General features: G+C 32.7%; 1 protein-coding gene across 3 annotated transcripts; it reads right to left on the bottom strand.

The window, feature by feature from the left end:
• Positions 1-10,143: 10,143 nt before the first annotated feature.
• LOC143250619 (endosome/lysosome-associated apoptosis and autophagy regulator family member 2-like) lies at positions 10,144-105,408 on the bottom strand. 3 transcript variants are annotated; one of them, XM_076501447.1, is made up of 21 exons: positions 105,020-105,408; positions 90,585-90,708; positions 87,497-87,704; positions 81,621-81,768; positions 80,182-80,271; positions 74,399-74,513; positions 72,768-72,917; positions 72,192-72,461; positions 70,062-70,166; positions 67,136-67,353; positions 64,571-64,638; positions 62,699-62,905; positions 46,069-46,290; positions 44,973-45,102; positions 40,467-40,579; positions 32,851-32,927; positions 32,387-32,432; positions 29,581-29,767; positions 25,641-25,852; positions 18,628-18,808; positions 10,144-16,821 (listed from the first exon to the last, which is right to left on the bottom strand). In XM_076501447.1, exons 1-21 carry the CDS (start codon positions 105,185-105,187, stop codon positions 16,762-16,764), a joined length of 3,099 nt encoding a protein of 1,032 aa, XP_076357562.1. In that variant the 5' UTR covers positions 105,188-105,408; the 3' UTR covers positions 10,144-16,761. The 3 variants fall into 3 exon arrangements, with proteins under 3 accessions (XP_076357562.1, XP_076357563.1, XP_076357564.1); XM_076501448.1 differs by lacking the exon at positions 105,020-105,408 and adding an exon at positions 95,275-95,446; XM_076501449.1 differs by lacking the exon at positions 105,020-105,408 and adding an exon at positions 95,286-95,403.
• Between the last annotated feature and the right edge of the window lie 7,728 nt (positions 105,409-113,136).

Genomic DNA, 113,136 nt, shown 5'->3' with positions numbered 1-113,136 from the left:
TCAGTTACGTCGGATGTTAGTATTTCTAGGAGGACATTAAATAATATCGACGGGAAAATTCAGCTTGTAAAGGTGTGAGGCCAATCCAGCTAGTTAGCTTAAGCGAGCTGTGACAGTATCAACTCAGAATTAACTTGCTCGTCATGGTACTGGATGGTCGATAAACTAGTAAGTTCTAAACCGGACGTAAGACTCTCTGTATTGTCTGTAAGTTCTCAAAACTGTTGTATATAAATCATTATTTTTAATGAGTATTAGTAGTAACCGTTATTATAAATTCTATGTTTGTATATTAAAATATATTTGTTTAAAAAATTGTGTATATCAGGCTTGTTAACAAATACCATATATTTGATACACATTAATACTTAATTAACTTGTAAACTAAAAATTTCCGGTAATTTGAAATAGTAACACGTGACATACGTAACACGATAAATCGGAGACTCGTCTGAAATAAATTATAATACGTAACAGTGGTCAGCCGACTCGCCAAAGAGAAGCCCTTCTTTCATATAACATGGATTGGTCTGCCATTTGGTTGGAAATTCAAAAACTGAAAGGCAATTGCATGGCTCAGCCTTTCAAGTGCATGTGTGATTTTCCACCTTTATTGGACTAGCAACATCTCTTGCAAACCTTGGCAACCCTCCATCGTATTAAAATAAATTTGCCCTCTGACTTACTAGTTCTAACATTCACAAGATGTGTGTTTCTGGACATGCTCTGTCCATATTTTATGGAAGAACCTTTATTACCTTAATTTGCCGACTCATTCGAAACAAAAACCAAACAATATTGCGGTCGTGAATGTTCATATAGTTGAAAGGGTTTTACAGTTCTTTCAGTTCAAGCCCTCTCGTGGTTTTGCCCAGCATATTTTATGAGCTACGTTTGCTAACACTACTTTATAATGTGATGGTCAATCCCACTATTCGTTGGTGAAAGAGTAGACTAAGAGTGGTGATGACTGACTGCCTTTCCTCTACTGTTGCACTGCTACAGTAGACGCTGCTAGCGCAGATAGCCCTCGTGTAGCTTTGCGCAAAATTCAATAAACCAAACCAATATTACTGAAAAATTTTAGACAGTTGGTTGATAATTAAAAGATTAAATTTTAATTAAAATATCGTCTTTTTTATGATACGACATTTAATTAACTTGTGAATTAGCGTCCTTTTTATGATGAATTAGTTATAAATGATTTAATAGCTATCGAATTAGTGATTAATTATGTTCTTGTTAAGACGTATGTCGTGGCTGCTTAGAAACAAGTTTTCTACTTTATGGTAGGAGGATTTAATTATTAGTTAACTAACTAATTAGTATTTACTGTCCTTTTTAGCTAATTAATTAGTGTTAAGTATCCGTTTTAGGGTAACTTAATTATAAATGATTTAAGGAATGAGGCTTATGCATCCTTTTAAGGGTAATTTAATTAAATAATGATTAATTTTTCGACAAAAAAGACGTATTGTATGAGTCATTGTCATCTGTCTTGCGATCTAGAAATATGTTCTCTACTTTGTAGTACTATTACGCAATCATCCATTATGGATGCCTGTTTGATATCGAACTTTTTTTAATTTCAGCCCTCTATAAGTTTAACTGCACTCTCTTGTGACACTTTATTGAACTATCACTTAACGATTGCCTAGCAGTGCGTCTCTGACGAAGCGCTTTCTGGTAACCGCTTTTGGAATTATAACCTTATCTTTTGATAACGTCATCTCTCTCCCCAACTTCAGTATTCAAGTATTGTCTTGACTTAGTTCAACCTGTGAATGCCAACATTACTACTTACCCGTGATAGTTAAACAATACAATGATCAGTGTCGGTACATAGAAATAACTATTATATACATATAAAGTGCAATGTTTTGTCGTACTCTTGCATAATCTCTGTAATAAGATATTCGAGACAAATCTTTGTTATATATTTTTTTTACTTTTTTAGCAACTGACTGAATTTTCATTAACACGGTAAAAATATAGTGAACAATTATGATAAACAAAAATTGTCTGATCAGTTTGCAGGCTAACTGGAAAAATATCTAAAACTATAGCAAGTGCACAACACATTTTTGTGAAACTAAAACAATGAGAAGTTCAGGTGTTTACGAAAGTCGATGTTCAGATTAGGATTTGAGAACATTTTCAACAGATCACGTCGAGTGCATTCTAAAAACATAACATTTTCAACAACGTCCACTTTTTTGTCAACATCCTGTACATTTGATGTCTTCAGTGAATAAATTTGATGTTTACATCTGAAGAAATACCGTGCGTAATATATCTTAGTTTAAAAATGCACATCTTTCTTCTTGTTTTTGGAGAAACTTTGTATTGTGTATCAAATAATGCAACCGTTAAGCATTCCATATATTCTTGTAGGCATCCATCAACAGGAAATGGTATTTTCATCCCAAACAATCCGTAAACCTCTACCGAGTTGCTCTTTATTCTATCATAATGTATGTTAAGTATTCATCATAGTTGATTCGGCCAGAAATTAAAAAGTGAGTAAGCACATGCTTTATAGTTTGCATTTCCTGTTCTGCTAAACAACATGACTAAAGGTTATAGGGGAAAATTATGCATCTTCACTGCACCTAATACTTTACACACACAAACTAAAACGTTTTGGAACAGCTACTTTTAGGATGAATATATTTTTCTGTAAAAATGTTGCCTTAAGAGAGACATTATTACATGCAACATTTAAGGTGAAAGTAAATTCAAATTCCAAATAAATCTAATCCAGTATTCCTGTTTTATGATAGTAGCAAGATGCAAATAAAGCTTTACACAACTGAGATCCATGTGGATTTCTTCTGATGCTTCCAATCTTGCTATCCAGTGGTACTCCAGCTATGGACAGTGTTTATGTATCAACCCACGTTATCAAGTATTCTAAAGAAATATACCTGTTATATCCAGAGTTATCCATTATAGAAGATATTCAACATTTTTCTTTTGGATGTACTCTACCTCAACTAGTTTTCTTCTAGGTGACACACACCGTACAATATTCACACCAGTATTTATAATGTTGACTTAAAGGTGGCCAGAATAACTGTGACTGAACTTCAGCCCCAGTGAGAATAATGTCTCCCATTCTTTGTGTTATTCAAAATGTGGAGAATATTTTGTTTTAAAGCTCTGGAAACCATTAGCTGGAGCACGACGTGAGAATCGCATATTTGTGGTTTATAGTGATGGTACAACTCGTCTTCTTGCGCTCATGATTTTCTGTAATAATGCTGCACGTTATTTATTCTGGTTGAGCGTTACCTTATTGCATGGAAAATAAGTTATTCCTGATCTTAGTTGATTAGGTGCTCGTCCAAGATCTTTATTCATGGTATTTGTTCACCAGTGGAACCTCCTACTTTATGTCTTGATATGTTATTGTGGGAATAGCTTCAAATCCCACAGTGTCCAATATCAGGACATTCCACTAGCTAACAGTCTTACTATGTAGCGTAAATAGTCTACTGGTGTTTCTGTGTTGCACACTCAAGCAGTGTACTATCAGAAAGACTTATATTTGCAATATCTTTAATGTGTTAACACCCCTTGTGGACTTTTGAAGTTTGTTAACTATGTAACTGAAACCTGGTCCATCTAGTTGAACCTTCTACTGTATAAAGTGGCAGTAGTGTTTTATAAAGAGTGTAACTGCAAGCACTTATTCTTCATCGTACATTATCTGAATTCAGAAACCATGGGTCTACGTGATTACAGATTCCACTCTGTATGCAGTTGCAATTAAATTATTATAATTCCATTATCACTTGAATATGTGTCCAATAAAAAATTCCCATCTCGTCATGGATATGCCATTGCTAATATATCCACTAAAGTTTTATCACACTTCTTTCTTCATCCAAAACGTATCTCAGTTTAACTGAGAGTAGTTAATGCTGTTGCTATTTGGAAAAGGTGACCACAAATCATTAATAACACTATGCAAACTTCTTGTTTGGTCACAGACTGAGGGCAGTCCCTTACCACTGCTATCTTTGGGATCTGTAAAGGCTCCACATGTGTCTACAATATGATGAAGAAACTTCACTTTGGTTTGAATGAGCACACATCCTCCTGATTTCAGATTTCAACCTGTTTTATTCATCCACTGGAATACAATTCTCAGTTCACAGCTACAGGCTGTGACATAAAGTCAAACATCAGAACATTGTCAACGTAGTTCAGGGATATTTGCCATTGCAGTTTATTCAGTGTAAACTCTATTATCCTCTTATAAAGTAGTAAACAGATGCATTACATAGACCAAATAGCACAACAAGAAATTCGTGCAAGCCATCTGTAGTATAATCCAGTTCATCATGACAATATCTGGTAACAGCTAAAGTGTTAAACCAGTGGGAACCTTCTAATGGATCTAAACATTTATTCATAGAAAAGGAAAGTTGTCATTGTAATTTATAGCATTCATACATCTAAAATTAATGCAGAACTTTGATGTACTTTCCTTTTTTTTCCTGAAAATGACTAATGGAAATGGCCAATAACTCATATGATTTCTTTCCTTAATGTCCACTATATCTTAGTACTGGTTACATTGCTATCACCCTAGGGAAGTCAGTGTGTATTTACTTTGTCAAATGTGAATATATTGTGGCGAGTCTATTTTTCAATCAAGTTGATCATTGCTATCACCCTAGGGAAGTCAGTGTGTATTTACTTTGTCAAATGTGAATATATTGTGGCGAGTCTATTTTTCAATCAAGTTGATCATCTGGTCACACAAATACATTGTCATATTCAACCATCGAATAGCTTTCACTGCAATGGATATAGATTTTTTTATAATCTACAAACTATGATCTCAAATGTGTTGAAAGCCACACACTTGTTTTGAATGTAAGAGAGACTCAACTCTAGCATTATTACTAGCCTTAGTTACTTCCACTATGTTCATTAAACCTACAATCATTTTTGTTCAAATCTGAATGAAAATTGTTAGATATACACAGCTGTTCTGTTGAAGTTTAATGAAAGCGTTATTATTTAAATGTGTTAAATTTCGTAATTTTTAGAAGTGATAGTTTATTGCAGGTTTGTTTATCTAACTGTTTCTGAATTGTGTAGTTCACCTGTTGTATTATTGTTATCAAAACTCTCTCGGTTTGTCTCGTTTTAATCTTTATTGCATCCCTAATATCTAGAAGCGTGGCCTCTGTTATTGTATAAGTAACCATTGAAAATATAATTTGGTAGAAATAGATAAATCTAGACTGTGTGATTGTGAGTTTAGTCCTAACTAGTGTATAGTGGCGAGTTTTTGAGTTAAGTAATAAATTCTGTTTAAATACCAAAACGGAGAAGAAATAATTTGTCTTGTCAATTGCGTTTTAAAATAATTGAACCAGTTCGTGTAGACTTGGAAGGGGACAAAATAATTGAACCAGTTCGTGTAGACTTGGAAGAAAAGGGGACAAAATAATTGAACCAGTCCGTGTAGACTTGGAAGAAAAGGGGACAAAATAATTGAACCAATTCGTGTAGACTTGGAAGAAAAGGGGACAAAATAATTGAACCAGTCCGTGTAGACTTGGAAGAAAAGGGGACAAAATAATTGAACCAGTCCGTGTAGACTTGGAAGAAAAGGGGACAAAATAATTGAACCAGTCCGTGTAGACTTGGAAGAAAAGGGGACAAAATAATTGAACCAGTCCGTGTAGACTTGGAAGAAAAGGGGACAATTATTTAAAATTTGCATGGATACAATTGTTGGCACAACAGTTGTGTTTGTAAAATGAAATTACCACAGACTGTATTGTAATAACGCAGCAGGAAGAACACATTTTCTTGTCAAATTGTGTTCTAAAGTAATTGAACCAGGCTGGTGAACTTTGGCGAAAAAAAAGACAATTATTTAAAATTCTGGATACACTAGTGATAACCAAAAGTGTAACGAACGTTTGTATGTATGTTTTACTTGCTTTAATATATCAATTTAAAACAAGTGAACTGTTTACCTTTCTTTTATTGTAGCAATTTATCGCCAAAAAACTATAGACACTTACTGTCAATAATCCAGCTGACACATACAAAAGAATCTGACAGTGGTAAGTGTGCAATAATTTACATTTGAAAATGACGGGAGAAGGAGACATAAACAACTTCTAAGTATGCTTAGAAGGTCACAACGACACTATGTAAACATATCGACTCTACGAGAGTTTGTTAAAGAACCACAAGACCTAGAGAGAGTAGAGCATCAGTAGAACAGAGAGGGAGGAAAGGATAAGAGCAAAAAATGAGAAATAAAAAAAGATAAAGACTGGAAGTAAGAAGAATAAGAGCACAAACTGATATTGCCAAGCACACCTTACAAAAAGGCAGAGGACTCGAGAATAACAATGGTGTCTGGACTAGATCAAAGTTGCTCAAATTTGATTAACATAAATATGACATGAATGATCTCCTGGAGAGATATGAAAAATTCATCCAAAGTCTGAATTGAGACAAAGGTCACTGGGCAATTGTTTTGGTCCCCTTCTCAAGATGCTCAAGCAGAAAGAATGGTACACACTGAGTGAGGAAGTATAACTGGCAAATACAAGAATAACCAGTTAACGTTGAAAACAGGGTTGGCAAACCAGAAGCAGGATGCCACCAAAAATTACAAGTCAATACATAGGTTTGACTTGGTTTGTTTTGAATTTCGCGCAAAGCTACACGAGGGCTATCTGTGCTAGCCGTCCCTAATTTAGCAGTGTAAGATTAGAGGGAAGGCAGCTAGTCATCACCGCCAACTCTTGGGCTATTCTTTTACCAACAAATAGTGGGATTGACCGTAACATGATAACATCCCCACGGCAGAAAGGGCGAGCGTGTTTGGTGTGAAACAAAAAAGAGAAGAGATGCTATGCTTCTTATAAAATGGGTTACATTGTGAGCGAGTGCAAATCCGTCACCAACAAGCAAGATCATAAAGTAGCTGAAGCTACCTAAAGATGATGATGGCAAAAACAAAAGTCATCTTGGATTCTGGTGTCAAAAGAAACTGAATGAAAACAAACCACCAACATCGTGAATTATATGGATGACATTCTGACCCATATAGCCAGATGGGAAGACCACCTCGAGAAACTTGGATAGCTGGTTTATTTACGACGTTATATGAATAAACATTTAAATATTCCCTAATGTATGACACTTTACAAGTCTTGATTTGTATACTCAAGAACATTTTAAAGTGTATGTAAAGAGTGTGGCTGATTTAGTTTTCAAATGTTTTGTATAATTTCTAAAATAAAGTTTTTGCTTGATTGATTGGAATTAAGCACAAGTCTACACAATGCGTCATTTGTACTCTGTTCACCAAGGGTATGGAAATCTGGTTTCTAGCAGTGCTAGTTTGCCATTGGAGGGACTTTAAATTAAAGAAAACTTTGATTACTTGTGTAAATTAAATACTTAATTAGAGTTTATTAAGCAATGTTTCTTGTTGCAAATACTGAATTATCAAAAATTTAACCATCCTTGGGCTGTGTAGTATTCTGAAACATATTTGTTAATTCTAGATATGGTTTTCTCCACGAGTTGTAATTTCGTTCAAACATGTTGTCAAAAATATTATATAATATAATTTATTATCACTGAAAAATTTTAAACACTTGGTTGATGATTGAAGAGTAAGTACTAATTAAGATATTGTCGTTTTAGAGCAGGGAATTTAATTAATTGATGAATTAGTGTTAAGAATCCTGTTTTTATGATGATTTAATCAACTAATGAGTTAGTGTTAAGCATTCTATATAGGACAAATTAACTAACTGATAAATTAGTTATATCATTTTTATGATAAATTAATTATAAATGATTTAACATCGAATTAGTGAACACGTTCTTTACTTTGTGATAGGATGATTTAATTATGAATTAACTAACTAATGAATTAACATTCAGTGCCCTTTTTATGAGTAACTAATTAATTAGTGTTAAGTATCCTTTTAAGCATGAGTTAATTCATTACTTCATGATTAATTATCGACATGTATGAGTAGTGGCCACCTGTAATGCGACCTAGAAAATACTTTCTCAACTTTGTGGTACTGTTACGTAATCATCCGTTATTGCCCCCTGCCTGGTATCGGACTATAATTTCAGCCCTCCATATGTTTAGTTGATCCATCTGGTGACATTGTGTTGAATTACGACATACAGGTTGCCTGTTATGATAGCTTAGCAACGCGTCCCCGAAGCCGTACTATGTGGTAACAACTTTTGGAACTACGACCTCCTGATTATTTGATGGCAACATTCCCCCCTACCCAACGTCCATGTGTCATGGCGTGACGTCACTTTTACCAACCTTAATACCGAGTATAACCCATTAAGTTCAATATTAGTATTTGTCAGTTATTAGTAACTGCTCTCAGAAATAATGAACTACAAGAAAAGTATATTAACACCATACCGCATAAAAAGGAAAAAGAGTAGAGACAAGCATGGATTTAGGGAGGGCTCTGTACCAGTGGTTCAACTTGAAGAATACCCCACCCCTCTTGTATAAAAAGTAAATGAGCTCCCTACATTTTTGTATTTACAATTCGGGACCTCTTTTGACTCGTCCTCCCTGCAATTACAGGGGTATACTTATGCCACTGCTCATGAAAAAACTTAGTTGCATCCATGATGAGGGAAAATGAGTTGCAGGGACTGTTTAAATCCCATAAATTGAAGCATTTAAAGTGTTTTTAAACTAAACCTGAGGTTCACCATGACATTAAGTACATTCCCATGTTAAAATGAAACTATTTTTACTTCATTGTCCTTCTAGGTTGTCCAAACAATACTAAATACCCGAAGAGAAAATGTTCTGAATGAATAAAAAAAATAAAAAAGCAAACCTTCTCTAAATTTTAAAACAAAAAAATTATCCTTCTTGGAAATTGTCCAAACCAAACTTACATTTGTGTCAGTTTTAAACTTCAGAAATATGATCTAATAACTATTGATAGTAAATAGCATGCAAATATCACAAAACTCTCATGTATTATCAATGAACCTGGAAAGTTAAACATGATAATGCTTCAATTTTTTGACAACATATTAATTATAAAACTAAATTTCTCTTTACCTTGTTAATTCTACTCACCATGTTGCTGTCCTCTGCAAAACATGTGTAAGAGTGATAAGAATCTTTCCCATTGGCAACAGTTGTAGACTTAATACTACCCCAGCTTATGACAGTTCACGGAAATACGTGATTGATTAATATTAAAATAAAAATAACTTTCATAGTTATAACTGGTCAACATAGCATTTTAAGCAATGGAAAAGTTTTAGAACAAAAATATTGGTAGTGCACGAACACAGATTTTGGAGTTGGTGGTGCAATTGTATTAAATACTTATTGATGATGTATATACGTTGGATTCAATATATATTTACCACTGCTCCAGTAGAAATAATCTTGAACTACAAAGGTCTAGTAACATTATATGGAATGGGAAAAAAAGTGAAGCCCAATGTGTTATCCTTGATGCTACAAATAAAATTATGAAATACCGTGAATGCACAGCATGAGGATAAAATAAATTTTAGATAGTCCTACTGCCATATTCCCTGCTAGTACAATGCTAAAATCAGGGGTTTGATTCCACTCTATGGACTAAGCAGATAGCCCGATGTGGCTTTGCTATAAGAAAACGTCCACCCTAATACATTAAAAATAACCATGACCATAAATAATTTAGTTTAACATAATATATAGCATGAAGAGAAAGAATATAGGAATTATGACAACGTACAGCATTAGAATGGAACTGAGACTAATATATTCATTCCACATGCAAAAATGATTGTGATTCCAATACAATGTTATTCAATACAGCATTAGAAAATTAAGGACCAATATACTTATCTCTGTTGAAAGTCCTACTACTTTCTATAGCATAGTAAGCTTACTACATGGAACTTTACCATATGTAAACAAAGGTGCATGTTCACACTTGCACCTTAGTTTATTAAGCCATTTAAAAAGATAGACATTATAATAAGTGTTTATAACACACTGGCCACACCATAACTTTTGTTATTACAATTACTTTTGTGACAATGAGTCAATATTTATAACACACTGAACTATATTAATATTTATTCAAGTTTTGTTTCTCAACCAACCATACTTTATTCAAAACCAATTACATCAGTACAAACAGAATAACAGTTTTTGTCTATGATTACAACAGCAGGTAAAATCTAAATAGTCAGACCATCCAACAAAAAACTGGCACACTTAAATTATACAGAATAGAAACAACGTGTAAATTACAAGATATTCTTTGTAAACATATGAAATGTTAACTATTACAAAATGCTATTAAAACAGAAATTTTTCAGTTACTGTTTTACAGTAACCAATGTTCAAAGAAAGATTCTTTAGAACAGTAACCTATTTACTTTCTACTTTAACCTGAAATATTCTTAATGACAATAATGCCCTACAGCTTTCAGTTTGCCATTAAGCAATAAACCTTTTATGATTCTCAAACAAAGCTAAATACTGTCCAATTAATCTCCAAGCTTAGACTTCATTCTTAGTTACTAAATGAATAAATGTAGATTGTAGTCTAGTATTTAGTACTACTATATTGTTCTTTCACAACCCAGTGCTTAGAATTTTGTCTTTACTACTTAATGTTTTTATATGTATTTTATTTCGTCTTTACCGTCTATAATTTCAAATGTCCATTTATTTTACCTTTACTATATCTATTTACATCTATAATTTTCTAATCTTTTAGTGTTCGATATTCAGTTTCTATTACCTGTTTAAAGTTTTGGTGTAACCTTATATATCGTCAGTAAAACATACTTACCCTCTTCACATCACTTACATCCTATATTACATCATATTTTGTACCAGATACATGGCAAGAAAAATAATAATTAAAAGCATAATACATTTCTCGTGTATAAAGACTACCAGATAATTTATTTGTTGAGTATAAATAACACCTGACAATATATTTCTTCAGTACAAACGATACCAATTTATTAACTACTACTATTCAGTTCTGGTTAAAGATATCACTTTTGAACTATAGTTGCAGAAACAAAGTAATTAAATTACCTCCAATGTAACATTTTCCTATGCTAAAAACATATTTTCAATAGATTTATCTCTCAAAAAACTTTCTTGATTAGTACTGCCTGATATCGGTACAAATTTTTGGTCACCACTAGCCTTGTAACTCCCACTTCATTTTGCATATCTACATGCAAATGATCATGCACCAACCCTCCACCAACAGAAGTAAAACACTACTCCCATCAATAACACCCTCACTAATAATACATCTGTTAATTAATTCAAGATTGGTCATGATTTAGTCATGACCAGAAAGGAATAGGTTGGGTAAGAAGTGTTAATTTAAAAAAAATATTAACTTCTAATACAATATCTTGCTTCTCCACACAGAAAACTAATTTCCACATTGCACTTTTAGAAAGTTCCCAAAGACCATGAGGTATGGTAAGGAATGAAAAGCAAAAGAGCAATGGGAAACTGCACCACTTCTGAACCAGGTATATTCTTTGTCTTTCAGGAATGTACCACCAAAATATAAGGGGTAGGTAAAAAGGGAATCCCCAGGTGTCAAGTGGCTAGAGTGTGACAGACAGTAGATGGGAGTTTGACCTCAACCAACAACTGGCAGTATCTGAAAACTATATGTCAGATCCATGATAAGAAAAGAATTCTCTACTTCTCACCTCAAAAACAGGTACTTCAAGAGAAGATCAGCTTCTGCATCAAGAATTCATCTCCACACGTGTGAATCTCAATATCTGATCCACTAGAAAATGACACATAGGAAGTAAGGAAAACTCGATGTTCATCTCTGGTCCAAAACTCTGTGGTATAAAAGGGCACTAGTAGTAATAATAAAGGTAATGTCACACTCCTACTGATGGAAGGCTGCTGCAATGATCATTTTGTGAGGAGAGATAAGATATTGTATTGGAAGTTTTGTTTTTTTATTTAAACTGAGCTATCCCTTATGATAGCATTCTAGTCCATTCCTGAAATAATTATTAAAAAGTGATTTGAAAACGAGCATTAATCAAGTTCAGCTTTCAATCAACCAAATCCTATTGTAGTTACTTGCTAAATTAAATTAATATATTATTAGATAAACACATCTAACATAGATTTATCAAAATTGTGTAGGTGATGATTAATGAGAAATTATATCAAATACATTTCAGTTCAGAAATTTGTGGCCTATATATAATAAAGTCATTACTTTTTGAAATATGAGCATTATTTCTACACTAACTTAAGCATTTGGAGAGAGAAATGTTAACATATGTTCAAACTGAGCACAAGTAAAGGCGTTATAGCAAAATCATACAAATATATTACACATACATAAAATATATAACCAAATCTTAGTCAGAAACATACATAACTATCAAACTTACATTAAATTTTAAAACTCCTGAAGGAATGCTCTAGTTACAAATTAATTTCCCAGTATATCAATTCCTAATGTTGTGTTGTTGTTCTTTTGTATTGATTCTAAATAAAGTCCATTCACATTAAACTAGCTTTCTGTTGACCCAGAATATACAGTACAAAACTGCTGTTTAATTCTGGTTTTTAATGTTGGCTGATACATTTCATGTAACAAAGTAAAAAGTAATATAAGAAATTCTTTGACACCCACTATCAAACAATACTCGTGTGTATATATGGATTAGCTTTTTATTACACCCTTTTTGCATATATTCCATGAAACTGTAATAATAGAAGAAGCCAAGCATAATGACCTTCAGATGATCAAGTTTCAGCATATGGAATTATCTTTAACCTTCATTAGTAATATATTTAAAATATTACATCATTTGATAAAAAAGCAACAGCAGACATCAAACTGTCCTTTTAAAGTAAACATCATTGACAGAATCCATAAATTTTTTTACCAATAGTGAAAATTAAAAAAAAAAAAGCTACAAGAAATACACTTCTGAAATATAAGTAATAACAAAAGTGTACTTATGGAATGCTTTAAAGAAAAGAAGGATAAATCCATTATACATACATAAAAAATACAATATGTGGTTAACAACTTCATGGGAACATGCATTTTTCACCATTAACTACAGTATCTGTGCAACACATACCTTAAATCTATACAAAATCAATATACAAATCCATAACACAACCATGTGATATGTATCAAAAATACAGTTACCTACGATGCAGTTGAATTATAGAAACATGAATTTATGGTATTAAGTAACGATTGGCTGCTACAATACTATTATTCATTACTACTGACAAACACCCATAGAACTAAGTGCTACAATGCTATTATTCATTACTACTGACAAACACTTGTGGTACTAAGTGACAATTAGCTGATACAATACTCTTATTCACTACTACTGACAAACACTTGTGGTACTAAGTAACAATTAGCTGATACAATACTCTTATTCACTACTACTGACAAACACTTGTGGTACTAAGTAACAATTACCTGATACAATGCTATTATTCACTACTACTGACAAACACTTGTGGTACTAAGTAACAATTACCTGATACAATGCTATTATTCACTACTACTGACAAACACTTGTGGTACTAAGTAACAATTAGCTGATACAATACTCTTATTCACTACTACTGACAAACACTTGTGGTACTAAGTAACAATTAGCTGATACAATGCTATTATTTGCTACTACTGACAAACACTCATGGTACTAAGTAACAACTGGCTGATACAATGCCATTATTCACTACTCATGACTCTAAATAACATCTGGCTACTGAAATGCTATTATTCATTAGTACTGATAAATGTGATGCTAGATATACAATATACAACTAGTAAATTGTAGGAATATTTTCATTCAACACAAACATTGCCAAACTTCAACAAATCGTTTTTGATTTACTATGGTGTATATTATTATAATATTCATAATTTGTATTTACTCATGGCTGTTTCAAGTAACTAGGCCTATCACTCACATTACTTTATACACCTTTCTATTTTATTGACACAAGATAAAGTTCATATGTTATACATAATACAAGTATCATAAACAATGCTGTTTTTTAAAAGCTTATAATGAAGCTAATAAGCAAGTGTTACAATGATCAATTTTATAAGACTACATTGGCACACATACTTTTTATCAAATATAGTACAAAACATTAATTTATGTGTGACATTAATGACTACACTTATTCTTAATATACATATATATATATCATACCCTATAACCCAAGTGCTTTATTAAGGTGGATATTTCTTCTTCAAGGACAAACCTGTTTTTAATATCTCACCAATTTAAGAAAATATTCATTTTTAAAACAAAAATCAATACTTTTCTCTTTTCACTCATTGTTTCTTAAGAGCCAATAAGGTCGAACTTTTTACTTTTAGCTGGGAACGTCAGTTACTTAATAGATTTTATTATACAAAATAATGTTAAATTTTAGAAACAGATTCATAAAGTTAGGAAAATGGCAAACATGAAGCACATGCACTGCATACCTTCTTATTTCATAAAACTGAGTTACTGGGACAAATGAAATCAGTCTAGTATGTTGTATTGTCTACAAGTGCTAATAATTCCTTTTTTTTGAAAGTAAGAAATATTTTAAACTGCAAAGGTAACTAAAAATAAAACAACAATACTTAAGACAAACAAAACACTTTCCACTGCAGAAGACAAAATGTTCATGATTAAATAAGAGCCTTTGCACATAACATGATAAAAATTCTCAGTGATTATCCCATTAATTTTTTCTCACTTATTATAATGTTGCTAAAATGATTTAAAAGAGACTAGATCAATGCAACATCAGCTAAAAACAAAACTTCTCTTAAAAATAGTGTCTTTCTAATCGCGTAAATTATCAATGCTTAATGTTAAATTTGACTAGACTTCACTCATCTGGTGTGTCATCAACTTTGGACATCAAATAAAATATATGCACACAGGTACAGGAAAGGTAAACAAGTAATATAAAAATGGAACAAACTCCATAACTTTGAATATGAATAAATGACTAGATGTTTATAGAACAAAATAGGCTAAACTTTTTAAAAACAACACACTCAAACATGGACATCTATCACCTTGCTAATTTTTTTTACACTTAGCTTAACTTAAAGAATATCTTGCTGGTTCTTAATGTTTTTTTACAGAATGGTTATAAAGGTGTGTATTACTAAAAACTTGATCATCAGAGTAAGTTAAGACGTGTTTCAATGGTATGAGAATTAGACCAGTTAGCTGTATGTGTACACCATACACAATGTATTGTTTCTTCACCCAAACAAGCAAGTAACAAATGACTTACTGATTCATCTAAAGATCATATTTTGAAGAACTGGCTACACATAGAATGTGACAACAATTCAGAATATCATGTTTTGTACAACTCAGAGTCAAGCCACAATTAGTTGCAACACTGCATTCAAAACTGTGGCCTTAACATTTATACTAAACATAAAATTTCAACAATGACTTAATGTATAAAATTTGAATAGGTTTAACATGTTTTAGAATGACAAATATAAATGTTGTAGCAAATGTGTATAACTTTAAGTCTGTGAAAGAATTCTGAATTTTCCAGGTAACATGCATAACTACTATTAGATAATATGCACATCAACCAGTTAAAATACAAAATTTCATTATTCACCAAAAAATATGCAAATTCTCAAATCACTCTGCTTAATGTGCATAATGGCTGGTAAATACGGACATTTCATAAACATACACAATTACCATCACACACACTACGTTATCCTAAATTTTTAATATGTATATTGAGTTTTTAAAAATTGGCTACTGAATAACAGTTGGTTGAGTGAAATGAACAGCTTTTCACTGAACGGTTAAAAAACAACATAAACAAAAATTTATGGTTTGTAACACTAGATATATCAAAGTAAAGATGCTGGAATCACTCATATATACACATTTTATGCGAGTATTGAATCCCATTAAACTTTTTAACTTCTACTGATGGAGGGAGTTACTGAAAGACAAATCAAACTTTTATTCTTTGAAACACATTGAACAATAAAACATTTAGTGAAGGAAGAAAGCAGAATTTGCTGGCATGTATATATATATTATGTACTTAATTATACTAAACCTTGAAATGTCAAGTGAAAGAAAAAGGTAGGAATTGTTGACAGATAAATGAAGTTTTTATAGACTACCTCACAATAACTGGAATTTGTAATAAAAATAAAATAAGTAATGTAATAACATTTATATATAATGTTTCAATACTAGCTTCAACAGCAGTTGAATCATGAGGCTTGATTTAAATGTAAAATGTAAAAATTATAATGTAAAAACAAAAGCATATCATATGCATAAACAAAAACAAATTCAAAAGAGATAAATACACACATAAATACTGGAAATGTAAACATTCAATAACAGAAATAAATTAACAATATAGTGAATAGTAATAACAAAATATAAGAAGATAATTGTATTTATAATGTGATATTGTAAATATCAACAAAAAATTTCTTTTCCTAATATATTTGGCTCTTAAAATTTAAAAGCTAAGACACAAAACACAATTGTTGTACAAGGTTAAACTTATAAAGTACCCATTATGAAGGAGGAAGCAGTAAGAAGCAGTAAAAAAACAGGTACTCAATGTCATGTCTTCCCAAACAGCAAAGTGACAGTGGGTATATAAAAGAAAATCTGCCTCTTATGCAACCCTTACGACAAAGTGTCCTTCTGTGTTAACCGAATGGTTTCAAATTGGGCACCACCACCATCCTAAAAGGCAAAAAAACAGAAAACATTATTTTCTAACTCTGGATTACAAAAGTCTGTGAAGACAAACCTCTTTAATACGAAAGTTTATAGACCAAATCATAACTAGTTTCCATTCATGTAACTGTATTTCATAATAGTTTTAAGAAAGTTGTAAGTTTATACATTTAATGTTTTACAATACCCAACTTTTAATTAATATACAGCTCTTACACTGTTCTAGAACTCAACTGTATATTGAAACAATGAATGTCTTTCAATTGAAAATCCATTATTGTGAAAGAGTAATAAGATGAATATAAGCTAGAAATCCAAACAGAATATTAATTTAATACACTTCAGGCATCCTGATTCTCTGGTGTATGTACAAATACATAATATAATAAGGTTTTGTAAGTGTACCCACATTATATAAAATAGTTTAAATTATGATGGTATCTTATGAATGAAATCCACTAGCAAGTGTTAACAAAAGTTAATGCACAAACTAAACTTCTGAACAAAAGTGATGACATATGTATGTACTTTTAAAAGGCAAATTTCAGGAGGTGTACATGTAATTCATAGAAATTATTCATGGCATTAATTACTAAGTTTAATTTGTAGTGGGATCTTGTCTCATACAAAAATACCACCACAAGGTTGCACAGAATGGCTGGCCAGATCCTGGTCTGTCGAGTTTGTCTTTGCTAGAAAGCTCAGCATTTTTCCTTATCTTGACCATCAGAGTTACTAATATTTTAGATAACTAATTCTATTAAATAAATCATTTATTAAACTTCAAATTTCACCACACATTATTTCATGTGTGTGTGTGTGTGTGTGTGTGCGCGCGCACGCTCTAACTGCTCTTCCTGTTTCTTTAATACAGCCTTTACTGGAGTTAAAAACAATCCTCACTGGTTTTTCGTTAAATATATTTTACACATAGACCTATACAAGCATGATGAACTTCCCGGTTCTGTTACTATGTCAGTTTTTTATCTTAACTTCAAAATTATTTATTATACTACTTTCAGAAAACAAAAAATCTCTAAGCACTTTCTCTTGCAGCATATACTACACAGCCAATTTCTATACATTTATACAACTAATAACTTCTAAAAACATATCAGGAGTACATTGTTCAAACACTCAATATTATTCAAGTCAAAGATACACTCTTTTTGTTAATTTTTTTCATTATTTAATCGCCTCAACTAATAAATGTTAACCTGAAATTGTAACTCACTATTTAACAATTATCAAAACTGTGCCTTACATCTTTTAATAAATTTGGTGACAAATGAAAACCAATATACGGATGTATATAAGCTATATTTTTCTTAACAATAGACTAAAATTTCATTAAGAGACTTGAAATTTATATCTTGATAATTCTAGTTCCAATATTCAACATATACCATAACTGATTTAAATTTCTGACATGTCTTGTTCTGAATGAAAAAAAACTATAAGAAAATCATGTATATTATCACTTATTATAATTCTTGTTCAACTACTGTTTCTATATAATTGACAAAAACTGTCTGACTATAAATTGAAGACATTATTAAAATACATATTAGTTATATAGCATAATACTGGCATTGTAGTGTAGTAATAACAAAATTGAAGCTGATTTAATTTTTTAATGAAAAATTTCATTATTTTAACAGGTGAAAATATTATCTCATATCAAAGTTTTCATATGGTACTTGATGTGACAAATATTTGTGTACTTTGCTATAAGCTATGCAAAAGATTTATCCAAATAACACACCATGGAGATAAAGAGGCAAAAACAGATAAATAATTCTGCTCTCTTACCTTACTGTTGCCTATTCGAATGGCTCTGAATTTTCCTAAAAGCCCATTTCCCTTATTAGTAAATGCAACACTGTCATACTGTTCTTCTTCTTCATCATCAATGGCACAACTTTCTGCTGACGGAAGTTCGCCCTCCTTGGCTGAATTTGACTGTACCAATTTCATATACTTGTATTCAAGTCTTAACAGAAAAACAAAAGAGCAGCATTTGGCATAATAATGACCAGTGAAATGCAATAGATACAATAAATGAGCAACAAAGAACAAAATATTCTTAGGTTTACCCTCATCAGATGACATATTAAAACTTGTGACCCTTCAGAGACAAGTAATTACATGAATGTTCATATGAAAAATCATGTTGGTAGCATTATTCTCTTTCTATTAATTTATAATATTGCAGCTCAAAGATACATGTTAACTGTACTTGAAGTAAAAATCAAATATTTCTTAATACTTGCTAAAAACAGAATGAAACATATCGGAAATAATCAGGAACATAGAGATGTTCCATTTACATATGTAAGTTTAAGTATGTCTACACAAATTTATATACAAAATGATATGATATTTCCATTATTATAGTTTGTAATGTTTTTAGGGTCATTTAAGTTTAAATGCTCATTAATTCCAAACTTTTTCATTATTGGTCAATACTCATCTTTTTTTCTTTCTTTTTTTTTCAATGTCTTAGCTGCCAGTTTGCTGTTATTTGCAAGATAAAATTGTTATGGTGGTTTGATTTATAGCTAGGGTATTAGCTAGTATCTTTGTGTTTTCTGTGAAACCCTTGTGATGTGTAAATTGTGTCTTGGTGACCACCATGTAAAGTTAGCTTTTCAATTTGTTTTGTTTCCACCAGGAATTGTATTGCTGAATGTTGTCTATTAAGATATTTCATGTAATTCAGAATCACATCTGTAATGTATAGCCAAATTGTAAGAGTTATCAAGGTATCTCAACTGAATTTTGGATCCTATAGCAGCTGTGTTTGGACATTATTTTCATAAATTTTCCATGAAGCTGTTACTGAGAAGTGTTAAAAGTGAGACCACAATTAGAGTTCCTTGTTATTCATAATATTTGTTGATACATAAAGTTGTAAGTTCAATTATCATTCTTCCAAAGTTTCATTGCTATAATCTATAGGCTCTAATCACAAGGTGGCCATTATAAATTCAGAACAAGGCTTTGAAAGCAAACTTTTAAAATGGTGACTGAGGATGATACCAGTACAAACTGGGTAAATAAATGTGGTTCGCTGTTGCTTTAGTTGAAACTGCTGAAGGCAATAACTATTTTAACTCATGATGCAAGGACCATTACAGATACAAGAATCCAACAAGCAGAACAACAAAAAAATTACTTGAATATTTTAAGGGAATCACCAAGACACTGAAGGTAATTATAAATAATTCTAGTAAATAACACTGGTTATGATATAGCCATCTTAAGATTACATTTGTGCAGTGGATAATACACCAGCATATTACTTTTTAACAACTTTACCATAAAACTAGGGATGACTTTTATGATTATAAAATTAATGTTGCAATTTTTTCATCCTGCATGATATTATAAAGTTACTCTCATGATCGCTGAAGGTTGTACTTAGAGCTGCTGGAACTTTAGACACAAATATCTACAATTTCTATTTCAGTTTTAATATAAAAAAATAATTTCATTAAGTTTTTGATTTGTGTACAGATAATAAAATTTGCCAATAGTTGTTTTGTATATACAAATGTCAATTGTATCCACATGGCCTATATGCATGGACAATGCCATCACTACTGTAGCTTTAATATAATTTCCTTTAGTTGCCTCTTTTGAGCAAAGTTATTGCACAAGGACTCAGTTCAATAGGTCCACAAAGAAAAGGCAAATGCAGATTATCTAAACAATATGATAAAAACTGGGTAAACATTTTGCTAACACTCATGATGATGAGAAAACCACTTGTAAAGAAAAATATGTGTGTAAAAACAGCTGGTATGGGTTGAGAAACATTTTTTTTTATGTGGAGGAGTGAACAACATTTCAACCTTCTTCAGTCATTCAGTCATTGTTAGGTTCATAAAGAAAGAAAGAGGTAACTGACCATTAGCTGACCACATGTTTGAAAGCAGTTGTGTAACTGAGTGTCAGAATGTAGAGGATGGTGTTAGATTTTTGAATATATAATTTTATATTATTTATTTTATTATTTTTAATATAGGTATAAAGGTGTTCCTTTGTATAGGTTTATTTTGGATTTAAGTTGTTGTATAAGTAAGGCTTCTTTAATTTTACATTTCTTTATGTTTGTTTCATTATTTAGTATTTGGGTGTTTTCTATGATTATGTTGTGTTTATTTGACTTGCAATGTTTGAAAACGTGTGAAGGTGACTTTTTACGTTCTTTGAATCTGGTTTCCATTTATCTACTTGTTTCTCCAATATAGAAGTCGTGGCTCTGTTATGTAAAATATTTTCTCAACCCAAACGAGCCGTTTTGCATATATAAAAACTCAACATACTAAGAAACCAAATAAACACAGCCATAAAACTATGCTCACCAGATAAAATTAACGCTGAATTAGACAAATAAAACAATACTTCATCAACATCAATAAGTTTCCTCCACAAACCATAGAAAACATTATATGCACACACCTAGACAAAGAGCAAATTCAACTAACAAAAGTAAATATATCCCACGATTTAAAAAATCATGAAACCATATACTGCTGCATACCATATATTCCCGACATCAGCAGAAAAATAACCAACATTTGGCAAAAACTAACAACAGAATATGACATTCCAGTTAATAACAAATTTATTCAAAAACCAGGCACAAAACTAAGGTCTATACTATGTAAAAACTACACTGACAAACACCACACCAACATTATTTACAAAATACAATGTGATAACTGCCACAACTTCTATATTGGAGAAACAAGTAGAAAAATGGAAACCAGATTCAAAGAACATAAAAAGTCACCTTCACACGTTTTCAAACATTGCAAGTCAAATAAACACAACATAACCATAGAAAACACCCAAATACTAAATAATAAAACAAACATAAAGAAATGTAAAATTAAAGAAGCCTTACTTATACAACAACTTAAATCCAAAATAAACCTATACAAAGGAACACCTTTATACCTATATTAAAAATAATAAAATAAATAATATAAAATTATATATTCAAACATCTAACACCATCCTCTACATTCTGACACTCAAATATTAAATAAAGAAACAAACATAAACAAATGCCAAATTAAAGAAGCGTTACTTATACAACTCAAGCCCAAAATAAACCAATACAAAGGAACACCTTTATACCCGTATTAATAAATATAATCAAACATCTAAGCACACCCTCTACATCCCTATACTCAATTACACAACCGCCTTCAAACATGTGGTGCTATTGGTCAGTTACCTCTTTCTTTCTTTGTGAACCTGATGATGACCAAAGAAGGTCGAAACATTGTTCATTCCTCTACATAAAAAAAGTTTCTCAACCCATACCAGCCGTTTTTACATATATATTGTGCTAACATTACCAATTCATCTCATGTCCTCTACTTTGAAATATTCTGCATGAATTAAAGAATACTTAGTATTTATTATATTCCTCTACTGATTAATATTTCTTTATTTCAGGTCAAGCTGAAGGTTGAAGAGGTGATAACAGCTGAAGATGGTGGGTGTGCTTCAAGAAAGGCTAGGGACGTTGTAGTTGTTTTTTGACTTTTGTATATGATCATGCATTCTAAAAATACAAATTTACAGTTAATATCATCAGTAATGAACAAAATGTCTTTGCCAAAAACATGGAATACTTTGCAGCAGACTGAAGGTCTTTCTGCAAAACTGATACATAATATTCATAGAAGATAAAGTAAGATATTAACTCTGAATCATTTTGATGTTCAAATTTTCATGAACCCAAAGTTTTATAGCAAACACAAGTTCATTGTTATCTCTATTATTTACAAATATGCCTTGAAATCAGGTCCAACATCTCTTCTGATTTTAAGGATTGAAGCTTTCCTAAGCTTTTCATCAAATGAAGAAAATACACTTTTTTAAATTTTTATAATTTCTTTTGCTGACAAAACAGGAAATACAACAATGGAAAGCAACTGTCTTGCTCCTTCAGCTTTATTTGGATATAACTTCATTACAATGTGAGTGTAATGGAAGAAATATTTAAGGTTTCAAGGATTGGTACACTATTGAATAGGCTGACACATTAAAATGTATAACCATATGCTATGTGGCTACTCTTGTTGTTTTTTACAAATGCATTATTAACACCTGAGGTTTTTCTACTTACAGTAAAACTTGTATAAGCCAGAAACCTGTAGAAATAAGAAATATCAAAATTTTGCAGCATTGTCTTAAGATTTCTCTTATAAAAGGTCCTCTATATGGCAGAACCTGCAGAACATGAACAGAAAACTATCTTTCATCTACTTCATCAACAAGTAGGATCAGAATCTGAGTAAGGTGGAAAAATGTTTTTGATTAAATATTAATTTCTTAGTTAATTAATAATTTCTTTAAATATTAATCAATTCTTGTTTAAATATTAATATATTGTTGAACATTTTATTACAGTAAGTATTGGTTAAATATATTCTGTTCTTTTTTCTGCCGTTATCATTCCGAAGGTTGCTATTCAAAAGAACAATTGACTGTACTTTCGGTCGCATTTGCTGATGGAAAACTAGAGAAACCGTGGGTAATAGGTAAAAGTGAAAATCCATGCTGTTTCAAAAATTTAAGGAAGAATCAACTTCCTGTAGAATGGAAAGCAAATGATAAAGCGTGGATGACAAGTGCTATATTTGAGGAATTTTTGAACAACTTAAACAAAAGAATGAAACAAGAAAATAGGAATATTTTACTTTTCTTAAATAATGCATCTTGTCACCCAAAAGTTTAACTTTCAAATGTTCATTTAGTCTTTCTACCTCCATGTACAACATTAGTTCTACAACCACTGGAAAATGGAATTATACAGTGTATAAAATTAAAATACAGAAAATTGATACTTCAGCATATTATTGCAAATGTAGGCAACTGTAAAAGAGCATCTGAAATGACCATGAAAATTGACATGTTAGATGCAATTGAATTTTTAAGTCATTCAATCAAATGCATAATAAAGTGCTTTCAAAACCGTAGATTTATTCTTGATAATAGTGGAGATTGTGGAGAAGTTGTTCGTTGTGATGATTCTAGTGAAATCCAAATCTGATTGAATAGACTGATGCAGATGATTCTGTGAATGCAGAAAGTTTTGTGAACATTGACAATAATGTTTTAACAGAAACTGATGAAACTGATCTAAAATCTATAATAGAATTGCAAGATGGTAACAGTGTGAGAGATTCAGAAGATGAACACAATGGAAAGGTTATTGAAGAAATAGAAGTTCCTACTTCATTGCAAGTGTTAAAGTTATATTAAAGCTATCAAATTGTATGCAAGAATAAAGGGGGAAAATGAACTTCATGAAAAGACCATTGAATTGGTGTTCTCTTTTAACCACATGAGAAAGTGTATTAAAAAAAATGAAATAGTTGAAATTGAACACTTTCTTCAAATAAATGTGAATAAGATTTTGTGTACTTATGTATATTTTGAATGTCTATTTTTGTTCTTAGTCTAATAAACAGTATAATAACTTTATTCACAAACGTCTTACTTCCCTTGATTCGAGCAAATATAACATTCCACTCAAAAATTATGTATAATTAAGGAAATGCACGTTCACTGTCTAAGTTAGAAATTTTACTCAGTCCTGTGCAATTCCACCTTAGACAGGTTTTACTGTAATGCTAATACAATATTCATAAGATATCTGGCTAATCAGTGGCGTAATGAATCTCTATAATTAACTTCAGGAAACAGAGAACAAAGGATAGTCTTTTTTGTGAATTTTTAATATATCATAAGTATGTGAATATTAAGAATTATCAGAAAAATCATACTAACCTCAGAAGATACAATTATAAGTTTTGATGTTTCCTACAACCTGTTCATTAATGTGGTAAACCTTCAAGAACTGCCAATTAATATCTCAAAAATGATCAAACTCCAAAAACAACTGACAACTCCCATAATAATAGAATTCACAACTTTGTGCATCAATGTATCTCAACTGAAATATAAGGAAAAATCTATCAAGAGGAAGAAGGCCTAGCAATAAGCTCACACTTATCACCAGTAATAAAAAAAGTTTCTACATGGATATTTGTAAAGAAAATTCCCCAAAAACAAATATTCTAAAACCCAAGATCTGGCTAAAATACACTGTACTATAGCCACATTCTACAGAAACCTTTATTTCATGAACCAATACCTGAACTTGCAACTCATGGAAATAGAAAATATAATAAGCTTATCTTTCTACATATGATGGTGAAAGAAATACTAATGTCTAACATCATAGTGGTTTATATAAAATCCACAGATGTTAGAAAATACTATGACTGTAAATCACACCATCCAAGCAGTGTAAAGAATGGTATCCTAGACTTCCTAGACTCACAAATAAATGGGACTTATAACACAAAAGGTGCTAAGGAGAATAAAAGTCCACACATTACTACAACTCTTCTTGCCAAAGGATGCACTTCACACCTTATAAAGAAAAAAAATAAAGGTGAATGTCAGTACTAAACAAAGAAAAACTACAGACATACAATCATATTCCTTGATGTGAAAAGTCTTTCAAAAACATTTAAAGTATTTGAAAATAGCATAAAGTCAGAATAATCTTCAAAACTCAAACCAGAATTCTATCACAATTAGTGTACTCAAAAGTACCTAAAAATTTAAAGGACAGGAAAAAATATTGTCAATATAGTTTCCAATAGGTGTGTACACAGAAGTATTTCAAGACATTTCCCATCATAGAAAACTGCAATTCCACAATGTGTATAGAAATTGAATACCTGTGTACTAAAAAAGTGCTTTAATAACATGTAGTATTCACTTACTTTCTGTTCTTTTTCCAAAAATAGAGTACCATGGTTGACAATAAAATCCCTAGAGCAATTGTTATACCAATAATGGCTTGTAGTTCCTTAGGTATAGCAGAACAAGGCTGTGTTCGTGTCAAAGTGGCTCCCACTCCTTTTCGAGATATGCAGCCTTGAGGAGATATGTAGTGTAAGGTTTGTACTCCATGCAAACATTCTCCTTTTACTACCTGTTAGTTTCAACACTTTGATTAAAACACATGCACATCAACTTTATACCTATTGTCAGGTAAAGATAAATATTTGGGCTTTTATCATATATATACATGTATAGCACTTCCAAAGATAAATAATCATTTAAGTATATTTCCACTACAAATTTAATAAAAATGTTATTTCACTGTTGTATCTTACATAACCAACTACACTTCATAACAAAATTGCACTCCATTACATAAGTATACAATGTTAAAGACTTCTTGTATTAAGATATATCAAAACATTCTGAAAAATTAATAATCAGTGGTTTCAGTGACAATACTGATATCTGAATGAAAAATATTTATATGCTGAATAGAACTTATTAACTTGCAGATTCTGTTCAAGAATTCACATTTTTCTTTATAGAGAAACTCTGCTTGCCTTTAGCTTAGATTTTTAAAAAAGTAACTTGAATGGGCAACTTGACAAAGGGTGTTCTAAACAGTGTCCTTAACTTTAATTGTTTTTTCACAGTACATGCAGTCATCTCATGGTAGATTCAATATAATCTTATCTGCACCAAGAAAAAATAAACTGATAAACCACATTTGATAATATTGATGGAAGGATCTTGTCTTTCATTGAAAAAAATTTCAAAAATATAGCAAACAAGATCATGGTTTAAAAAATACATCTTAATTATAATATACAGATACACTACGAATGAGAGTGTGCAGTACATGTTTACCAAACTCATAGTAAAGTGATAAAAATGTAGCATTTAATAAGTTCATAAATCATTATTTTATTAACTTTATTTGTTCAAATAGTAATAAATTATTGTATCTAACAAATAGACAGGAAAACCATTACTGTATTATCAAGCAGTTTTCAAAAATTCAAAAGTGTTTTGAGAGTTTATCAGTATGATGAATTAAGATCTTAACCTTAAACTTGTTTGTCAACATAATGTGAGAGTTTAAAATAACTGCATAACCTCCTTCATAGTGTGATCTCACATACACAACCATTCATTTTTAAATTAGGATCTTTTTATATACAAAAGTAATATCTTGCCTCTAAAAAGGTTTATTTGTCTTGGTGTAAACAAGATTATATTAGATTCACCAGGAGATAGTTGTGGAGATGCATGAGAAAGAACGTGGAAATTTAACTCTTTTCAGTACAGGCTCAGTCTATGGGATTGATCTCATAACCATCTTATGCTTGTTATATTTTTAAACTATATATTTTAAATTAGTAACCACATGTTCATAAAATCAGACAGATTATCAGTGAGCATTACAGGGTTTTCATACCCAGATATCAGATTTTTTTACTAAGTTTTAATTTTTCTCAAGCACTGCTCTTATCATGCTTTTTTTCTTTTCACATGTGGCTACTCAAATTAGAAAGTAATTTGTTATTTTAGGGTTAAAAATACTTTTGTGGATCAGAAAATTTCCAAATTTTACATGTGAAATGTTCATAACATACAGATATTTATTAAATGTTTCTCACAATATATATTTTAGGTTATTTTCACTAACAAATCTCTGTATGAATTTGGTTGATTTGACCAATCTGGTAAGCACCATAAAAAATTAGGAAATAAATACAAGTTATGCCTTTTTTGTTCTGGAATGACTACAAAAGCACAAATGTTTGGACTAAATAGCTTAAATTTCATAACATTACGCATGTGTGTGTGTGTCTATATATATATATATATAACACATACACACACACATTTATTATTAACCTTTCAGCTATGTCTGGCTAACAATACAGAAGTTACAGTGAGATGCACTCATGTTACCATATCCAATAATATAAAACTGACCTCTAGTCTTTACAGAGTGGCCTGTCTTTATTGTGTTTTAGTAGACTAGTATTTTGTAAAATACAGCCACATTTCAATTATTATACATAATATATGTTCATACATTATTACTATTTTCAAGTGCTTAAACTTATTTTTCTTAAAACATAGAACAGTAAATAAAGAAGCAAATCAAAGAGTTAATTATTACAGTCTTAGTACCTATTTGTTACTTGTTGTAGGTTGATAAACCTTATAAAATATTGCATGTGGAGGATGTGAAATTACTTAAATTACTATAACAATACTATATAATACCACTATAATTTAACAAGCTTGGTAACTAAGCTGTATTTGGGTATAAAAATGTATAACATTTTGAACAGACTAAAGACTTACATCATCAGCTTGAAGATTTATATTGAAAGAACATGATGATGTTGTAATACTTGAAATGGCTACTGGGAGGACATTCTGAGCTTTCAATTGGTTACTGATATGTCATAGATAGAAGTAAGTGAATGTAAGGTATCATTTCAAAATATGTGTTTGGTTGAGTATACACTTAATACCTCAGCAAATAGAAAAGCTAGGAGGTTTTTATTTTATATTCTAGCTTGTTCATATTGACAATCTGAGTTCCTAATTTGTATGAAACTATAAAGTTTTTATTTTTACACCACAAACATCTAATTTGAACTAGTGCTGCTTTCAACATATGACATGACACCAAATCAATGTTCAGGTATGTGTTTTAACATTTACATTTAAATTTAAAAATAAAATAATGTATAATACAAAATTGTATAACAAACTTATCTACATAAATTTATGAAATAGTAGTTCAATAACATTTTGAATATGAGTCAACAAATGTGATGACATGTGGAAAGGATCAAAATTTTTAAAGAGCAAATCACCAATAAGTAGTTTCTTCACATAACTCAGAAATTCATGCATCAGACAATAACATATATACCATTTTGTTATATTTACACTACAACTGATTATACAATCTACCAAAACGTTTTAACAAATACATAATTTATTCAACACAAGTACTAACACACATTAACAAGCCAACTTAATTCAGTCTCTTAAATGAACTGTCAATGTCTTGATAAGTTTAATAATTTGACATACGAATACGCCTAATATCTTTTAACATGTACACATGTAACTTAACCATTATGGTAACCTGTTAGCATCTTAATAAACTTATACGTTAGTGAGCTAGTCAGGTCAACAACTATTAACATGCAAACCTAACATAGTTATTACAACATTAACATCTTGGTTGGCCAATACTAGGTGGTACATTATACAACATCAACATCTTGATAAGTCAATACTAAGTGGTACATTATACAACATCAACATCTTGGTCAGTCAGTACTAGGTGGCACAATATACAACACCAACATCTTGTTCAGCCAATACTAGGTGGTACATTAATAAGGTTGCTTAAAATGTTGCTTCATATCAACAAGTCATGAGAGAATTTTGTTAGTTAATTTCCAAATAATATTAACACCTAGAATAACAAAACATAATAGTATGAAGAAATATCAGTATATATATGTTTGTATCATACAATCAGTTTAAAATATAAAGCAAGTCTAAATCTAAAACTACAAGCCTCAAAATCTATCTATGACAATGGTCACCTAATTGTATTTACAAATAAAACTAAACTTATCAATAAAAACATAAAAGTAAAATGCTGATAATCGTGTGGTTGAGACGTGTCTAACATGCACAGGTGATGACACTATTGTTTTCAAGTTTTATTAATTGGTTGGAAGCTCCTATATGACATACAAAGAAAAATTATAAAATATACAAACAAATACAATTATTAAACTTAAAAGATATACTTGTAATTAGTATAATATCACCTATATGATCAGATTAAAACATGGTATGTAAATACACCTCATAATCCTCTTCCATACATATACGACATGCTAGTTGTGTCTTCCACATGAAATGAAAGTTACACCCATCACATGTCCCATCTGGGCATGAAGTAGGTAGCAGCACTGTTCCATTCCCCTCTATGCTCTTATCACAGTGGAGAGTAATGGTGGTTGCACGGCCAGACTTGCAGGCTTGGGTAGGGCTAACATTTAAACCATATAGTGTATTGACAGTATGACGACCACATTACTAATATAAAACATTAACAGGCAAAAGTAAAAATAGTGCAGTATTAATTCAAAATCACAACAACACAGTGTATAATGCAGTTAAGATTGTACAATTAACTACATACTTAATTTTCATTATTCATTAACATAAGCTTTATACAGCATTCCAGGAAGCTTCAATAGTTGCCACATCACTTTTATACAGCAGTTTTCAAAACAATAAGAAAGATATAAGTAGTAGAATTATTTTATGGAAAAATATTCAAATTTTTAAAAACATCCAAGTTACTGAAAGGAACTGATAATATCTACAGAAAAAAAACAGACCAAGTTAAAAATGGATCAACAGTTTAAATGTATAGTATCAAACAAAATTCCTAAAATACCAAAAAAAAGTCAGTAACTTGAACTACTTCACATAAGTATAAAGTGATAAAAAAAGACCAAGTTAAAAATGGATCAACAGTTTAAATGTATAGTATCAAACAAAATTCCTAAAATACCAAAAAAAGTCAGTAACATGAACTACTTCGCAGAAGTATAAAGTGATAAAAAAAGACCAAGTTAAAAATGGATCAACAGTTTAAATGTATAGTATCAAACAAAATTCCTAAAATACCAAAAAAAGTCAGTAACTTGAACTACTTCACAGAAGTATAAAGTGATAAAAAAAAGACAAAGTTAAAAATGGATCAACAGTTTAAATGTATAGTATCAAACAAAATTCCTAAAATACCAAAAAAAGTCAGTAACTTGAACTACTTCACATAAGTATAAAGTGATAAAAAAAACCTTGAGATTTGTAATATTACATGCATTTATTTATACTGTTAATGTACTTAATATCTGTTATTAATAGTAAAATTAACACTCTTGTAGGCAGATTTGACAAATACTGAAACCATGGAAAAACTTTCTAATGAATGTTTGGTGTTATGTTAGTTGCTTTACTAATTTGTGTTTATATGTTTTTTAACATCACACAACCAGGATTTAACTCACAACTATTACTTTTAGAGCTACTAAATTTTGGAATGTACTACATGAAGATTTACTGCAAGCCATAGAAGATACACTTCTTTAACTTAAGAAAAAAACTATAATAACAATATAATTTTTTTCTCTCTCGTATGTTTTAGATTAAATTAGAATATTTTCTAAAAATATACATAAAATGGGGAAAAAAATCAGAAGTGAGATTTAAACCCATAACTCAATTCTATAAAAGAAGAATTTTTACCCACGTGATCACAGTTTTAATTAAAAGATTACAGGGACACAACTTCATATATTGGGTTGAGGAATAATTCCTGAGCGTTTTTTCAAGTTAAAAAAATATATTCATAAATGAAACGCTTTCGCAAAATATTTCATGTCATTTGGTAAATAATTTTTTGCTCTAATAGATGGTGTATTTGATTTTCATATGTCTTTAATTTTTGCTTTCATTTTCAGCTCATTAAATGGAATATCATGTGGACAAAATCGAGCATTTTCGACACCATCTCCTTTTCGCATTTAATTTCTTGCAATTTCGTTTAAAACAATGCATACTATATACCTAGGTATTACATGAAATAAAGTATCATAATAAATGTTTTGGGTGTAATGTGTTCATGCATTGAAGTATTGTATAGTCTTGCATGTAATGCTTGAATGAAATTATTTAAAAACGCTCACGAATTATTCCTCAACTTAATACATACTATCCTATCCACAGGGCTGGCTACTTAGGTAATTCTTAAATACAGGCAAATATTTGGCCTGTCACCCCCTCTCCAAACCATATATAAATTTCATTTTATTTAGCTCTACATCAAGACAATCCTAACTATACCTTATTATTTTTATTAGTTTAACCTATTGTATTCAAAAAAAAAAAAAAGTTACAGCTTCTATATTTTTCTATTTTCTGCAAAAGAGGTGCCAGCTCTGTATCATTTCATGTGTATGCATTTCTCCAGGAAAGTAGTTATTTTTCCTACAATTCCTTCTTCCTGCCCTTCCCCTCATCCTAGTCAGCAGTTTTACCCCCCCACAATATATCTCTTCAGATAGCTGCTTAGATTGCCTACCCTTAGACCACTGCTGCCTATCAACTACAGTGCTTTTCTTTAATTTTTATCTCAGTCTTCAGTTTTTCATTAAAATAATAGCTTTCTCAAAATGAAAAATTCATAAATATGGGTGTATAAAAATATCCCAATTGCATTTCCACATCTACAGCTACAAAAATGAAGCTCCAATTCACAAGCTGAAGAGAGTTGACATAATCAAAACTGCAGTAAATAGCTGGTCTGAAAATATTTAGTTGCACACAGGGAGTCTAATGTTAAATTTTCATACAAATGTAATCAAATATTACACCTTATATTGGAAATACTTCTGTTAAACTTAATCAGAGAAATGCTGATATCTTTCAGAAGAAAGAATTCAAAATATTTCTGTTGTTTTTGTTGCTTTGACTCAAAATGGCTCCAGCTCCACATCTAAGTTATTTCAGGTGCCATTCACTCAGAAAATGTCAAATTCAAGCTCTGTGTAGCAATAAACACTACAAAATAAAGAAAAATATCTGAAACAAGACTTACTTTGAAGAGGAATAGTAGAAATGAATGTCTTTTTGATGGGCTTGGCCTAAAAGGAAATAAAGCGAGTTTGTCATTCCACAAACTGTATGTAACTTCTGATGTTTCTTCACAATGACATTTTTTTGACAAATTGTATATTATTTCATACTTAAATATAGCTGGCTTTTTACTTTGTAAGTTTACACAAAACTAATGGATAAAATATTTTATAACATGTCTCAAGAGACAAAACAAAGTGTCATTATGTGTTTTACATTACAAAGTACACATATGACGAGAATCATGAGGCAACTCTATTGGTATTGAAAACAATTCCACACTGATTATAAAACATACAACTTCTTGAAGGATAGCTGTTCTTGTGAAACAAAAAAGTACTATACATTTAATTCTAAACCCACATGACACTTGCAGCATTAGTTAACTCTAAATACCTCAACTATTAATCTAAAAAATATGCTTGCCTTCTACAAACTCCTCGACTATACTGATGTTGTTATAGACTGGTCTTGTTGTTATTCCAATTAAAGTATCTCCAAGGCTGTAGGTAGAAAATGCACTTATTATCAACAAATTTCATATTTAAGTGTTACCTATGCATACAGTGAGAAGAAAACTAACTTGAATAGTGTTGTCAATGCATACAATGACAAGTATATTTCACACTTTAGTGCTGTCAATGTATAAAATGATTAGCAAATTTCACACCTTAATGTTGCCAATGTATAAAATGTTTGGCACATTTCACACCTCAGTGTTACAACTGGATAAAAAAAAAATCAGGAAATTTAGACTAATACTGCCAATGCATGAAACAGAATATTTCACACTCAACATCACCAGATTGAATAAAAAGAAGGAACACTGGAATTAGAACAGCAAACATTTTATTTGAATGTTTTTCTTATCAGTGAATACTATAAAGTAGTTCTTGATGATATTGGCAAAATTCTGAATTACATGTCATTAAAAACATAAAATTACTAATGAAAATAAGATGTCCAAATAGTTTATTAAAATAGCCAAGTTTAACAAATGTTTTCACTATTACTGAACATTAGTTATTTCTTACAACAAAGTAATTTTTTTCTATATAATTCATCAAAATCAGAATTGTACAACAATAAGACTTCATAATGATAAAGAGATGAATTTTTACTTTTCTTTCCTTTATAAATGAATTTTAAAATTTTGGTCCTGTTGTACTTAAAATCCTATTGGAAATTAAATGTTGATTGCAATTCTACTTCCCTTACAACTATTTTAACTACTTTTTAATATATTCATACTCCAAAATATCACAAGAATGTTTGTTTTTCTTTAAAAAAATATCTTTCAGTAACTGAAAACACATTCTAACTCTACAATGTATATTTAATGTAAATAAAAAAACAAAACAATGCAATGAGTGATCACAAAATCCTAGTTACAAAAGCAGACGATGCCCATTTATTCAATCAAGGCATGGCAGAGACTGACAGCTATTATCCCATCTGCTCTGCCCATGCATTCCATGGGTTGTATAGTCAATCAGAAGCACATTTTTGAAGCAGAATATCACAGGGTTATTCACTTATGAGCAATCTTGTGAAACACCCCATCTTAAAGAGGAACAGAAGGAGTCATGGATAGAGCATGTGGATCAACATGATATGCAGTGCAGATTTGTGGAGAATAAAGTGTACCTGGTCAGGCACCAGCAGGGGCATAGATCCTGGGGGGATACACCCCTCTTCATTTTAGGTGGGGGGTATGGTGCATACAATCATCCCCCCCCTACAGTTTGGTCTGTTGAATTGTTTTATTGCATCACAGGCCTACAAATTATGTGTTTGTTCTTGTGATTCTCGTGTTCTTACAAATCAAATTACATAATTAGGCCTAGATGTAGGCTTTTTCAGTAGCCAAAATGTACATCTTTAATATAGGCGTGCTTCTAAGCTTTTCGATATAAGCAATAGTTCGTAAGTATCAGTCAGTAGGCCTAAGTATACATGCAAGGTTTGCAAGCACTATCACAGAATCTACCTACGTCTTGTACGTAGTGTAAGATGTAGTAAAATTTTCATCACAACAGATTGAACAGAGCATGAAATTCGAAAATATAACTCCCAAGCGTAAACTCCTGTGATCTAGATCTGGCAGGTCATTTGCAGCTTGTAGCTACATCAATCTTATGTTTATATTGTGCAGTTTCCCTATGCCATTTGTTCTTATGCAGGTCTAGCCGGTTTTACTGTCAAACGCATTACTCTCCTTACCTGCTGAAGCCACTGACCATAGTGTATGTTTAGTGTATAGTTATGTTAATGACAGGTTTGGGCCGCTTGGATCCAGATGCGCCCTACATTATCCCCCTCCGCTCCCTTTAGTCTGAGCCTCAATTTTACAACAGGGCTCATTAGACCTGTGTTTGTGGCCCTCATTAATCCAGGAAATTTCAGATTACCACTGCCCTCTAATAAAGTGCTGGTGCTTTATGGTAAAAGAACAATATATTCTGTTGTCATAGATAGTAAAAATATTGTATTTTATTGTATAATTAGAACACAAAAGGAGCAATTTCAATGGCCTGAAGTCTCTACTCGAATTGTATTGCTAGTTTTTGTTTAGGTATTTTTTATTTAATAGATGTATTTTTCGAGAAACGTGCAATTACTTGTGTTGTAACTAGCACACATTATTGTCCCAGCGATGCCCAGGCCGTCAGTCGGCTCAGTAGTCAATGTGAGGTTCGCACGTTCAACTTAAATACATTGTACAGTTCAATCCTACTTTCATTCTGTTCTACCTTCGTTCGATGTACGTTAGAGTTTTTCAATAAAGACTGTATTTTAGCATGTTGAGTCATCTGGGAAACAGATTCCAATTATGACAAGCAAGCGTCTAAAACTTTCCGATATTAGACAGTTCTGCAAGCCAGTTACTAGTACTACAAGTGACAATACAGATGCAGATAACCCAGCAACCTCAAGAAAAGGAATAGAAACTTGTGATACAGAAGAAATACCATGTTCTTCAGAGAACGAGTCTGAAAATGCTTATGCAACTATTGCACATCATGAACCACCAGATAGTTGTGAAACAAGTTTGTGCAGTAATGAAACATCTGACACTCCACAGATACAGTGTGGAAAGCCATATCATCCAGGCGCGCACAACTAATACCACGACAGAAAGCAAAATCTCAAAATATCAACTTCCAGGGCAAGCGGTTTGATGAGTTCCCATGGCTGCACTTTAACAATCAGACTCAAAACGTCATATACTTTCATTGTGTCAAGGCGGAAAATAGAGGCCTTTTTACAGGGAAATTGGAGAGGCTAGTGGAGTATACCTTCATATCCACCAGTTTTTGCAACTGGAAAAAGGCAAATCAGAAATTCAACGAACACCAATCCTCCTCTCAGCATAGATTCACTTGATGTAACTCCAGTGACTGTCCAGCTACATGATGGAAAAAAGAAGCAGCAGGAAGAATGCAAAAGAAGTCTGGCCAAAATATTCAGAAGTTTACATTTCTTACTGCATCAATGTTTAACATTACGTGGACATACTAATACGAAGGGGAACATCCTGCAATTAATGAAGCTCCTGGAAGAGGAATATCCTGAGTTGATGGCCTACTTGTCAAAGAAAACCACATTCACATTACCCCAGGCTCAGAATGAAATAATGGAGATGTTTAGCCATCAAATACTGAGGAACATAGCACATGAAGTGCAGTAAAGTAAAATCTTTGCATTAATGGTTGATGGCACTCAAGATGTTACAGGTGCCGAACAGGAAGCAATATGTGTACGATACGTAGATGAGAACCATGACGTGCATGAGACATTTCTTGGTTTTTTACAGTGTTTCCAATACAATTGGTGAAACAATATCCTCAACTATACTTGATGTACTGACTAGACTCAATTTACCACTGTCAGGATTAAGAGCACAAACTTCTGATGGAGCCGCTAACATGAGTGGTGCGTACAGTGGATGCCAGGCAAAAATAAAAGAGAAGCAACTGTCAGCTTTGTTTTTTCACTGCGGAGCACACAAGGCTAATTTAATAATGCAACATGCAGTTGAAGCTTGTGAATGTGTTCGAGATTCTATCCAGTGGGTACATGAACTTGGTGTCTTGCTTCAGAGGTCAGGCAAATACAAGACAATATTTCAAAATATTGTATCGTCAGACAGCCACAATGGTCCAGTTAAATGCATCTGCCCACTGTGTCCAACACGCTGGATGTGCCGCCTATCTGCAATTACATGTGCTAATGATCACTACAGTGACATTGTTGATTCATTGTCTGAATTAGCAAATGAAAAATTAGATCTAGCAGTGAAAGCACGAGGTCTGCTGGACAGATTTGAAAAAGGAAAGACAGTTTTAGGATTGTTGATGGCTCAGCATCCATTAGGTGCATTAGAGGAACTAAACCATGCATTCCAAGCAAAATCAGCAACAGTATCTGGCATGATTGAAGCATCTGCAATGACAGTTGAGCAATTGCAGGTATTGTGAACAGAGGAAAATTACAACAAGATATTTGATGAAGCTGAGAAAAAGGTAACTTCCATATATCTGGTGCCTATTGAACTACCACGCATTCGCAGACCCACCAGAAGGATCACAAGTGATGGCTCAGAACACCATTCTGCAACAGTTAGAGATTACTACAGAAGCCAATATTTTGAATTTGTGGACACAGTCATAGAACATGTAACCACTAGATTCAATGCAGACAACGACTTGAAGCAATATCTGGCACTTGAGAACGTGATCATATCTGGCAAGATTGACAACTCGGTTATAAACTTCTATCCAAAAATCTTTGCACAACGACTCAAGTTTCAGTTGCCCATGTTCAAAGAAACAACAAAAGCAGTATCTCTGCAAGGTGCGAAGGATGCTTACTGTATAATGCATGAAACAAGCCAGCAGATGTTTAGTGAAGTGTTTCTTCTCATGAAAATTTTGCTTGTATGTCCAGTATCCAGCTGCGAATGTGAACGCAGCTTTTCTTCATTAAGACGGTTGAAGACATGGTTAAGGTCAACTATGTCTCAGTGCCGCCTCAACCATGTGGCAGTTTGTCACACTCACATAGATGAGGTCGACAAGATAAATATAGAAGAGCTTATGAAAGAATTCATAAACAGATCACTACAAAGGAGGTCTACGTTTGGGAACATGTAGACTAGAGGACTAAATGAACCTTACTTCAATGAAAAGTATGAATAATTATGTGCTACATTGTATTGATGTGCAATTTTTAAGAGTTCACAAAGACATTTTAATTATTTTTATCAAACAACATGAACAGTTTTTCAGTAGATATGAACTTATCAAGGGTTATTACTAATTTTATTAATATTTGAAAACGTAATTCATGCAATGAAAGTTATTAGTAACCTTGTCAAGTATAATGGCCATCTTTTATACTGTGCAGTGTGCAGGAATAAATTCATGTGGCAGTTAATTTGTGACACATTTGTGTTTATTCTTTTAACATTTTGAAAACTGTTCACAACACCTCACTTATACAAACGTATATGGAAACCTTGAAGTATCGTGGCAACAAGATTACTCTGTGACTGCATGTTTACGGCTTTCAGGTTCAAGTAATCAGAGATTACCAATTTGTAAATTGAACAGTCCACATAAGTGGTTGCAAAAATCATCCCCCCTATCGGGTGTAAAACATCTACGTCCCTGGGCATCACTCACCACAGAGCAGGAGAATAACTCAAAGCAAGGACTCCTGCAAAAAAAAAAAGCATTAATAAAGACTTACCTAGTGTCAGAAAGTATGAAATAAGCCACAGGTGGTAGATGATGCAGAAACCATGACATAATGGGAGACGAACAATACTGGGGAGGTCCACATGTCCAACTTCAAAATCTCCTCCAAAAACCAATCAAGACACGAAACACAGGAAAAGGTTAGATGGTGAATTTGATGGAAGATAACACAGAATAACATATGTTGGGAAGGGAGACAAAAAAAGAACAAGCCAACTGGATTAAATAATGAATCCAAATGGTATGAGTAAAGGGAAAAATTTCCTGTGAGGAAATGGGTTGCCAGAGAATAAAGAGATGGGAATCCCTGAAGGAAGCCATATGGCAATATTACAATGAAGGGCAAACACTGGTCATAAAAGTCTATCTGGATCAAGACGAGTACAGAGATGAGAAATAGAAGAAAGGGAAATGGGAGAAAAGGAGGAGTTACTTTCACAAGCTGCTGAGGTCTTGGGAAGGAAGGAATGATCCAGATAAAGGGGAAAGTATGATGAGTGGTACAGTGTGTGAGTGGTGTCGATAGTGAATATATCCAACTGAGAATGTTCACAGGCCAAGAGGAGAAGAACACAAGGTAATTGGCTTGAACAGAGGCAAAGTAAAGGAATACAGTACAACATTAATATCCTAACCTGGAAGTACTGTACATCTAGGCAGCCAGCATATCTGGAAAGAATGGATCAAAAGGGTAAGGAAAGAGGAAAGAAAGACCCTGTGGTACTGAGAAAAATGGAAGGTATGAGATAAGGCTTCCTGATACCTGGATATTGAGTAGACTAAACTTGGAGACACCAGCAACTGTGGATGTGAAGCCAGATCCACCAAGCCAAGGCACAGGTGTGTTAAACATTCTACTTCTGTTGATATACAGAAAAAAAGAAATCATATGTGCAGGGCCAGAGCCAAACATGGGACAACATGGAAGTGAGGAGGATGGTCACATGCCCAGAAAACCTCTCATAGTTCTTGTGAAGTTCTTCTGGCAAGAGATGGATTGAGGAAAGGTACTGCAACAGAGTTGTCATGGTGTGACAGATATGAGAATACTTAGCACCTGTTAGATGAATGTAAGAGTCATGATCTGTCCCCCTTAACAGGCAGAACCAAATGCAACAGTTGTTGATCTAGATAAGGACAGTCTCCCCTATGATGAGAGAGAAAAGACTGATCCTACACCCAAAGGGGATGAGGCATACTAATGTTGCTACTCAACTGGGAAATAAAATGCTCAGTGTCAACCCAATTATCAGAAAATGGGGGGACTAACTAAGATTTGGAGGCAAGATCATGTAAAAGGGAAGGATTTTGGTCATAATAAGAAAAATAGCCAAAACATCACATGGGCTGAACATAATCCTCACACAGTGTGTGGGGAGGCACAGCGAGCTCCAGTTGGGAATAAAAAATAATAATCCATGAGAGCATGGTCAGGATCAAAAGACTCTGGAGGAAGAGAGGCAAATGGAGAAAATAAAGATTGTCTCATATAATGCTCAACCTCTCTGTGAATAAATACCAATAAATCCACCAACAGGTTGCTCATACTTGTGATCTGAAGTATGTAGTCATGTGAATGAGATGGAATAAAAATGGTAACATAACTTCAGAATTCACGCTTACCATACAACAAAGAAGTAAACATTTTGCAGCAAAACAGTAGTAAATAGATGCTTTCAAAATGAAAGTGAAAATTTCTTGAAAAGAAATGAAAGTTAAAGCATTTTTTTGCAGAGCTGGAACTAAAGAAAAATGCCTGAATTCAAGAAGTGATGGTTTAGCAATGTTGCATACAGGGAGTCACAAGCATCATGTGATGATGGTGCCCTCCTGTTGGTTGAGAGCTGATGTATGGTGATTTGCATGAAAGATATATTGGAATCTTTGACTTCAATAGGAGGGTGCAGAAGGCTTGTAGCATGCATTTTATATTAAAAAAAAAGTTCAAACATATAGAGGGCACTACAAAATGGAAAAACTAATATTTTGAGCTGTTGGAAGTACCTACCAGAAAATGTAGTTCACCAACTCCCTCCCTTGGCTGTGCTACAGATTAAGAATTGTGATTAAACTCTGAAACCAAGCAAGCTCAAAAGCAATAAAAAAAAAAGAGGAAATTTTAAGTGCAAATTTACTATAATTATTACATCTAAAAAAATAATATTCAAGATTCAAGTTAGTTAATGATGCTAATTCTAAAAGACTTTTGAATATGGAACCAAAATAAAATGGTTGATACTCAAAAGATTATTATAAAATTAACCATTCAAACATTTTTACCTAACAGATTGAGTAGCAAGAGTTGATGATCCTCCCTCTGATGAGGGCACAAATGTAGACCGGCATATCATAGACCGTATCTCTTCTTCCTTTTGTATCTCTCCAACAGTCTCCTAGTACACAAACAGAAATAGATTTCAGTTTTCAGCACCTAAATCAACAGCCTTCCAATAAATACTACACGTTGAAATAGAGTTATTTCAAGAAAATAATGTTAAACATTTGAACAAAATTAAAGAATTATTATTACAGGATAGAAAATAATATCCCTAAATGTTCTTAGACTCAGTAATTTTTCCAAAATAATCAAGTTAACAGTATCCTTCATAATGTTTTAAATATCATGAATGGATTCAAACATTACAGTAGGTTATGTTATATTAATATGATTTTGAATATCCTAATTAGTTATTCACTTATCGAGCACTATCAGATACAAAGATGTGATGGAACAGAAAGCACCAGAACTACATCTTGACATTGTTCCGCATTTTGTAAGTACTGGGATGCCTCCATGGCCCATCACCCCAGCAGCATGAAAGTGGAAAGGACTTCCATACTCCACTGGAAGAAAACATGGTGGAGAATCTAGAGGAACATCAACACAAGAAACAATGCAATAAGTGACCAAAAAACCCTATTTTGAAAAGCAGACCTCTCCTGATTTATTCTGTCTAAAAAATGGCACTGATGGACAGCTATCCCTTCCTGCTTTACCCATGAAATGAATGGGTTAGTATGGTCCAAAATGGGCATACTAATGAAGCAAATATATTACAAGGAAAAATCTATAAGTGATATTGTGGAACATGCCATCTTAACAGTATGCAGTTAGTGGCCATGGAAATTATAAGTGTCAAGTCATCATGGCCTTACAGTATGCATTTGACCAGTTGAAGTATACCTGTACAGGTAACACTCCACAAATAGCGGAATCTGTAAAGATAAAAGGTATATATACACACAAAAAAAATTAATATTACATTTACACCAAACTCTGAAGAGCTGCAATAGATGGAAGACAATAAACTGACAAGGAAGAAATTTCTCTCTGATAGTCATAGTGAGAGGTGAATGTATGTGGTGTAACCCACATGTCTGACTGAAGGGCAGGAAAGGTAAAAACTTTGTGGTACCCAAAAATATTACAATTGTGGGATAAGGCAACTGAATAATCTGTGATCAAGGAGACAAAAGTCCCCTGATAAAACAGTCCACCAGCTGTGGAGGGAAGCATCCATGAAGATATGCAAATCTGAAAAGGGGGAGAAAGCAGAACACCTACCAATGCATGGGCCTTGTCCAACCATCAATGTAGATCATCAACAAGGAATGAAGGAAAGGAAACAGGAGCATCCAAGTCAGGGTTGTGCAGAGTCCACTGAAGAAACCTCATGTGCACTTGACTGAAGGAGATAAGGGTTTCCATAGAGAATGACATACCCAAAGCAACAGCACCTCATGAGCAGTAAAAGCATGGAGATCTCAAAGATACATTGAATAGAATCAAAGTGGAAAAAGTTGGTCACGACTGAAATTAACCAACCAACATGAAGTGCCTCCAAAAGAAGTAGATGAATGTGATGGTCAGACTCATTTTGGAAGAAGCTAACATAAGCCAGTCATCAGTGTAATGGTGTAAGCATAATTTCTGAGTAAGCATACATCAAGCAAGAGCCTTGAGTATTCAAAAACAAACATATGGAACCCAAGCAAGGTTGAAGAGTAGGATGTAAAATTGATACACAGAAGACAGTACTTTAACGCACGAGGTAAAGGAATATGTAGATGAGCGATCAAGACATCTATATTGGTCATCCATACACATGGAGATAAAGTCAACCTGAGGGTGAGAAAACATTCCATAATATAGAAATGCAGAACCAAAATCTGATAGAGGTGGAGCAGGTCAATCACAGGTCTCCAGTCCCTGGTTTTCTTAGGTACCACAAACTGGAATAAAAACCTGGAGAAAGATGAGGTACAAATGCAATGACTTTCTGGAAGTAAAGCTTTTATACCTCCTTTACATAGACATTGACTGGTAGTAAGATCCCAAAGCGATGGAAAGGATATAAGTACCTGAGAGAACAGAGGGAAAAGGAAGTGGATGATAAGTCCCTTGAATAATACTTGAATACTTGAATAACCAAAAGATCTGTGGTGAATACACACCACAAGGAAAAAAAAAATTGGTCAAGCAAACCCTCAATGGACCAGAATCCACAGAGTAGTCATTGGCACCTTTGCTAGCATGTCCATCTTCATCGAATAATGCAACAAACAGAGGAACCCAAACAGAAGGAAGAGAATTATAAGAAATCAAGGAAATTGACCAAACAAAACACACATAAAGAATCATTCCTAAAACAGCTATATTAGGTCTAGTTGATTCTGCAGTCTTGGCATAGGAAGACACAGCAAAATCATGTGGAAGGAAAAGGCTATTAAATTCCTCCTAGTCCCAAAATGTTTTGCATGGTCAGGAAGAAAATGGACAACATCTGAAGAAGAAAGTTGATTCTTAAAATAATCAATCTCTTGTTGAATGAGAACCAATAATTCTACAGTCAACTCCCCCCCCCCTGCATAAGTGTGCAGGTAGATGGTATTACCTCCAAAAGAGGTAACATGGACTTACAGACCATTAAAGATGGATAACCAAACATAACAGAGTTAAGATAAATAAATGAAAAACTAAAAAAGTTATCCTTTTTTTTTCTGTATTGATTGAATTGTTTTGTAATTTATTCCAAAGTGGAATTGTTACTCTCATTTTTTTCCAATGTTGTCATGACATTTTTCAATGTGCTATTCACACGTTTATTTTTTAAACTTGTGAATATCACAGTGAAAAATGTCATGACAAGAGTACTGGCAAATGAAAAGTGACAGTTTGGGAGAATTGAACAGAGGGAGTCACATGCATCAGGAGGGTGTGCTGCACTCCTATTGATAAGGGGCTGTAGTATGATTATTTCCATGCAAGATGAAGTTGTAACACAGTGATTGTGGGGTATATGGGAGTTCTAGGCTTGTGGCAGTAGGAAAATAAAATTTCACACATAGAACAGCACTGAACGAGAATAGTTATATTTGTGAGAGGAGATAATGTACCATGCTGAAATTTCTTTCTTTAAACTGTTTAATAGCTCACACAGGAAGCTTATATTTATTTATAACATAAGTTTGGTTTGTTTTGAAATTTGCACAAAGCTACTCAAGGGCTATCTGTGCTAACCATCCCTAATTTAGCAGTGTCAGACTAGAGGGAAGGCAGCTAGTCATAATTACCCACCATCAACTCTTGGGCTACTCTTTTACCAACGAATAGTTGGATTGACTGTCACATTATAATGCCCCCACAGCTGAAAGGGTGAGCATGTTTAGTGTGGCAAGGATTCGAACCCCTGACCCTCAGCTAATAAGGTTGAGTGCCTTAACCACCTGGCCATGCCAAGTCATCATAAGCATAAATAGTGGTGACAGACTAATATAGGACATGTAGTTTTCCCTTGAGTTATAAGACATTAAATCCAAAAATTTTGATATTTCTTTGATTCTGTAAAATCATATCAGAAATGTGACAAAATTTTATAACATTGACTTAAGTATTCCTCCATCAAGAACAAACAAAATACATTGTGGTTTTATGAATTTACCAATTCTTCAAGAGTAATTTGTCACTCTTGATATTAGTAATAATAATAACATAATTCTACACAAACTAAAAATACTCATTTTCAGAAGCTTGAAAGCTTGTCACTGGTAAGAAGTAAATATTATTGTTTTGAATTTTAATAACAAGTTGCTCCCTATCAATATATAAAATCAGAAAATGAATCATTGATACAGTTATCAATGAAGATAGCAGCAGCATATGCTACTCTGTAATTTTCCTTTCCTGGCAACAAAAACAAAAATCTTGGCAAATAATGTTCTTGCATGAAATTATGTTTGAAAACTGACAGCATATAATGCAGATAGCTCAGTATTATTCTACATATGACATGTTAAGAAGACAAGGAAAAAAAACATTAAAAATACTTGGAGTAAATGAACAGGGAAAGAATATTCTAATCATTAGTGGCCAAATAAAAAAAGCTAGTGTTAATTTATATAAAATAGTTTTTGGTTATAAACTTGTTGAATCAACATTTCAACCTATAATTATGTGATCATTTTATAGTCTTCAAACATTTAATATAGCAATTTTATTAAATTAATTATTAAGTTTAATGTATATACTTCACAGATTAAAAATCAAAATAAAATTTTCCATCAAAAATTATTTCTAATACTTTTTCAGGAATAAATCTTTATCTATCAAATTCATTACCATTATTGCAATTAAACAAAAGATCTTAAGAACTCTAAAACAATGGTTTATTACAAAATACATTTTATAAAAAAAATTGCAGAAAACGAAAAGTAAAAAACATACTCCAAAGAAATGTTTTAAACTAACATATTATGTTAAGAGCATATAGTTTATAGTAGACTTACATGATAAGAAACATTATTCTTACACACTGCCTTTGGCTTGCCATCATGACCACAAAGACTTATGTTGAATACATGAAAATACTGGGTTCCACTTGCTGTGAACAGTGGAGTTCCACGAATTTCATTAAACCTTTAAAAATATTACAGGCACATCATTAAACCCTATAACGAAATGAGAACAGTTACTGGTATGTTTCATGCTTATCACATCGCATAAAAGCAGAAAGGTGACTAATATTATTGTAGTTTTAGCATACTGCAATCAAGATTGTTCAAAGTTCACTTTATATTGCACTTAAACTTCCAACTGCTCTAAAAGTTAAATAGAATAATGGTGTTTTTAAAACTTGCCAGATTTACTTGCAAATGTATTATTTAAAATTTCATATGAAGCAATATTCCCTTGTTTTTAAATAAGAATTAACATACTTGAGCCATACATTATACTTTAAACTTACTATTCATAGATCGAATGTATTAAACTACTAAGAGGTTAAGGACACAGAATACACCAGTTAAAATTCACAACAATCAACACAAAAGCTTGTGAATACAAATGCATTCTCAAGATGGCTGGCCTGGGTATTAAAACTTCAATTAAAATAAAGTACCAAACAATGTTTCAACCTTCTTAGGTCATCTTCATGTTAACAAAGAAAGGTTGCAAACTTTCTTTGCTAACTTGAAGATGACATGAGAAAATCAAAATGTTGTTTGGTACTTTATTTTAGTAAAAGTTTTAATACCCAGACCAGCCATCTTGAAAATGCATTTTTACTTCAAGTGGATTTCTCGTTATCATGAATTGTGAGTGCAAAGCTTAACTGTTATAGCACTTTACTGCTACCAGCCTTTCTTTAGAATGCAGCAAACTATGTCTGCCAGAGTTAAGACATAATTATAATTAGTAAAATGAAACTCATCACAGTAGTTTACCCTATTTTTTTGGTGTCTTAATATGAAGTAGCTATGCCCATGATATGCCAAAGTATCAAGATTATCTCCAAGTATATTAACACATAAATCACAGTTTCTAAATTTATCCTAGAATATTCATATTTGGTGGGAAAAACAATAAAAAATTAACATATCTTACTCAGGTAAAACAGAAAAATCAAACTCTTGCCCATCAGCAAGGAAAATATGACAATCACTATAGCAGCTCTCTGAATTTTCTGACTGAAGTCCAGGACCACAATGTTTACAGGACTTTATTCCATATGGTAATGGTTCTGATACATAAGTATTTGGGGGACATGGGGAGCATTCTAATGTGTCCTTACTACTGATGTAATGTCCTGGTGGGCATGGAATACACCTATAAAAATAAAGAAATTCTGCAACATACTACACTTCATGTATGCAATATTATATTTTGATAAATACAAAACATCACCACACAGGATCTATCAATTTATTTCTTCTGTCTTGCACTTCGCTCAATGTCCTTTGTACCAAAAAATGATGGTCAACAATCATGACATATAACTCTGAACGCCTTTGATGCAATGTAGAACACACAACAACTTACCCATAATTTTCTTTTTCTCAGACAGCACAGGACACAGAAGAGAGAAAAATAAATTGTCAATACTGTTACTACCATTATTTTTAATACAAGATGTGAATGAAAATGCAATCCTCATTCCTATTCTTTGTGTGGTTGACTTGGAATACAGAAGTGTGAATGTAGTAGTAATGCTTTTTCATATTTTATTTCTGTCAGGCATGAAATACAGTAAAATGACTGCAATTATAGCTATTGGTCTTGTTCTTATTGTCCTAAAAATACAGCTTGCAACAGTGACTCAAGAATCTCTTTCCTGGCTGACAAGAAATACAGTAGTATGGTTCCCATTATATTTATGTTTTACAGTGAATGTAATAGAATTCTTGTTCCTCCCTCCCTCCCTTTAGTAAGTCTTGATCCTTTTATCTTTCTGAAATGGATGAAATCTATCAGTGTGATTATAATAATGTTTTCTCTTATTTTCATTTCGTGGGCCTGGAACACAGTAGTACAGCTGTACATTTAGTACAAACTGAATATCAGTTATCTCTTTTTTTTTCCTCTTTGAAATCTAAGGTACATGTGCTTTGCAAATTTAAATAATACTATATTACATACAAATGAACAAATGGAACAAACTTACAGGAGAAAGGTTTGTCAAAATAAATTATTTATCTATATACAGATAAACAAGTAAATATGTTTAGAAATCTCTTTGTGTGAAAACACTGTTTCAGTAGGTTAACCTAGTTTTATTAGGTGGAAAGTTTGAATAGTACCATACAACAGTTCAAACTGTTAATTGTTATAAAACTAGTAATTATATGTATTATATCATTACACAGCAGGTAAGTATAGAAAACACAAATTAGACTAAAGTTATAGTTTTCCTATGGTGAAAATGTATTTTCGATAGGTACTTACCTCCCTTCACATAAATAGCTATACTCATTCAGTTCTGTCCTCTCTATGCAAAAACATTTTTTTATGCATACTGCAAGCCTTTTTCTCCCCCCCATTGGAATTGACTGATTTCAATTTGTGTCTCATACAAATCATCATGTGTCAACCCATCCACCAGTAAAAGTACAACATACTCTCATGACACATGTGATTCTCTTTATTCAATTCTACTGAACCATCACTCTGAGTTTTGGCAGAAGCTGAAATTACCAGTTTTCAATGAGTAGTAAGGGTGCAAAATATGAGAGAAGGTTGGTTGGTTCATTTCGTGTTTTATGGCACAAAGCAGCTGGGCTACCTGCGCCAAACGTCTGGTAAAAAGGTAAAAAGAAATTAAATGTAGTAAAATACATAAAAGGAAATGAAGGTAAAACAAAACAGCATTGAAAAACAGAAAAAGTATAAAACCAATGTTGACACCTAGTCTACAATGTTAAGAGAGAAAGCAGAGTAAGAGAAGTTGTAAAGGACTTTTTCTAGCATAATGGTAATGATCATAACCCACCAGGAAGACTAACAGGTAAGTACAAGAACCACCGTCAGTCACCTGAAGTTGGCCTTTCCAGTCCTGGTTCCGGGTTATGTGTCATAACAGCCATTATAAAAAGGTAAAGTAATAAAAGTTTTAAAAGACATGTAGCAAAATCGTAATAATAATTAGCCAAATGTCCAGTAAAAAGGTAAAAGTAAAGTAAATGAAGTAAAATACACAAAAGGAAATGAATGTAAAAACAAAACAGCAATTAAAAACATAAAATGGCATAAAACCAATGTTGATATCCAATCTACAAAGTTGTAAAGGACTTCCTGTAGCATAATGGTAATGATCATAACCTGCCAGGAAGACTAACAGGTAAGTACAAGAACCACCATCAGTCACCTGAAGTTGGTTTTTCCAGTTCTGGTTCTGGGTTATGTATCATTATGGCCAGTACCAAAATGTAAAGAAATAAAAGTATTAAAAGACATGCAGCAAAATTGTAATAACAACTTGCCAGGGCGACTAACGGGTAGGTCAAACTGATAGTTCAAACAGCAGCGTTAGTCACCTGAAGTCGGCCTTTCCAGTCCTGGTGTCGAGTTATTTAATGTTCTGGCCATTTTCCAATTTCAAATTGAACTAGAGAGATTGAAACACTTAAAAGGGAACCACAATTAAAAAGGTGTAATGAATAAATATCAAACACTTAAATGAAATCAAAAAGATTAATGGCCATTAAAAAACTAAAAATTTTATCAAGGTGGACAGTGTCACCGTCACCAATAACACTGTCCAATGTTACAAACAAACCTTGGGACAAAACATGTTTAAAATAATGCCATCGTTGAGAGTCGTAACGATGACAATAAAGTAAAGTGTGGCTTACAGTGATTTGAGTGTTACACAAACTACACACTGGTGCAACAGTTCCAGATAAAAGAAAACAATGTGTTAAAAAACTGTGACCAATGTGTAGTCTAGTTAGAACAACTTCCTCCTTTCGAACCTTACGGAAGCTAGACGGCCAAAGTCCAATATAGGGTTTTAAATGGAAAAGCTTGTTCTTGCGTTGCTCACTCCAAGTGGACTGCCAGCTGGCACAGAGCCGAGCCTTGAATACAGGACCACAGTCCATGTATGGAATAGGCACAGTGGTGATAGTGCCAGAGTAGACAGATTTAGCTGCCATGTCTGCAAGCTCATTCCCGCAAATACCAACGTGGCCTGGTATCCAGAAAAAACTGGATAGAAGTAGCAGTTAATGAGAAATGGGCCAGTCAGCTTTGAATATTGGTGAGAACAGGGTGTGAACCAATGTGAAGTGATTCCAGGGCCAGTAGAGAACTAAGTGAGTCACTATAAATAGTGCAGTTGGAGTACTGCTTAGCTTCAATATGATCTAGGGCAAGAGATATGGCATACAGTTCAGGAGTGAACACAGTAGGGTGGTATCGACCACGGCCAGTCTCTCTCAAAAGTACAGGAAAATGATCACTGCCTAGTGGATTATTGTCAACACTCCATGAAAAATGGGAGAATAATGAAGGGGAGGAAATTGAGAGATCAATAGCAGTAAAGGGTCCAGCATCTTTGAGGCCGAGGGTCTGGCAGAGCCATAGACCATTGATCCATAGTCGAGTTTCAATCAAATAAGAGCACGATACATCTTTGACATAAAACATCGATTTGCTCCCCAACTAGTGGTAGAGAGAACATGGAGGATGTTCAGTGCTCTTGTGCATTTGACCCATAGCTGTTTAAGTGTAGAATAAAGGTCAGCTTATGGTCAAAGATAAGCCCCAAGAACTTGGTCTCAGGGACCACTGGCAGCAAAACTTCACCGATATGGAGTTCAAGATCAGGGTGAATACCTCATTGGTGGCAAAAGTGCATGCAAACGGTTTTAGAGAGAGAGAAATTAAAGCCGTTCACTGTGGTCTACTTCAGTACACAATTGAGGGCAGTTTGTAGTTGCCGCTCAATATATCTCATGTACGATGACTGACACGAGATGTGAAAGTTGTCAACATAGAGCCCGTTTGCAACCGTAAGAGGGAGTTGTTCAGTGATGGCATTTATCTTTACACTGAAAAGTGTGACACTCAGAACACAGGGACCCCAAGTTCCTGTAAATAAGAACGGGAAAGTATCGAACCCACACAAACTTGGAATCTCTTGTCCATTAAAAATATTTTAATAAACACGGGTAAATGGCCACGCAACCCATATATATGGGTCATAAGCCTTCTCAATGTCAAAGAATATTGATACAAGATGTTGTCGTTTGGAATGGCTTCTCTGATTGACGTTTCAAGTCAAATTAGGTGGTCTGTGGTGGAGTGCTGTGATCGGAACCCACACTGGGTGGGCGAGAGGAAATTGTTTGATTCGAGGAACCAAACAAGACGAGCATTAACCATCCTCTCTAAAATCTTATAGAGACAGCTCATCAAAGCAATTGGATGGTAGTTTGAAGGAATCTTGGGATCTTTCCCAGGCTTAGAGAAAGGTAAGATAATAGCCTGGTTCCAGGCATTAGGAAAAACATCCTCCTGCCAGATCTGATTAAAAACAATTAGAAGAATATCAAGAGCAGAAGAGAGATAGCGCAGCATGTCATAGTGTACATGATCAGGTCCAACAGATGTACTGCCAGACTGATAAAGGGCCATTTTCAGTTCCACCAGTGTTAAAGAGATGATTATAGTCATAGAGACAGTCAGTTTGAAAAGAAAGAGGTGAATGCTCTGCCTGAGTCTTGATGGCTAAGAAGGTGGAGGAACAAGCAGAAGTGCTAGATACCCAGCAAAAGCTTTCACCTATAGTATCGGTGATGCTCCAGATATCAGCTACCTCTTGGCCATCAGAGAGTAAGATTGAGAGGGGGACAGTATTGTAGTGCCCACATACCTTTCGAATCCTGTCCCATATGACCTTGGAACTGGTGGTAGAAGATATGCTAGTTATGAACTTAATCCAAGATTCCTTCTGGCTTTGATGTCTTACCCACCTAGCATGTACACGGGCCCATTGGAAAGCGAAGCGGTTCGAAAGTGTGGAATATCTACGGAAAGTATCCCAGACCTGTTTTTGAGCATTCTGTGCCATGTGGTACGCAGGATTCCACCATGGACGAGGATATCGTGAAAAACGTGTCGAGGTTTTAGGAATACACTGAGCAGCTGCTTGTATAATACAGTCAGTTACCGCTGCCACACAGTCGTCTATTGATGGCTGACTCATGATGGCAGGATCAAGTTCTGTGAGAGCAGTGAACGTGGACCAGTCTGCCTGATCCAGCTTCCACCGGGGCATGCGGGTAGGGTGGCACTGACCACGGCCAGTCTCTCTCAAAAGTATAGGAAAATTATCACTGCCTAGTGGATTATTGTCAACACTCCATGAAAAATGGGAGAATAATGAAGGAGAGGAAATCGAGAGATCAATAGCAGTAAAGGACTGACTAGGTGCATGAAAATAAGTGGAAGAACCAGTATTCAAAAGAGAAAGAATGTGATCAGAGAGCATATGCTCTACAGAGCGACCCCTCCTATCAATAACAGCACTTCCCCAGAGGGGATGATGCCCATTAAAGACCCCCAGGATTAAAAATGGAGATGGCAACTGTTCAACGAGAGCATCAAGGTCTGATTGAGCATATGTTTCTCCAGGGCACAGGTAGAGAGAACAAAGAGCGATGGTATGACCGAAGGAAACACGGGTAGCTACGGCCTCCAAGGGTGTGTTGAATGACAAAGACAGGGTGGGCACATGCTGATCAACCAACAGTGCCACCCCTCCATGTACTCGTCCATCAAACAGCCTGTCATTTCTGTACAGAGAAAGGTGACTGTAACGGCAGGTTTCAGAAATGTTTCTTGTAAGGAAAGACATACAGGATGGTAGGAAGCAATCAGTGTTTTGATATCATCCAGATTAGAATGTAAACCTCGACAGTTCCATTGTATCAAGGTGGCCATTTTTAATGATGGGTAGGCGAAGTAGCTGGAGATCCCTTCTGTTTAAGACCACGTCTTTTTTCCTTACTGACCTTATTCGGATGAGGTCAATCGACCTCCATGGATCCTACCCTGGGTTGATTGGGCAGGTCTTTGCTGTTGAAAAGGGATTCCAGTGACTGAGGATGCGAACGAATGATTGCTTTGCATCTTGGGGTGGGAGAAAAAGATGTATCTGAAGAAATGCCTATATTTGAAACCAAAGGATGTGGATCTTGGGATTTGTTGGAATGTATGAGAGGAACAGAGATGAGTGCAGAAGTTGATTCATCAACCTTTTTAACCATGGAGGGCAAAAGACTTTTCATATGTTTTGAAAACGATTCTCTTGGAGGCACAGAGAGATCTGTCTGCACTCCCACTGTAGTCGTAAAACGGAGTACAGCAGGATACGCCCGAGATGAAGTGGTGGACAGCACTTTCCTAGCCTCAGGATAACTAATGTTATGACTCGTTTTCAAACGCTGCACCTCTTTTTCCTCCAACCATTTTGGGCAAGAACAAAAGTAGGAAGGGCGAGAACCATTGTAGTTGACACAATGTGGGACTTTGTCACACTCATAGGCATAGTGGTCCTTGCCACCACAACAAGCACATCAGGGAACCACGACATGACGTCTTTGAGTGGCCGAACCTCTGACACTGGAAACATCGAAGAGAGTTTGGAATGTATGGCCGTACCCTGCAATTTAGATAACCTGCCTTGATGGTGGCAGGTGCTCGTGGTGATGTAAATGTAAAAACGAGGTTATTTGTTGGCAGTGTAACTCTGTCTTTGTAAGTGGAGATGTGCCTCATTGCAGAAACTCCTTGAGTAAAGAAACCAGTGAGAATCTTTGACTTGGGGACGTTTTTCAAATCCCTCTCAACAATAACTCCTCGTGATGAATTCAAGGTAGCATGAGGTTACCGGTACCTTGAATAGGTACATCCTCAATTGCCCTTGAATTCAAGAGGAGTACACTGTGTTGGGATGTGGATGTTTCAACCAATATGTCTCCAGATCGAAGCTTCTTTACTGACTTTGGAGAGCCAGCAAGTCCCTCTAGTCCCTCTTGAATAAGAAAGGGGGACATTTGCCCTAAAGGTTTTTCTGAAAGAAAATGTAATATAAGAAAATGAGGTACGTGTGTTACAGATGTTGAAGATTACTGCTCAGAGTCTTCAAGACGTGGTCATTTACCTATTGACTGTTTTTTCACTATTTTATTTAAATTTTTCACAGAAGGATCCATAGGAAAAAAGGAAAACTTCGGTACCCACTGACCCCACCCACCATGGAGCCCTACGAGGGGATGCACTACAATGTCATTCAAGGACATTGCAGCAACGCCAGGGTTTCGTGAGCACTATACCCAAACACCAGCATAAGACACAATGTCCACAACACTTGTTCAGAACTTCCAACACTGGTACTTGGTTGACTCTAGCCCAAGTGGACCAGCCGACTGACCCAAGGGGGGCCACCCAAAGGCTGCCCGTCTACAGGAATTCAAGGCCAAAGTGGTGTGTTAGGGTTGGACTCCTCAACCACCAGGATCCTCTCCTCCCCTTCAAGGGTCGCCATGCACGGCAAACATGTGGGTGGATGTTTAGATCCCAGAGGAGGTAACCAGAAAGAACAGAACATTCCCTGGGAGGTCCCCTCACCACGTACAGGAATCCACACATAGGGGATGGGAGAAGGTAAGTACCTATTATAAATATATTTTCAGTATTGAAAATTATAACTTCAGATATGTTACATTACTTTCTCTCACATAAACACTTAGAATCCCATACAGAAGAAGTGGAGGGACTGGTGTGAAGAAAAGAAAGAAGCATCCTTGATAAGCCACATCACTTCTGAACCAAGTATACTCTTCACTCATTGTAGAAAGATCTCACACATATGGGTGGAAAACAGAAGAGCAAATCCAAGTGAGAGAGAAATAAGGTCAGATTATGATATAAACCATATAAAATTTATGCAACTTTATCCCAGAAAGTATAAAAGCGGGCAAAATTAAAAGGATGTGTCCTTGGTGTAGAGTGTTTAGGGCATGAAGGACCATGCACAGCAAGTCAAATACATCCAAACCCCATGCCACTGGTAGCTGACACCAACTCAGAGGCAGGATGAGGATCATACTTTGGTAAGGCAACTACCATCCAAAACCTGGCCACCAAGTATGAACATCCATGTTACTGTGGGAAAGAGGATCATACCACTTGCAAGTAAACTACAATCTAAATTTCAGTCCATCAGGAACTGACATCCACATGGGGGATAGGAAAGAGATTCATACCATCTTCAACTCAAGTTCGAAGCTAGAGGGAATTGAGAACCCCTAGATCCACATACATGGAATATGTTAATACAATAAATTGAGATTGATCAGGAAACCCAACATCCAGTGTCAAAGAGATGTCTGCATAATGTAAACCATCTCCCTCAAAAGTGAAATTAATCAGAACTGCCTCAAGCACAGTAACATCTTTATAATTACAAGTATAAAGGGATAGTGGAAGGCAAATAATCATAATAATCTGCAAGAACTACACTACATAATAGTGTTAGGGCAGGGTTAAAAATTAGATTGCAAGCTACTTTCAAGGAACAATGGAAGGTAAATCCCAGATGAGACATCAAAATTTTAGTAATCTTCATATTTAATACAACATAAAACTCAGTGAAAGTGCTTGAGTTCAGTAAACAGTTAATATTTTGTGCAGCCCCCTTTTGCTTTAATAATTGCAGACAATCTTTCAGGCATTGTTAGAACATATTTAATCAAACTGTCCTTTGGGATTTTACTCCAAACGTCTCTAACATACTCCCAAAAAAGTTTCTTAGGAAGTATCTTTTGATTTGTGAAGTTTCTGGTATATCAAGTAACAGATATGCTCAACTGGGTTGAGACTGGCACTCCATGGTATCCAATATATCATTTCAATGACTTCAGCTGCTTCTTTCTTAGTTAAATAATTTCTGCACAGGTTGGATGAGAGTTTTGAGTCATTATCTTCTTAGTAATAAAATCCTTTACTAAGAGTATGCAAATCAATGATGGTATCTGATGGTACTTGAGTTGGTCCATTATTCCATCTATTTTGCAAGTAGCTCCTGTTGCTTCAGCATAAAAACACCTCCACACTATCACAATGCCTCCCCCAAGCTACGTGGTAGGTGCTGTGTATTGAGGTATGTATCTTTTATCTGTCTTCCACCAGACATACAACATACCTTTTGAACCAAATATTTCACACTTAAACTCATCTGTCCATAACACCCTTTTCCAAGGATCATCATTCCAATTTTTGTACTCTTTAGCAAACTGCAGTCTCTTTATAATGTTTGGCGATCACAGTAGAGGTTTTTTAACTGCTATCTCACCAAACATTCCATTCTCATTGAGTCTTCTTGATAATGCTTATCTGGACACTCTTCTGTCACTTGGTACATGATCATTTATCTCAAGCATGAAATTAGTGGCAGTCTTTAGTTTGTCCTGAAGGCTTATTGCATAAACAAAGATACTTAACATAAGTATCATTGAATTTAGATGTTCTGCCTCATCTTTTCTTATTTTCAAATTTACCTGTCTTAATCGTATGATCTAAGCTGCAGTGTTTGGGGAGCATTTCAAGTCTAGAACAATTTATCGGAGAATCTAAAAACTATCACATAAAGCTTTTATCCAAACTCTCTGCTGACAATTCTCTATACTTTTTGGGCTGTGACACAACAACCAAATTTCATATGTACTGTTAAACACTGTTGTTTTCAAGGTCTGTTTGTGGAGTGCTATTAAATTGATTTCTTATACCCTGTATTAGTGCCATTTGCTAGCTCCTTGCTAGCTTCTTTCTGTATAGTTAAGATACTTTGTGAGGTACAGTAAAACACTATGCAATACAAATTTTGTGTTATTTCTTAATTGCTTATGTTGTTAAAACACAGAAAATGGCCATTATTCCCTTCAAATTTTGCTTTTGTGACCTGGATAATGAAATTTATAAATTAACCTATTTTCTATGTAAAAACGGGCAAATTTGAACATTTTCATTTACACAAGGTCTGAATAAAACAACATATGAATCAAGATTTACATATATTTATACTAAAGTTATACAAAATATGAACAAAAATGTTTAGAAGTGAGTAGTTTTTCGAGATTTGCGACTGTAATGTAAATCACTTTCATGTATCAGCCCCCAAATATATTCACCCATCATGTTTTCGCTATATGCTCCTAGGTGCTCCTCTGAGTATGCTCCCATGTTCTTCTTGAATTTATCAGGATGAGCATCAAGAATATGGACTTTCAGGGACATTCTGCAGCCCATTTTGCTGTAGTTCTTCACTAGAGCCTCAACCAGATCCACATAATTTTCAGCCTTGTGATTGCCCAAGAAGCCCCAAATCACTGTGACAGAGCTGCTCCAAGCTTTTTTTCTTTCCTACTGAGCTTCTTGAGGAATTCTGTGTACTCCAGGATCTTCTTTATTTGTGGTCCAACAAAGACACCAGCTTTGACTTTTGTCTCAAACAGCTTAGGGAAGAAGTCTCAAAGGTGTACAAAGACTACAGACTCCTTATCAAGAGCTATGACAAATTGTTCCATAAGACCCAATTTTATGTGCAATGATGGGAGCAACATCTTCTGGAGATCCACTAGTGGCTCACACTTGACATTGTGCCTCCACACTGTGAACTCGGTCCGTTATGGCCAGTGCTTCTTGTTGTAGTGCAATGCAGTATCCCTGCTGTCCCAAAGGCAAGGAAAACAGAGAAACTCGATCAGGCTTCCTTGGAGACCCATCAGGAATACCACCATTTCGAAGTCTCCAATAACCTCCCAGCAATATTCATCATACTTCAAGGCTTCTAGCAAGGTTTTAATGCTGTTGTATTTCTCTTTGAGGTGCACCAAAAGATATTTAAATCTTAAAAGGTCTAAAATTTGTATAATATAAAATCTTACTATTCAAGTAAGCAAACATTCTCTGTCTTACCCTCTAGAGTTTTTATGCAGTGCTTGCAGATAAAATGAAGTGCCCAGGGTTTGTCTTGATCCCCGACAGACATTCCGAAATATGCCTTGTAGGCTTCACACATTTTAGCAGACACTGTCAGAAAGTACTTTTTCACTCTTGTATCAATAAATTGGCCACGTACATAGCATAATGCATCTGGAGAATGCTTACAGTTTTTTGCTGCTACCTCTGATAAAATGAGATAGGTTTATGTGTTCACTTATGCAGCTAGAACTAAACTGAAGTGGTGAGGCCCCTGCATATATATTACTATGGAAGGTTCTAGAAAATTCTAAATGGTTCTTGAAAATTATTGTAAGTTCTAAAAAGTTCTTGAAAATTCTTATAAGTTCAAGAAAATTCTCTTTCAGCTACTCAGCACTGAATCTACCTGGAATGCTCTGAAAAATGGGTAAATTTGAAAATTTCATTGCCCAGGTCACAAAAGCAAAGTTTAAAGAGAAAAATAGGTCTTTTCCATTTACTTTAGGCATAAGCAATTGAAAAATAACACTTTCTGCCCAAGAACAAGAAAAAAAAAAATGTTGTTGCATAGTGTAATTATCGAAGACATTAAATTTGATCAGTATGTTCATTCAAGCAGAACTCTTTTGACATATCCATGGTACAAGCATATATAAATTCTAAGGAATGATAAGTATTCTTATGGTGGCTCATTCTGTTGTCAACAGGGATCAGTGAAGCATTACCACAATATTGAAATTTACATTATTTAATGCATTGAAGCATTTGCCTTATAAAATAGAAAAAAATGACAAAATATTCTCTTGTTTTAACACTTTTGCACAGTACTCTACCTCCACTTGACCCATAACATGGATGGAGTAACAAGAGCATAAATGATAGAGGAATACAGACAATTGTGATAAAAATGTGAGGACTTATGCTGATTGGTTCAACACTAAGTCCAAAACCCAGCTAATGGGAGCACACATCCACATGTGGAAAGGATGAGAAATCTCAATTAAAAGGGTGAAGTGTTATTCTGACAGCTCAACTCCCATTTATATTTATTTTTTTATGGAGAATGTCATGTCATCTACACCAGCAGAACACCAACACCCTACTCTCAACTAAATCTCAACTATATAATCATTTCCATATTTTGTTTGTATTATGTATTTTAATAACTCATTCAGGAGAATGGTTTGTAACTGGGAAGTGGTAAGGACTCTCAAATTCCACTAGAAGAAAACATGGGAAAACTTGATGGAGAGTCTGAAGGGAAAATAACATTTGAGACAGTGCAATGGGTGACCACGAAACCCTATTTTTAAAAAAACAGACCACTTTATTTCACATAAAGCATATCAGGGATGGACAGCTATCCCCTTCTGCCTTACCCATGTAGTTCATGGGTGAGTACAGTCCAGGATGGGTAAATGTTTTGTTAAAGGTTCCATCATGAGGATAAACTTACAAGTGATCCTGCAGAACCTCCATCTCTGTAGTGTGCATTGAATGGCCATGGAAATAGTATGTAAGTTAACATAGCTGTGCAGTGCAGATTTGATCTGTTAAAGAATACCTTGACAGGCACTGGTCACCACAGAGTAGGATCCAAACACTGAGGAATTATAAAAGACAAAGGGTCTGAAAAAGAAAGAATAACAAAAATAACATATCCAGTCAAATTCTCACTGAATTTTGAAGAATGCCTATTGGTGGAAGATGATACCCCAAAGAGGAAGAAACCATGAACCCATATAAACAGTGAGAGGTGAATGTATTACTGGTAGTCCACATGTTAAACTGAAGAAATACTCCAAGGGAAGACAAAGTTGAAATACCAGAGAAGAGGGTAAGTTGTCAAATTGGATAAGAAAACACCTGGACAAAAGTACAGGAGAAAGGCAGTAAAGAGCAAAAAGCTAATCAAATTACAAACCAAACCCAACTGGCAACAGTGGAAGGAAAAAAATCACAAATAGCAGATGACTGTCAAGAAAGAAAGAGGCAGTAAGGAGCTCCACTAAAGGAAGTGGGAAATATAACAGAGAAGAACATGTACAGGACACAAAAGTCTATCTGGATCAGGCCAAAGCTAAAAATGAGAATTGGATGGAAGGGAAAATGGTAAAATTGAGGAGTTTTCCACACTATCCACAGAAAAATTAAGGAACTAAAGATAATCCAGAGAAAGGAGAAGATATGTAGAAGGATAAAGAGAACATGAAATATCAACAGCAAATAAACAGACCACTGAAGTCCACAGGTGGCCACAAGAAATAAGGAAAACATAAGAAAATGGTGAAACAAGGAGTCTGGGTTGTGGCTTGAGTGTTAGCAAAATGATGCAGGCAAGACCACATTAATATCCTATCCAGAAGGGCAGCCTGCCAAGGTAGAAGATAAATTCACAAGGAATATCTCAACAGGTAAAGTGTAGGAGAGATACACTATATGGCCAAAAGTATGTGGACACTTGATCATCACACCCATATGTGCTTGTTGAACATCTCATTCCAAAACCATGGGTATTAATATGGAGTTGGTCCCCCCTTTGCTGCTATAACATCCTCCATTCTTCTTGGAAGGCTTTTCACTAGATTTTGGAACATGTCTAAAGAGCATTATTGAGGTCAGACACAAATGTCAAGCGAGAAGGATTGGCTCGCAGTATGTGTTCCAAGTCATCCTAAAGGTATTTGATGGGGTTGAAGTCAGGGCTTTGTGCAGGCCAGTCAAATTCTTCAACACCAACCTTGGTAAACCATGTCTTTATGATCTTGCTTTGTGCATGGGGTCATTGTCATGCTGAAACAAAAAACAGCCTTCCCCAAACTGCTGCCACTAAATTGGAAGCACACAATTCTCTAGAATGTTATTGTACGCTGTAGCATTAAGATTTCCCTTCACTGGAACTAAAGAGCCTTGCCAAAACCATGAAAAAAGCCCAAGACTATTATTCCTCCTCCACAAAACTTTAAAGTTGGCACTGTGCATTCAGGCAGATAGCATTCTCCTGGCATCTTAAACTTAATTTCTTGGGTAATATAGACATTAACAATTTCATGTTTTATGAAGTTGTTCTTCATGTGCTTAGCAATATAACAATGGTATATTATGCAAACAATAAATTTTGTTAAATTATAAATAATAATTTTCTAAAATTTGTCAAAGTTTGAATTCTTTTAGTCCTATACAAACTTGTTAAACAATATGAGTCACTTTATTATTTCTTATTTCTTATGCATCATCTCATATTTGTGAGAAGAGAAAGAGAAAATAGGCAGTAAAAGAAAGAAAAGACTGTAGCAACATGTATATAAACTGACAATAAAATTCGAATAAAAAATAAATACAGAAACAAGTGATATTTTCCTACAATTAAGATGTTAAACGAAAGAGTACATGTAGAAATCTTATGACAAGATGGTACAATACTAAAATGAAAAGATATAAAGCTTTTACAGTCACAAAGACTGTAAATAATTCTTCAACAGTTCACTCATTATTGTTGTAGTATTATTATATTTCATGCACTGCTACATAAGGGTTGTCTGCACTAGCTAACTCTCCTTTTGAAGTTAAAGACTAGAGGGAAGCCAGCAGATCATCAGCATCTAACATCAAATCTCCTGCTGATTTCTGTAGATGAAATAATAAGATTTAACTTTCACTCTTATATTATACCCATGGTCTCAAAATGTGGAACAAGATTTTCTTTGTTTGTGTAGAAATGAGAAATGAGCCGTGGAATCTCAACTTCATAGTCTGGCAACCTAGAATTGGACCAACCTCAGCTAATGCTGCAGTAGGAAAAGCTTTTGCTCTTTGAGATAGCTAATCAGGACAGCATGGTTACAATATATAAAGTTTTATTCGATGAAATGACTAAATCAGTCATGTGGAAGGGCTAGATGGTATGCAGAGCATAAAGCTTCCTTGGTTGGAAAATAAGACAAAACTCAACAATGAGAATGTTCTAACTTTTGACATTTCAATAGTATTTGGTGGAAAATTATTAGATATAAAGTGAATTAACAGCATAGAACTATAATTTGCTCATTACAAGTCACTGCCTGCAACAATGAAATGTCAAAATGTTAAAACATTAAATCTTCATGTAATTTTATTATACTCTCTAAAAATGGGTGATTTCACAAGGGAAAACCATAAAATACTTCATCCCTTTCACAATGGGCAGGTAAAAGTGAGTATCTTGTGGCCATTTACATAATATTGTTTATTTGAAATTAAACACAAAGCAACACAATGGGCTATCTGTGCTCTAAGCTTACTAAAACCCAATTTTTAGTGTTGTAAGACTGCAAGTGTACCACTGTCCAAATGTGGGGTTACAGTTACATTAAAATTTAATTAAACTACTTTATTATAAATGTTTATGAATAAAATTGCAAAATATAAAAAGTTAATAACTAAATTTCAATATTACTTAAGTTTAAAGCATTTAATTTTATAGGAATATGTTTAAAAAGTCCTCAATCTTCCCTAGTATAAGAATCATGATATTTGTTCTCTTGTTCTCCAGCCTTCTCTATCTTGTGGCTTGTGAAATTTTTAACACTTGCTAGATTATTTATTTTGACAATTACCTGTAATGTTGTTTCTTCTGTCTCCAAAGTATGTATTTTAATGTGAATTACTCATTATATAGTAGTTACCCAGGCAAATAACAATTTTATAGCCCTCAATCTTCTTTGTTTAGAGACTCAAAAACTACAAAATCAGACCTTTTTGCCATGTTCACCTGTCACACATCCTTTCTTTCACAATAATGTTCTCTAATATTTTATGCTACATCATTTATAACCAATAGAAAGAAAAGTTTCCATCTATCAAATGATTTATAATGCTATCTTGTTTTCTGTACATAGAGTAGTTCATTTCACTTACAGTTTTTAAATTTATCTTGTGTTGTTCAGAACAAACAGCAAAGGGAATTAATTTAAGCCCCTCTCGTCTTAATTAGAAAGTCAATAAAATTATAACAGTTACAGAACATTATTTGCTTTGTGCTTGTTACTATAATTCTGTTTGTTTTTTTTGTGTAATTTTTTATTTTGTTTACAAGATCGGTTAAATTGACCAAACTTGTATAGAACTAGGTTAGAGAAAATACTAGATAAAGTATAATTTTTTTTACTAAAAAAGTTGAAAATTTATTTAGAAAGTTTTAGAGATTATTCAAAAGAAATTTAATTTTTTTCAGATGAGCAGTTGCTCTGATGCCATATATTCATGGACAAATCTTCAGTAAAGATACTCAATTAAGAACCCAATTTTTATGTAAAAAAGACTTAAATATTTACTGAAGGTTTGCCAAATTTCATAAAGATATAAAAACATATTAAAAAGTATAGTAGACAAACTCTGATGGTTGTTTTGTGGATACAAAATCAGTGATAGTGACTGACCCCATACAGAAAGAATTTTTTGTTTTAATTCAAATACCATGATTGAAAAAAAATTCAAAGCTTTACAATGGAGCAAGTCTTTCATTTAAAATATAAAATGTTCATTACAGATAATTACAATCGATCATTATAAAGTTTCTATAAGCTTTCAAGGTCAGTGAACCTTTGGTACAAAACTAAGAAAACTGAATTTAAAATTCTATAAACCTATTTAAACACATAGTTCAAATCCAACATAACATTACCAAAAAACAGACAAAATAAAATATGAAGAATCATAAAAAGCAAAACATAAAACTCTTCTGATTTCATGAAAAAATAAATATAGATACCCAGTTCCTTCAGCTGCTTCAGGACAAGGCAGACACTCTGATGCACCACCATTTTTACTGTTAGTGACTGATATTTCATAGATTATGGCCTTATCATCCACTTCATCCGAAGGAGCTGTATGAAACCATCTTTTCCATGTTCCATCACTGCCAATTTTCTGAAAGGCCCAACTAAAAGTGTAAGGACAATCTTGTGTCACTTTGTAACTGAAAATATAAAAACAATTTTGGAAACTTTTATCAGCAGCCTGTCAAATCTAAATCTTATTGTTAGAAATGATACAAAAAATTAGAGATAAAACATTTCTTTTTTGATATAGAACTACATTTGTTTGAAGTTAATTAGCAACAACACATATGCAAAATAATGTAAACAACTTTAGGAAAATTAATTATGGTTAGCACAATTACTATGTTCATAAACATTCATAATAAATAATGTTCATGTTGTAACTTCCATACAGTACAGAATTTAGTTTGTAATACTACAGAACATAAAGGATATTATTACATAAAATCATTTTTTAAAAATCTAGTCAACAAATAAAACAAAAGAACATTATTATATCTACATTCTATATGTCTTACTGAATTATAATTGAAGCTAAAATTACAAGATATTTCTTTTCTGTAATCTAGTGGCAGCCTCAAAATTAATTAAAATATATTTCCCACAATTAAGAAGTCCACAAAAAACATACTAATCATTTTGCCAAATTAACTACTTTTATATTTAGGCTGAAATTTTCATCAACTTACCTAACAAGTTTGATTGTGTTGTGATAAAAGTATTATATAACTGATATAAAGGTGAAACTAGTGTATAAATAAAAAGTCAAACAAAAACTTTTATCACAACTTCAGTAATAAGTATTTTTAATTACAAAGAATTGAATGAATTAAGCAAAATAATTGGATTTTATTTTAATCATAATAAAATAGTTGTGTGTAGGTTTCTGCAGTATAACATACAGCAATAATTTTATTTACAAGTTGTGAAATATCACAATCTGGCAGAAAAAAATTTGTTTTTTTTCTGTGAAACTAGTAATACATCAAACCAAACACAACTTCATTTTATTTGGATTACAAAAACTGTGGATATCTGACTCCACATTTAAAGAACCAAAATGGAACTCTTTTCTAATATAATGACTTCTTAACCCTATCATGATGGGCTAGCATATTTTACACGGCCTTGTAACCATATTATGACTCTTTAAAGTACTAAATTATCTATGCAAAATCTGGCAGGCTTTCAGCAAATATTTGTAAACAAAAAAATCAGAATTTTCAATTATGTATTTTTACTAAAACTTTGTCCATAATTAAGATGTTAAAAGTATTGACTGCTCCAGCCAAGTGCAAAGTGATTTAATTTTCAAATTTCATTTGCGTTATCCCTAAAACACCTTAAATATCAAGTTTTTTTTCAAAAAAAAATTATATTTATCTGTTATTTTTAAGTTTATTTGTATATAATGATAATAATGTAGTTTAATTAAATTTTGAATGCAAGTTTGCAAAAGACTGTGACATGTGAAAAGGTTCATATTCAACAAACTTACGTACAAGAAACAATTCACACTAATAATTGACAATAATTAAACTAAAATAATAAAGATATTTTATGTCACAAACTGACAACACTTGCATCTCCATTTGGAAATGAAATGCGTTTAATCTGATTATAAATTCTATGCTGAAATTTTTAAATTCAAAAATGCTAATTAAATTTTTAAATATTGACAATAAAACTTTAGCTTTTTAAACATCATCAACCATTCATTTTTATGACTGATGTAACTCCTATATTTAATCAATTTTGAGTCCCTTTTTAACACTTGCTAGATTATTTATTTTGACAATTACCTGTAATGTTGTTTCTTCTGTCGACCAGACCATGTTTCAATAACTGCCACACCTCTCTGCAGTGAACTCTGCAGACAAAAGTTATTTCATTTGACACTTGTTTCTAGAATTTTTGAAAGCAATAAAAATACAATTTGTAAAAATAAATTACTATTGCTATTGGAATTTAAATTTAATCTCAAAATGTTCAGAGTAAAATTTAAATTTGGTCCATGAATCCATGAATAAATATTGTTGAAAACAATATGAGCCCATTTATTTCACTTAAAATTCTCCATAACATGTCCAAACATAGACGAATTTCATACACGTACTTACCTCTAAAACACTGAAAGCCATTCTCGTGCTGTCAACAATCATGTGACTCATAGTCCTGAATGACTTTGATGCAATGTCACACCATGTATGGCACCTATTATTTTGTTTTAGTTGTTTGAATTTTTATATACATATACAGACATGCGCACACACACACATATATACATTATAGTATATATAAATTTACCTGATCAAATTAGAAATTACACATAAAAACAATTCAAAAATTAATATAATTAATTATGTGCACATGTTAAGTGTCCAACATATGCTATAGAAATAATGAACTTCATTTTGTCTTCAGATTAAATTAACTACTTTCTACATAACTTTGAGAAAGTGTTAACTGGTGATAGAAAGTAAAGGTTTAACTTTCAATAAAGTAGTTTGTAAGCAATTTAATAATGTGGAATCAGACAATACAGCAAGTCATTTGGTATATTCAGAGTCAAAGTTTGAAAGTTTATAATCAGAGTATCAATAATTAAGCAGCAAAGAGAAGTCTTCTTGAGCTTTGCTTAAGGTCCAGAAAATCTGCTTTAGCTCTGCACTTAACCACATAGTTAATTTGGACTTTGCTAACACTATTCAGAATCAGGCACCTTATTATTTCAGATATGAGTCAAGTTCCTTATTAGTGATCAACAGTTTCACCTCTGATGAAGAATGGATGAACAGCATACTAATGCAAAATAGGTAAACATGATCATTTTGAGGAATACAATTAGGGATGAGGTTATTAATCAACAATAAACCAGCATGATATAGTGGACTTAGTTATACTGCAATCTTTAGGTACAATCAGAATAGAATTTGTCTCAATAAAAAATAATGGCATAATTACCAGTATCATACTTCCAGGATTGGTGTGATATACACCAAACTACATACTATAGAAATCAAGTATTGACAACAAGAAATTCTGATCTAATTTTTAAAAATAAAACAGCACTATAATCTCCTAGGATATTATGTATGTCAGAGCCTTAATCAACCATAGAATGAAAGTGACTGCCCTCGACATTGCCTACTGACTCATCAGAAACCATATCAAACCTAAAGATTGATCACATAATCAATCACACAGTAACAATTTTATGTCAAATGCATCACTTTCAGTCAAGTCAGTTTTGTTCAATTTGAATTTTCGTCGTTTTGAAATTAAGGATTACCCATATTCTATGTAATTATACATATACTGTTGATGAAAAAGACTCATTAGCTTTATTCACTGCATAAATTCTATTCCTACATTTTCAACTCCAGTTTGAGTTTCACTGAAGAACAATTAAACTATAAAATTATTCCCCTTTAAATCTTTTGCACTGGTTTATTCACAAAAAAATCATACCATGTGTGTATAGATAAATCCAATTGAACCACACACATACACAACTGAATACAAAACAAACGGAATTAAACTGTAAATAAACTGGTTTGATCTACAATATATATATATATATATATATCAGCACATATACATACAGACCAGACTACAACCCTAAATATATATCAGCACATATACATACAGACCAGACTACAACCCTAAATATATATCAGCACATATACATACAGGCCAGACTACAACCCTAAATTTATATCAGCACATATACATACAGGCCAGACTACAACCCTAAATATATATCAGCACATATACATACAGGCCAGACTACAACCCTAAATATATATCAGCACATATACATACAGGCCAGACTACAACCCTAAATATATATCAGCACATATACATACAGACCAGACTACAACCCTAAATTTATATCAGCACATATACATACAGGCCAGACTACAACCCTAAATTTATATCAGCACATATACATACAGGCCAGACTACAACCCTAAATTTATATCAGCACATATACATACAGGCCAGACTACAACCCTAAATATATATCAGCACATATACATACAGGCCAGACTACAACCCTAAATATATATCAGCACATATACATACAGGCCAGACTACAACCCTAAATATATATCAGCACATATACATACAGACCAGACTACAACCCTAAATTTATATCAGCACATATACATACAGGCCAGACTACAACCCTAAATTTATATCAGCACATATACATACAGGCCAGACTACAACCCTAAATTTATATCAGCACATATACATACAGGCCAGACTACAACCCTAAATTTATATCAGCACATATACATACAGGCCAGACTACAACCCTAAATTTATACTGCATAAAATATTCTATCCCAAACATTTACCTGCATAAATACAAACTCGCATTCTTTTTCACACTCCACTTCAAATGTAAAACTGATTCTTCCAATCTCTACAGCTTGGCCATTTGCTAGCTGTTCCTTAGTTCTAAAGCCTAAGACTTCTAGAGAAAGAATAAGGTAAGCATCCTCCCTGTGTCCAAATCCACTACGTATAAAATTTCCTTCTGGTTGCCATGCTGCCTTAGTCTGACATCCTCCATCTGAAAATTCCAAAGTTTTCTTACTAAATATGTGTGTGTGTGTGTTTTCCAGAAAAAATGGTACCACACTTGGCTCTCTTCCTACATTTTATCATTTAAATCACACATGTATGACTTTATAACCAAACTGGAAAAGCATCCTATATGTTTCAAAAACTAAAATACCAAATCCTGAAATGAAAAACTGGAGAAAACCAATAGAACTTCAGTTATATTAACCTTAAAATGTTGAAAGTTCAACAGTACAAATAAAGGACCACCATTTTAAAACATTAACATTTAACTAAATAATATACCAAATTCTTCACAAATGTCTTTTAATATTATTCTGTATCTTAAAGGTAAATTTCTAACAAACAGAAAAAAGGGCATATACATGTGTATTTTAAATAATAAAATATTAACCTTCTCCTGGCAGGATAGTTTAATTTGCAGAAATTGAGTTGCAAATTTCACTTGTACAACAACACACACAGTGACTCAAGGATTTCTTAACAAATCCTCTTAAAACCTAGTAAGATGTTAAAAATCTTAAGTATCTGGTACACAAGTAATGATGGTTTCATAATTAACTGTTTCCATTTCTATTAAAAATATATTATTTTTCTATTGTAGTTTCTTGCTATTAAACTATTAACAAATCAAGTGCAAAGTGTTTTTCATATTAAGTATAAAAATATTTTTCTTCATCTTACAGTTTTCATGTTTCATTTGAGTGATCTCTAGTACTTCCTAAAAAATATCAAAAGTTTTTTAAGGTAACTTTTTATATTTTATTTTCTTTAACATATCCCTAACATTAGCTACTATGATCAATGTACAATGCAATGAAATAATTAAAACAAGGAAATTGAAGAAAACAAGGATACCTTTTAATTTTTTGTAGAATATCTTTAGAAAGTTTCCTTCTGTTAAATTCTTTATTTCACCTCTTTTCCTTTACACACATAGTTAGTATTTAATGTTTTATTTTTCTTTCTTGCCTTTTACAACATATTATTCATCTTGACATGAGTCAACAGTGCCTTCAAGGCATTTTACAGTTTTTTGGGGAACACGTATGACCTTTAAGCAAAATATTTGTTTAGGAGATTATATAATAAGCCATCAGAACAGATGAAAATATAATGTATATTTTAAAAAATGTTTAAATATTTTAATTATGCATTTTCAACATAACAAATATGTGATTAATTGAATTATAATAATAAGGCCTAAATATACAATTTAAATTGTATCTCTAAGTATAATATATTTAGAGAAGAAACAACCAGTCAATCAAACAGTTAACAATACTACAGTCATTTTCATGTACTCTGTGACAAAGACTTAGTATCAACTTCAAAATAACCACTGCTAGCTTATACTGTAAAATGAGCTCTTTCTAATTTTCATTTACACATGTATGTAATGTCTATATGGAAGGGAGAGAGCTCAAAGAAACCCTCTGAAGGTAAGAGTGGCAGCTGTTAGGGATTGAATAAAAATTTATTACTTGTTGTGATTGTATTCATTCAGAGCACTTTAAAAGGAATGAATCAAAAGATTATGTAAGCATCTGAGTGGCCATGTGTATCTCTACTCTATTATCATTGCATTATTCAACATACAAAGAGCCAAAGTAGAAATTTTTCATATCTCATCAGTCACATGAAAATACATCTGAAGTTTTAGGTAGTTTTTAAAGATTTATTTTGTAATAAAGAACTCAAAAGTTGGATAAAATAAAATTTGAATCATGATACAAATTATAATATTAAATTTATTTAAACATATTGATAATAAATGTTTTTAATTAAATTTTAAATGCAACATAGTGATTTACACAGAAAAGCAACTAAAGGGGCTCCCATTGCAAAAGGATTAAGAAAAATATCATTTATTTCATTAAATAAGTATTTTAAGTTAAAACTAAAATCCAACATAAATATATGACATGCAGTGCCTTCAAGTCAAGGTTTTGTTTGTTTGTTTGTTTTGGAATTTCGCACAAAGCTACTCGAGGGCTATCTGTGCTAGCCGTCCCTAATTTAGCAGTGTAAGACCAGAGGGAAGGCAGCTAGTCATCACCACCCACCACCAACTCTTGAGCTACTCTTTTACCAACGAATAGTGGGATTGACCGTCACATTATAACGCCCACACGGCTGGGAGGGCGAGCATGTTTGGCGCGACTGGGATGCGAACACGCGACCCTCAGATTACGAAGTGCACGCCTTAACGCGCTAGGCCATGCCAGGCCTCAAGTCAAGGTGTTTGGCTTGGTTGTATAGAACAGACTTAGTTCTGAGAGAATTTGAACATTTCAATTGTATCTTTTACAAAGTTAAACTAATTAAAGAACTGTTGAGTTTTTATTTTCAGGTCTCTTAACCAATTTACAGTAAAAAAAACAAACCCCTTAAAATCATAAATCCTCATCAGCATTACTGTGTTCAGCTGTGGCAAAAAAACAACAAAAAACAACTGATTTTTTATAAATCTGTCAGATTATATGAAAAGATTTTCAAAGTAAGCAATATAGTTTACAGTGAACAACTTGAATATATTAGTAGTGTGATAAACTGCATTCTGATACTTTACTGAAGCAGTTATGAGAACCATTATCACAACATTCCAACCAGTATTATCCCTAAGAATAAATCTAGTAGATTTTAACTACAATTTTTTTTCCCTTTAGAGTAAAATAACAAATTAAATTTTCTAACCTTCCAAAGTCAAACATCGGGCAGATATACCTGGAGGAAACTCATGCCACCACTTGAAAAACATTCCATAATTAGGTGCTGTAGATGCTGGGCAACGCTGACAAGCTGCAAAAGAAACAACAAAAAAACTGAATGTTAACACCAATTTGTAAAAAAAAACAAAAAAGGTAACATATGGAAAGTTATCCACCAAATTAATTGAAAAAATGTATGTAAAAACAAAGACAGCAATTCATTACAAACCATTCAAACCAAACTGAGTAGGAGTTAAGCAAATAATGTTCAGCTGCAGATTTGAAAAACAAGAAAATACAGAATAATGGAGATTTAACTTCAAAATATAAATAACAGAAATACCTCAGTCTGTTTGAGAACTTTAACAGACTGCAACTACCTGTTGATTGAAAAGGGGATGAAGTTTTAGCTTCTATAATAAGGCCTTCTTCAGGCAGCTGTAGTACATTAAAGTTCTCAAATCTAATATGACTACTCTGTCTACAGTTCTAATGAAAACATTTACTTCATTTTGTTTGAATTTTATTAGTTACAAAATCTAGCATGAAAACTAAAAATATGGTGATATAAGTTATTTATGATAATGATAGTATCACAATCCTTACATATGAGAAACAAAGTAAAGCCTTCATTTACAGGTACACTAACAAATACTACCAAGGCAACATGCAGGAAAAGCTGAAACTATAGTGATCCCTTGTTGAACTACAACTACATACAGATATAGAAATCATAATTAGTTTGGATGAGACAAACAGAGCCATATATACTTCTAAAGATAAAAGTCCAGGTCTAGATGGCATAAGAACTGTCACCGTTTCTGGAAAAGACACTGAATTATCTGAGAGTAAATTCTGAGAGGTGACTCAACTTCATTAGCAACTTTAACAAGATGATAACCAGAACTATTGAGGGCATCAATGCACTCGAAGTTACAGCAGTTAATAAAATTAATGAGCATCAATTGCTCAAATAATATGAGAGGACATGCTCCAGATGCTGCAGCCCCTCTTCATCCACAGCTGAAAAGGCCAGTGAGACTTAAATCTGACCAAATTAGTATAAAGAGAACACAAACAGAGTTTGATAAGCAAAATGTTTCACTAGAGCCTAAAGATGTAAAGACCACAAGTGCCATACAACCACACTAAGACAGTCCATCTTTATCTCAGATTTCTCCATGAATAAAAAAACATATGGTGCCACTGCAACCTGCAAAAATTAGTCTAAGTAGAAAATATAAAGTAGCAGATGAATTAAGAAGATGAAGCAGAAAAAAATGTGTAAAGTCTTATTTAAGATGTAGTAGCACCTTTCATCATAGCTATAAATTATTCCAACACCAAAATAGCAAAAACGCAGATTCAGAATTCATCGTTTTGTGAAACAACAACATTCTGCATAAGACTAGTTGAGATTTATTAGTTCCTACAGCAGCAGAAGGCTGGAGCAAGAAACCATTAAAAAGGTTCTTCTCTGGACTGCTAAAAGCAATGAACTGCAAATATAATACCAGCAACATATTTGTAACTGACAGGCAGTCTTACATAGAATTCAGAGCTATTGTCTCAGATGGATGACAGAAAGCTGAACAGCTGTATGATAAAACCATCACCAGGATGTAGGTGCCATGTTACAAATGGATAGAGCTAAACAAGGAGCTGATGTTCTCACAAGAGAAGCTCGTTCACAATATTCTGTACAACTTTACTTCTAGAATGTGAACCTTCTCAGCACTAGTAAGGGGAAAGTAGCAGTCAAGGAAGGTCTTCATCCACATTTAAAAGAATAGGGACTGGTGGAAAACAGAGTGCCATATGGTGCAGGTAGGCAAAGTAAGAGATGAGAAATCAAAACACAGCCAGAGGACAACTAGTCACAACTGAAAAGGAACTCTCATCTTCTTCCTGCAAGAAACCCAGTCTCCACAATGGATCAACATTTGTCAGCATAATCCTGGGATTTTGACCTAGAACTCAACACAATGCACGAAAACATAAAGGTAAATCTTATTTTTGCTAATAGTAGAGTGAATGAAAAATATGTGAGAAGTCTCTTAAAAAACATAAAACCTATGATAAGCTAGCAAATTTAGCTTAATTTTTTACTCATTACCTGAATAGCCATCAGAATAGTGGTTTTCTGGGCAGAAGGCACACATTGACTTGTTGGAATATTCCATGCCAGGATTACATGGTGGACAGTCAATTTTCGTACCAGACATTGGAAGCTTGGCAGAGCCCTGTATTTCATCTCGACATATCTTAGGTTTGATCCACTCAAAACGTAGTTCAGTCTGTTTTTTGTCATCACAAGGTGTTTTCAGTTCATAATAATCATAATTTGAACAAGGAGGTCGATCCAAACACTTAGCTGAGCCTTTGGCTGATAAAAGATGTAAATACTTTTAAATACAAATATGAAAATAAAATGAAGAAAAAACAAAGATTGTAATCGTATATAATTAGTGAATAATACCTTATATTACAGTGTTTTATATATATACACAAGTGATGCTCACGTTTATTAATACCTGCTTGGAAACTTTAAAAACAAGACAGATTTCACAAACTTCAGCACATGATATTCATCGAAATAAAACCCTAAAAGATTTTAAACAGACAAACAATCTTACAGCTTATTACCTGTAAAAAACAAACTTTCCAGCTTTTAGCTGTAGAATGTACTTACGAGCATACTGAATAATGGTGTTACATGATAAACATGCAGCAGCCCCACGTTCTGAGTAAGTGTTTTCTTTACATGGTGTACAGAGTTTTGAGCCCTGGCTGCTATAGGTTCCAGCCTCACAAGGTGTACACTCTGAAGCATAAGCTACTCCTAAAAATGAAAAGTGAAAAAAATCAAATAGTCTGTACTATGACCCACTAACTATGTACACAAAATCTGAGTTTAGTACAACAAATCAGAATCAGTTTTTACAAATTACAAACTTTAGTTGTTAAATTTAGCTTTTTATACCTTGTAAATGAATTTATTGTAAACATTTTTTGAATAAACTAAATCTTATATAAAGTAATAATAGCTTTATAGGAACCAGACATTGTATCTGTTAGTATGGATTGAATCAGAGGAGATTCCCTAAATTTCCTGTCAAAAATACTTCATTACCATGCTTCAGCAAGAACTTTTTTTTATTGTTGTAGTTTTCTCTTATTTCAGTTACTATAATTTAAAATAAGTATAACATAGAAAAAGTAACTGAAAAATCTGTGTATCTACATATTATGAAAAACATCACTTATACACAATAATATTAAAAGCACAAGCCAATTTAGGAAAAAATTGTTCATGTAAATATAAATATATTGAGAAACTCTTCAATGGATAAAGAAACAAACAAGCAGAATAACAGAAATATGCTGATATAAAAACACATAAAAAAAAGGATAGAAAATGGTCCAAGCTTTGAAAGAAACCAGTTTTTTTTTTTTGGTATTATAAATTTAAATTTAGATTTATACTTGTTATTTTTGACAAATGCATTACAAGTTCTTTAATTTGGTTCTATTTTTCAATTTAGGAAATGAAAAAAGTGTATAAGCTAAATGCTGATGATGTAATTGTGTGTCTTCATATTTGTACGAAGGATAATATCTTTAGGATCTCCATTTCATGTTATGACATTTTATTGCATGTTAAATATGGTGAGACTGATATACTTAAATAGAAATTTATCCAAACTTAAGTTTTTTATCATATTTTAAATTTTGTTGCCTGATGTATCTGAAGCAATATAAGCAATTTACAATGAAAAATTTGTGGAGGAAAAACGAAAAATTACAATTTTTCAATTTATTACAATTCATGAAGAAAATTATCTATATGCTTGTAATTTCAAAGCTCACTAAAGTATGGCATAGTAGTGTTTTTAACGACAATTTTCACTAGTAAATAATTTTTAAGGAAATATTCTTTGTTTGATTGCATACATGTAACAATTCGACTAAGGTTGTAGTCATATGATAGCTGTTAATGACTTATAATCACTTAAGTGCTTAAAAATTGAAATTAAGTGTTATATCACCAAACTGTCAAAAAATAAAATATTTTAATGTATCAGCAATATTTTATAGGATATATTTGAAAGGAATAATAATAAATAACCATATCAATGTTTAAAAGTAATATATTTAATGAAGCAGTTAGACAGTTAAAATACATAGATATATTAGTAAAATTTTCCACTGGTATATTCTACAAAAACAATCCTGCAGAAATTGCATGTTAACAGTTAGTAACTAAAAAAACAATAACAAGAAACAAACAAAAGCAATTAATTTCATATGCCTCATACTTACCTGTAATGGTGATGGATTTTATCCTCACAGGCTTAGGCTTTCTACCATCTCTGTTTAACATTCCCATTCCAATAGTCTTCCAATAAAGAACATTCAGACCAGCTTTCAACTCCACCTATGTAATATTAAAAAAAATATTAAATTTTAAATTTATATTTCTATCTTACAATATAAAGGTTATACATATAGTCAGCTATATTTTTTCATATTGTAATTTAAATAGAGGGTGCATGACTTTAAGATCAAGTAAATTTGTGGCTGTAGGCATAGAAAATTATACATTTGAGACCACAAAAATCTAGTCATTTTGGAAAATGTTGAGAAACAAGAGTAGTTTACAAAGAGGAAACTAGATGAATAATATACAAGAGATTTCCAATTATTTTAAATTTAAGGTTTCCTTTTTTAATATTCATTTTCCACTAGAGATTGCTATGTATTTATAGTGATATATGGTCTACAAAACTGAAATATCTGCACTATTAGATCACAAAGATATTTTAAAATAATTTTAACAAAAAACTTTTTAAGTAAAGTTTCTCATTTTTGCACAAGTATATATATTTACAGTTTCTAAATATATATAAACATATGTGGATTGAACAACATATTTTTATGTTTAATTTACTTGTAATATTATCTTTACCAAAAGAAACAGGGATCAAACATAAAATAAGTTCATTTAAATTCACATAAATTATCTAAACTGACATACCTGATGGATATATAAAATAATTTCAGCGATAATTAATACACAACTTCTATACAAATATTTTTAACAAAAATAAACTGTGTATACAAAACTCTTTTGTCAAAACTGATTTTAACAACATGCAAGTGACTGCCAATTATAAATATGGAAAAATACAATTTTTAAAACCAAAGCTTAAAGTAGTGTTATAAGTTATATTTTTTAAATTGTAATTTACATATTAGTTAGAGAGTGCAAGAGTTTGAGGTCAAGTAAGTTTGTGGGAGTAGACCTAGAAAGATCTAAATTTGAAATCATGAAAGTTCTAATTTTTGTATACACTAAATGTATTTCTGATAGGAACACCCTCTATTCACAAGATTAGCTACTATTGAACAGTGTTGCCCTCTATATGCAAATTTTTATTAATGCACGCCACGAGTCTTCTACTCCCACTTTACTGGAATCAAATTATTCCAATGTCTTTCATGTAAATCATCACGTGTCACTTTTACATCAATAGGAACATTACATATATGATGCATGCGACTCCTTCTATATACTCCTACCAAACTATCACTTGAAGGTTTGGCATTAGATGTAAACATCAGAGAAAAAGTGTGATCAAAGGGAAGTATCTAAGAGAAATACATTTTCACTACAGAAAAATTATAACTTCTGATAAAGTACTTCCCTCCACTCAAATTATTAGTTAGAATACCACACTAATTAAGTCTTGGGACTGACGCAAACAAATGAAACCTGAAGAACCTAATTGCCCTACTCTGCACTGCATGATCATAGCCAGTTTTGTACAGAACCCATTGAGTAGGGTACATCCATGGTTGCCCACCCAAGTGGCTTGGAATCGGAAAGTGGTTAGAACTCCCATACTGCACTTGAAAAATATGTGAGTAAAAATGCAGTGGAGAATCTGGAGAAATATCATCACTTGAGAAAGTGCAATGGGTGACCACAAAATCCTATTTTGAAAAACAGACCATAACAATTTATTCAATAAAAAGCATAGTAGGGAGGGGCAACTATCCCCTATTGCTTTACTCATGCAGTCTGATGATGGTATGAATGGGCAAGTTTATGAAGCAATTACATTGTAAAATTATTTGCCTACAAGTGATCTTGGGATACACCCCATCTCAACAGTGAGCACTGAGAAGCCACAGAAGATGAAGCACAAGTCAACATGGCTCTACAGTGCAGATTTCAAGTTGATAAATATCTGATCAGGCACCAATCACTACAGAACAAAATCCATACAAAAAGTAAATGAAGCAAAGGTCCGTGAAAGGTAAAGAAAAGTATGAATACAAACTCACTCAATCAAAGTCACACTAAAGTCTGAAGAATGGTCACAGGTGGAAGACATAAACCCAACAAAAAAGAAACTCCACTATGGTTTAAATAATGGGAGATGAGTGTATTTGGTGTTGTCAATGTGCCCAATGGTAGGATTTCCTCCAATGGCCAACAAATATGAGATGTGTGGGAAAAGGTGAGATGTAAAATCTCATGATGAAAATACATCTGAAACAACTTCCAAGAAGAAGACTGCCAAGGGATAAAGAGTCAGGAATGAGTACCACAGAAGGAAGCCATGCAAGCAGCATAACCAGGAAGAGCATGAATGGACCAGACATAGAAGTCTCTCCAAACTGAAACGAGAGTAGAGATGAGAAACAGAAGGAAAAAAATAGGTTAAAAGAAGTAGTGACCCTCCAGAGGTTTTTGTGAGGAAGAAACAGTTCAGATAAAGGAGAAGATAGGTAGTGCTGTAAAGTGTACATGAAATGTCAATGGCAAATAAATCAGATCTTTAAGGGCAAATAAATATGTTTTAAAGGAAAAGTGAAACATGAAACACAAGGAAAGTGGTTCAAATAGAAGGAAAGTGAGGAAATGAAGGACCACATTAATATCCCAGTCTGGAAGAGCATGTCATCTTGGAATGCATTAACATGGTAAGGACATAGAGTGCAAAAATTTGACCATAAAAGAAAAAGAAAAATATGAGAAATGTGCCCTAGTAACCTGAGAGCAAGAAGACAAAAGTCCCCAGTTGAAAAGATATATGAGAAACTCCACCCCTCAAGCTACTATAGGTTAGTCTGCAGGAATTCCAGAGTCCCAGACCTACTATGGAACATATGCTGATACATCTCCATTGAAGGAAAACTACTCAATGGGAGAAACCTGATCTCCTCACTATGAACCAGAAAAAAGCCAGACGTGAAGACAAAGGATACAAATAGTTGGATGTAGAACTGGTAACTGAAGCTGATGAAGAAGAAGAAGATTCTGGAAAAAAAAGTTGCAGTTGTGATTATGGAGACCATGGTTGAACTAACCAATAAATAAGAAGTGATCAGAAGGACTCTGTGTGGAGTGGTATGGATGAGAGTGATTATCTGTTGATGTAATCAAATAGGTGTATAAACATAAATGAATTTGTTGGACCAATCCTGGCTGAAAACATTGATAGCCTGAGACTGAGATATTAGGGACTAAAAGAAGAATAACTTGTGATTGAGGTATATAGCAAAGGAATCTACAAGGAGAAAACTTACTGAAAGGCAAGGTGTAAAAGTGATAAACTACCCTTGATGGAAAAACTGAAAATAAGACAAGACCATGGCAGTATAGAAATTGGCAAAATCCACCTTAGTCATCAATAATTCTAGAGAAAACATTCCCCCATTAGGGTTAGAAATGACTCCAAGGTAAAGTAGGGTATTCGAATGAAGCAACTGATGTTTAACAAATCAATTACAAGCTTCCAGTTCCCAGTTTTCTTGGAAACAACAAAAATCTGGAATAAAAGCCTGGTGGAGAATGTAGAACAGGTTTGATAGCTTGATGATAAAGTAGTTCCTGAACCATCTCTGACAGACACTGGCTGGTCATGGGATCCTAAGACAGCTGAAATGAAGCAGATATAAGATGCACAGGACATGCAGAAAAAACTGAAATCCTTCAAATTTTATTTGAAGGACACAATAATTCTTGAAAAAAGGATAGCAGTGGTGAAGAAAATCAACAAGTTGAATTCTCTCCAGACCAGGACCAACTGAGTAGTCACCGATACTGTTGTAAATGTGATGTGCATTATCAAATAAAACAATAAGATATCCTGAGAAGAAGAGATAGGTAAAGGTTGAGAAGGAGAGGGGCAAGAAATGGTAACAGGTGTCACAGTGGACTCTGACTGAAACAAACAGGCAACAAAGATGGAAAGGATAGACTGTTGTTGCAATGATGCAACTTGTGATTCCAAAGATTCAGAAACATGTCAGTGTAGAAAAAGGGCCATATGTAAATCTTCAAGATAAGAAGATGATAAACAGATGCAAGTTAAGGTCAAATCACAACATAAAAAGTTCTAATAACAGAGAAACCATGTACATAAAGCCACAGCCAAAGACAACAAATGAGTCAACAAAACCTTCATGTTTTTAAATACCATAAAAGAACTGTGAGAGTAAGACAAAGGTGGTAAAATTGGACATGAGTCAGACTTACAGGAAATATTGGACCACACCCCAAAAGGTAAAATGAAACCTAACAATGGTTGGTTCCAAAAAAAGGACAGTCTGCACAATTATATGCAAAGCAAACTGGTCCAAAACCCATGTGGGGTGAGGTATGCTAATCCTGTCATTTAATTGAGAGGCAAATTGGTCAGCATGTACCCAAGTATCTGGGGAAGGAAAAAAAAATAGGTTTGCAAAGAATTGTCCCAAAGTAAGAAAGGATGCAGTTTATAGGAAAGAGGGGAAAGGGGCAAAACATCACATACCTGAGAAACAAAATTTAAAAATACCTAAGCCTAAGTGACTCCTCAGGTGGAGCATGGAAAAGCATGATAAAATCAGGAGGTAGAAATAGGTAATCCACGTCTTTGTCTGCTTGAACAGGCTCAACTTGTTCAGGAGAAAGTGGAGCAAGGTCCAAAGACAGAAGTTGAGCCATGTAATGTTTAATCTCCTGTTGAATTAACATAGATACATCTCCCACTAGGTCACCCACATATGAGGTCTGAGACACAGCATGAGTCACAGGCGTGACTTCCAAAGTACTAACATGAACTTCAGAATTCAGAAAGAAGTGTCAACCAATAAAAACAATTATAAATAACAAGTTGAAAGTAATAAACTGGGATTAAAGTGAAGTTAAGAAACAGTCTTAATAAAATTAGAAGTGAAAATGAATTAAGACCACTTCATGGGTAAGTTAAAGATGAACATGAAACTTTAAACAAACAAAAAGGAACACACCTGAGCATAAGCACTGCCAAACAAGAAGCAACTGTTTTGTAAAGACATAAAGATGGAGCTGCATGCATTATGTATCTCATTCTCTTATTGATGGAGAAATGATGCATAATAATTTACATGAGAAACATGTTGGAATCATTTGATTCCAATAATTGGGAGAAGAAGGTTTGTGGGATGCATAAATAAAAAATGTACATATGGAGGGTAGTACTGAACAAGAATAGCTAATCTTGTGAATGGAGGGAAGTACCATACAAGAAATCTAATCACTCTGAGAAATAAAAAAGTGAGAGTGAATTATAAATACAAGAATTACTGAGGCATAAAGTGTTTTGTTCTCGCGTTAGTGAACAAGCGGGAAACAGTAAATGAGCCAGTTAGTTTAGTTCAGGAAAGTATCTGGATCAGTACTAGTGATCACTTTTATTCAAATATTTGATGAATTAATTACAAAATCCAACAAGAAAGTTCATTTTTACATTATCCCTAGTTAGGTATTTCCTTTACACATCATTTGTAAACTTACACCTACAAGTTACAACAAGTGTAAAAGCTTGTAGAAATGTTCAGGAAGCAATCCTCTAATTTACTTATCATTACATGAAGTAGATTTGAAATTATTTTTGCCAAATAACTTAAAAGAACCCACTCAAAAAAGGGTAGTGTTACAACACTACTATTAAAAAAAAAACTCTTTATGGTTTTGATGATTTCTGGCAATATAAATAATAAAATTTATTAATAACAGTTGAGCACTTTGTGCAATATACATACAAGTTACATTGCATGTACATGCTTACTGTCACAGTTTTCCACTGTCCTTCACCAGATGTTGAAGGCCACTTGTATTTTTCCACTTCATCAATAGACTGACATTGTTCATTCTGTGCCTAAAAAGTAAAAATTATTGATGTGTATCTGTCTGTATATTTATAAAATGCATGTTAATTAAAACTGTTCCATGGTTCAACTGATCATATGGAGCCTAGTAAGTTCAGCTACAGATGGGGAAATCATTATGTTAATATAATGCATATGGTTTCAATCATCTAACAAGTTGCTTACTGAACTTAGGCATAAACTATAGTGTGAATTAAAATAAAATATTGTAATCAGTAACCAATAGTACCCTAAAAATACTGTAGCCACAAGTGAACCTAATATTATGTTTCTACAATATAGTTTACAAACAATCACTGCTTGCAATGGTCATATAAAATTTTAATATAAAAATTCTAGCAGATAAAACCTAAGAATTTTTCTTTTAATATTACTAAGTAGCTGTAATGACTCTCTTCCAATCAATATTTTGAGAATTTTGAAATAACATTTATCTGCTGATTTTTAAACTGATGACTACTACTTATAGCTACAATAAACTTACAAAACACTAAATAATTTTTACAGGGGAAAGATATCCTTCTACAATTCATATTCACATATCATCAAAAATTCGATGTTCCAACTGTATGATTATCATTGCTTTAATATTGCAAAATTATTATATTTAAAACACTGTTATAGAACAATGAGCTTTCATAAATCGTGATGGCAAACAAGATAGTCTATGATATTGATTTGATGCATATTTGTAATCAAAATGCACCATATTCATATATAAAACAAATAGTGTTCTCAACTTTGTCTTCTGAAATCTTCCTAAGTAATCATTTTCAAAGAATAATATGAAGTTAAAGCTGTATTTCCTGAAATTTGGATTAATTATTTATCAATTAACTATATTTCCATACCATCCTGTTAGTAATAGAAGGGATTTTATGCCTCTAATATTCCTAAATGTCTCAATGAATTTGGGTACAAGATATTTCACATTACTTACAACACACAGATTCAAAATTTGTGCTCAAGAATTACCCTTGCATTTTTGGTCAAAGCAGTAAATAATCTTAAAGATATCTAAAAGTGAATAAATACACCTTCAAAAACAAACACAGAGGACATTTTCAGTTCTACATATACTGTAACTTAGTCATTTTTACCTTCTACTTTTTGATCTAATCTTTTTACCACAATTGTACCACTGTTATTTATGTTTATTTTTTTTCAATACTTTTCTATTATACAATTAATTTATTGAAAGAATCCAATAACTTTCCTAAAATTTATTAGTTCACAGCTTCATCAGTTCAAATATAGCATTGGTCTAATCTCAACATACATTTTTAATTTTAAACCTATTCCAATAAAATTCTTCATTTGAAAAATTGTGATCTCATACCTCAAAGTTAAAAATAATGCTATCATCAACATATTCATATGAGTATGAGAGAATACCCGGTTTCACAAGTTTGACAGAATAAGTAAGAGATGTGACACATGGCCCTCCATAAGATGCAATGAAAGCACTCATAGGTACCCAGGCATATCTGAAAAAAAAAAAAAAATTGTTTAAATTACAGACAGCATAATATTTAACACACAATATGTAAAATATGCATGCTTCATTTAACTACAGTTCATCTGTTACATTTTCAGTCATTTGTTTTTGATTTAAAACTATAAAGAGCTATCTGAATAGTTATCCCTAATTTTGAGCTGACAGACTAGACATGAAGAAAGGTAGGTAATCAACAGCACCCTCTGTTAACTCTTGAGTTACTACTTTATCTAACAGAATGATGGGATTTCACTGTCACTCTTATACTGCACCCATGGTTCTAAAGTGCAGAGCACATTTTTGTGGTAACAGACCATAAGCCATGAATCTATAAATTCACTGTGTAGTATGATCACCACAAAGTCCTACGTGGCTCCATCTATTATTTATCTTTCTATTCATTTTTAAATAAAATGAATATATTTCATGATGCATGATATACTTTTTGAAAGAATCAAAATTTCATATGTTTTTAACTTTTTATTTAAATAAAGTTGTTTATTACTTACTATAGCTATAATGTACTTATAAATGCTATAATTATTATTGTAAGTTTATTCTGACATTGTAATAATTGTTTGTTTGTTTAGAATTAAGCACAGAATTCTCAGTTGGCTACCTGTGTTCTGCCCACCATGAGTATCAAAACCTGGCTTATAGTGATGAAAGTTGGAAAACATATCACTGTCACTGAGGAGCAACAGTGTAATGAGTCCATATCCTGGCTGCAACATCCTACTATATTATTCTATTGAATGTTCAGTTGGTTTTTGTTTCATTAAATTATACATAATTTTATAAAACTCAATATCATATAAAAAAAGTAAATATTAAACAACATCTCAGAAGACTTTTATTTAATTTTACTGTGGAAAGCTTCTGATATGAAATGTATGTAATACTAAAACATTTATCCAGATAAAAAATGTTTAAAAATTGTTGTTTCTTTCAAAACACCATTAAGTTTTGGTCAATTCAGGGCTCACTGTAAAACAATGTATGGGTATCTAATGATTTCAATACTATTCCAATAATTTTTAAAGTTTAGTACATAATGAAATATATGTAAAGGCCTTAAAAAATAACTTAAGCATATTACTAACATGTAAAAACAGCACACATTCAGAAAATTTCTTGAGAAAAAACATACCAGAAAATTTCTTGAGAAAAAACTGTTAATTCTTACAGGAAGTAATGTCAAAGAAACAAACAGATAAAGTCTCAAAACAAAAAGCCATAAGTGGTAATCCAAGTAATAAACAGGTTACCTACCTCTTTTAAGTGGAGGGGGACTGTACATATATCTGCCTGTTCCTCATTTTAAAGACTTCTTAAAACACACATATATATATATATATTATGTATATATATTCAAACAATAAGATGCAATTAAAACAGCTGTTAAGAATATCAAGTAACATCCTCCTCTTCTGTTTAATGTGAACTTTTTATAATTAATGATGTCAGTTTTTTAATTGTCCCCCTTATTTCACATATGAGATCAGAATCCATGCTGAAAACTCTGCAATAGCAACTTCAGAAGCCTCAAACTTCAGCAGATAAATAAAACCTCATAAAGCTAAACTTGCCAAAAAGGTGTTTTATTCATCAAAAAATATATATTTGTATGAACTGAATAAATGAAAAATTAACTAACCAAAAAAGAGCCTTCTTTGAAAAATGTTTCTAAACCTAAAGCTGAGTTCCTGTTGTTTTTCTCAACTCTTTATTTGTTTACTTGTATGCATTACCTGCCAATTTTAGCAACAATAGGCCTTATCGGGGTCGTGGATTTGTGCTATTTTTAGATCATGATGTAATGCACTAGCGTGCATGCGTGAATACAAACCAGAAAAACTGGGCAAACATTCCCAGTAACAACACTGTGATCCCAATGACAGCAAAGTTACATAACTGTTTACTTTTGCCTGGTACTATTTTCCTCTATCAACTGTTGTATCTATCTCTTTGTCTTTCTTGGCTGCTACACAATCTCTCACCCTATTCAATTTAAAGTAATTTAGAAATTATAGGCACGTTTTTTCCAGGTAGTCATGCTTTAGATTGCATTTAATTTGATATCATAAAACACTAAACAATAAAAATACATTAGTTCATCTACGCTCATCTTTTTAATTCCTACTCAGTATAGCGCGTTGCATACAATGATAAATAAGATTTTCCTCATTGATAAAAAACCAGATGACAGATAAACACATTCAGGCAATAAACTGACTCCTTAAAGCGATTTCAGTGAAGTTTGTTTTTTTTCGAACTTATTTTGAATCAATTTACTGCTCATGACATATTACATAGTAAAGCTTATCACTGCAAGAAAAATATTGTTGAAATAATTAACTGTTCCATGTAATAAACAAAAATTATATCAATCTTTCATATCAAAATAACAAAATGATAGGACAAAAAATAACTAAAATTACATAAACTATCCTTTGTCCCTACTCAGAAAAAACATAAGTTTTCAAACGTTGATCATGTCATTTATTATTCAGTGTTACTAACAGTACCTCACACTCTCAAGAACAGCTGTTGAAATTGGTTTCCTGATTAAGTATCACCATTACAAGATTGCCCCCTATAGGTATTCAGAACCATTTCAACTAACAGATCTTTAAAAGGAGAATCAGAAATCACAGAAAAAGTTGAATAGATTTCTCTCTCATTTTGAATGACTTAATAACAATGTTATTTGGAAACAAAAATATATCTAAGACCAATCCAACAAAACCATATAGTTCCAAATATCTGCCAAAAATAAAAAATAAAAAATTACACTTCAAGAAAACATGACAACAGTAAAAATATAGCTGTAGAAAATGACCTCACAATCTTGACTTCCTCTCTGAAACTACAAGCTAAAAGACCTTATATCAGAGTAACAACTAAATTGTCTAATAAAGTGTTTAAACAATGTCTTCTGTTGAACAAACCTTTCATTTAATAAAACCATTTCTTTGAAAATAAAAAACAAATAAAACCTAAGAAAATATCATAAACTCAACTTCTACTACAACCAACATAGAAATAGATAACAATGATTCAGACATTAATTCCACCTTTGATACCTGTTTAACTACAGATGCAACAAATCATGTTGCTTCCAAATGTCTCAATAAACACCTTCTTGATAACACCAAGTGACACACTCCCCATAGTAACAAGGATATTAAAACAAAAACCTCAGATGTAAAGTAAAAGATCAGGAATGTTTTGCAAAGACAGATATTATCAAGTCAAGCCCAACTTAAATTCCCATGAACAATTATCCCTTACAAAAGATAAGAATCACTCAAATACATACAGGTTTTGTTATCATAAAGAGAAACATTTACAAGTAAAAAATATTTGATTGCCTTAAAGATAAGAATAAGTTTTAAATAATTAATAGTGATCCCATGAAAAAAATTGAGATGCAAACTAAAGAGATTATCAATGAACTTACAGAAACAAGTAACCTCCCTAAGAAGCTACTGGATGAACTTAAACCTTCTACTAGCCACATTCCAAAACTATACAGTATACCAAATGAACATAAACTAGATATGCCACTAAGACTGCAAGCCTTAGTGGCAGTGTTACTGAGAGTTTGTCTTGGCTTATGCAAATCATTTTGTGCCATTACTAAATTATATTCAAGCCCACTTAAATAATATACAAGACATGCTATTGCAAATCAAATATGTACTTCACACAGTGATCAAAATAATACTCTTTACATTGGACATTATATCTCTCTCTACCCATGTATAAAAGACAGAAAATGGCATCATTTCACTGCGTAAATTCATGTTGCATCACAAACAATTTGGAGATGTATGGACTGACAATAGATACCAACAGAGAAATCTTAAATTTCATCCCTCACAATGGATATTTTCATTTTGACAAGAAACTATATTTCCAACTAACTAGTCTCTCAATGTCTAAGAGTTGTTGTTATTTACACTGTAATACTTATGCATGTTTTTCAAACAATGGCACTTAACAAGTGGCATCACAATACCAACACTGGCCCTGATCTCCGGCTTAGATACATCAATAATATGTTTGGACTGTAGAATCATAATATTCCTTCTCTAATCCAATTTTTTGACTTTCTACGTTTCCCAGACCCAACATCCAATCCACCCCTGAACCACTCAATTGATAAAAGACACACAGATTTTCTTAATGTCATCTTAAGGATTGGCATTGACAATAATGAACAATCTACTTTGTTTCACAAACCAAAAAGAGAAAACTTAACTTCAACTCCCATTATCCCAAAGCTTTCAAGAAAAGCACAATTATTAAAGGATTAAACAGAATCAGTTGCAACTGTAATGAAAAAAATCATTACACACACTGAGCAACAAGCATCCACCTTTTTATACTGAAAAAATTTTCAAAACACATGATGCTCAAACAACAGCATCGTGCTTCTAACATAAAAGACATAGATAAACAAGAATGAAAAAACAATTTTGCAAAGCTAAAACCTGTAATTGATGAACCTATTTCAAAGAAAATAAAAAGTATAACAAGGAAATCTGAATTGCTAATTAAAGTTACTGAACAGCCAGGTCCAATCCTAAAAAGCCAACTATCAAAATCTTAATACATTACCTTATAACGCAATAACACCAAATGTCTTACAAAAACGTGTTTACAATTTAAAGATGGGTGTCTTGTCTCTGATGTTATTTACCAGATTACATGTAGTATCTGCCATCATATGCACACTGGACAAACCAGAAAATCCTAAACACAAGGATGGAAAACATGTTGACTCTCTTTATAAACAACAATATGAAAAAAAGTGCAATTGCAAATCACTTTTTTAACAAATCATGGATGAGCAACATCTGACTTAACCACCATTTTCTGTATAAATCCTCACCAAAGCAACCAAGTACACAGAAAATTCAGAGAAACTCTTCCCATCAAACAACTATGACCACAGATAAATAGGTACAAAATATGGTGCCTATATTTTTAATAATTTTATTTTTTTCATCCAATCTTTTTGTTATTTCAACTTGTAAATATGATAGAACTTTTATTTATCACAGGTAACAGTCAATTATTTCAAAAATGCTTTTCATTCAACAACAAGCTTTACTACTTAATATGTCAAATGCACACTGCAGAAATGTACACTCAGTGATGTCGAAAAAACCCACTTGTAGAGAAAGAAAAATAACAATTTGGTATTATATTTGAAGCTTTGTACTGTCAGTTACAGTTTTTATTTTAGCATAATGCTTTTGAGAAAGCTGTAAAGTGAAATGCTGAGTGCTCAATTAATGAAAAACAGCAATTTGGTGTTATAAAGTCATTCATTTCTAGTATTAAAATGTCTTCTATTCATGAATACTCAGTACAGAATTTAAATAATAAAATTCCAAACTTCTCAAATGGATGATAAATAAATCAGAGAAAAATGAACACCTACAGAATAAAAGTCACAATTCTCATATTAGGTTGTTACTGTAAATGCAAACTTTCAGCAAAGCCTCTATGGGTTTTGAGGTTAACACATATCATTCCACAAGCTATACAAAAAGAGTTCCAAATTTCAAAGAAATACATGCAAACAAACTTTTATTAGTCAAACTTAGATTACAAAATTAATTTATAATTGCATTATTTTTTATAAGAGCTATTCTATGTACATTTCTTACAGCATTATAGAAGTATTATGTGATGACACTTACTCTGAACAGTTGATGTGAGAACCTTTCACATTTTGCTTGAATGACCGAAAGTTACTTTCAAATGTCTCTACTGTTACATGGAAGCTTTTGGGGAGTTCATCCCATGCATCAAACTTGACACCACCACCAAGTGAGTAAGTTCCTGGGGGGCAGGGCAAGCAGTCCAGACTAGTTCGATTGTAGTATGTTCCTGCTTCACAGGATGTCCCTATAATTAATAATAGTAAAATTTACATTTTTTTTTATATACAAAAATCACAGTATGTGTAAGTATGAAACTTTAATGTATGTTCATTTCACAGTAGCATTACATGATGTTTTAACAACCTCTAACTGATAAAAATGTTATGAAAGAGAAATGTCACCTTTGTTAATAATATTATCATTAAATAAGAAAGTGAGTATTAATGAAAATTACCAAATTTTTTTCTGTTTATAAATATTCCACACATTGCGTCTACCAGTTTTGTTACTGTTGAATGAAATGAATTAAACCCATCAGAAACATCTTTTTAGTTAGAACAGAAAGTAGCAGTCTAAACGATGAAATGTATTTTTTTAATTTATGTAATACATTACATATGTAACATTCCACTTCCGAAATAATGCTATCCTTATCAAACAGGGGAAAAAACTATTCATCTGATTGAAACTAACCTTATGTCATTATTGTTTAATTGTCCATTACAAAGTGGATAATAATAAATGGTTGTTTCTAATTCATATCTTCTTTCACAATCACATAAAAGGTATCTGCTAAATGGTAATATATGAAAAACAAAATCAACTGTACAATTAGCAAATATTTACACAATAGAGTAAATAGGTAATAATAATACATACTGCTCAAAAAAATTAAAGCAACAAGTACATATTTCAGTATATTTTTGTCTGTGCAGCCAGGTTGGAATTTGCTCATCAGCACCTGGACTAGGAACTTCGTCAATGGACTACCATGCTGTGGACATACAAGAGCAGGTTCACTGTGTCTCATTGTGCAAGTCGACGCTTATGGAGGCAATTCTGTAATGATCTGGGCAGGCATATGCTTGGATGCCCGCATGGACTTACTCATACTCGATGGGGGTGCACTGACCACACGACGATATATAGACAAAATTCAGGAACCCACTGTAAGCCCTTATGCCAGTGCTGTCAGCAATGGGTTCATTCTCATGCACGTTAACGTGCAAGCCCATGTCGCTAGACTGTGTATGAACCTCCTTAATGAGCAAGGAATGGAGACTTTTGAGTGGCCTGCCAAGATCTCCAGATTTAAATCTGATTGAACATTGTTGGGATATGTTGTCGAAGCACGTCAGTGAATGCCAGCACCCTCCTCAGAATGTACAGGAGCTCCGAGAAACCCTGGTAAATGAGTGGGCTACCATACCCCACGATAACATTGATAGGCTGATTCGAAGTGTGCCAAATTGGTGTCAGGAGTGTGTCACAGCCCATGGAGGTCACACGAGATATTGAATGTTTCAAACATTTCTTGAATAAATGCGTGTAAATCGTTTAAAGTATTATTTCATATGGGATATCAGTTTTAGTGATAGTGGTCATTTTTTAAAATTTTATTTCTCCAATTTTACCGTTCATCACACATTAAAAAATGGATACAGATGGAGCTGAAATGAGGGATTACCTAAAAAAATAAAAATATTATCACATTTGGAACACTGAGATAAATTATATAAGAAAATGTACTTGTTCCTTTAATTTTTTTGAGCAGTTTATACTGTATTAGAATGATTTCTGTACTCACTAAATGCTTATAATAATTGTTGCTCTTAATTTCCAATGCACACTTTCTAACTGTGTAAAAAGTAAAATGATAACCATAAATATAAGGAATCACATTTGATATATTTGATTATAAATGTTACTTGATAAATACTAATAATTTTAATAAAATACAATCAAACTTAACTATTTATGAGATACAGTAGTAAAATATATCAATTTATCTGATCTCACAAACATTACGTATGTAATTCTGTGACAATAAGAAAAACATTAATTTCCATAAAATAAATTACAATGTTCTTACCACAGTTTTACCATACTTTTGAAAAAAAATGAAATATAATTGTGTTCTATGCTTATAGCCACAATTTCACTATATGTGTTTAGAAGCATAGTGTATATCATACATTTTACTTAATTAAGCCTCTTCATTGAATTATAATTAACTTTTTTCTTCCTTAAAATAAACGTTCTTTATGACTTATATTTCAATATACTTTGTTTTATTCTGCAAACTACACTGTACTCATTTTGAAATATTATCTATAGAACATGAAACAGACTATGTTGATGTTCTTTCAAAATCTTAATATAGGTAAGTAAAATATAGAGAAAACAATATTACAGGGGAATAATAAAATATATTTTAACACATGTTTTGCTTGTGTGTTGCAATCATCTTACCAATCTGCATTATAAGAAGTTGCAACATTCACCTTAAATCTTGATTAAGGTTAAAAAATAAATGTTACCATTAAGCTTTAAAGCCTATAGCAACACACATGTACCTGCAGTGTAGGTGCATTTAACAGATATAACAATATAAATACACTTTCAGTATAAAAGTATGTAACAGATACAGCAATATATATAAACCTGCAACATAGGTGCATTTAACAGACATTCAATCTTAAGACCATTACAATCTGTAGTCTGAGCTCTAGATTCATAAGATTTTAATATATAAAGCTGACAGCTGGAACACTTTTTATTTTACTTCTGTTGTTCAGCACTGTATTTATTTCCATAAAACATGTTTTAAGATTTATTAAATATTGCTTTATTGCTTGTTGTAAAGTATGAAACAACAGTCCTTTGTTTATAAGTTTGAACTTAGGTGATCATTAAGAATGTCAAGCATTTTCTTTTAACATAGTCGTATTTGTTAAGAATAACAACTCTGTTTCTTTTATCAGGTCAGGTGATAATATTTTCATGGCAGGAGGGTCAACCAATACTTTATAACTTAAAGGAAACATTCAGGTTCCTGAGAAACCTAAGCAATAGAAATATTATTGTGGATAATATCTGATCTTTGAAAACAATAAATACTAACTGCAGTCATCCACTCTAGTGGGTGGGCTGGGTGCTCCACTCACACATTTGTTAGGTGTAGGTACTGACACTCTCCATCGACCCCCGAAACTGTCACATTCTGTGAACTCAAAGTGGTAATCTTTCTGTAAAAAGATTCAATCAATTAAATGTCAGTTACTAAATGTTTTTCATAGCACAAAACATACAATACTTACAGAAATATTACATTATTGTGCTAATCCTTTTTCATGTGTTAATTTTATTCTTATGAAACATATTTACACTTTCTCATCATGACATAATCTAAGTTTTAAAATCATGAAAATATCAATGAAAAATATGAATGTGTCTGAGAAACTGTATTAAGGACTCTATTGATATGTTTTTAATAGTTGTAACAAATAACCAATAAATTAAAATAACTCTTTACCAATTTAAAAACAAAAGTTATAATTCTCCTATACTGAAAATGTATTTCCCATATGTATATACTTTCTCTTAAATAAATAGCTATTACTGTTCAGTGCTGCCCTCTATGTAGAAAAACTTTTCATGTGCCACAGTACCCCTCTATGTAGAAAAACTTTTCATGTGCCACAAGTACGAGCTCCCTTGTACCTTATAACCAGTTGGTTCAACAGCACCTTGCATCTAAATCACCATGGAACAACCTTCTAACAATAAGAGTGCAACACACTTTCTTGATGCATGTAACTTCTTCTAATCAATCTACTGAACTATCACTTCAGGTTCTGGCAGAAAATTAAAGCACAAGTTTTTAGTGAGGAGGAAGGGCAGAAAGTGCGAGTCAAAATAAACACTTATCTGAAATACATTTTCAGTGTAGGAAATTTAAAACTTCCACTTACATAAAATAGCTAGAATCCCGCACTGAATAGGTGAATAAAGGGGAAAGAAGAAGAAGCAGTAATGTGTATCATGTTGAAATACTACATAATGAACAATGATAAAATGTGTACATAATTTAAAAAATTTTAAATGAATCAAAATATGACCACTAAACAGTAGACTCTACATGTTTCAACACTGCCACATCATCTTCAGAAATGAGTTACAACACATATTCATATCTTATTTAAAATTATTTAAATATTTTGGTTAAACAAATCATATGATCTACATAGAGGTTTACAATTTCCACATGAACAAGCTAAAAAAGAAGCAAGCTGTTGGAACAAAGCAGACGAAGGATATAAAGAGCTGGATGAAACATTGATGGCCCAGGTTGACACAGATAATATGGAGTAAGAGGAAGTGATAATGGAAGGGTAGATTGAAGCTGGAACAGATGTAAAACTTATGGCTGTACCAGCCAGTAAGGAACAGTCAGAAGGACTTGACACAGAGTTGCATGAATGACCTAAATCACCCTATGTGTATTTACTGGTTCAATCTTGACTGAATATGTTGACAACCTTAACAAGAGAATGACAAACCAGAGGACAAAATAGAGGTAGACTGGTAATGAAAGATATGGCAGATGCATCCAGGTGAGGAGTACTCCACTGAAAAAATAGCCACTGGAAAGAGAGATCACTCCATTAGATTAATTTTGCTGAGACAGGAAAAACCATCCACAAGATTTAACATACCCAGAAAATAACATACAAATTATACAAATACTAAGAGTATGGGCTGAAATAAAAGAGATTCAAGGTTAAACCATAAGGGGAACAAGAACTGGTGCTACTTTGGTGACTGATATAAGACATTACTTTAGAACTGTTAGAATGGATCATGACCAAACACTTCCTGGAAAAATGAAAAAAATGATAAAAAGCAAAATATACAGCAAGAAGCTCCAGGATGTTGTATGTTAAGACCTTTCAGCCAGAGACCACCTACCTAAAGCTACCTGCTGACCAACACCATCCAACCTTGAAGGAAAGTGTCTGTGAAGATATGCAAATCTGGATAAGAAGAAGGAACACCCACTGACATAGGAAGCCTCATCTAACTACCAATATAGATCGCCCACAAGGGAAGGAGGAAGGGGAATAAGAGCCTCCAACAGATCCAGTGTAAGATTTCATTGGTCATACAGAGCCCACTTAAGAGACCTCATATGCACTTGATCCAAATAGATAAAGGCTTCCATGGAAGACAACACCCCCAGAAATGAAAGAACCTTGCAGGCTGTTAGAGAAAGAACAAAATGGACTTGGAGAACTGAAAGCTCCATCAAACAAAGTCTGACAGAAGAAGGTTGGGTACAACTAAGAGTGTTGAAAAAGACACCCAAAAGGACAAGAATGAAAAACAGCTTCTTCAATTTGATTAACTAACCTACATGTGTTGTCTGCAATAGCTGTAAATGATTATGATGCATAAACTTCTGTTTAGAATAAACTAACAAAAGCCAGTCATACATGTAATGATGTAAGTGCAGCCTCCAAGCACACATATATCTGCCAAAAGCCTTGAAAACTTGACAAAAAACATATGAGGCCAAAGAAACACAAAGGGCAGGGTGCAAAATTGATAGCCTATCCCATGATGAACAAACCAAAAACAGCACTTTAGCTGATGAGTTCACTGTACATAATTAATATAGATTTTTCTAATAAAGTTTTTCTACTGAACAGCTATCTGTAAAACTTTGTATTTTACTTGCTTCACCCTAACAATAGCTGCATTATGTGGTTAAAAATAATTTTCATCACCTTATGCAATATAAGCAATATGGTTGTTGTGATATGCCTTGTACAAGGCTTACAATATTTGAGAGAGGTATTGTCACAGCCATGTATAACAAAATTAGCTGCGTAAATGCTCAAATGTCAATTATTAAAATCACAAAGTAAATTATCTAGGCCCCATCAGAGATGAAGGAAAGGCAGTTGTTGAGTTTACTAAAGCTATTAAGGACGTATCCTGTCCCATCATTAAATGCAATGTTTATTTATTAATTACTTGGCATAGTACAGTATTCTCCACAGGTCATAAAATACACCTACATAAATATTCTTCAAGGTGAACATGAGACCTGTTAGCCTACCTAGGCTGTCCTAATCTTCCAAACTAAACATTAGAAATAAAACATTAAAAGCCAATATTTATCATTCAAATATTTATCAAGCCTTCTTTCAAACCAACATATCACATTAGAAATAATTATAAAAATAGTGAGGGAAAAGTAAATAAAAGGCAATACAATGGAAATCAACTTTCCAGTGTACAGTCAAGTGTTGTAAGCTTATAGTGTGTTTGCTTGACATCCAAACAATCAGAATGTCCTATTAGCCTTTCAATTTGTAAAAGTTCAGGCAGTCATACTCCACCACCAAGTAGCAGCAGTGGAAATTATTTCCAAGCACAAAGGACCAATATTCTGCATAACTAACATGTATGAATCAAAGTTCTAAATGGTCAAGGTTACAACAAGCAAAAACCTGTGACAAGCTTCCTTCCTTTAATGTGAGATGTATGCAAGACTCTGAAGAAAGGAAGCTTAACTGTCACCATTGGTAACAAAAGTGGATGAAATACAAAACTGATATTCTAGAAAAGTGATATAACTTGGGTATATTTTCCACAAGATCAATGATGGTTGAGTGCAGATTTTGGCAACAAATAAGTATTGCTATGAATATTATCTCAAGAAGAGTATCATACATATTAGCGTGAAGTGGTCTCAATGGCCAGACATCTGTCCATAAAAAATAATGAGAAGAGACAATGGTATCAAAAGATTGAATAGATTAGGTCATAAACAGTGGAATAAACAAAGCTGGAGATATGTGCTCTTTACACATGAGCCTAAGTTCAACAACATATAACCACAGTGGAGAAGTGAATCGTATCATAATCAATGTACAACATCTATATTGAAATATAGTGAAGGTTCAATACAGTTGTGTACTGCATCTCAGCCAACACTAGTGGAGATCTCCCCAAGCATATGGCACCTTGACTGCTGAAACATATAGGTGGATTCTGATACATCATGCCAATCCCCATGAACACAAGTCATCAGGCAAGGATCCAAATCCCTGGTAAAATAATGATCCCAAACATGCCACAAATGTATAAAATAAAAAATTTATATGTAGTGGTGTGTGTATATGATGTAACAAAAGGTAATGCAGTTAACTCATACTATTTGCTGTTTTATTTTCTATTGCATGTTTAGGACACTAGGTAAAATTATATAACTGCCTTTTCATTAAAACCTTTAAATCCTGTTAATAAAACTTTCTTTGTATTATAAATAATGTAATACATTGCATCTTAAATGAGTTCCTGTCAGATATTTAGTTCAATATAACAGAAAAGTCACAACAAAAATTACACAGAGCAGAAGCTTCAAAAATTAAACTAACAAGCAGGTCACAAACACCATACATGAGAATCTAAACCTCCACCATTCGTATGCAAAATTCTAAATTAAAATAAAAGCTACAGATTCCTATTGGCAATTAAGAATGTGAAATTAATCATGTGACTATAAACAAGCGGTTTGATTGGGAATCAACCACATAGCCTTGCTGTTCATGTTATAATTTTTTGTGTATATTGTGTGGCATACTATACATTTAACAATAACTATCTAACCGTACAAGAAGCCCAACAGCGAACATTCAGACATATTAGTTACGAAAGGTGAAAAAAAAAAAAAAGAGAGACTCAAAACAAAACTTATATATCAAATAACAAACATAGGGCACTTATCAACATCGTTTTTCTACCGTTTTCTTACATAACGCATCGTTTCCACAGAAATATAATCCTTTCACGGGCATCTGTTGTTACTAAAAGAGCATTTCACATAACGGCTCCCCGGTTAAAATGTTTCTCAAGACAGCTGGTATGGGTATTAGCATTTTAATTAAAATAAAGTACAGAACAACGTTATAACCTAAGAAGGTCGAAATGTTGTCCTGTACTTTATTTTAATTAAAATGCTAATACCCTTATCAACCGTCTTGAAAATACATTTTTACTTCAAATGGGTTTCATGTTATTACGGGCCACACAGTTATTTATTTATTCAACCGGTTGTTAATCTTACAATGATAAACACAATGAATGTAATATGAAATGTCATGCATCTGGTATTGTTTCTTCCTTTTCATAATTTAAATAATAAAAAAATAAAAACACCTAATAGTGCACTTTACTGCAGGTAATGTATGAAAAATTAGTTTGAATTTTTCTTTTGATAGCAAAAATACCTTCTTAAATATAGTTTTTTCTATACACAGTGTTGTTCGAAATATATAATTGCACAAGTTAATAATTATGCCGTTTCGGTTGAAGCTTCATTTATTTTCATATAATAATATGGAGTACCTAACTGTTAAAAATTTTTTTAAAAAGATAAATATTATTTGTATTTTATAATTTCACGCAAAGCTCCACGAGGGCTATCTGTGCTAGCCGTCCCTAATTTAGCAGTGTAAGACTAGAGGGAAGGCAGCTAGTCATCACCACCCACCGCCAACTCTTGGGCTACTCTTTTACCAACGAATAGTGGGATTGACCGTCACATTATACACCCCCACGGCTGGGAGGGCGAGCATGTTTAGCGCGACGCGGGCGCGAACCCGTGACCCTCGGATTACGAGTTGCACGCCTTACGCGCTTGGCCATGCCAGGCCACATCTGCGCTAGCAGTCCCTAATTTTGCAGTGTAATAAGACTAGAAGGAAGGCAGCTAGTCTTCACCATCCACTGCCATTCAGGTAGGATTGACTAAACATCATAACGCCTCCATTGATGAAATAGCTAGGATGTTTGGTGCAACGGGAATTCGAACTTAAGGTCTACGTCACAGGTATTATAATTATTTATTTTAGAAAGTAGAATAATGGCTTGTTCCAAGAATAGCTAATCAGTTTTACCTGTTTTTACTGTGCTTTGGAGTTAAAATAGAATTTAACATTTAGTCATTGCATTCTCAACTTGTATTTTATGCTTCCATAAGAATGTCACTCCTGTTGTTGTTGGTTTTTGTTTTGTTTTTTTAATTCCTTGCGAAATTATGATGATCAACTATCAACAAGGTTTCGACCACTTTAAAATTGTAGAGATCAATAATAGTGTCTTACTTCAAAAGCGAGCTTTTAATTTTTTTAAACTTTAGAAAATCAAAAGTATTTCAATATAAACATCATTAATGCATTATTTATATCACTTGGCGCGGCATGGCCAAGTGTGTTAAGGCGTACGACTCGTAATCTGAGGGTGGCGGGTTCGCATCCCAGTCGCGCCAAACATGCTCGCCCTTTCAGCCGTGGGGGCGTTATAAAGTGAAGGGCAATCCACTACTCGTTGGTAAAAGAGTAGCCCACGACTTGGCGGTGGGTAGTGATGACTAGTTGCCTTCCCTCTAGTCTTACACTGCTAAATTAGGGACGGCTAGCACAGATAGCCCTCGAGTAGCTTTGTGCGAAATTAAAAAAAATATATATCAGTTGATGAATCGCTTTCGATTTTCTTCGGCATTTCTACGAGTTGAAATAGATTTTAACTAAAGTTTCTTTTAAAAGCATTTAAATGTGAAAGTATAAAATAATTAGAAAAATATAATACCATCTTTATTTGCAAGTTACTGCTTATCATATTATCATTATTAAAAATAAAATTATTAAGAAACAGATGGTTCTTTGAATATATTTGTATCTCTTCATAAAAACATGATTTGAAGGCAGACAGACAACTGTCGATATCACTGTTGCTGATCCAGCCAACTTTGTAAACCTAACCATCAAAACTTAGCGAGCCAATTGAAAAATGTAGCTAATTATATGAATTTTCCTAAAATAAAAAGTTTGCAAGTGTAATTAGCATTATAACATTTTTCATTAAATGTAATACTACTATCAGAAAATGGTGTCTGATGCAAAGTAATTAAGAAAATTTAAGAAACATCTTGCATTAAAAAATATTCATGCAAAAGTAGGGCTTTCAATTTTATGGCATTACGTTTCCATATTAATAAAACTTCAACGAAACAACACTTACTTTAATTTTTATATATTTATCAGATTCATGAATAATGGTTAATTATGCTAAGTATAGGTCAGAGTATTATTAAAAGCTCTGTGTATACGTAACTTGTATAAATAAGATATAGAATAAATTTAGCATAGGCCTATTTATTTCGTGACATTTGATTAACGTTTTATCGTAGCGAACTTAAGTTGTGTCTTATCACACCAGCTTCTCTCAACTTTAGTAAACGTTGCTACAGAATCGTTTATCCATATACCTTTGGTACATTGTAAGGATTTCTGGTACTTGGTATGTGGTATGGTTTTAAACTTAAAATTTGTATGTTTTACTAGCACAAACGCCGCCCTATTCGTGGCTGTTCAGTCAGGTTATTTCTACGTGAAAAGTCGCTTTTCCGTTTGGCATCATGATTTATGATGTTTTTGATCACTTTATATTCAGTTTAAAAGAAACAAAAATTGTGTAACTTACGAAGATAAGAGTTACTACAAAATTCCTGCAAATTTGTATGCAAGGAACTCTGTACGAATTCGGTCACAGAACAGTTCAATTGATAACGTACACTTATATTCTCCAGAACAAAAATCACTTTTCTTATGAAATATTACAATGATTCTTCACTAAGAAGACTTACTTCTGAATTCTACATTAAAATCACTTCACCACAATTTAAAAAATTTTATTTAACGTATTCGTTGATAATAATAAATTTATACAATGAATGTAAGTTATTAAAGAGCAAAAAGTACATTTTCTTTATTAAGAAAGCGATTTAGCAAAAACAAATATTATAAAATAAGATCTTGTTCTTTTTTCTAGTTTTAATTGTATAACATTTTTCATTTTAGTGCGATATAAGAATCTTATTGACTTATTTCTTTAAAAGTAGATTTTATATAAAACCGGATTCTAATAAAACTTTGTTAGGAATTTTCCCTTAAGATGTTGGAAAATCGTACGAAGTTTGTTTTCCAATATTGAGTGAAGTTGTCAACTAATGGTGCGCGCCTCACAAGGGACTCTGTAAAATTTATTTTTGTGGAGCATTTAATAATATATTCGCAAATGGCAATGTTTTTAAATCAAATGTAACTTTGATAAAGTTAGAAGTATATAGTAAACACTGATTTAAAAATTATATTTTCTATAACGTCCTCCATTCAAAAAATAGAAAAACCTACTTATAAATTAGAGAGTCAATTATAATGAGCTCATAATTTTCGCTGGGATTCAATGGCAATTGGTTTATGCTATATTCCACAACTGTATAATGCATAAAATGGTAAGGTTTTTGGTAGCTTGCCTCATAGAAAGATATGCACGCTAGTGGATAAGTAATAATAACATGTTGCTCACCCTCAGGGTCCACTTAGTATATGTACAAAATTTCAAGTTGCTGGGTTCTTTCCTCTTGGAGGTATGATGGTCATACACACAGACCCACATGCATGCCTTTTTTTTTTTTATCAATAACACTTTCAAGCCAAAACTTTTGCACAGTATTCCACAACTCTAAATTGCCTACACTTCTGATAAATATCATAAATCTTACTCATGAATAAAATTAGTTTATCTCCCTGCTCATACTAACTTACACATAAACTTTTATATACCCCCTTTACTCGTGTATGGCCAACTTTTGAAGTGGGAAAAAATTTAAACATTGACAAACAATTAAAAATTCTATGAACTGACCACTGAAGAATGTTGCCTAAGCCTGAAGCTAGAATTCAATCCAGTTTGGAAGAACTTAAATTTTGTTTATGAAGGCATTAACAAGATTCATAAAACCTTCACAGAAACATTTTAAAGTACTATTCCTTAATATATCTGAATAAAAACGTATTATTTTTTCCAATTACAGAAGGTAACAATTTTCAGCCGTTGTTTCTACAGGATAATTGTTACACTGTCTTAGACCATTTCCACTATACAATACATTTTTAGTACTATTATTGATGCATATATAACTTCTATAAATTTCCAATCTAATTAAAAATTAAGTTTTACAATCTTTAATGATTATTTATGGAAAAAGTTTAGCACCATTCATAAACAATACTTGTTCTATCTACGATAAAGTTTCATATTTGTTATGGTTTAACATAAATTTCAGTTAACTAATGACCTTGGAATTAAATAGTTTCTGTCACAACAACACTGTTTTAGGATACAAACATCAGTGCATGACCCTATAAACCAGTGGTTCTTAACCTTATTGGAGGTACTGAACCCTGGAAGTTTCGTACTTGCATTCACTGAACAGTAATTGGAAATATAAAATATGATTTTTTCAAATTCAAAACCTAAGTAGATATTTTATTAGTGCACAAAATGAACCATGCATCAGTTGCACACAATATCACTGTGTTTAAAGAACAAAACCAACAAAACATGAATTTCACACAAAAACAAAAATATAACTCAATGAATATTCACTGCAAATCAATGCGACTTTTGCTGTTGCCTTTCAGAGACAAGTTCAGAAATCCGCTGCTTTTCCTTGGCAAGTGCCACTCTCATATCATTTTCACAACAAAGCTTTTCACAACTTTGGTTACATCACACAAGGGCCATTTTTTCATTAGGCCATCCTCAAAAAAATTCTTTGACTAAATTGAACAAGTTACTGAAATCACCACAACTGGAACGTTTTTTATCAATTTGAAAATTAGTATTTTTAAACCTTAATCTACACTTGTATTTTAAGGTTATGATGACTGCTACAAAGAGTATTAGGTAAGTCCATTTTCTAATAGGAAGACCAGTAAAATAAATCATGAAGTGACACTGAATTTAACAGTGTAAATGATTCTAAACTACAAAACAAAAAGACATGGCATAATGTGTAATGCAAAATGAGAACAATATTTATATCAAAGACACAAAACACTGTATATATACATGTACTGGATACAGGATGGACTTCTTTCCCTGGTTTTGTGAAGTAACCAACAAATTTTCCTCCCTCAGATGTCTTCCCTTCAGTCAACTCACAACTAAGTTGAAGCCCCATGTATTTAAATATAAACAGTTATTACTTAACTTCAAATACTGGATTTACCCATAGTGACTACCAATATCCAAGTGACTGGTCATCTCATTTGACTTAGAAAATGCCATAACCTCATACTATCATCTGGTTTACCAGCAAAGGACACAGCTATTACCAACATTCTTGAACAACGTGCTGCGTTCAAGCAATATTTTCCACAGGTTGAACAAGTATTAATTCTAGATACGATATGTGATATGCATTAAAAACATACCATAAAAGAAACACGATAGAAAGTCTAATTTATACAATAAAATGTTTTAATCAATTAGGAAATCCACCTTTAACTTTTGGACAACACATTGGTACTTAATATTGGATACTGCATAACTCACTATGTATTTCATTCTTATAACAGTTACTCTGTACAGACTATCCTGCCATTTATTTAGATGAAACTATGTACACTCCTTCCATTCATGTAAGCAAATCCTTAGATTGCTTAGTTATTGTTTTGATATTGCTATTATTCTTCTATGCTTAAGAAATATTAAAAATGCTAAAATTTGCAATATTTATAAAATGCAAATTTTGGGAAATATATCTCATAAAATAAGTAAAGCAGAATAGAAAAATGTCACACCACTGTTGGAAAAGCTTATAATATATGTATTATCTTTAACTAATGAATTTACAGAACATATATTTACACAACCTCAAGGACAGTGAACTGTACAGTCATTAAAATAATGGAGTAAATTTTGTAAAATGATTTAAATTACTACAGTGTCAAGTTTGAATAGCTTATGAAAATGTGCAAATCTTTGCAAATATATAGTTATATTACATCTTACACTGAATCTTTTATTCTAGTTGGCACTTTGTAATATCAGAAATTCTTTATTGAAAATGTATGCATATGCAAAAATTCAATGAATACATATATAAAATACATGTCTGTTGAAATGTTTAGTTCAAAATGAATCTTACACATTCACTGTGAAGCAATTACTACATACCTCTTTGAACAGCTCAACATAATTTTAAACTACACATTTTTTTTTTAAATTGGTGTGATGTACATACCTTTAGTTTATATGAAATATACATTATATAGTTCAATGTGGTCCATACAGGAAACCCCCTTGAAGTTGAGTACAAAATAACTTGTTACATACTTTCTACTAGGCATGACAGACATTTTTTCTGTCAAATTTGCTTGCTTAGCAACTTTACATCAATTTCATAATTTTTATTAATGTAATGACAATATTTTGTTTAAAATTAATACAACATGGAATCAATAGTTTTTACAGTTATAATGGAAATTCTAGAAATTTGATCCTTAGTTAATTTTGTGGTGGGATATATTTTTTATTTTAAGGATTTTGTTCAGTACAAGGAGTTTGTTTTTTTTACATAAGTAGTGGCTGGTAAAGTCTAGATGTTTCCTGAATGTTTAAGCCTCTCCATACTCTCAAAGTTTCCTCTAAAACAAAAACAACTGGTACAATAAAAACATACCAGACTGAAGGTTGAGTCAGTTAAACAGTTCACTGTCAATTATTAAGTTAGTCAGTGACAACTGCTGCACCTGTTTATCAGTGAATGAGTTAGTAAATTAGTTGATCAGTGTCTTTGTTGTTTTTTGATTAGTGAGAAATTATTGCAAGTAAGGGATTTAACCTGTAGACAGAAGTTAAGCATTCAATAATTTTGCAAATTCTGTTGAAACATTATTTGTGAATTTATGCCTACCAGCAAATTTTATTGTAGAAATAAATTAATTTGTTATTGTTATATGGACTGAGTTCAGGTTATTTTTATCAAGTGATCCAAAAGATCCTGCTAGTGACAAAGCTTTTTACAACAATATTCACAATGTTTTTTACAACAATAAACTAATAAAGTACTCTTATACAATTTTTTTTAATGTCAGGTACAATAACTAGTAGTAAATAAATCTAAGAATTTAAATAGCCTTTAAGGAAAGTACGTAGAAAACTGCAAATAGTATACATGTTTTAACCAACTAAGAACTTGAACAGTACAGTTGTACAGAATATAAATAATTTTGTTTATTGAATTTAAGGATTAATTTAATGTTCATTATCAATGCAATGTGGTAGATAGAATTTTCTCAGAGATGTATATGTATATATACAGGTTTTTATATAGACACAATATGCTCTAACTCAGTGGTTCTCAACCAGGGGTACTCGCACCACTTGGGGGTGCGAGATAGCGTTCTAGGGGGTGCGAGATAACATTTGTTTTGCCCACCTTCACATTTATTCTCAAATAAATAATTACTGAAAGGGGTGCAAGAACATATTAAAATTTTGTTAGGGGTGCAGGGCATAAAAAAGTTTGGGAACCACTGCTCTAACTAAATACTTAATAGAAAATTATGTTCTACATACAATAATACACAGGAAAGGAGTTCTTATAACTTATGAGACTGGCAAGTGAATTTTGTTCCTATAGATTACAACCACATGATATCTGTATACATATAAAATGTTATGTTGATGTGAAATATTCATGAAATACTTCTAAATTAACTTAACACTCATATATCACCCAGCTCTGGTCATCAGTGGTGTTACATGAGTTCAAGTTATCTATATATATGTTTTTACTACTTATTTAAAGAAAAATAGAGAATACTTAGAAAATGTTAGTTTCTGCAATGATATATAACAAACCAAGGTTTTAAATATAATAATAAAATGCTAATTTCAAGTGAAATCTACTGGAAAAAAGAGTTGAGTTAAAATAATATATATTATATATATTTTACACAAGAGGGATTTAAATTCTGAGAAGACCAGACTTACAGGATATTAACACTAACATAAAAATAAAAAAGTTTACATAAACAAGGAAATACTAGAGCTAATCTACAGAAAGGCTCTTTCAGTTCTATTTGTAACCATGACAACAAATGCCCTACTCAAAGTAGGTCACACGTATACACAACAGATGCAATTACGTTTTATATGTATAACTGAATGTGGCAGGGACAACAGTCATGGAAAGTTTTGAACACAGCAAAGAACCCAGACAAACCCTTAATCCTCAGTAAAGCACAAACAAAGCAAATACTTACACATTTCTTGGCTTAAGCAAAAACAAAGCATTAATGGCACAATCCCTGAAGAAATAAAAAATACCTTAATAACTAAATTATAATGCAAGCTCATAAAATCGGTGATATTATACATACATACAACGTAAATAACTGCATTAAATGGATTTTTTCTTCTTAGTTATTGATTTTATTTTAATTCACAAGATTTTTTATCAAGCTGCTTCAGTCTGCAAATTAACTGAGAGTCAATTCAAATAACTACTACATCCCAATGTTAATGTTTATTTTTATTATGCTAATGAACTACTAACTCACATCTCACATATTGTCTAATCCGTGTAAATACTAGCTTAGTTACTTTAAGAGCAACAAATACTACAAATACTTTTATCATACTTTACAACAAACATGCTTACACATTAAAAATATCTCTAATATTACTTAAAGTTACTGTTTAATGTTAATATTCAATATAATATATTTTAAAAGAGTTAATATTTCAATCCCAAACTATGCTTACTCACAATAAGTTTCAAGTTTTTTAAACTTTAGTAAACATTACAAGGCTTTTGCACACGAAAACCAGTTTTTATGGTGAAGTACATTTAATACTTTAACAGGCAGTTCTAAAAAGGTTTTGTGATTTTCACTTAATATATTAGAAATTACTAGTATGTAAATTGTAACAAGTACAAATTGTTACGACGTTGGTCATACGAACTTTGAAGTATTCAAAGGGTTAATGTAAACACCATCCACTACATGATTCCTTTACCTGTCAACTCACAAAATTGATGACGTTTTTTAATTTAAGACTACTCTTTCGAAAATTTAAAGATTATTGTCACAGAAAATTGACTTAAAAATAGCAAAATTACGAATAAAATAAAGAATCAATCAAGTACCTTCTTTAAATTACTTGTTCAACTTTTAAGGTATTTACAAGAAACTTCATTATCAATACGTTTAACAACGTGTTGCTCATTTATGAACACCGTGACACTCATTTATAGCACCGTGACATGTGTTGTTACGTTTTACAAATAAATTAGCAAGGAAATTTCGTTTTGGCTTATGAATCTTACACATTCAGCAACATTTTACAAACGGTTCTAGTCCTTACAAATACAAAATCCAATTAAAATATTTTAAAGGTAATTTTGCAATGGTTTACATATTACAATTAATAATAACAACTTGATACAAAAACAACAAAACTCTACATATATTGCTTGACCTTCCTCATAAAATTTTAATTTTAAGTGTTTAACTGTACGTTAGTGTAACTGTAAGGTTAGTTGTTGTTTTTTTAACAAATGAGAATAATCTGTTAGTAATAACAACATTCAAGTTTAACTTTGTAGTTGTACTGATATATATAACTTACTGGATGACAAGCAGGAAGCTGGTCTCCACTGCAATATTCTGGGGATAAACAAACAAGCCATACTACGCCAAACGTTGTTAGCATACTGCCAAAAAAACCACCAGTACAACTTAGAACAAACACTGCAAGAGCACGACCAGAGAAGAGACACTTGTAAACAGAGTTCATTGTGCATGAAACACTTTATGCAGTTATTATACAACACAAATGTTTCTAATCTGAACTATTTTAAACCGTTATATTTTAATTTACAGCTGATTGCCTTAAACTTAAAGGATATGTCTACAATATGTTACTCAAGTTATAAAACATGTTTTAGCGAAACGTTTTCACTAAGCTCTGTTACACAGATTTACAACACTACTTACGAACCAGAGCTGTGTTCATGTAACATATACGTTACTGTAGATATAGTTGTTTCTGTTTATTCTCGGCAGATGTCTCTCAATGATTTATTTTGGATAAATTATTATATAGTGACAAAGTAAACATAAATATTATTGTGAGCTAAACTCAATTGCAGCAATATGAAAAATGATCCAATAACTTTATTAGCTCTAATTGACTTGTGTATTTATTGTTTAAACTTCATGCAGATTAAATAATAATGTTTAAATAACATCAAATTTACTGTAGTTATCAGCCCAAAGACTTACTGTACAGAGTGGCCCGTAAGTCCCTACCCATACATATGTTATTATGTTATATTCAGTAATACTAATGATGAGTTGAAAGCAGCTATTACCGCGAATTTGGAACAATAACCCCTGCTATGTTGAGAAAAATGTCTCACAGAACGTGGCGTCTCATAATATTATGCAGCGAGAATGAGGGACATGTATACACTGTATACATAAGATATATGGATGGGTAGGGACTTACGGGCCACCCTGTAGTATTTCCACTAAACTGTTCCTCCTGTGGGTCAGGAATCAGTTTAAAACTTTACAACGGTAAAATCTGGGGTCCGATGTCCCACATTAAATACAGCTCAAGCAGCCCATTTTTTAGCTCTATGATTAAACACGCACACACACAATTAAACCATTAAACTAGAATCAACAAATATTCAATTCTAGGAAATGTATTAAAAATAATAAAATGAACTCGGATAGTCAAGAGGAGGCTCTAACACTTGTGTAATGCGAGAAACAAAACTTATTGTACACAAATAAGACAGTTCACAGTTTTATTCTATATTGGCTGGCTTCTAAATTGTTAGAACATTACACTATCATCTCTTTGATGTTTCACTCAACCTCATATTCACAAACTATCTTCTAAGTTACTATAAAAATGACAAAATTTGTTAGAACTTTCTAGGCCTACTTTATTATACTTTTCCATTTTTACATCATTATGACGACCCACAGCTTGCTTCTTCAAGCAAATGGACAAACAATGAAACAATGACTTGGTACCATGAAAATAAGAAAAACCCATATACAGTTACCATTGTTGAATATAAAGTTAGACAAAAGATAGGATTAGTGCAAATGTATAAGTATAAACATCCTTTTAATTAAGACATCAATTTTTTATTTAAAACAAAAACTAAAGAAAAGTCGAATACGAAATTTCAACTAGTTTAAATAAAATGGTAACATAAAAATGTCAATTTAGAAGATATTTTATTTAATAATGTTTCAAGCCTAAGACTTTCATCAGACCACAATCAGTCTTTCGTAAATGACTCTTTAAATATCAAGTAAAGAAGGTCTGAGGCTTGAAATAGTGTTTAATAAATCACATTTTAGATTAATTTCTTTCTAGTGTTACCTTTTTTTCTAACTTATCAATTATTTGAATAAACTATAAATTAAACAGATATTTTCTTCGTTGAAATTCACGTATAGACAAGGGAACAAAATTTATAAAAGGAATAAATAAATAAGGAGTGTCATTTTTACAAAAGGTTTGTGGTCAAAGAAGAATATTATTGCATGCCCCCCTAAAAAAATCAGTTGGATTTTTTAAGTTATGATGTAATTTGCGTTTGCGTAAATCCGAACAGACTAGAAATGTCATACAAGATCTGCCAGTTGACGCTCCATTCTGAGCCAAATAATACTCCTCAAATAACTAATTATTAAGCTGAACAACAATAAAATGCCCTACAGTGACATGACAGTATGTCTGCAGACTTCAACATTATGAACATTATTAAAGGTATTAAGCAGAGAACAGATAGTCCATTGTTAAAAGCTTTGTGCTTACCTACAAACAAACAAACAAACAAACAGTAACAAATGTAATATGATGACATGTCGTACGTTATCCTGGAAAATGTTTAGGTTGTTAATAATGAATAAAAGGTGGAAAAGAATGGCTTGTCCATAGCACCACAAGCTGTGTATTGTTAGATTGACAAGTTATTCCCACATAAAAATATTAATCCTTGCAAGGAAAGTTAGTACAGGATTTTGTGATTGAAAAAAAAAATGCAATAAATTGATTGACTATGAATTAAATATATAAAGATCACATAACTGCTATGCGCAAATTTTGAACGAGCTATACATAAGTTTGGTCGTTTTGACTTTGAAATAAGCAAACAAATGGAAAGTTAATAAAACTATGTTTATTTTTTAATTTTGCGTAAAGCTACACGAGGGCTATCTGCGCTAACTGTCCCTAATTTAGCAGTGTAAGGCTAGAGGGAAGGCAGCTAGTCATCGCTACCCACCACCAACTCTTGGGATACTCTTTTACCAATGAATAGTGGGATTGACTGAAATATTATAATGCCCCCATAGCTGAAAGGGCGAGCATGTTTGGTGTGACGGGGATTCAAACCTGCGACACTAGAATTACGAGTCGAACACCTTAACCACCTGGCCATACCGAGTCAAAAATATTGGTTTGGAGCTTTTAAACATGTAGTAGCTTCTGTACAAGTGTTGTGTAAGTTAGGCTTTAAATTCGAGCAGGAAAGTTTTGTTGAAGTTGATGGCCTTTTAAACAATCTTTTGGAATACTATAATAATCGGGGTCAAAGAATTACATGTTATTTGTTACATTAAATCAATGTTAAGTTAATTAAACTGATGGCAAATCAGTTTCAGCCTAAATTCACAAACGAAGTGAAAAGTGGAACTTATTTTTCCATAATTATTAATTCAACACCAAAGGTGAGTTATATTGATCAACTTAGTTTCATAACGATCCTCAGTGGCACAGAAGTATGTCTACGGATTTCTATTGCTAGTACCGGATTTCGACACCCGTAAGGGGCAAAGCACAATCAACTCTGTGTAGCTTTGTGCTTAATAATAAATAACTACTTTCATAATAAAAGATATTAGGAAAGTGTGTGTGTTTTTCTTACAGCAAAACCACATCGGGCTATCTGCTGTGTCCACCGATGGGAATCGAACCCCTGATTTTAGGGTTATAAAACCGCTGTTCCAGCGGGGAATATTGGGAAAAAGACAGGTAAATATAATTTAGGTAACTAGCCATAACAACCCACCACCAGCTCTTTTACGAACGAGTAGTGGAACTGACCATCAGAATATAATTGCCCCCACAGCTGAAAGGGCGAGCATATTTGTACTTTTCTTTGCTTCTACACAGAGATGAAACGTTCTTCCTGATTGCATGGGAATAATACGTCATCAAAAAAAAGTATGTGACATCAGACGGTTTACAAAAGCAGACGCTACTTATGCTTTTTAAAACAATTTTTGCATCACTAAATAAGCTCTTAAAAATTTGTGAAACTCCACCAACACCAGAATGAAAGCTATCTATATCTTTAATAAAAAGGTTGATGATTATGAAACAAACTTGATGAACTTATATTGTTTCAAAACAATACAAGTAGTAAATGCAGTAAATCTGTCATTACAAACTCAAAGGTGAATATTTTGAAGGGAAAAATGATTAAAATCATTGGAATTATTTTGAATTAAATGAAAATTAAGCAAGTAATCAAGAGACGTGATAGGGTGTCTTACGGCCAAAACAACCAGCTGCAGGACACTGTGTGTTATTAATAGGAGTGATAGTTTAGCAATTTTTCACCTTTTGTGTCTCACACTATGGTAATCCAAATTATCACATATTTTTAGTGGATATTCTCTATCGGACATGTACTTCACCTACCACGTTTCATATCAATCCATTAAGATATAACATTTCCAATCTAGACTGAGCTCCTTCCTTTTTCTATTTCGCACCAAAAATACAGAAACTTTATTTGACACAAACAAGCTTCAATGTTATGAATCTTTTTAAACGTTGATACACTGCTAGATATTTTCAACCAATAATTAGGAGCCTCAGTCGGTGTAAATATAAGCCAAAAGTGCAAAGTTATTCAACACAAACACTCAAATTTCAAGAAAATTTTAACGCACACCTACCCAAAAACTCATGTAATCTATCTGTATAACAATTTTACTACGGTTTCTTCTAAAAGTGGCTAGTTTTTAGTTTTTGTCATTCGGATTAAAGACAGTTGAGGTAGAGCTGCGAAACTATAAGATGAAAAGACGTGCATATATATAATTATTGGTTAAACCATGCAATATAGATTAGCAGTTTCTAATTCAAGTTTTCAGAACAACCATACGGGTGGACAGTTATTATTAATTATTCATTGCTAACTTTTCAGTACAGTTTTATTAGGTTTTATGAAATTATCCTAATTAAAGACCGTTTAGAGTCATGTAATATTAGTTTAAGCAATTAGCATAGATAAAAGTTCTTGATATGGCTGTATCAATTGCATGGAGTTGATGACAAGAAACTGTTAATCTAAATTCCATGGTGTTACTATAAAGTATGCTATTTACACTATTTCAGAGAGAAAAACTACCACCACATATTTTAAAGAAACTGGTTGATTCTGGAAAGTAAACGTCTGTTCCCAACAACAGCGATGCGATCCTGAACCTAATGTTCATTATTGTTGAAAGTCATTTTTTTTCTTTGCACTAAAAATGCGGGAACTTTATTTGATATAAAAACATACTCACTTTTATGGATTATTTCAATTTTGACACATTGTTAGATCTCTTCAGGCAACAATTATAAACCTCATTTAGTGTAAATATAAGCCACATGTACAAAGATTGTATAAAAACACTCAAATTTGACAAACATTTTGGTGCACGCCTATGCAAAAAGTGAGCAATCGGTCTAAGACTTCAACAAAGATTGTTTAAATATTTAATTACATGAGTATCGTCATTTTTATCCTCCAAGTTGCCAATGGATTTCCGAGTGATAGGACTACGCACTGTGTAACTATTGTCCTCGTATACTAGAGGGATTACAGAAGGGTGGTGGAAAGGAATGGTGAGCTTAAGCCATATAACCTTATTCTGGAGCTTTTTACAAGCGAAACTATACTGCAAGGTGTATAGTCGTCAGATAGAGCATGAACAGATGTGACACAATGGATCTGTCAAGGTGATAAGGGGCTTCAACACTTTTGTTTTAATATAAAATACTATATGTAACACTGCTGTTCATACTTGTTTTACAATACTAGTGGTACATACAACTCAACTGATAATAGCTAGATAAGAAAAAACAGGGTAACACTCTCTTAGAATTTCATTTTATGTAGAAAGAATTCTTACCTTATACTAAGACTAAACATTATCCATCCTACATTTAAAGAGTAAACAACTGGTATTTACTTTAGTAACTATAAAAGTTCGTGAATATTTTAGTTAACTAGACTGATTAACGCACAGTGAAAAATACACCTACGCCTCATGGCTATAAGATTGTCTACATAGTTTGCTAGATGAGTCATTTTAATTGTAGTAACAAACAAGTATAAGAAGCAACTGCATTCAGTACAGTTATATCATTGCTACATCGATTACAGAAGAATGAAAATAATCAGCTCTATTCAATACAACGTTACTGTTACAACATTAACTTAAATAGGAAGCTTCTGCATTCAGTAAGATATTATCACTACTGCAACTGTTATACAAATGTAAAAACCAGTATATCGCTGGAACTGTTACACAAGTATGAGAACCAGTGTATTGTTGCAACTGTTAAACAAGTATGAGAAGAATCAATCTATTGAATCCTGATTTTTTTTTTTCCAGATGCAAAATTTGAAAATGACTGCTGACCACTAGATTAACTACTGTTAAATACCTAAAAACTGAAAAAAAGATCAGCTTTTTTTCACAGTACCTTAAATTATAAAATGTTAAAGGTAACAGTACCGTGGAATATCTTTCATTACCACAAATGGTTTGCTCTCAAAACATTCTCTCTTTCACTGCAGGAGAACAGTGAATTTGATAGGTTTTAATCCTATACAGTATAAATAACTAGTTTGATAAAAGGAGATAATTTAACTGTTCTATAGACGATGCACTCGTTTTTAAATATTCATAAAAATCAGATTTATTGATACATCACATTATTTAGCTTTCTACAGAAAATTAACTTTTATCATAATTGTCTAGTTTAAATGGGTTGTGCCATTTATCTGCTTTAAAAATCTACTTATTTTGAACTAGTGTATATTTTATTTAGTAATGTTTTCACATTAAATCCAGTTTCAAAAGATAAGTTTCATTAATATAAAAACTTTTCTAACTTTTGTTAACATTTTAAAGATTTTATAGTAAAGACAATAACATTGTAACTTAAATTTCTTGAAGTGCAATTTATAAAATTAATTAATATTTAAAAGTTACAATTTATTTATTTACTGGTCAACATATAACTACAACTGTGTTTGAACTTGGTATTTGTGGCTCAAATGGTATCTTACATAGTGAAACACCAGCTAAGTAAATAAGTCTGTTTCAAAGGTTTGGAAAAACTACTGATGAGTTATCACTGTTGACTACAGGGAAGATAATCAGTCAGCAGCACTTACCACCTACATTTGCTACTCTTGACTGAGCAATAGAATTCACTGCCAATCTTATAAAGCACCCACAACTGTAAGTGTGAAACATGTTTCCCAATATATTGCATACTTAAGCCTTGTAACTCCTAATCTGTAGCCTGACCCACATAAACTTCATAGTTATGAAGTGATACAAGAAATATTAATCAGCAAGTTACAAAACCTACACACAGAATATACTGAATTTTAAGAAGTACAATTTAAGTCAGGTTTCATGATGTTAAGTGAGGTATTGTAGGCTTCTTCAGTGATGATTTATTGTGGTCACTAGAGGTCAAGCCCTTTCAAAACTTTTACTGAAAGGCATTATACACCCTAAACATCAATTGAAAAGATGTAGTTTGGTTTGTGTTGAATTCTGTGCAAAGCTACATAACAGCTATCTGCACTTGTCATCCCTAATGTAGCAGTGAAAGTCTAGAGTGAATGCAGCTAGTGATCACCACCCACCACAAACTCTTTGAATACTCTTTCATTGACAAATAACAGGTTTGACAGTCACATTATATACCACCATGGCTGAAAGAGTAAGCTCGTTTGGTGGTATGGGTATTTGAATCCACAATCCTCATATTTCAAGTTAAGCACTCTTAACCACCTGGTGATGCTGAGCCCCAAAAGAGATGTAAACAAACAAAATACAGTGGAACCCCTCTAAAGCAGCCACCTTTGGAACTGAGACAAACTGGCCTGATTAAAGGGGTTTCACTGTACATAATTAGGGATTATGTAAACAAAAAAAGGGACTGTGATTGAATAACTGCTTTCAAGGGGGGACCGAATCTGAGGGGTGGCTGCTTAGAAGGGTTCCACTGTACTTTTAAAAATTACAACAGTTATAAGCATACATTTTAATGAGGTAAACATTCAAACAGTATTATAAAACAAGATGTACACAAATGAAATACTTTTAACCAAAGACTACAACAGTTGTGAGCATACACTTTAAATGAGGTAAACATTCAAACAGTATTATAAAACAAGATGTACACAAATGAAATACTTTTAACCAAAGACTACAACAGTTGTGAGCATACACTTTAAATGAGGTAAACATTCAAACAGTATTATAAAATGGAGCAATAAACTAATTGTACTAAACTTGCTGGTGTGGTGATTTTACTGTTATTATTTGTTGTTCTTGATCTGTTTGCATGGTACATATTTATAAATGAGCTTGTAATATATAACTACTGACACACACTTTGTACAGTCTGAG

This window comes from Tachypleus tridentatus, chromosome 5 (genome assembly GCF_004210375.1).
Source record: "Tachypleus tridentatus isolate NWPU-2018 chromosome 5, ASM421037v1, whole genome shotgun sequence".
Classification (NCBI taxonomy): Eukaryota; Metazoa; Arthropoda; class Merostomata; order Xiphosura; family Limulidae; genus Tachypleus; species Tachypleus tridentatus.
This window is presented reverse-complemented; position numbering and strand designations above follow the sequence as displayed.

Coding starts and splice junctions, on each gene's coding strand:
- LOC143250619 (XM_076501447.1), bottom strand. CDS start 105,187: ATGAACTCTGTTTACAAGTGTCTCTTCTCTGGTCGTGCTCTTGCAGTG. Junction 90,709..105,019: donor AGCTTCCTGCTTGTCATCCA/GTAAGTTATATA, acceptor ATCTTTTTACAG/AAAGATTACCACTTTGAGTT. Junction 25,853..29,580: donor GTATGGAAGAGGATTATGAG/GTGTATTTACAT, acceptor TGAAACTAACAG/GTAGTAAAAGGAGAATGTTT.